The sequence below is a fragment of the Rhodamnia argentea genome, chromosome 10, assembly GCF_020921035.1.
Source record: "Rhodamnia argentea isolate NSW1041297 chromosome 10, ASM2092103v1, whole genome shotgun sequence".
Taxonomy (NCBI): domain Eukaryota; kingdom Viridiplantae; phylum Streptophyta; class Magnoliopsida; order Myrtales; family Myrtaceae; genus Rhodamnia; species Rhodamnia argentea.
The window spans coordinates 23513046-23657224 of record NC_063159.1 but is presented as its reverse complement, the minus strand read 5'-3'; the positions used below and the strand labels follow the sequence as shown (position 1 = coordinate 23657224).

At 40.6% G+C, this 144179-nt stretch overlaps 8 protein-coding genes and 2 pseudogenes across 11 annotated transcripts in view; 4 read left to right on the top strand and 6 right to left on the bottom strand.

The window, feature by feature from the left end:
- The window catches only part of LOC115735024 (8-hydroxygeraniol dehydrogenase-like), a 631-nt gene extending 505 nt beyond the window's left edge, over nt 1-126 (top strand). The window contains exon 2 of the mRNA XM_030666066.1: nt 1-126. This exon is cut by the window's left edge and continues 376 nt beyond it. Within this exon, the coding sequence (XP_030521926.1) occupies nt 1-126 (126 nt within the window).
- Nucleotides 127-4139: 4013 nt separating this feature from the next.
- LOC115735153 (L-type lectin-domain containing receptor kinase VIII.1-like) lies at nt 4140-7117 on the bottom strand. The gene has a single exon (XM_030666264.2). The coding sequence runs from the start codon at nt 6867-6869 to the stop codon at nt 4704-4706; it is 2166 nt and encodes a 721-aa protein (XP_030522124.1). The 5' UTR covers nt 6870-7117; the 3' UTR covers nt 4140-4703.
- Nucleotides 7118-34261: 27144 nt separating this feature from the next.
- On the top strand, nt 34262-57178 carry LOC125312740. The gene is made up of 3 exons (XM_048271860.1): nt 34262-35309; nt 35754-35894; nt 56931-57178. The coding sequence occupies exons 1-3, from the start codon at nt 34262-34264 to the stop codon at nt 57176-57178; spliced, it is 1437 nt and encodes a 478-aa protein (XP_048127817.1).
- Nucleotides 57179-58421: 1243 nt separating this feature from the next.
- On the bottom strand, nt 58422-86638 carry LOC115735175 (peroxidase 21-like). Of its 3 annotated transcripts, none has more exons than XM_030666297.2 (5): nt 86566-86638; nt 59971-60119; nt 59668-59862; nt 59276-59441; nt 58422-58951 (listed from the first exon to the last, which is right to left on the bottom strand). In XM_030666297.2, the coding sequence occupies exons 1-5, from the start codon at nt 86636-86638 to the stop codon at nt 58545-58547; spliced, it is 990 nt and encodes a 329-aa protein (XP_030522157.1). In that variant the 3' UTR covers nt 58422-58544. The 3 variants fall into 3 exon arrangements, with proteins under 3 accessions (XP_030522157.1, XP_048127527.1, XP_048127526.1); XM_048271570.1 differs by lacking the exon at nt 86566-86638 and adding an exon at nt 69764-69841; XM_048271569.1 differs by lacking the exon at nt 86566-86638 and adding an exon at nt 61690-61762.
- Nucleotides 79343-91786, bottom strand: LOC115730491. 2 transcript variants are annotated; one of them, XM_048271571.1, is made up of 3 exons: nt 91522-91786; nt 90586-91138; nt 79343-79437 (listed from the first exon to the last, which is right to left on the bottom strand). In XM_048271571.1, exons 1-2 carry the CDS (start codon nt 91744-91746, stop codon nt 90635-90637), a joined length of 729 nt encoding a protein of 242 aa, XP_048127528.1. In that variant the 5' UTR covers nt 91747-91786; the 3' UTR covers nt 79343-79437; nt 90586-90634. The 2 variants fall into 2 exon arrangements, with proteins under 2 accessions (XP_048127528.1, XP_030516972.2); XM_030661112.2 differs by lacking the exon at nt 79343-79437 and having other exon boundaries at nt 90530-91138.
- Nucleotides 79465-80495, bottom strand: LOC115731892. Its single transcript, XM_030662571.2, has 2 exons — nt 80424-80495; nt 79465-80035 (listed from the first exon to the last, which is right to left on the bottom strand). The coding sequence occupies exons 1-2, from the start codon at nt 80487-80489 to the stop codon at nt 79532-79534; spliced, it is 570 nt and encodes a 189-aa protein (XP_030518431.1). The 5' UTR covers nt 80490-80495; the 3' UTR covers nt 79465-79531.
- Nucleotides 91787-100306: 8520 nt separating the features above from the next.
- On the top strand, nt 100307-105932 carry LOC115735051 (MLO-like protein 6). Its single transcript, XM_048271568.1, has 16 exons — nt 100307-100454; nt 100491-100628; nt 100785-100842; nt 101355-101629; nt 102155-102271; nt 102355-102415; nt 103165-103253; nt 103344-103418; nt 103520-103614; nt 103816-103865; nt 104310-104350; nt 104494-104667; nt 104763-104798; nt 104915-104982; nt 105065-105125; nt 105261-105932. Exons 2-16 carry the CDS (start codon nt 100506-100508, stop codon nt 105642-105644), a joined length of 1707 nt encoding a protein of 568 aa, XP_048127525.1. The 5' UTR covers nt 100307-100454; nt 100491-100505; the 3' UTR covers nt 105645-105932.
- A 1989-nt stretch (nt 105933-107921) lies between these two features.
- Nucleotides 107922-110628, bottom strand: LOC115735055 (annotated as a pseudogene).
- A 54-nt stretch (nt 110629-110682) lies between these two features.
- On the bottom strand, nt 110683-112109 carry LOC115735052 (polyubiquitin 4). The gene has a single exon (XM_030666089.2). It carries the CDS (start codon nt 112008-112010, stop codon nt 110862-110864), a length of 1149 nt encoding a protein of 382 aa, XP_030521949.2. The 5' UTR covers nt 112011-112109; the 3' UTR covers nt 110683-110861.
- Nucleotides 112110-139673: 27564 nt separating this feature from the next.
- On the top strand, nt 139674-141272 carry LOC115735053 (annotated as a pseudogene).
- Nucleotides 141273-144179: the final 2907 nt, after the last annotated feature.

The window sequence follows — 144179 nt, the reverse complement described above, 5'->3', positions numbered from 1 at the left end:
GGGCATGTGGTGGTGAAGTTCGACAAGGCGTTCGGTGCCGAGGTGTCCGTCATAAGTGCTTCAGAGAGCGAGAGACAGGAAGCAATTGAGAAATTGAAGGCTAACTCATTCATAATAAGCCAATAAAAGAAGCAAGTGCTAGTATGGAATAATCGAAAAATCGAAAATGCAGGGAGGAAATCTCTGGTGGGAAATATGTGCGCGGGAATCAAGAAGACGCAAGAAATGATATTTCACCCAAAAATATAATCTTATGCCAGAATTGCTCAATCTTTAATAAGCTAGGGTTTATAGCAATTTAAATCCTAAAATATACAAGATATAAACCATTTTGGTATAGTTTCACTTAGGGTTGTAATTAATTTCAAAAAATACAAAAAACAAAAAATCATCATTCTTGCCATGTCATTGCATACAGTTTCGTCTTTCACATTTTCATAAACGAAAATATAAAAGAAAAATAATCATGTGGCGCATGCTCTTTGCGATTAACCCGAATGCTGATTGTTAATTTAACTGATTGTGCTCCCGCATGACAACTTATGTTAGTGACTTAGATTAAAATCAATTAGTGTTGCCTCGATCAAACTTTTTTCAATGAAATAAAATGGTACCAAAAAAACGTTAGAGTAATCTAGCGTAATCAAGTCCCTAGACTCATTAACTCTAGTTCGTAGAAATAAAATAGTTCTCTCACTATTTTATCTAAGTTTCTAATCAACCTACCATAAATAATTAGTGATGACTCCTATTGAAAATTTTTACATGTTAAATATTGAACTTAAGTTACGAATTGGTAGAATTTGGGAGAACTCGAATTAGATTAATTAATTTAATTAATCCGATAATTCCATTAACCTAAAATCAATTCTTAGGTCACCGCACTGCGATCCACGTCAAGCGAGTGCCTGCATAAAATCACAGATTTCTTTTCCATTATGCTCGAGTTGCTTGGCTTGCAAGTCAAAAGTCGTAGGGGAGGAAGATTGTGGGGGCTCATCGATGACTATGTGGAAATCCGAGGGTCCATTCCATTCATAGGACAGACACCTCCCAAAAAAAATAAACGAAATGATTCAGACAGCCCACTGTCTTATTCCTCAGCACCAAAGTCATTATCGAGTGCACGGTTGGTGATTAATTGATCTTGCTCCTCAGCATGAGTTCCAATTGTTACATCATGTCTTAATCTAGGGCCGCAAATCCCTCGCCGGCCCACAACGAAAAGCAAGATAAAAAAAAAATTCATAAAAATTGTCTACGTCGACACTCATTATATCACACTAACAGCCTAAGGTGAATAAAAAAAAAAAATTGTAAATAAATTTAAATATATAATTATCCACGTCACCACTAGTCGTGTCATATCGAAAAGCTAATGTCTATGTCAACGATTGCTGGAAAAAAGAAATCGGGCGAAATAACTATATTAGTAAATTGCCAAAGGATTTAAGACTAAAGTTGTCAAATTAAAAAGCTTCGAACTAAATTAACATATGTACAATTAATTTAAAACATTTTTTTTTTTGGTAATTTTCCCCGTCTAATATCTAATATGAAATGCTTCTCCAAATCCACAGCTCGTTCTTAGATGTACTAATTACTACCGTTAATCAAATAATCATTTTTATACAAGTAGTCAACCGATCGCCGAACTACTGTGGAGAGCTATGATTTTTAACTATTATCTTTCTCTTCCCTCTATCATGCTACTGTGCCAACCAAGAGCCCTACCAGAGAAAGAGGTGGCTAAGAAAACCATATTTTCGTTTTCCTCCGATGTGAGTGTAGCTGAACTCCATATTCATATTCACGGGACAATTACCAAAAGAGTCTTAATATATTGTATTTGTATCAATTTAATTCTAAAACTTTTAACTCTGTTAATTATCGTAAATTCTTTTCATGTTTTGCTAGACATGGACACCGGCCGTCCTGCGCAATACGACCAGCATTGACGTTGATATTTTTCAATAACTTTCTACTTTTCTTTTTACAATTTTATAATTTTTCTTTTCTTTTTCTTTACTTTTTATTTGGACTGAAGCCTAAAAGGATCACCAACCGACCCTCACCGGTCATAGGTGAGAGCGCCGTGGCCCTTGCCCCGATTCGACGAGGGCCGCGACGCCCTCACCGAAGCCGATAAGGAGCCAGGCGAGAGCCACGACGCCCTTGCCGGCCAAAGTGAGGGCCTCGTGGCCCTCGCCTTTGGCCGCCGCGAGGTTGGCTGGAGAACCTTGCCGACTTCGATCCACACAAAAGTAAAAAAGTAAAGAGAAGAAAAGATAATATCCAAAAATTGATAATTAAAAATTCAAAAAATCGTTAGAAATATTTACGCTAGCGTCGATCGTGCCACGTCGGCCATTTCAAGCCAAAATTGGCCGGACGGACTCATTTCGCAGAATGTGAAAATGCTTAACCCTAAATCGATACAATTGAAAGATTTAAGATTGAATTAGTACAAATAACATATGTTTACAATTTTTTCGGTCATTTCTCGCGAGCTTGCATAAGTTGTTCATGGTATGCACAGCAGGATGTCTCAATTATTTTTTGGGGACACATGTGCATTGGGTTTCAAGAACATGTTCACGGAAATCGTGGGCTCTTCTTTTTGTGTCTTTTGGGTTGATGGAATCGGTCACCATTTGTGTATGTGAAAGTGAAACATAAGGTGACGAGGTAGCTGGTGATTGACGATCCGTTGACATGGTGCGTTGGAGCTGGGCCAGCCAGCCAGCGAAGCATGATGCATGAAGAAGGCTCGCAAGTGGTTCGTCGGAAATAGATGGTGCCACCGTTCCTAATCTAATGTTCACGTGGTCTTTGACCATTTCATTGTGCATGTGTAGACTATAAACATCATGATCCGTTTAATTAATATATTTAGATATGAATTTAAGTCGATATTGAAGATATTTTTTATTAACTAATTTTTTAAAGGCGAATTCTATTTCTTGAGGGACAGTTCCTCTGTCATAATACGATTTGTCCGAGTTAATTTCTCACGAATGTCACATCAAAAAATTGTCCTAGAAATGATGCCATGGGCAACAAATGTGAGGATTGCATTTTGGCCCCCGATTTTATGTGATTGTGGAAAGTTGCCCCCGTACGTTTCAATTTCCACAACCCCCTTAAGTCTTTGAAACTTTTGGCAATCGCCCCCTAACTTTGACTCTTGCTAAAAAAATTTCTCACATATATGACCACGTTATTTGTTGTGGAAGGCGAATCGATCACTCATCATCTACATACACGAGAAAAAACAAAATAACATACGGTCAACTCAAAAATCAGTTCAGAATTGTATACCGGTGCGCATTTGGCGTGAACCCCGGTCAAATTCCCACGCAAAACTTTAGACAAGCGCTCTCACATGCAATACATTTCTGAAATTCAGGGGCCAATTGCAAAAGACTAAAAACGTCAAGGGGGGCAAATCGGCAAAAACCCTAAGAACTAGAGGGGCAATATGCAATTCGCCCGTGGTCCTTCGAGTAGAGCTCGTGATTTAGTGCATGAGATTGCATCTTTTCACTGTTAATTCTCCCTGGGTTGCCCGACATTATTGAATCGTACCCTTTTCGGCCTTTCGAGAAGAAAAAAGAGAGAATTATTGAGGTGAATCACCGCAGTCGGAAGAGAAGCGGGGTTGGCTTGGCCGCCCAAGGAAAGGTCAAAAGTGAACAAAATAAACTTTGAAAAAAAAAAAAATTAAAAGCCTCATTTTGAACTTTGAGGATACATACTTAAAGTTTATAAGTACCTCTTTGTCGTTTTGCTTTGATTAATCACATGCCAATTAGTCATATTCTAGCCCCTTCCTCCTCCATGTCTAGCCGTTGTGACAATCACGTCTAATTTGTTTTTATTCATGATTTATGGGCACGAGCGTAGAGATCAAGCTAATCCCGAAAGCTCATAAAAGCATCTTTGCCAAGTCCAAATTTCCGACCGAACTCCCGACCGACACAGACGAGCTCGACCGAAAATGACATTTATTTAGCGGATAATTCCCACAGCACGCGAACTCATCCACGAGACTAAGCCACATAAAAAAAAATGTACACAAACTAAGGACAATTAAATTAGTAGCATGGTAGGGAACCAAAAAAAAAAAAAACAAAAACCTTGTCCATTCATTGGCTTACATTGGTTCCCTTCTCTCTTTTTCCAGCCACAATATATGCTCACTCATAAATCGAAAGTAGAAACGAAGGTAGTATTTAAATCCGCTTCTTGTCGTCACTATGCTTTACCGGACCTCTACTCAAACTCTATTGTCCGCTTTTGACCATATGGGACATTACCTGGGACATTACTTGGGAAAGCAACATCCCACCTCTCCACAAGCAAAACACAAAACCCATCCTTCAAATGCCCCCCCAAAACAAATGCCCCAACCAAAAAAGAGGAAGAAGAAGAAGAAAACGACTCCCACCCATTCCTTTGTGCGCCAACTGGACTACACTACTGCCCCTTCTCACTAAGAACGAGGGGCAGAACATGAAGTTATGAACCTTTGAGACAACCCTAAATAGACATCCTCGTGTCACATGTTTATTATGTCTATCTACCACATGAACAAATGAATCGGATATATGTTATATGTACCGCGTCGTGAAAATACGGGGAAATTGGATCGGTCCCCGTTCCGGACTTAATTCGACCGACCAAAAACCCCGGCTCGTCTATCAAACGATCTCGTCGCCGGGGTAATCGCGGTCCGAGGACGATGTCGAGATGGCCACCATGTCGTTGCATTCCGAGACGCTGTCTTGCAGGTTCAACAAGAGCTGCGAAGTGCTGAAGCTCATGGAAGGTCTGGTTCTCGGGACGATGGGCACTTCGGCCTCGCCCACCAGCATCTGGACCACGGTCCTCATCGTGGGCCGGGCCAACGGGTCGGGGTGCGAGCAGGCCAGCCCGACCAGCAGCACCCTCGCCATCTCGCCCTCGTCGAACTCTCCATCGAGCCTCGGGTCAGCCGCCGTTAGCAGCTTCTCTTCCTTGTGCAAGCTCCAAACCCACTCCACCAAATTGCTGCTCGTCCCGGCCCTGCCTGCCCCGCTGGTGTCCTTTTCGATCGGCCTCCTTCCGCTGGCCACTTCGAGGACCACCGCCCCGTAGCTGAACACGTCGCTCTTCTCGCTAGCTCTCCCGGTCAAGAGATACTCCGGCGCCAAGTAGCCCATTGTCCCGGCTGCCACCGTGGCATCCGGCGACTTGTCGTGCTCGATTTGCCTGGCTAGTCCGAAATCTCCTAACTTGGCATTGAAACCTTCATCCAGCATTATGTTGCTAGTCTTCACATCTCTATGGATCACTTGGTTTTCGCACTCTTGATGCAAGTAGGCCAGCGCCGATGCCACTCCTAGTAAGATCTTCCGCCGGTGAGGCCATGGCAAGGGCGTCCTCGCCTCGAAAAGCGCCTTGTCTAAGCTACCGTTCGGCATCAGGTCGTACACCAATAGAATTTCGCCCTTCTCGTGGCACCAACCTTGGAGGCGAACGAGATTCCGATGCCTGAGCGTGCCGATGATGGACAGTTCGGAGAAGAACTCGTTCTTCCCTTGTGTATTGTGGTTACATTTCTTCACGGCGACAATGTCGCCGTTCCCTGGCAATATGCCCTTGTAGACCGTCCCGAACGCGCCATGGCCGATGATCCGGTTAGCATTGAAGCATTTCGTGGCGGATTTTAGCTCTCGGTAGCTGAACTCCTTCGGCATCTTGATGATATCCACGGCGAGGGACTCCGACTTGTTCAACTGCTTGACTTTCTTGGAATAAACCCATATCAGAGCCCCCGCGAATAGAGCTAGGAAGAAGGCACCGGCTGTGACCACGCCGGCGACGGCCCCTGGACCTTGCTTGCAGAGCTGATTGTGGCAGGACGAAGATGGCGGGTTGTTGCTCTCCTTCTGCGGAGCACCACGGGAACCTGAAGGGGCCACCGAGGGCGGCGGCGCCTTGGCAGAATTTGCCGTTGGGTTCATCAAAGTAGCAGTGGGCGCCGGCGGAGGCGGCTGGGAGACCGAGTCGAAGGAGGAGCTGAAGCTCCACCACTCAATGCTGTGAATCTCGGTGCTCCCCTGAGTCGACCCAGAGAAGCCGACGTACATGAAGTCGTTCACGTACTGGGCGAGATCGAGATTCACCGACAGAATCGGGTCTTTGGGCTTCAGATTCGAGTACGATACGGACACATTGAGGACTCCATTCGACCCATCGAAGACAACCCAAGAATTGATCAAGTCGCTGCTCTTGAGATCGACGTCGATCGCGCCCAAATCGCCGACCTGCGACGACACCATGCTGTTCAGATCCAGACCCACGTGGTTGCCATTGATGTCCTTGAACTCGACGTCCATGAGAGTGTCAAACTCCACCGCCACGAAGGAAGCGGAGGAGGCAGGGGACGCGCCGTCGAGGAGGCCGAGGAACCCGCCGGCTCCGCCTAGGGAGTCGGCATCGGGGCAGATGAGGAAGGCGAGGCCGCCGCCGATGGAGGAGGGGTTCAGGTTGGCGACGGAGAAGGAGAAGAAGGTGGAGAAGCTCGCCGGGGAGCCGGCCCCGGGCTGCCGGAAACGGACGGGATTGGAGTAGAGGGCCCTGCCGGCGCCGGAGTTGGGGACGGCGAGGTCGCGCGTGAGCCGCACGCTGCCGTTTTCGAGGTGCGCGTCGCCGACGAGCTTGAGGCTGCTCAGCGTCAGCGTCCCGAAGTCGAATTCGGTACCTCCGGCGGCGGCGGCGACGCTCGTCCGGGTCGTCTTCTTCACAAGAACAGCGTCGAGAAAGCAGAGCGTGAACAGAACCAAGGCGATGCGGGAGAAACAACTGGGACGTCGAACCAACATTTTCCAAACTCTAGTGATCCGCCATTGGAGAGAGGAGTTGGTGAGATCTTTCCTCGACGGAGCCGAAATCGCAGGTGAGGTGTAAGAGATCGTGGAGAAGACGGTCGAAATCAGTCACGGGATGAGAGAGAGAGAGAGAGAGAGAGAGAGAGACTGGGTGTGATTCTTTGCCTTGAACCAAAACAGAACAACTTGGGGGAAACAACAAGGAATCCAAAGGAGATGGAGGAAGGCGACAGGTGGGCCGACGGAGCGACACGTGTACCCCCGCAACGGTTCTTTTAATTTTTTTTCTCTCGTGTTGTAAAAGGAAACTTCCCTTTTACTTCTTTTCCCAACCATTCGACGAAAACAAAAACAAAAAAAAAAAAAAGGAAAAGAAAAGTGATAGATGGAAGTGAAAATTTCGCCTTTCTTTGACTTTTAATGCGATTCCCCACTTAAGATCCGTTACTCTTTCTCGGCTCTAATTCGTCGGGTTTAATTTACCAAATTGCCCACACCATCTTGCTCCCCATTTTCGGTGGCCCCCACGCGAGGGGAGAAGTCGTCGTACTGTATCTGAATCTGACGTAACCACAACGGCTCAAACTATGACGGTTACTGTTGGTGCAGACATACGAACCGGCGGTTGTGTCGCCCGGCTCGACAGCCGGAAGTGGTCCGAACCCAACGACCGGCCTGGATCATCGGAACATCGATCCATCTGCCCTTTTTTTAATACCTCGTTTTGCATGATCTACATAGATGATGCATACCGATGCCATCTAAATCATCAATTATGTGGGCCCCACCATGAGATCCCACGCAATTGACAATCTGGATAAGTTCAAGCTGCATGGAATATAGCCCCGTGTAGCGTTCTTTTTTCTTTTTCTTTTCTTTCTTTCTTTTTCAAATTTGCTTCCTTTTGTCTATTTATTTGGAATAACTTTTCTTTCTTAATTTTTCAATTTATCCCAAAGATAAGATTCGCGCTATTAATCTTTTCTTTAAACAAGAAGTAATTCGAAGTGTGTATATATTTATATAAGGAAATCAATTTTCTCCGGTAACATTGATCATCCATTAAATAAAGCACCCAAGCTCGCTCAAAAGTATATTTTAGAGGTGGAGAATTGTCACTTTTGAAACTCCGACGGATCGATTATTTGATTTTGGCCTTTAAGTTATAAACTTACAGTGCATTTTTTATAAAACAATTTCATGGATAGATAAAGCAACTATGTCAACTTTAAAGAACAATAAATACTACAGTAGAATTAAGTGAAATCCTTTTATTATCCTAGTAGGTACATAGACTATATGACGTTGACTCTACTCAATTTAAGGTAGATCTGAGAAAATATGAAACATAGTGTGGAGATAAGAGGAAGTACCCAAACTCTAAACGAAAAATCGTATTTTACTCATAATACATTCAGAATGTTTCTATTTACCAGTGTTAATGCTCGTGCCATGCACCACCCTAGTCATATATTTTTTTCAACCACATATTTTTGGAAAGATAAGTAGTTATCCCATTGCATAGAGAAGTTGATAAAGGTGTAAACAGTTCGGTTTAGTTCGAATTTTTAAAAAAACCGAACAGAGTTATGGTGTATGCTTGAACCAAACCAAACCGAATCTCATCCTAATCAAAAACACAGTTTAATTCGATTCGGTTCGGCTCGATTCCATTTTTTTTTTTTGCTGCTGCTTCTTCGAGATGTCGAGTCAATCCCAGGATGCCACGCTCCTCCCCTCAGCTTTTCTACTTCTTCCTCTCTTTTCCGTGCCCAGAAGAAACTCCAGGTTCTTCCATAGCGAGAGACAAAAAATCGTCCTCACCGTTCGGACATCCTTCGTTTTCGGCTCTGCGAAACTGACGTGACGCCTTTGCCCATGCGAGTAGCAGGCCCCTGGTTTCTGATTGGTTGGATGCGAATGGAATCTTCATACGACTCTTCCACCGCCGAGCTTGAAGATGAAAACGATATCTCGAGGCCCGAAAGGACGGAACAAAAAGAAAGAAAAATTGGAAATATGCAATCGACAAACGCCACAACAAGTGCAGAAAGGTGCAGACAGATCGAACGCCATAGATGGGTTTTCGTCTTTACTTTCAGAACCTGCCCAGTGTCCAAACTCACTGCTTTAAGGCTACAAGCACCAAAGCCTCTACACGCGTCGATGGCAGCTGCGTTTTGTCCCTCCGAATTTCGACGACAAGGGGAAGAAGAAATCAAACGAGCAAGAAGGACGAAAGAGAGAAACCCCTTTCTGATCTTAGATATAGCGGTTCACTGGTTTTATATTTCGAGGTTCGGTTCGGTTCATACCCCGAACCAAATCGATAATACCCTAATCGGAAAAAAAGAAATGTGATTTTTTCTATTATCCGATCCAAAAATCAAATTTAACCGAAAATACACGAAATTTCAATTCGGTTCAATTTTTGATTCAATTTTCGGTCCAATTATGATACCTTTAGAAGTAGGGAGTTCTATACCGTGATCATGAATTGAGCCCAAGATCCATTAAAAATTTTGAAAAAAGTACCAAAAAAGTCATAAATCTATTGCATTGATATCAATTCAGTCATAAACCTTTCAATTATGCCAATTTAATCTTAAAACTTTTTCATGTGTGCCAATTGATTCCATTTGGCCAATTTTGATCGGACATAGTTGACGTGGACGCTAGGTGTCCTAAGTGGTGTGACCGGCATTAATGTGGACATTTTTAATTGAATTTTTATTTTTTAATTATTTTTCTTTGTTTTTGGCTCGCAACCGGCCTGCAAGCCTTCATTGGTTGCTGACAAGGGCTTTCGCAATGTTGCTTGCAGCCAACGACGCTGCGATGGCCAAGGCAAGGCCATCGTGAATGGCGAGGCCCTTGTTGAGGTCAGAAACGAGGCAGCCCTAGCTGCCCAAAATTAAAGAAAAAAACTAATTAAAAAATATACACGTCAAGAACGGTCACACCACGTTTGACAAACGACGTTAACATCAGTGATTTTCGAGCAAAATTAGTCCGATGGACTCTATTGTCACAAATGTAAAATGTTTATGATTAAATTGACATAATTAAAAGGTTTATGACTAAATTGTCACCAATATAATAAGTTCATGACTTTTTTGGTACTTTTCCCAACAAATTTTAAATCTTTCGATGAATAAGATCAAATGATACGCGAACTATAAATGTGATTTTGTAGTTTTGATCATTTCTGGCAAAAATAAGAGAAGATAGGATTGTTGAAGTTTGTTGTCTTTATTATGTGTGTGCGTGTGTGATGTTATAATATCTACAAATGTCAAAAAGTTATCTCTTCCGTCGTCGCGACACTAATTTTGTTTGTTATCAATCACTTTCACTTAGCCATTGACGTCTCAACTCACGAAAAATGAACTCATTTTAGCATTTTTACCATTTAGGTTGCTAGGACACGTGCGAAACGCACTCCTTAAGCCTTTTCAGCTCACCAAAGTCCTTTGCGACAGGCAAAAGAACTCAGAAAGGGAACCCAACCCAACCCAACCCAATCCATCATCCAGAAGATAGATCATTTATATTTTAAACTTAACATTAGATAGAACAATTTCTTCTGTATTCTCCAGAAGAGAAATTGCATCCCAAGTTTCGAACCGACAAAATAACGTCATAAAGACACCAGAGAAAATGCATTGGATTTACAATCTCTGTTGACAACGTTGTCATTGCTTTTTTCTTCAAAAAAAAGAAAAAGAAAAAGAAATTGCTCAAATATGATGATATATATATATATATATATATATATTGAATTACATCTCTTTGATCAAAAGGAACCATGAAAAAAAAAATGAAAAATCATATTTACTCCTAGACTGTATATATCATTGTGGAGTAATTGTATGTTTTTGTCCAGGATATGCTCAATTCCCTTGAAAAGTAGAAACTGTCTATTGAGCCCAATTTTGTTCCGAACTTTTTTCATTTCATAAAAAACACAAATTTTAGGTCTAAAATGTGGTCGATTTTTTTTCTCATATAAGCACATTTCACTCAGCAAAATGTGGCCCGAACTTTTTTTCGTCATAAAATCATAAACTTTCAGTCGATATCCAAATTTCCATCAACTTTCATTTGGCACCCAAAATCGGTTTGTAGCCAAGATAGAAATAATTGAAGTTTTTGTGCATAATCTTTTTCAAATCTGTAAAAGCTCTATTTAATATTTATATTATACATATCGTGTGTGAAACACCCACTACCCCGTCAAGTAAAATTTTTCTTTACAACGTATATTAGGCTGAGGTAGAATTTTACATTCTGGGTTATTTTTGTGTTGATAGGAGTTCCAAGCCAATTTAAGTTTCTGTGACGTTCCCTCATTTCTGATGCTAGGTAATTCCTAGCAATTTAAAGGATTGGGCAAAGTATTCCGTCTTTCCTATTTGTATTTTGTCAAGAGTTCTTAGCAATTTAAACATTTGTTGTCTTTCGACACAAAAAAAAAAAAAAAACATTTTTTGTCTTTCCACAAAAATAAAAAAAACATTTGTTCTCTGCCTCGGTACTTTGTCGTTTGTCCCTGCTGTGTCATACGACTCAGCAGAAGTGCCTTTGCTCTCTTTACGTGATGGATGGTCAGAACATAACAACTGACTTGTGAGACCTTTCAACAGCCAACAGTTTCCCATCTGCTGTTTCACGACGACTCTATTTTCTCTGTGGATGGGATAGTTAGTGAATGCCAAAAAAATCTCACATCTATCCTACGTCAGTACTGCTTTGCAACAGGTCAAGAAATCAGTCTCAACAAATCAGAAATACATTTCAGTGCAGGTTGCCTACTTCAGCGGAGAAGGAATATGGCCCTAGAACTGCGAGTTCTGGAGATCGACAAAACTGGAAAGTACTGAGGAATCCCCTCGGATTGGGGCTAAACAAAAATGGAAATGTTTGCATGAATTTTGATAAGAGTAAATATGAAGTTAGAAGGGTGGAAAGAAAGTTTTATTTCCAGAGCGGGTAAAGAGATTTTAATCAAAGTAGTGGTACAAACTTTGCCACAATATGCGATGTCCATTTTCAAAATTTCATTATTCATTTGTAAGGCCATAGAGAGTAAGATAGCTTCATTCCAGTGGAAATCACATGCATCCAAAGCTAACCTACATTGGAGAAGATGGGAGATATTGAAGCAAAGAAAAGACGCAGGTGGTTTGGGCTTTAAAGGCCTTCTCTCTTTTAACAAAGCGATGCTGGAAAAACAAGTTTGGAGAGCCTTTCAATCATCAAATGCATTATGGTGCAGAGTTCTAAAATGATATTACTTTCCAAATAGCGATTTCTGGCATGCGGGTAAGGGCTCTCGCCCATCGTGGGGCTGGTAAAGCCTTCTTATGGAAGAGATGCCATTAAGAAGGAGGTGTGGTGGAAAGGGGGTGATGTGCATCATATTAGAATAAGGGAAGATAGACGGCTAGAAAGAGGTGTTTTAGGAGGACCCAAAAACCAATATGAATCCAACATGGTTGCAGAACTTATTACCCCAGTGGAACCCATATGGAATAAGCAACTTTTACACAACATGTTCGATGAAGAAGTTGTGAATGAAATTCTTGCTAGTCCATTGCCTTCTACCTTGACTGATGATTCGCTAGTGTGGTTACCTTATCGATCTAGGAGCTATTCCATCGAGAGTGGATACATGGAACAACGAAAGAATGAGACCTCACATGACTCTAGGAAGGCCACTTCTTCCTACCAAAACCCCAAAGCTCTCTAGATTGGAGGCTGAAAACACTTCCAAAAGGCAAACTATTTGTGTGGAATGTTTGCTAAGATGTACTACCAACTAGGGTAAATTTGTTCAAGAGAAAGGAGCCATTTTGCCCCTTGTGTCAAAAAGAGCCCGAGACAGTTGAGCTTCTATTCCTCTTCCGTGACAAGGCAAAACAGGTTTGGTCAAATCCCAAATTCAATATCCAGTTTTCTTACCAACAAGTCACTAAAGTTGAGGAACGGTTGCTAAACTACAATGATATGACTTAGAAGAACATACTGTTCAAGATCATCACTATCACCCTATGGAATACATGGTTAGCACGCAACTCCCTTGTCTTCCAACACAAGTAGCCGAACCCAATCAACATAATCCACTCTACTCTAGGCATGCATCACAATTACATGAAGTGGAATAGGAGCAACTTAAAGTGCAAGGCAGTATCGATGAACTTTCAACCGAGACGGAGACCACTTGACCCGGGATTACTGAAAATAAACATTGATGGATCACACCTCTCAAGGACCACGGAAGGGGCAATCGCTTATGTGTGCCGTGATGCAAAAGGAAGATTGATTGAAGGCATCGCCCTCCCAATCCGAGCATGATTTGCCCTTCAAGCTGAAATTCTAGCTCTCCGCCACTGTGCCGATTGACCTCAAATGAAACTAATGCTGGAGTCCGATTATTCAATCTTGATAAGTTGTTTGAAAGATTCTTCCCTCTATCATTGGGATGTTGAGCTACTTATTGTTGCATGTATTGGCCCCTTAGCTGTTTTTGAGAATCTAGATTTTCCCCACTGCCCCTATGACTCAAATAGACTAGCAGACGGAGTAGTAAAGGCCTCTAGATGCAAGGCTCGGCCCCTTAATTGGGTTTCTAATCTCCCTTCCCCTCTTTGGGAAATCCTGTGTTTTGATGCCCCTACTCTTGTAGGTGGGCTTGAGCTTAATGAAATAAAATTCTCGGTTTCGAAAAAAAAATAGCCAATGCAGAGTCCAATTATTTAATGACAAATGTTAAATTTTGGTGAAATTTTAGTAAATCTCAAATTTACTATACTCTACTCGTATATTGCACACAATGTTGTTGCAAGAATATTAATTAATATTATGTTTATCTCTCAATTAAAGTAAGCGGAATGTTCATTAATTTATTACTTAATTCAAAGAAGAATGACGACATTTAACATTTAGTCTAAGTAGGGAAAATTACCAAAAATGCCCTAAACCTATTGCACTTGTGTTAATTCAGTCCTAAATCATTTTTTTTGGCCAATTGAGTCCTAAACTTTTTGTATGTGTGCCAATTTAGCCAATCCACCCAACTTTGGCTATCCGGGACTACCGATGCTGATGTGACAAATATTTTAATTTTTTTAGATTTATCATTTATTTATTTATTTGCTTATTTTCCTTTTCTTTTCTTTTCTATTTTTTTCTTCTCATTCTTCCTCCAGCTAGTGGCCAAAAAAAAGAAAAAGAAAAAACTATAAAAGGGAAAAAATAAATTAAAATTTTGATTTTTTTAAATATTATTAATAAATTGCCACAGCACTAGCTAGTCAAATTTGATTGGATGGACTCAATTGAAAAAAAAAAGGGGGGTTTATGACTGAATTGGTATATTTACAATAGATTTAGAACTTTTTTGGTAACTTTTCCATCTAATTGGCATATCAAGTAGGCATAATCAACAAGTGGGCCAAACCTACCAGTGAGCTATTCTCTCTTGATTAGCAACGCAAGTGTACATATCGAATGAGTAATAAAGTGATGAATAAAAGTATCGTTCCCATAGATATTGTAGAAAAAATAATCAAATTACTTACTAAAGGTGAACAATTCTCAAATTTATCTAACCAATTGAAGATTCAATAAAGCAATCAAAATTCTAAAGAAAAATAAATTAACCAAGGCATCAAACCAAAATAAAAAATAGAAATTCACAAACTAAACCTAGAAATTTAGAATATAAAGAAACAGAGAACAATGGATTCTATCAAGAATGAAAAAAAGGTTAGAGCATCCGATTTCACTTAACCAATCTAGATTAATTAACCAATCTCATCATGCAATCAAATTGAATCCATAGTGTGATGGTAGAACTTCCTAATTTAAATCACTATCCTTGGTCCGGTATAGCAACTCTACTTGGATTTAGCAACCCACATTTGGTCCATGTAAATTTAAGTAAACCCAAACGCATTAAGATCTATGAATGTTCCCGGATTCAATAAACCACCTCGATTTACCTACTACTGAAACCACACATAAAACCTAAGATATCTCTATCTACGTTGAATTCATGGCTATATATCATAAAGCACTTGCACGGAATCTCCTTTCAGTCTCAAACATGCAACAAAAATCATTCAAGTGGAGATTAAGCACTTAAAAGCATTAAGAACATGATATATAACTCACACCTATAAATTCTAGAATTGCATAAGCGAGAGCTGAAAAATTAATCAATCATAGTCAAGCTACATCGTAGCTCTAACAAGAAGTAATCTAAAACATTATGATAATTAAACTAAAGATAATGACTAAACTAAATATGAGGGATAAGTATACCATGAGTGCCATAACTTATGTGCGGCGTTTACTTGAGTACTATAACCATCAAAACGTTCACTTAAGTGCCATAACTTTCAAAAATCGTTCACTAAAGTGCCACGTCAGAGCAAAATCGTTCACTTGAGTGCTGTGCAACTTTTCCGGCGTGCCACGTCGGCTTTCCGACATGCCACACCAGCTTTCCGACAAGCCACGTCGGCTTTCCGACATGCCACGTCCACTTTCCGACTGCCATATCAGCTTTTCCGGCGTCCACATCAACATGGCACTCAAGTGAACAATTTTTTAAAGTTATGGCACTTAAGTAAAACGTTTTTAAAGTTATGGCACTCAAGTGAACGCCGTACAAAAGTTATGACACTTCTAGTGTACTTTTCCCTAAACATGATGAAGAACTAGAACAAGTTCACCAAAAATAATCAAGGATTGACTTTGAATTCGCCTTCTTCTTCACATAGCATTCCGCATTGAAAGGAAGAATAGAAGCAAAAACCTAGGTCATATGAAAAAGACGTCTCCTCTATCTGCTCCTCTTGAAAAATCACATTCCTTTTTCTTTTTTCCTTCATATGGACATCTTCTTATTTAAAAAAAAAAAGAAATCTTAATCACACCAGAATAGAATTGCAATCAAAGATTCTTTCCAAAGATAGACTTTTTTTTTTTGTCAAAAGAAATATTCTATTCATTGATAGTCGAGAGAGTTAGATGGAATGCTTTCAAACTTCCAAAGGACAATAAAAAACCAAATTCTGCATCTAAAAGCACACTCTCATCCTTCATGAGTAGATCTGATACGATAAACTTGCGGCGGCCGATCATCAAAGTGCATGATGGGAAAACACCGAGAACTCCCATACCAAATGCCACGGCTTGCAGCGCACGTCCGTATTCGATGCCCCCATCACCAATACTGAGCAATAACATCAACAACAACAATGTGTTGAAAGGACACAAGCAAGATACATGTAGGTAACTCCTAGATCTATATCTAAATATAGATCGGGAGAATAAAATCCCTAAATCTAGATCTAAATCTAAATTGGGATAGAGAAGCGGCTTAAAGAGCTGCAGAAAATTATTTATGTTGACGAACTCCCAAAACATAGTGGGAGAGAAAATGAAAGACAAACTAGAAGAGAAAACCGATGACAAACGAAAGCTTTAGCATGACGATCTTCTTCCCAATGCCAATGATCTCCTCACCGCAGAAGCACGAACTAGAACCGGCTTCTAAGCCAAAACCAACCGAGATGAGTGAAATAGAGGACGTTGAAAGGCCGACAGCTGGCGGCTATCCTCACGAATGGGTTTGGCTCCTGTGGCTTCTACGATGCGACGAAGCAGCGATGGTGATGAAGGGGAAGTACTTGTAGCTAAGAGAGAGAGAGAGAGAGAGAGAGAGAGAGAGAGAGAGAGAGAGGGATTGATGGGGGTGGGGTTGGAGAAGTTGAGTAGAGACAGAAATGAGGGGGTGGGGGGAGGGAGGGAGAGAGATTCCTCCCCTAGAATATGCAGTGGCGGCAAGAGCTAAAGGGGGCACTAAAGATAGACTTCTCCCAATAATAAAACTCCTAATTTAGCTTGGATTTTGAATTTCTCCCCAAGATAAGCTTGATTCTCTTTGATTTCAAATTTGCACGGCTGAAGATCGTACGACCTACAAAATCAATTAAAAATAAATAAAGTAGACATCAAATTCAATTAAAACTAAGGAAATATTAAGTCTAAAATAACAGATAAACTCTATATAAAATGTAGTTATCATGAGCCGAAATCAATATCCATGATTAAAACATTAATCTTATTTTCTAAAGGAATTTGATCCGAACTAGGAGAGTCTAAATGGGCTAGTCTTAAGAAGTATCATTAATTACTTGGAAACTATCAGGTCCATGTAATCATCTTAATCTCATAAGAAAACATCTTACTTGGACGAATCATTAATTATTTCTTCTTTAGGAATAAACATCAATTGAGCAAACTATTACACAACATAAGCCCCGCCCAATCATATATTCGTGTTGAATGACTTGTTGATGATTTTGTTTAACCTAGTGACATTGGAGTCTTCACATTTCATATGTGTGACTTTTTCATAAGACTACTATTAAATATGTTGGTAATGTAAAGAAACCGACGTGTTTAACCGTCCTTTAGTCACCTAATAAATCTTTTGTCAAGATTTTGATAATTAATGGTTTACATCTCTATATATGTAATGTAAATTACTACAAATCTCTCATGGTCTCCCAAAAAATTAGACATATTTTACTCCTAAAATGAGATGAATGATCTTAGGAGAGCGCCAAAGAATGTCAGGTTTTTTTTTTATTTACGAAAAATGAAATATTTGGAAAATAGTTTCTTAAAAATGATCTCTTGTATTGCTTGGAATAATTAGCCAATGAGAAACATTTTCATTATCAATAATAATTTATACTTAAATATTGTTGGGGATGTTATCCTTTAAGTCCTTTAAGTGTGAATGAGAAGTGTGGAAGTCCCACATAGGAGAAGAGATAGATGGGAGATGGCTTTATTTAGTGGAACTTTGCAAATGGGTTTGGGCCCTAAGGGGCACCCCACTTTTGTATTGCTTGGAATAATTAGCCAATGAGAAACATTTTCATTATCAATAATAATTTATACTTAAATATTGTTGGGGATGTTATCCTTTAAGTCCTTTAAGTGTGAATGAGAAGTGTGGAAGTCCCACATAGGAGAAGAGATAGATGGGAGATGGCTTTATTTAGTGGAACTTTGCAAATGGGTTTGGGCCCTAAGGGGCACCCCACTTTTGTGGAAGGGAGAGGACCTACGCAAAGCTAGGTTAGCTCACACGCGCACCCGTCGCCGTCCGCCGGCCGACTCGGTTTTGTTCGGGTCTGGGCTTCTTATGTTCCAATTTTTTATTTTTTTTTGCCCATCAGCCTTTTATTTTTTTGCCGAACAGACACATAGCTGAACGGAATTGTCTGGAAATTTCTGGACATTCGTCTGCGAATGAATAGTTGCAATTGTTCGAAAGAAACAATTCGTTTAATGAATAACAATTGTTCCAAAGAAAAAATTTGTTTAACGAATAACGAACAAATACAATTATTCGTAAGGAGTCGGTCGGTTATGTAAACTAACGCCCGAATTCAAGCTTCGTGACTCTTCGTAGCTTTTTGTTCTTCCAAGATAAATAGTCCTCGATTAGGCCATTTCGAGACACATTTTTTACTGAGCATACACTTTCGGTTTCTTCCAGAACTTGCATACTTGTTTTTCCCTCATACATTCAGTGCGATAATCCCGCAAAGTTACGTTCGTTGGAGTCCTTTGAAGAAGTACCACTTCAGAGGAACGCGATCCGTTCTATCCTGGGAGACAATTGGCCAACATTCTCGGGTACGAAATTGAGGGGACAAATTTGTCTTACGGACACAATGACATTCGTTGGGCTCAGATCAACCTTCTGCGTACTCATTTTACATTGGCTAAAGGTTAGTCTTTCAATCTTATTTCTGTTTATGCGAACTTAGCCGACGACAATCTTAAGACAAATTTGTGTGTGCTGGACTTCTTGTTTTTGCGCTTAGTTCGTATAATTTTTTGTTGTGAACAATCTGCTCTTCGTTCGTTCAATGGTGTATCGATTTTCTGTTATGATGTTCGAATGATCATTCTCGCACTTCAATCGTAACGTTTATAAGAGTTGTTTTTCGAAATAAACGCATTTTGCTTTTTGTGAGTATTGTGAGTATTTTGTGTGGTTGTACATTTCGTATCTTGCTTGCAATTTGAAGAAAGTGTTCGGCTGGGCTTTTATGTTGAATATAACTTTCATATAGTTGTCTTTCCCGAATTGTTGTCGCACATATACTCATGTGTTGTCTGATATAATTTGTTCTCGACGTTTTCTTTGTAAGTTTTCTTTGTTTCGTCGTTCATTAGTAAATTCTATTTTTCCTTAGAAATGACTTCGACTCCGATTACTCCTATTCCGAATCATGGAGAAAAGACGGAAAAGTTCAACGGGTCTGATTTCAAGAGATGGCAACAAAAGATGTTGTTCTATCTCACAACCTTGAACTTGGCTAGATTCCTCAATGAGGATGGTCCTAAATTGGACGTTGGAGAGACAAATAAAGAAAAGGTTGCTGCTGTGGATGCATGAAAGCATTCTGACTTCTTGTGTTGCAACTATATCCTCAACGGTCCGGATAATACTCTATATAACGTCTATAATCTGCGGAAAACGGCTAAGGAGTTATGGGATAGTTTGGACAAGAAATACAAAACCGAAGATGCCGAATTGAAGAAATGCATTGTCGGTAAATTTCTAGACTTCAAGATGGTCGATTCAAAGATTGTCTTAAGTCAAGTTCAAGAACTTCAAGTGATTATGCATGATATTCATGCTGAAGGAATGACTCTAAGTGAATCATTTCAAGTGGCTGCTTTTATTGAAAAATTGCCGCCTTCCTAGAGAGATTTTAAGAATTATCTTAAACATAAGAGAAATGAGTTGTTACTTGAAGACTTGATTGTTCGGTTGAGGATAGAGGAAGACAATAGATCTTCCGAGAAGAAGGTTGGCAGAAAACTGGAGGTCTCAAGGGCCAATGTTGTTGAAGAAAGATCGAAACCCAATAAGAAGAGGAAAATGCCTAGTAAGTCCGGGGAGGGATTTACTCAAGATCCGAAGAAGTTCGTTGGCAAATGCTTTAACCGTGGAAAGTCCGGACATCGAGCTAAAGACTGCAGAGCCAAGAAAAGACAGAAAACTCGGGTAAATGTGGTGGAAGAGATTTCCAATGGTGTTGATGATATCAATCTGAATGCTATGATATCCAAGTGTAATATGATGGGAAACCCCAAGAAGTGGTGGATTGATACTGGAGCAACTCGTCATATTTGTGTAAACAAATTGATGTTCTCATCCTACATAATCGTGGGGAATGATGAAAAACTCTATATGAGTAATTCATCGACCTTTAAAGTTAGATGTGTTCAAAAGATTGCTCTAAAGATGACATCCGGGAAAATCGTGACGCTAAACAATGTTCTTCATGTGCCGGATGTTCGCAAGAATTTAGTATCCGGATCTCTCCTTAGCAAGAATGGCTTCAAGTTGGTGTTTGTATCTGATAAGTTTGTACTCTCCAAAAATGAGATGTATGTAGGAAAGGGTTATCTAAGTTATGGTTTGTTCAAGTTAAATGTAATGACCGTTGTAACCAAAGATGATATGAATAAAGTTGCTTCTACTTATGTGCTTGAGTCTCCTAATATATGGCATGCAAGACTAGGACATGTTAACTATAAGTCAATAAAGAAATTAATGAGTATGGGACTATTGCTGGAGTTTGACTCTCTAAGTGAAAAGTGCCAAGTGTGTGTTGAATCTAAGTTTTCTAAGCCTCCTTTTCATTCCGTAGATAATAGAGTCACGTAACCTTTAGATTTAATACACACGGACATTTGTGACTTAAAAGCAATACCTTCTAGAGGTGGTAAGAAGTACTTTATCACGTTTATAGATGATTGTTTGAGGTATTGCTATATCTATTTACTTAATAGTAAAGATGAAGCTTGAATACTTTTAGGACTTATAAGTGTGAAATTGAAAATCAGTTAAATAAGAAAATAAAAATAATAAGAAGTGATAGAGGAGGTGAATATGAATTTCCTTTTGAGGAAATTTGTTTTGAGTTTGGTATCGTTCACCAAATTACCGCCCCTTATACACCGCAATCGAATGGTGTGGCAGAAAGGAAAAATCGATCCCTAAAGGAAACAATGAATGCATTGTTGAACAGTTACAGTTTACCGTAGAATTTGTGGGGGGACGCTGTCTTGACAGCAAATTTTATTTTAAATAGAGTATCCCACAAAAGGACACAACAAACTCCCTATGAGAAATGGAAAGGCTAAATGCCTAACTTGAATTATCTCAAAGTGTGGGGGTGTTTAGCTAAGGTTGCGGTTCCTAAGCCTAAAAAGGTTAAGATAGGATCAAAGACTGTTGATCGTGTTTTTATCGGATATGCTCGTAATAGCAATGTATATCGTTTTCTTGTTCATAAGTCAGAGATCCCGGATATACATGTTAATACGATCATTGAATCAAGAGATGCTTTGTTCTTTGAAAATATATTTCCGTATAATATAGTATATGAGCCAATTGATAATAATAAGAGGCCTGGAGATACTATATCTAGAAATGATCCAATGGAGGATGAACTTAGACGTAGTAAGAGACAAAGGACTTTCATGTTTTTTGGATCCGATTTTTTAACGTACCTCTTAGAGAATGAGCCTCAGACATTTAAAGAAGTCGTGACATCGCCAGAAGCTCCCCTTTGGAAAGAAGCTATCAATAGTGAAGTTGAATCCATCTTGTCAAACCATACTTGGGAATTGGTTGACCTTCCTCCCGGTAATAAGCCACCGCAATGTAAATGGATATTTAAGAGAAAAACGAAAGCAAACGCTGCTATTGATAAGTATAAGGCTAGGCTTGTAATAAAAGGCTACGGACAACGTGAAGGTCTTGATTATTTTGACACTTATTCAACTGTCACGAGAATTACATCTATACGGATGCTAATTGCCATAGTAGCGATGTATAGACTTGAAATCCATCAAATTGATGTTAAAACAGCTTTTCTAAATGGGGATCTAGAAGAAAAAATATATTTGGAAATACCCGAAGGGTTTATTGTTCCAAGACAAGAGAAGAAAGTATGTTGACTTATTAAGTCACTCTATGGCTCAAAACAAGCACCAAAACAATGGCATGCTAAATTTGACCAAGTCATGTTGTTAAATGATTTCAAGATTAATGAGTGCGACAAATGTGTATATGTTAAGCAAACTCAGAATAGCTTTGCCATTTTATGTTTATATGTAGATGACATGCTTATAATGGGCAATAATAGTAAGGTTGTCAAGGAGATCAAATGCTTGCTCACAAGTAAATTTGATATGAAAGATATGGGAATCGCAGATGTCATTTTAGGGATTAAAATCCGTAAAACATCCGAAGGACTATCTCTATTTCAATCCCATTACATTGAGACGATTCTTGAAAAAGGCAAGAATCTAGGCATATCACCAATAAGTGCCCCGATAGACGTTAATTTACATCTTTCAAAGAATACTGGTGTAAGTAAGGCTCAAAATGAGTATGTTAGTATACTAGGCAGTTTAATGTATGTCATGAATTGCAATAGACCGGATATAGCTTGTGCGGTAAGCAAGCTAAGCCGATTTACAATTAGTCCAAATGAAAATCATTAGAAAGCTATGAAGCGTGTATTGGGCTACTTGAAGCATACTCAAAATTATGCTTTGCATTATACAAAATATCCAGCGGTACTTGAGGGATATTGCGATGCAAATTGGATAACCAGCACTAAAGACACAAAATCGACAAGTGGATATGTATTCACACTTGGTGGGGGAGCAATGTCTTGGAAATCATCCAAACAAACTTGCATAATAAGATCTACAATGGAATCAGAGTTTATTGCTTTGGATAAGGCCGGTGAAGAAGTAGAGTGGCTTCGAAACTTCTTGGAAGATATTCCCAATTGGCCCAAGCCGATTACTGCTGTATGTATACATTGTGACAGTCAAGCGGTAATAGGAAGGGCAAGGACTGTCATGTATAACGGTAAGTTTCGACACATACGTTGAAGACATGACATAGTAAGACAACTTCTTTCTAGTGGAATTGTCACCATTGACTATGTGAAGTTAAAAGATAATATTGCGGATCCATTAACAAAAGGCCTAACTAGAGAGATAGTTGCGAAAACATCAAGAGGAATGGGTTTAAGGCCTATAAACAAGTCATCATAGCGAAAACCCTACCTAGTTGATTGGAGATCCAAAGATCTAGGCTCAAAGGGACAACAAGTTATGAAGACATTATAGAGTACTGTCAAATTTTTACTCATTCCCGGATAAAGACAGTACTAATATGTGAAGGTTAAGCAAAAGCTTTTAATGATTCCGAATTGAGTATATGATATACTATATGTTCAGAAATCACTTATGTGAGTGTGAAGTGAGGGCCACTTCGGTGAGAATTGAAAAGGCCGAATTCTCTAAAACACTCATGAAACCAAACGGTGTTCAAGGCTAAAACGAACACAATAGTGTTGACACCTAATTTTGGTGGTCCAAGATTTTATTTTGTCTATCTTATTTTATTTTATTTTTCGTTTAGAATATTGTCTAATTGGTCAATTATATATATATATTCCATGTGTTTTATATATATACATATATGTGCTCTCTTATTTCTATTCCCAAAATGAAAAATATATATCTTAAAATTCTTTTAAGAAAAAATTATTAAATTAAAATAATAATAATAATATAAAAATAAAAAATCTGATCCGACTGAATCACTCGAGCCCGCACCAGCTAAAAATTGGCCTATTGGACCAACGTGCGCGCCCAACTGGGCCGTCTCCTTTTCCTTTTCCCACGTGAAACAAGCCCACGCGACGTAGGCCCAACCGCTTCGATTTTTTTTCCTTCCCGTCCAAGCCCGGGTGAATGGCCCGATTCTTTTTTATATTATTATTATTATTATTATTATTATTATTATTATTATTATCTTATTTTTATTTTTCCTTTAGCCCCTTTTCACGCGTGAGCAGCTCCCTCATTATTAGCATTAACTCACCTGCACACACACTCACGTCACTACAATTTTCACCACATACCGCACGTGGTCTTTGGCCAACCCACGTCTACATCATGCGGGTTTCACTCCCATCCGCATAAAAAAAACTTGCTGAAGAAGGCAAGATTTGCATAAAAGGGAGGAGAGAAGGCAGGCTAGGGGTTCGGCTTCGGGAAGGAGGTTCGCTTCAGCAACGAAAAATGGGGGGAGAAAAATAGAGAAAAGGGAGAGAGAGTTTGAGTTGCGGGTTCGGTAAGAAAGAGAAGAAGGGAGGATTCTAAAAAAAAAAAAGAGGAAGTTCAAGTGGGCATTCGGTGAGGGTTTGCGAAATCCGCTCCTCTCCAATATGCCAACCAGGTAAGCACATTTCTTGGCTCTTCATTATGAGGCTTGCTCAGCCAAGGTTGACGTTTTCTTGTCCATGTACGCATCGTGCTTTCATACGACGAATGTTTGCATAGTATTCTTTTGAACCTGGATGTAGTCCCCTACCCGCAACCTGTTCATGTTCCCACTCGTTTAATTCACGATCTCCATTTAGTTGTTGCATGTTCACGCCACCAGGATCTTGCCATCTTCCTTACACTCGTGCATGCTTTTCGTTTGAGCTGTTAATAGAGATGTCGTCCAAGAGTTGTTCAATTTCTTCCACGTTGGTAATAACCGAACCAGTTTTGAGTCACCATGGATGGACAATCGGTTGTCGTGGTTTGGGTTGCATCGATTATCTAAAAAGTTCCCAGATCGTAGAAGCTCGTTTTGGACGAGGTGCGTGTTAGCCAATGATTCATTACCACCTATTAAGATCACTGCGAGCCCCGGTTTTGAAGACCGAGCCAAAGTGAAGTTTAAATGTAGAGGAGGTAGTGACGAAGGATCGTCCGAGAGGGCTGTTCTTTTTTTTGGCGTAGTGTATTGAGGAACCGGACGAGGCCCGGATGGTGTTCGGATCGTGTCGGCTCGGTCTTCCGTGTTAGGCGCGAAGACCGCCACGTCGGTGTCTTGGAGATCATTGACATGATTCCTCAGCCCGCAGGAGAACCCAGCGATCTCTTGTAGGTTCAAGGCGCGTATTGTGGAGGCTACCGGGACATTACTCCGTGGAGAAGAAGACCGGTGAAGGCCGAGGCTACGCGAGGATGAACAGAAGTGATTCGAGCTCGGGCTGCGGCGACGCAAACGTCAACGCACGGCGACGCCGGCTCGAGCAGAGTCGGTCGGGGTCTAAGAAGTCCGCGGAGTGAGAGCTAGTGACGGTGGCGAGTGGTTCCCGGTGATGCGACGGCAAGGCGAGCGGCGGAGCTTGGTTGGCGTCGGAAGTGCAGAGTCGCCGTCCCGATTGCGGAGAGATGGAGCATGCACGGAGGAGACGCCGAACAGCAATAATGGGGGGCTGATTCACGCTTTTGTTGGCTGTTTGTGGGGCGACAAAGATTAAAAACGAGAATAAGAAGAAAAGGATGGGTTGGCGTGGGGGAAAAGAAGGGAGATTGGGCTGGCGTTAGAAGAGAGGAGGTTGGGCCCGAAAAGACCGAAGAGAATGGTGTGGGTCATTGCGTGGGCCGCTCGAGCGGGCCGGCGTAATAAAAGAAAAAAAAAAGAAAAGGGGCCTAAGCGATTGGGCTGGGATTAAAAGAAAAGAAAGGGGTCCGGGCCGGGTGTTTTGTTCAAGAAAGGACTGGTTACGGCTGCGTGGGTTGCTTGAGCGGGCTAGCTGAGAAGAAAAGGAAAAGTGGGCCTATTTTCCTTTGTGTCAATCGAGCCCGGTTCGGGTCCTCTCTCCCGGGCCCGAACAGGTCCGACGGCTCGATCCAGGCCCGGGTCCAAGAACCCGACTCGGGCCCGGTTCCCTCTAATAAAATATTAATAAAAATAAAAAAATTAAAAAAAATAAGATAAAATTCAAAAATTCAAAAAAAAAATAAATAAAAATTCAAAAAAAAATCATAAAAATTTCAGAAAATTAGAAAAATGGTTTCTTTGACCTTTTTACCCCTAATGTGAATTTTCACACCTCAAATTGGCGTTGATTGAAGACCGATGTCCAATCCGGTCTGATAATTGTTGTAATTCGACCTTCGCGTCAACTTGTTTGTTTAAATATCGTCATCGTAGATTTGGTCCGCATGTGCTTATCCTAATCTTTATTTGGCCTATTTATCCGATTGAGTGTTTAAAAACACCGTCTTTTGAAAAATTGCCTGTTAATCGCTTTCCCTGTATGCAAGGTTAAAGATAAATAGGTAATTGCATGAAATGACAGAAAAACATTATGCATGATCATTTAGTACCTGGTTAGATACCCGATAAATTTAAAATGATATACGTAATGTGTGGTCACCTTAGGGAATACCAACTGGTTAGGTACCGAAAGGGCGTTAATTTTCTAATTAGCGTAAACAAGTCCTCGAACCTAGAAGCTCTGGTTGCGTAGGAATCGAGATAACCCTCCCGTGTCTCGATTGGTTTCTAGCCGACCCCAATAGGCTAGTGGCGACTCTTAATAGCATTTTAGTTTGCTAATCACTAAAAGAAATCCAATGTCACGCGAGGTAGGACTTGGGAGAGTCCACGCCATTGACCGATGGCAATACCTCTAAACCCGCCCGGACCCTCTCGGAGAGGCCGAAAGCGAGGTCGCGACAACTTGGCGACTCCACTAGGAAAGATAGGTTAGAAACCTATGTAGACTTAGGCCGTAATAACCAGTTGATTGTTCCCTAATTTGATCACCATTTTGCCATGTTGCTAAAAAATCAGGTTCATCTGCTAATTTTGTAATTAGATGTTCTTGTAGGTTTGGAGTTATAAGGGGAAGGGTGATTGTTGACATATCTGTTTTGCAGGGAGTCGTAGGAATATATGTTTTCCGGATGTATATAGAAGCGGTGTTTGATATACCCCGCTATGCATATTTTTCATACACTATACTTTTTGTACACACATCCAGTGGTCAAACCCGGACTGCGACCCTAGGAAATCCTTAGGAGGTATCAGAAATAGATTGGGCCATACGCAAGTCTGCAAATGGCACGATCATTTCTGATCCCACTCATCATCTCGAAATGTGTGCCCCGACCCGATTATGCTGTCGGCATTTTTGGGGGCGGTACATTATTTCGTTGTGGTGAGAGCCTTTAGCCATTAGTCTACCCTATCCTCTATGTGTCAAGCCTCACCGTTAGCATGCGTGTGTTTATGTCATTGACGGATGTCATTCACCAACCACTGTAAGTATAATCTCTACTCTGTCCTAAATTTTTCCTATGTCTCTTTCGGTTATGTTTTTGTTACCTCCATTGACCGATCGAAATACTTATATATGATATAGACTCGATGAGAAAGCATGATATCACCATTATCCCTATCCCCGAAAGACTTTTGATGACATGGTGGGAGAGTATGGATCGTCACAATCAACGATATGTCAAAGAACGGGTTGGCTACACGATACATCTACTCCGGGTTCGTTGTCAGGCCCATGCCATCCAAGCCATAGCACATTTTTGGAATCCGATCACATCCACCTTCATCTTCAATGGCCACGAATTAACCCCCACCATCGAAGAATACTACCTCATAAGTGGTGTCCGTCTAGAAAAAAGACCGATTGAACCCCCTTTAGGTCGTGATCCTACAAGCACCCTCGCTGAATTCCTCGATACACCCAAAGTCGAGATCACCAAAGTGCTCAAAAGCCATGCTGGCCGTTGCCCTCTTACCTTTTTATTTGGGAAATTTTCGAAGCTGCCAAAGAAGGATGGCACCAAATCCGCCCGAACTTTTCTTTTAGCATTTTTTGGTTTCATAATTTTCCCCGTGTCTACGGTCGCTATGAACCCTCTCCTTGCTCATGTTGTGAGACAAGTCTGCATCAAATGGGACTTCATCCCTATGATTCTTGCTGAATCCTTCTTGTCCCTCAACAATTTCAAAGCTGATACCGATGGGAAAAAAGTGTTTCATGCGCCCGCTGGACTTTTGTATACCCGGTTTATCTCTCACATTCATGAAACATCCTTTCATATGGTATATTATGATCTCAAGCATCGCACTTACCCACTTGAAAAGCTTATACAATTGCAGATGCAGCCTTATACACGGTCATACCGCGCTTGGTTTGATTTTTTGAGAAGCTTACCCCTAGACCAAATCCGATGGAAATTCAGGGGTTCCCAATTTCAAAGCATCCACCTTGCTGCCGCCCACACCGATCCCATACCCCTATTGGGATTCACCGGGGCCACTACCTGTTACCCATTGAGGACGTTCGGACAATATGGAGCTCTTCAAGATATCCCGCCACCACTAAGAAGGCAATTATTCAGGTTTAACCTCCCGCACAAGCGCATGGATGAGCAGGAAATCGCCCTTCGACAAGTGGACATTGACAATATCAAGAATGCCCGGGAGAGTTGCTTTAAGCGGACCATTGTTCAAGCTCCCGAACTAGAGGGCGAGATGGGACTCCATCAAGCATCTTGGGCATACATTCACCGCCCCGAAGATCCTAATTGCCGAATCGTTTTACCCGTCATCCCCTCGGAAGTCATTCATCCTGGGCTGCAGCGAGAAGATGGTCAATAAGCTAAAAAAACAGGGATAGGTCGCTCGAAACTCCCATTTTGTGGTCAAGGGAGCGGGCATTTTGATATCGATGGAATTGTTACCCATCGAGTTTGTGTCATATTTTGGTGTTTTTTGAGCTGGTGTTTTTGTAATATGTTGTGAAAACCCTTTTTAAACTTAGTATATGAAGCATTTATTTCCTTACCGACATTTTCATTAATTTAATTATTACGTGTTTTTCCGTTTGAAAATGTATTCTTTTCTAAACGACCCGTGATAGAGTCTATTCTCTCAATTTAGATTTGCTGGAGAATTTACATGTCCCGAGTTCGTTGCAAAAGTTTATATTTTCAAAGGAAGTCGCGTACATTTTTATTCAAAGTCACTCATGAATTTCACTTTCTACAGGTAGATATTGCGGGCTTTACGCGTTCACCCATTCGCACTAGGTCCGTAACGGCACGTATGGAAGCCCGTGCAGATGATGAAGCGCAGAATCGAAATCTAGGAGCCGCCGCCTTCGCGGAGATCCAAGATTTAAGGGCTATGTTGATCCGGTTATCTACCGAGGTCAGAGCGCTTTCAAGACAACGCAATCGGAATCAAGTGCAGCTTCCGCCGCGAGTTGAGATGCCTGGTCTTGGTGATGACCTCCCCAAAGATCCAGTCGTTGAAGAGGCGGTAACTCAAGTTCTTACGCCCGCTCCTCTTGATCCCATTTCAGCAGCCATCTCGGCTCGATTAGAGGAGGAAACCAAAAAGCGATTTATTGATTTGGAGCAGCAGCTCAAGGATAAATATGGACTCGAAAATGTCGGGGATTTGTCCCGATATGACAAGATCGACTTTCTTGATAAGTTTAAAGTTCCATACTTCACGAAGTACTCTGGCAAGGGTGATCCGAGGGCACACTTAGTTTATTACACCAATCAGATGGGTCGGTACGTCAAGAATGTTCCTTTGCTGATATAGACTTTCCCGAACAGTTTGGAGGACGCAACGCTTTGTTGGTTCTTGGATCCGAAGCCGAGTAAAGTTACAAGATGGGAAGATTTGGCTAAGGCATTCGTAGAACAATACCAATACAACACCGAGATGGCCCCAACAAGAGAGGTGTTGTCCCGTACGATCAAGAAGAGAGACGAGTCATTTAGGGTTTTTGCACATAGATGGCGCGCTTTGGCTGCTGAAGTTCGTCCACCTCTCGAGGAACCCGAGATGATCAGCATGTTTGTAAAAACTCTTCCAAATGAGTTTTATCAAAAGCTCATTGGAGCAGGATTTCAAAATTTTCCCTTGCTCGTCGAAGCCGGGGAGAGAATTAAGGGTGGAATGCACGAAGGAAGAATAGCGAAAGGTACCAGCAGAAGGGCACCAATCAGAAAGGAAAAGGAGGTCGAAGTATCCTTTGTTCAAGCTCCAATTACCCGATCGACGCCAACTTCCCAACCTGCCCCCAATCGGATGGCATCTGCATCCAGTGGTTATCGAAATAGCGGATATCAGAATACTCAGCTCAGAAAGCCAAGACAGTTTACTCCATTGCCGAGGCCATTATCACAACTTTTACCCGCTTTGTTAGGCAAACAGCTTGTGACTAAAGAAGCTGCTCGAGCTAACCCCCCGAAGTATCGTGGGTTCGACCTTTCCAAATCCTGCGCTTTCCACACGGGAGAAAAAGGGCATGACGTTGACGGTTGCTACGTCCTCAAGCATAAAGTCCAGGATCTTCTAGAAGGAAATCGTTTGTCGTTTAAGGACTTCGAGCCGAATGTGCAGATAAACCCGCTACAGGCCACGCCCCAAATGTGGCGATCATTGAAGAGGTGAGAAGCGTCACCAAGAAGAGATTCCGAATAAATGTCGTGGAAATGTATCAAGCACTCGTTTCGGCTGGACATTACAGTGGTACGGATTTAATCCCCATCCAAGAGAAGCGTGTGCGCATCGCCGAGATGGTCCGAACCGGAGTAATTCGGGCTACCCCAAATGAAGTCATTGGCTCTTCAACCCCTCACGTGGCTGGTATTCCCGAAACCGCCCCTGTCGAGCCAAAATTGGAGACGGCCGTAGTCGAGCCGAAAAACGCCTTTGTCGAGCCGGAAAACGTGAACGTACCTGAGGTGGCGTTGGCGCAGCCCGACGAGAATCACGATCTAGTAGGCGATGCCTCGTACAACTCGGACTACTGGGATCAAGAATTCCTGCGAAGCGCATATGCTGCAGGGGAGATCGTTGACACTTTGGGACAACCCAGTGGTGGATATGATTTCCTAGTAAAATACTCACCACCGTCTTAGTTCTTTGAGGAGCCCATCCAGGAGACACGAACGTATTGGAATGAATGGGGAGATGAGTTCGATGCACTGGAGCCCACCGATAAAGCGATCGCGCTCATTGAAGCAGAACAGCCTATCGGTATCAAAGAGACCACTTTTGATGATACGGTTGCCCCTGAAGTAGTGCCGGATCTGAATGAGACACTCATCGCTATGGTAGAGCTCGTGGTAATAGACCTCACCGTCGTAGAGGATCTATGCGATTACGAACTTGAAGATGAGGGCCATATGGTTATTGATCTCACTTCCGAAGAATTCATCCATATGGGGGCTCGGTTGGATGCTAGCTTGGGCATCGTGGGAAGCAGCCTATGCCCAATCACGGTTGATACACCATCGGCGGTTGCAAGTGAAGGCGCACTCGTTGCCATCGACAATAAGGAAGTGGCCTGGGACTATGGGACCGAGGCGATCGATTCGGTCACCCGGACGGGTCGTTCTTATGCACCTCCCGGGCCGTCTCGGAAGAAACCCGTGACGGAAGCGGAGGCTGAACATCTTCTATCCGTTGTAAAAACTAGTGAATTCTCTGTGGTGGATCAGCTTAGAAAAATGTCGGCCCGCATTTCCATCCTCGAGTTATTCCAATCGTCGGAAAAGCATAAAGAAGCCCTTCTAAAGGTGCTTAATGAGGTGCATATTCCCGATACTACTGGCGCACTCCGGTTGGAGGAATTCGTTGGCTCTATTCTCCCGAATGATCAAATATCATTTTCTAATGAGGATCTTCCGTCTGGTGGTCCTTCGCATTGCAATGCTCTCCACATCTCCATTAAGTGCCGAGGCGTAATGGTTTCACGAGTCCTTATTAACAATGGGTCTCTTGTGAACATTTGCCCCCCGAGTACATACCGTCTATTGGGATTTGAAGAGTCGCAGATGCATCCATCTAGATCAAATGTGAGGGCTTTCGATGGTATGAGCAAAAATGTCCTTGGTGAGGCTAAACTGGAAGTGTTAATTGGGCCTTCCAAGTTCTCAATGACGTTTCAAGTTCGGGACATTCCATCTTCCTTCAACATGCTGCTGGGTAGACCGTGGATTCATATGGCCGGGGCCGTCCCTTCAAACCTCCATCAGAAGGTTCGATTTATTGATAATGGTCAAATGATAACGGTTAATGGAGAAATGGACATGCGACTTCCCGAGGGAGTTGTCGTCTCATACATTCCGCCTAGGGCTGAAGAAGAAGCCGGTTATCATACATTCGAATTGGTATCAACAATACATGTCTCGGAAGATGCTGTCACTCAACCCCCGTCGTTGTCCGGCCCCGCCCTTATGTCTAGCAGAGTGTTGCTTCAATACGGACATATCCCTAGAGAAGGTTTGGGATTGTATGGTCAGGGCATCACCGAACCCATTCGTGTAGCACCGGATAATGGTCCTTTCGGACTTGGTTATTCTAGAAGCCGTAACCGATCCGACAGCCCCACAGCTCGTCTGTTTCGACGTAGGCGTCGTAATGCAGCTAATCCTTACCCATCTCCCACCTGGTGTAGTCGCTATGGTCGAGGAAGTCGGGGCAACCAGGAAGGTCGCACGGATAATGCCGCTCGTCCGGTGGTGGGTGAGAGTTCAGTAGCCAGACCCATTGGAAATCCCCTCAGGTTGTTTTTTCCCCGTCCGCCTAAAATGTTAGATGACACAAGCCTCTCTAACTTGGAAGGGATAGCACAGCTGTTCGAAGAACCTCGTGCGGACACCGTCATCACACTCGCTGATGTTGACACCTTCTTTGAAGAACAGACTCTCAAGGGTGAGCCTATCGATTCTCAGAAGATTATTCCAAATGAGCCTCCGACATCCGAGGAGGTGGAGTCGTCAGGCGATTCCCCCAACTCTCCAGAGTAGGATCATGGGTTTGTTTGTTTTTTGTCATGTACATATGTTTTTCCCCGCTTCTGCCAAGGACTGTGTTTCTGATGTGCTAACCGTTTTTTGGATACCCCCCGGTCTCGAGCCGTTGGCTTGGGGGAAGTACATGTTGTAATGCGGCTCCCAGTTAAATAAAACGAGCACATGTTTATTAAGGACGTGTGAAAGTATACTGCCGATCCCATGACGATGCAATTATAAGCCTAAGTATAATCCCGAGGACTGGACTTTCACACGCTTCCTAGTTTTGACTTTTTGCAAAAAAAAATCCGGATGACCCGATGATATGAGGGCATTTCCCGGAGCTTACCCTTTTGAAAAATGTTGTTGCAAATCTGTTTTCAAAAACATACTTTTCTGATTTTTGTTTATATGTCATTGAAATGAATTAACTTTTCCGCATCATGTCTCGGGCATAGCATTCTTCATATTCATGATAAGAGCACATGTGACTCGGATTCGCCGGACGACGATTCTTGAGACTCGGGCAGCGATAGTGACGATCCGAAAGGGATTGAAATCGAATGGAGTCGCCATGAGGAGTCAAAGCCGTTGACAAATGAACCGACGGTAATAGTGAATTTGGGTATTGAAGACAATATCCGAGAGACCAAAATCGAGACAGGGTTACGGGAAACAGAAGCCGCCAGATTGGTCGGCCTTCTTCAAGAGTTTCGGGATGTATTCGCTTGGTCGTACACCGACATGCCAGGATTGGATCCGGATATTGTGCAGCATGCACTACCGACTAACGCAGATATACCGCCGAAGAAACAATGGTTGAGAAGGACAAAGCCTAAGTTGTCTAAAAAGATTGAGGAGGAAGTAATGAAGCTCCCGAAAGTCGATTTCATTGAAGTCGCTCATTACCCGGATTGGATAGCGAATATCGTCCCGGTGATGAAGAAAGACGGGAGAGTCGGGGTGTGTGTTGACTACCATGATCCGAATAAGGCCAGCCCCAAAGATGACTTCCCGCTCCCGCATATTGACGTGCTAGTTGATAGTACGGCTGGGTTTGAGCTTTTCTCCTTCATGGATGGTTTTTCTGGTTATAACCAAATTGGGATGAAAGAAGAAGACAGAAGCAAAACTTCTTTTATAACCCCATGGGGAACTTTTTGCTATAGAGTCATGCCTTTCGGCTTGAAAAATGCGGGTGCCACGTATCAAAGAGCCATGGTGGCCTTATTCCATGATATGATGCACAATGAAATAGAAGTATACGTCGATGACATGATCGCGAAGTCAAGATCGGGCGAAGACCATGTTACGATTCTCCACAAGCTATTTGAGCGCCTACGTAAATACCGATTACGTCTCAATCCCGCAAAGTGCGTATTTGGGGCAAAGTCCGGGAAATTATTAGGCTTCATGGTCGGTAGTAGGGGCATCGAGATTGATCCGTCTAAGGTGAAGGCCATATGCGAGCTACGACCACCGTCTTCTGTGAAGGAAGTTCGCGATTTCTTTGGGAGATTGAACTATGTGGCAAGATTCATATCCCGGCTATCGAGATCGCCGTGGCCATTTTTCAAGCTTCTCAAGAAGAATGCAAAGATTGTATGGGATATTGAATGTCGAACCGCTTTCTTGAAGATTCAGCATTATCCGACCCATTCCCCCGTTACAGTTCCACTGTTCTCGGTGTGCCTCTAATCCTTTATCTGACCATCCACAAGGAGTCCTTGGGAGCTGTATTGGTGCGAAAAAGACCATCAGATGGAAAAGAATGCGCAATATACTATCTCAGCAAGAAATTCTCCGATTCTGAAGCCAATTACTCAGAGGTCGAGAAGACTTGCGTAGCTTTAGTTTGGGTATTACACGGACTGCGGCAGTATACCCTTCACCATCAAATCATGTTAACCACCGAATGTGATCCCATCAAATATCTACTGGAAAAGCCAGCATTGGTCGGCAAATTGGCTAAGTGGCAGATTCTCATTTCTGAGTTCGATGTGCAAACCATGACACAGAAGTCGGTGAAAGGTCGAGCAATAGCAGACATGTTAGCAGAGAATGCTGCGGGACCGCAGGCCGGAGATGAAATAGACCCTCTTGATGATCGTGTTTTACCGGTTTTGCCGAAAAAGTGGGTCATGTACTTCGACGGAGCTGTTAACTTATCCGGATCCGGTACAGGGGCAGTCCTTATCTCCCCGGATGGCCAACACTATCCAGTAGCCGCCAAGTTATTGTTTCCGTGCACCAATAACATCGCTGAATACGAGGCATGCATTCTCGAGCTACAGGCTGCCGTAGAGATGAAAATTCGGAGATCGCAAGTTTATGGCGACTTTGCCCTCATTATCCTTCGGACAGAAGGCAAGTGGAAAACTCGTGACCCGAAGTTGATCCCGTATCATGAGTTTCTGGAAGATATAATCGAAGAGTTTGATGAGATAGCGTTCGAGTATCTTCCTAGAGCCCAAAACCAGTTCGCAGACGCGTTGGCCACCCTATCCTCAATGTTCCAAGTGATTGCGGGTTCAGATATCGAGCCATTGAGAATCGAAATCTTGAAGCATTCTGCTTATTCCATGCTAATAGAAGAAGAGGTAGATGGAGAGCCCTGGTATCAAGATATTAAGGTTTACCTGCAGACCGGAGAGTTTCCCGAAGGTAGTGAAGCGGCTAACAGGAAATATTTGATGAAACTGTCTTCAAAGTTTTTCCTCGGTGGCGATACGTTATATAAGAGGTCATACGACTCCGTTCTCCCGAGGTGCGTTGACGCTAAGGAAGCTAATCGGTTGATGAGTGAAATCCATGAGGGTGAATGTGGCCCCCATATGAATGGCCATTTGCTGAGTAAGAAGATCATGAGATTGGGATATTATTGGCTCACCTTGGAAGCCGATTGTATTCAACATGTTCGTTCTTGCCACTAGTGTCAAGTCTATAGAGATAGAATCACGGCTCCTCCTAATGAACTGCACCGGATGTCCGAGGCGTGGCCTTTCTCAATGTGAGGCATCGACGTCATAGGGCCAATTAATCCCAAAGCGTCAAACGGACATCGTTTTATACTTGTGGCAATTGACTACTTCTCAAAGTGGATTGAAGCGAGTTCATATGCCAATGTCACAAAGAAGAACGTGGCCAGGTTCTTGCGTCGAGATATCTTTGCCCGATATGGAGCGCCGGAGGCTATAATCATCGACAACGGTTCAAACCTCAACAACAAGGTGGTTGACGAGGTTCTTGGTGAGTTTCGCGTCCAGCATTTGAATTCTTCGCCTTACCGCCCGCAGATGAATGGTGCGGTAGAAGCGGCGAACAAGAATATCAAGAAGATTCTGTCCAAGACAGCAGAGAATTATCGAGATTGGCATGAGCGGCTCCCCTATGCACCGATGGCATACCGGACGTCGATTCGCACTTCAACCGGGGCAACTCCTTTCTCATTGGTATATGGTATGGAAGCGGTGCTACCGGTGGAAACAGAGATTCCATCACTCGGGATTCCGTCACGATTGAAACTATCAGAAGCAGAGTGGATTCAACAGAGATTTGAACAGTTGAATATGATCGACGAGAAAAGATTGCGGGCTATCTGTCACGGTCGGTGTTACCAAAAGCGTGTGGCAAATTCGTTCAACCGTAAAGTTCGTCCCCGACTTTTCGAGATCGGTGACTTGGTGCTGAAGAAGAGATTGGCATTTATACCGTACCCCGGAGGCAAGTTCACGCCAAACTATGAAGGACCATATCCGATCAAGAAAGTCCTCCCCGGTGGCGCGTTGATTTTAGGCGAGATGGACGGCCGGGTCTAGTCGAGCCCTGTAAATGCCGATATGGTGAAAAAGTATTTCCCATGAATAAAATCAAAGGCTCTGATGACCTTTTCTCGTGCGGATCCGAGTCGCTGTAATTGCAAACATCATGCATATCATGCCTACATGCATATCATATACGTGTTGCGAATTTAGGTGTGATACTCAACGAACCCGAGCCAAATAACTGGATTAACTTAATCTGGAGCGCCTTAGGTAAAGGAAACCGGCAAGTGACCGACGCCCGAGGCTGCATGGAAAGCCGTGCCCCGCCTCGGTGGGATCGCTTAAATAAAAGAGAAACCCCCATTTGACGCCAACAACGCCGCAGCCTGGTGGTTGGGGAATGAAGGCGGTCCGGACGCGACCGGGGTTCGAACCCCGAGAATGGCATCCCAGTGAGCCCCATTGTAAAAATGGGGGGGCTCTCTTGTAAATAAAAAAAAAAGAAAGAAAGAAAGAAAAAAAAAATTTGCACTCGCTTCATTTTTTGCGATAATAAAAACTTTTTGCACCTCTTTTATTTTTTGCAAAAAGAGGGGAGCATTTCTCCCAGCATGAAATCAAGATGACTGGAGCACCGAGGAACCGTGTCGCTATCAATATTGAGAAATGCCCTTGCCACATCGGTTACTACTACGGTGCGCCAAAACTCATTTGATAACTTGCGGGAATGGGACAGTTTGTAAAATCCCAAGATGCTCTATTAGCATAAATCCTCAGAAGAGTGAATACAAAGGGTCAACTGGTCTTTGCGGCCCAAGTAAGTATCCCTCTCCTAAAAATTTTGCATGAAGCATGACTGTTCAAATGTTTCATCCCCGGTTGGATTATAATAAATGTTCAATTTGTAAATCATTAAAAAAAAAAAAACCCTCATCCTTAGTACAGTTGGAGTTCATGCTTCAGCTCATTCCAAAAAAAAAAAAAAAAAAGAAAAGGGCATTGACGTTCACTCAACTGGTGTGTCCATTCGTGCATACATGCATCTTGCATTGAAATTTCCTGCAAGTTCATTTGATGAGATGATTTTACTAAATGAAGCGGAGGTATTGAGTTTGCCAGGTGAGAGTGCTTAAGACGAGTGGCAAACCCCACCTAAACACACTCCTGATACACTTTGAGATTGAGTGAAGTGAGAATAAGATTTGTGTCTTAGGATAGAGGATCAATTCGCAATGTATACATGGGTCGAAGTGATGAAAGGCAATTCCTTCTTTTCCTCATACACAATATATCCCTTGTTAGCCATTTTGAGCTTGAGAAAGGAGAAATTCAAAATACCCCTGTTAAGAATCACCCTACATTGGGGCAAATGCAGAGATTATAGTTGAAAATCAGTTGAAGAAAGGTAAGAAAGATTTAATTGCCTTCACTTGCATTAACCTTTGTGCGTAACTTCAGGTGAATCTTTATGGAGGCTCGAAGCGTCCCAAAATGAAGAAGAGCATTTCTTTCTCTACCTAAACACCGAATATCCTTTGCTAGCCAAATTGAGCCCGAAATCATTCATTTCTAAACCAGAATGGTGATCATCTCCCCAAATTGGAGCAAGACGAATGATTTACCAGAAGATTGGTGTCAATGTCAAATGTCTCAAGAGTCCAGAGAGCTCATGAAAATAGCAAAGAAGAGAAGAAAAGGAAAATGAAAATCAAAGGGCTAAAAAAGCAAAGTGCCTAGTAAAAGCAAGGCCAAAGCCCGGAGAGGAAAAGGCCAAATGCAGAAAAGCATTGAGCTTACCTCGAATAGAAACAAATGTAGGAAATAGAGAAAAACTCTTTTCTTGCAAAGCAAAAATAGACAGCTCATTGGACTTTCGAGGCAGGTTGTAATCCCCGGAGTCAGATGGCTTCCCCGGATGGAGCGAGATTGGTAAAAACACCAAGATGGTCACCAACTCATAAACCCCATTGAAAAAAAAAAAATCAGAGCCTTATAAGCCTTCCCAAACCGACATTACAACCCATCCGAAGACTCTTCCGATTGGGATGTTTCGAGTTGACATGAAGACTTTACAAAGAAGCGGCCGCTTGAAGGAGTGGAGTCAATCATTTCTTGTCTTATTTTCCAGGTTCTTAACTTGTAAACCCGATGAAGGTAGTAATTTCAAATATCTCCCCAGTGTGGCCTCAAAGCGGGAAAAACCCCTTGTGTAAGCCCATGACCAAACCAACATTACGGTCCCCGAAAGACCTTTCAGATTGATCAATAATGTATGCATTGCGAATATGTCCGAAACCTTAGACATGAACATATTGCGAGGTCTCGAGAGTATTTGTTCCAGAAACCTCCAAGTGAGCGATTGGGATCAACGGAATATTCCCCAATGAGAGTGTGTGAGAAGCCCTTTCGGACTAAGGATTTTAGCTCAGCACGCTCAATAAACCCCTTTTCATGAAGCGAAATTGTTGTTTTTCATGAACCAAAGTTTTCAAAAAAAAAAAAATCTTCATTTTTGGGAACGACGGTTCTCCCTTCAATCAATTTTCCCCATGGAGTCTAATAGTCAGCGATGTCATCTAACTGAGTGAGAAGCTTTCGGTATCACGTTGTGCCAAGTAGTTTCCCCAGCAAGTAGATGTAGCTCTATTTGCCCATGCATTTAATGTCATACGTGCATCATTCTAAAATTGCTTCGAAAGTCCTAAATTGCATAGGGACCCGGCCCGAACAGTTCGATTATTGGCGACAAGTTCCAAGCTATGAAGCGAACATATCACAGATGTTCATTGGCGGAGTTCCGATCGACATGCAAGCGCTAAGGTCGAGAACTTGTCCCGTGCAATCCAGAGAATGTACTCCAAAAGCCGAAGTTGAGTTCGGCCTCGAGTAGCACTCTCTCCCCATTAAAATTATTATTTGTCAACTAACCTTCTTTGGATAGGTAAGGTGAACTTTAGCTTCCCGAAGCCCGTTCCATAAACAAGTTCCTCACTCGGGTAAGCAGATACAATGCTGAGGGGAACCGAGTCCTTTTAAAATAGCCTTTTCATGGGTCAAAGACCGTGAACTGTGACTTTTCAACAGCCTTTTCACGGGTCAAAGATCCCGAACCGTGACTTTTTAAAATAACCTTTTCACGAGTCAAAGACTCTGAACCGAGACCTTTCAATAGCCTTTTCACGAGTCAAAGACTACGAACCGAGACTTTTTCAATCGCCTTTTCACGAGTCCAAGACTCTGAACCGTGACTTTTTCAAAATAGCCTTTTCGCGGGTCAGAATACCGTGAATTGTGACTTTTTCAATAGCCTTTTCACGGGTCAGAATACCGTGAACCGTGTCGTTCCCTTTGGGGCCAAGCCCGTATCGTTTTTATGGTCGTCCCCGAGGTGTGTTTGTTTGAGCTAACCTTGCCCGAACAGGTGCGGAGAGGCATGAGCCCCGGAGCCGGTTCCCCTAGCAAGTCCCCTCAAGTCCGGTGAGCCTTAAAGCCCAGAGCAAACACATTGCCAAGTGAAGGCCAAGCCCGTATCATTTATACGATCGTGCCTTTTCCATCTGAGACCAAGCCCGTATCATTTATACGGTCGTCCCAGAATTTTGTTTGTTTCGATTAACCTTGCATGCGCAAGTACCGAGAGGCGTGGAGCCCCGGAGCATATTCTTTGGGTGAGTCTCCTCATTTTTTGGTCTTGATAGTTGCTTTGGCGGCTTTTCACAAACACTATCAGGTTAATTTATCGACAAAATTAGGTGTCCTTTCATCTTAAAAGGGAACCTCTTCGAGCTCCCCTTTTAAGAGGGGCAGCTGTTGACACCTAATTTTGGTGGTCCGGTATTTTATTTTGTCTATCTTATTTTATTTTATTTTTCGTTTAGAATATTGTCTAATTGGTCAATTAATTATATATATATTCCATGTGTTTTATATATACATATATGTGCTCTCTTATTTCTACTCCCAAAATGAAAAATATATATCTTAAAATTCTTTTAAGAAAAAATTATTAAATTAAAAAAAAATAATAATATAAAAATAAAAAATCTGATCCGGCTGAATCACTCGAGCCCGCACCTGCTAAAAATTGGCCTATTGGACCAACCCACGTGCGCACCCAGGTGGGCCGTCTCCTTTTCCTTTTCCCACGCGAAACAAGCCCACGCGACGCAGGCCCAACCGCTTCGATATTTTTTCCTTCCCGTCTAAGCCCGGGTGAATAGCCCGATTCTTTTTTGTATTATTATTATTATTATTATTATTATTATTATTATTATTATTATTTTTATTTTTCCTTTAGCCCCTTTTCACGCGTGAGCAGCTCCCTCATTATTAGCATTAACTTACCCGCACACACACTCACGTCACTACAATTTTCACCACATACTGCACGTGGTCTTCGGCCAACCCACGTCTACATCATGCGGGTTTCACTCCCATCCGCATAAAAAAACTTCTGAAGAAGGCAAGATTTGCATAAAAGGGAGGAGAGAAGGCGGGCTAGGGGTTCGGCTTCAGGAAGGAGGTTCGCCAAAGCAACGAAAAATGGGGGGAGAAAAATATAGCGAAAAGGGAGAGAGAGTTTGAGTTGCGGGTTCGGTAAGAAAGAGAAGAAGGGAGGATTCTAAAAAAAAAAAAAGAGGAAGTTCAAGTGGGCATTCGGTGAGGGTTTGCGAAATCCGCTCCTCTCCAATACGCCAACTAGGTAAGCACATTTCTTGGCTCTTCATTATGAGGCTTGCTCAGCCAAGGTTGACGTTTTCTTGTCCATGTACGCATCGTGCTTTCATACGACGAATGTTTGCATAGTATTCTTTTGAACCTGGATGCAGTCCCCTACCCGCAACCCGCTCATGTTCCCACTCGTTTAATTCACGATCTCCATTTAGTTGTTGCATGTTCACGCCACCAGGATCTTGCCATCTTCCTTACACTCGTGCATGCTTTTCGTTTGAGCTGTTAATAGAGTTGTCGTCCAGTGGTTGTTCAATTTCTTCCACATTGGTAATAACCGGACCAGTTTTGAGTCGCCATGGATGGACAATCGGCTGTCGTGGTTTGGGTTGCATCGATTATCTAAAAAGTTCCCCGATCGTAGAAGCTCGTTTTGGACGAGGTGTGTGTTAGCCAATGATTCATTACCACCTGTTAAGATCACTGCGAGCCCCGGTTTTGAAGACCGAGCCAAAGTGAAGTTCAAATGTAGAGGAGGTAGTGACGAAGGATCATCCAAGAGGGCTGTTCTTTTTTTTGGCGTAGTGTATTGAGGAACCGGACGAGGCCCGGACGGTGTTCGGATCGTGTCAATTCGGTCTTCCGTGTTAGGCGCGAAGACCGCCACGTCGGTGTCTTGGAGATCACCGACATGATTCCTCGGCCAGCGGGAGAACCCAGCGATCTCTTGTAGGTTCAGGCGTCGTATTGCGGAGGCTACCGGGACATTACTCCGTGGAGAAGAAGACGGGTGAAGGCCGAGGCTACGCGAGGATGAACAGAAGTGATTCGAGCTCGGGGCGCGGCGACGCAAACGTCAACGCACGGTGACGCCGGCTCAAGCAGAATCGGTCGGGGTCCAAGAAGTCCGCGGAGTGAGAGCTAGTGACGGTGGCGAGTGGTTCCCGGCGATGCGACGGCAAGGCGAGCGGCGGAGCTTGGTTGGCGTTGGAAGTGCAGAGTCGCCGTCCCGATTGCAGAGAGATGGAGCATGCACGGAGGAGACGCCGAACAGTAATAATGGGGGCCTGATTCACGCTTTTGTTGGTTGTTTGTGGGGCGACAAAGATTAAAAACGAGAATAAGAAGAAAAGGATGGGTTGGCATGGGGGAAAAGAAGGGAGATTGGGCTGGCGTTAGAAGAGAGGAGGTTGGGCCCGAAAAGACCGAAGAGAATGGTGTGGGCTATTGCGTGGGCCGCTCCAATGGGCTGCGAGAATAAAAGAAAAAAAAAAAAAAAGGGGCCTAAGCGGTTGGGCTGGGATTAAAAGAAAAGAAAGGGGTCTGGGCCGGGTGTTTTGTTCAAGAAAGGACTGGTTACGGCCGGCGTGGGTTGCTTGAGCGGGCTAGCTGAGAAGAAAAGGAAAAGTGGGCCTATTTTCCTTTGTGTCAATCAGGCCCGGTTCGGGTCTTCTCTCCCGGGCCCGAACAGGTCCGACGGCTCGATCCAGGCCCGGGTCCAAGAACCCAACTCGGGCCCGGTTCCCTCTAATAAAATATTAATAAAAAAATTAAAAAAAATAAAAAAAATAAGATAAAATTCAAAAATTCAAAAAAAAATAAAAATAAAAATTCAAAAAAAATCATAAAAATTTCAGAAAATTAGAAAAATGGTTTCTTTGACCTTTTTACCCCTAATGTGAATTTTCACACCTCAAATTGGCGTTGATTGAAGACCGATGTCCAATCCGGTCCGATAATTGTTGTAATTCGACCTTCGCGTCGAACTTGTTTGTTTAAATATCGCCATCGTAGATTTGGTCCGCATGTGCTTATCCCGATCTTTATTTGGCATATTTATCCGATTGAGTGTTTAAAAACACCGTCTTTTGAAAAATTGCCCGTTAATCGCTTTCCCCGTATGCAAGGTTAAGGATAAATAGGTAATTGCATGAAATGACAAAAAAACATTATGCATGATCATTTAGTACCTGGTTAGATACCCGATAAATTTAAAATGATATGCAGAATGTGTGGTCACCTTAGGGAATACCAACCGGTTAGGTACCGAAAGGGCGTTAATTTTCTAATTAGCGTAAACAAGTCCCCGAACCTAGAAGCTCCGGTTGCGTAGGAATCGAGATAACCCTCCCGTGTCTCGATTGGTTTCTAGCCGACCCCAATAGGCTAGTGGCGACTCTTAATAGCATTTTAGTTTGCTAATCACTAAAAGAAATCCAATGTCACGCGAGGTAGGACTTGGGAGAGTCCACGCCATTGACCGATGGCAATACCTCTAAACCCGCCGGACCCTCTCGGGAGAGGCCGAAGGCGAGGTCGCGACAAATAGTGAGAACTAACTTTGTTCGAGAGAGAGTTATATGATTTCTATTGTCTAGGCTTACACCAAAGGTCGACAGTTTAAAGACATCAAATCTACTGATTGACCGAGCAAGTCCGATAGGTCTCACTAGGGAAAATTCAAAGTCTCGGACTACTTATCCCGATGTAACGATTTCTCATGGAATAATCGCACATTGCATTTCATGCATATACGAAGAGTCATGATGTCCGAACATCTCATTCATGTGGGGGATTGTTGGGGATGTTATCCCTTAAGTCCTTTAAGTGTGAATGAGAAGTGTGGGAGTCCCACATAGGAGAAGAGATATATGGGAGATGGATTTATTTAGTGGAACTTTGCAAATGGGTTTGGGCCCCAAGGGGCACCTCACTTTTGTGGAAGGGAGAGGACCTACGCAAAGCTAGGTCGGCCCACACGCGAGCACGCTGCCACCGCCGCCCAAGACCCGGTTCGGTTTGGGTACGGGTCCGAGTTTGGGTCCGGGCTTCTTATGTTCCAATTTTTTATTTTTTTTGCCCATCAGTTTTTTATTTTTTTGCTGAATGGACACATAACCGAACAAAATTGTTTGGAAATTTCTGGACATTCGTCTGCGAACGAACAGTTGCATTCGTTCGAAAGAAAAAATTCGTTTAACGAATAACAATTGTTTGAAAGAAAAAATTCGTTTAACGAATAACGAACAAATACAATTATTCGTAAGGAGTCGATCGGTTATGTAAACTAATGCCCGAATTCAAGCTTCGTAACTCTTCATGGCTTTTTGTTCTTCCAAGATAAATAGTCCTCGATTAGGCCATTTCGGGACACGTTTTTTACTGAGCATACACTTTCGGTTCTTCCAGAACTTGCATACTTGTTTTTTCCTCATACATTATGTGCGATAATCCTGCAAAGTTACTTTCGTTGGAGTCCTTTGAAGAAGTACCGCTTCGCAGGAACGCAATCCGTTCTATCCCGGGAGACAATTGTCCAATATCCTCGGGTACGAAATTTAGGGGACAAATTTATCTTAAAGACACAAATACATTCGTTGGGCTCGATCAACCTTACGTGTACTCGTTTTACATTGGCTAAAGGTTAGTCTTTCAATCTTATTTCTATTTATGCGAACTTAGCCGACGACAATTATTTATTTTTAAAGATGATGAAATACTCGTCGTTCATTTATTTTTATATGCGATACAATCGATTATTGAGAAAATATATTTTTCAAATCATTCATTTTCTATGTAGTAAATGCATTATCAATTATTGGTGGATGTAAAACTTATGCCTATAATTATCATCCAACACCTCAAAACAACCAAAATTGGCAATTTTAAAAGTCATAGTCACTAAAATCAACCCTACAAATTCGGGCAAATCAAGTAATTTCTCCAAATTCTTCAAACCCTAGTTTGGACAAATCAAGTGATTTCCAAAAATTATTCAAACCCTAATTTGGAATGCAATTTGGTCAGAATATGTAGAGCACAATTCGGCCACCATGTGATCATCCATGATGTCGTCATGCATGAAGCGGGCAACTCCAGCCATCGCTCGTTGATGAACACGAACTTCACAAGGCCGAGCAGATCGACGATCTCATGAGGGCACCATTGACAGCAAAGAGGCCCAAACCCATGAGGCGAGGTCGGGGTCGTTGGAGTTAAGGACGGGATCGATCCAACCGTGGCAGGGAGAGGAAGTGGGGTCATCGTCGAAGTAGAAGAGCTTGTAGATGAGAGAGAGAGAGAGAGAGAGAGAGAGAAATTTAACTGAGGAGAATACGACATCACCCCCACATGGAAGACAGGGTGGATCTTTAGCTTGAGAGTTTATGTGTAGAAAGGCAACGACACAGTCCATGTCGGACTTTTTTTTTTTAATACAAAAGTTGCATTTGAATAACATTTAATAAACAAGTCACTTATGATTTTTTTATCGGAATTTATCGTCGGATGCACTTTTTTTTTTTGTTTTCTGTCAAAATCCTTAGCTGCACTTAAGTGATCATTGTTTCTCCACTTTGGTATTTAATCCCACAAAAAATTTTGGTACTAAAGAGAGCGCCGTACAAAAGTTATGATAGTTCTAATATCCTTTTCCCGACCCTTGCATACCAAATTTGTTTGGTTAGTGCCCTTATATACTCATTTAATTTAGTTAAGGATTTCTAAGTTTTGTTTTGACTTTAACACCACAATTCAGTACGTACCACAGCCACATGCTTCCAATTTAACACAAAAAAACGTCTTAAGTCATATTGCCTATTGTAATGCTATTAAACTTTTACATATTTTCTAAAAGTTCATTTTATCTACAGTTCAAGCAAAACTAAATACACTTGTCGGTGTGGACTTGGGAAATTTGAACCTTCAAAGGGTTGACCTTAACCCCAAATATTCATCCATATAAATAGGAGGTGCATTTGCTAATTTTTCTTAAGTAACCAACTCTAATCTCTCTCTCTTATTTGCATAATATTAAATTCTAGTTAGTAACGATCTTGTTCTTTTATTTTCGGGGTAATTCAGCAAACCTCCATGTAAAATGACCAATGAGTTTTCTACTATTTGCAAATGACCGAGCTTTAACATGTGCACCTAGGTTTCCAATCAGCCTGATTTTCTAAAAAAATGATGAGTGTCGACTCCATTGAAATATTTCAGAACCTCGAGTTTTTCCAAAGTTTCCAAAACCCTTTCTCATTGTATCGGCACTCCTACCATGAAGCCGATGCTAGGAAGGTGGTGCTGGAAAGAGTACAAGGATCACCGGTGACATTACCCCTAAATTTAAAATTTGAATTTACTACTGACAACCTCATAAGGCCTAAATCTTCAAACATAGATATTATCCAATGATATCTAGATTATTGCTAAACGAGGTTACCAGATGTGTGCTTTTATCGTCTCCCTCAAAATTTAAGGATGTTTATCAAATCAAATCTTGTGACTAGGTTGGATGATCTCATTTACCTAGAGCGTCCACTGTGCTCAGATCGTTTTCAAATTGTTCAAATGATTTATCGACATCGGGCAGCATAGCCAAAGGACAAAAGCCTTCCTCACGGATTCAACTTAGGAAGCCGTTTCTCATGGATTACAATTAGGGAAAGCAAACATAAATTGCACACCAACATGATTTGGCCACCTCTCCACCTTTGCGGATCTCAAAATGCCCTATGATTCTACGGGAACATTTCCGATTAGAAATTTTCAGTCCTCGACATTGTCGTGATCACGCAACCCCTCGAACAACTGAACACAACCTCAATTATCTAACACTAACAAATACGAAGAGAAACTTCAATTTGAGGGTAATAAAGCTGGATTAGAAAAGGGATATGAAGTAGCATGTCTTACTTGAAAAATCACATGGATTAATAATCCATATAGGCCAATTGGCAAACGTGCATCGAGTAATATTAAATATAAGATGGTTTGAGGCTGAAACATGGCGAAAACATTTGTTTTCAGTCACCTCATACGGCAATTTTTTTTTGTAAATTCACTTCCGCCTATCTGAAAATAATCCCCTATTTTTTGGCGGACCGAAGGTGGTACGTTTATATTATCAAAGATTCTTAATGGGCATATCAATTTAAATTTATCCCAAATTAATTTTTGTATTTCAGAAAATCTAAAATTGATACGCTAGCGCTATATTTACCCTAAGAATTGCCGTGTCACAAAAATATCAAATTGACACGTCCTTATCATAAATTAACTTTCATGTCACAAAAAACCGTGAATTTTAACATATTTTCAAAATTTGAGGAGCTCTTTAGGCAAAATCAGCAGATTTCTCAATTCGAGATTTTGGTGAATTGGGATTTGTTGATTAGTTTTGGGTAACAGGGCATGATGTTAAGATGGTATGACTTAATCGGTTAGCGTCGCTGTCCGCATGAGTAGCGTTAGTCTCACTTGGCTGTACGTTAGAGGCGCAAAAAATTCACGACCCAACCAGAACGGTCCCCAATCGAATTGAAACACATTCTTGTCCCCAGAGAACGTGAAGCCCTCCGAGAACAGTCTCCTTCCCCCGTTGTCATCCTGTTGCCATACTTTTAAAGTTTTCTGGAGATGAAAATCTGGTAATGCACGATATTGCAGCAGAAGAAAAAGATTGCCTTATTTGTTTCTAAAGTTAATACCACCAAAAACCCCAAATCGATACACAAAAAATCCCAAACCGATACACTTGTGACAAGTTTACTCTCCGCTAGTTTCTATTAAATTAGGTTAATACCGCGAAAAACTCCAAAATTAGTACAGATATGACAAATGGAGGATAACACCCAAAAATGGTACACCCGTCAACAGCCACATGTCATCTAAGTTAGCAATTTGATAGTAAAATTTAAAGAAAACTGAAGGATACATAATCCGATCTAATACATACTCAACAAACAGCGGAAACATGCCCAATAGATCACCGGATTCACCGATCGACGAAGATACATCACGAGGACATACCTTATTGATCACCGATTAGATGCCCTTTGCGGTCTCGGAGTTTTTCTCTGTCAAACAACAATCGACGATGGGAGGAGCGTTCTACGTTCTCTGTTTTCTTTTAGTGACAGAATGAAGTTACAGGGGGAGAACAAAGGAGAGTGCGTCGATTATTGACGTAAAAGCCAACCAACGTGATTCTTCACGTTTGAGCAAATAATCGCTCACTGGGGTGTGGTTGCCCGCATGGGCGCACACCGTATCTCCTGTGGACCCAACTTCAATATGTTATCTAATAAAAACTAATGAAGGATAAATTTATTAGAGGACTACCGAGATTTTCGATGGTCAAAAAATTTATTCGGGATAAATTTCTCACATATATACCACTTTGAGATTTTTCGCAATATTAATCTTTATTTCTACTATGAAAGTAAGTGAGCTTGTAAAGTTCCGCGAAATTGGAACCCCAAATTAAGTCCGTTATACAAATAAATAAGGAATACACTAGATCTGAGATCTAAGGCTCGACTTGGCCTTGAATCTTGTGATTGGATTGGAGCAAATCATGTTTAGTCCCGGTTGTGTCTTGATTTGTGCTCGCTGTGAATGGGAATCTCGACTTACGGCTCAAAGGCTTCTAGTTCGTGGAGGCAAGAGGAACCGCCGAAGCCCAGAAACAGAACACGACGCCGTGGAAGGAGAGAGAAAAAGGGGACGCGTGACCCCAAAAAAAAAGGAGATAACCCGAATCGTGCTTTCGATTTCGGAAGCACGCTGTTCGGGTCGCAATTATCATACGACAACTATGTTTGCTTTGATTCAAATAGGATGAAAACCAAACCTAAGCCGAACAGTTGACATGTAAGTCACGAATGCGGCACGTCCAATCAGAAACACTATATGATAGAAAAGAAGAACGACGGGCACCATATTTAAAATCCATCGAAACTCAGTGGAACGGCAACGATTCAGAAACCCAAGTGCTTCCTCTCTATTCTCTCTTGGAATGCTGGTCAAATGAGGCAATCACAATTAAAACAAAAAGCTATGTTCTGAATTTTGCAATATAGAGTTAGAGGAGGGATTTGAGCATATTTATAGAGTTTTCGACCGTTGGCCCTCTCATTATGGGTCGGGCCTAACTCGACCCACACTAGCCAGCCCATATTCGACTAATCAAGAATTCTTATATCTTACCTTATTAAATTAATCCGTAAGACGGTAAATATCAATTTCAATTAATACCAGCCCACATTAGAAAAGCTTTTCCATTCTCCCACTTATGCTATATTAATTGAAACTGTAATATAAGTGCACACCTTTATGCTGGTCTAGAGATATTCTTACCAATCAATCCGATTCCATAAAATCTCAAAAACCGAATCATGGCGGTAATCGCATCAATAGACATAGAGCCTTCTATAGTCACAAATGCCTTTAACTCTACTCATACAGATTCAATATAGTAGTGTGGCAAATGGATAACACCTCACAAAATAGTGATTCTTTATGTGTCATCTCCTTTGTCGGTCACATTTTTTCTCCTTATGTATCACAAGACCTGATGTGCCACTAGAGAATATCATCATGATTCAAATAAACCTACGTATGTCTTATTATTACATTTAACTTTACTTTATGTGTAACAAGATATATCCTTAAGGCTAATAACTGGATACCCCTAGCCATTACTCAAGCTTTACACATACCTTGAGATTTTCACAGGTTATATGTATTGAACACCAACTCAATTTTAACATATTCCGTCCTTTGTGAATCACCACCTTTGGGTTTGCGAACCACCATAAATTAGTCACTTCTTAACTATATGTTGTACATGTAACCCTCAACGAACAAAAACTGTGTAACTTGAAATCAAATAAGTACACATACCGAGAGTTACATACATCATCTTGTAATCAGCTTTGGGCAGAATACATGACTGCAGTTGTTACTCTTAACATGACAATAGCTATGAGAATATATTCCCAACCACATGTTGCACATACGTCCTTCCATGAGCCAATACACAATCACCTCTTTTGGGAGTATAATCATGCATTAGAATAAGAGACATCACATCACAATATGAGATCGATATTTCTCAAACCCAATCAAGTGTGCCACTTTGGTGGTCACTACCCAATCGAATCCTTGAAAATTTCTCATACTAGGGATATTAACTTTATGTCTCACATCTATAATGTACATGTATTTTATATTTGATGACAGGGGCAATATCTCACTAAAATTACATTTACTGCCAAATTATATTGCTCAACTCATTAATACATATCAATAAATTAGCTATATACATTCTTCATGTGGTCATAAATATGCGAGCTAGCATCATTACTTTCGAAACAATATGGAAATATAAATATAAATTCAAAAATACCCAAAAAAAATTCACATATACAAGGTTTTATATGCATTTTACCATCCATAAAAGCATCAAACATGTAATATGAATATACCACAATGTAGAGCCTAACATTATGAATAGAACACCGTCAACCACACTTCGATTGGAGCACAGATGCGCACGTGCATGAGGCGCACGTGTGACACGTACAATTCACGTGCACACACTTGAACCGGTTCAAAAAAAATTGGTCTAACCGGTACGCTTGTCCAAAACCTAACCGGTCCGATCGGTCAACGGTCAATCGGGTCAAGTCAACGGGCCGAGTCAACGAGTTGGGTGCGGTCGACTTGGACACGTGGCTGCTAACGACAATGTGACGGTTGTCCATCAACCGACATGTCAGAACGTGTCCGGGCGTGTGTCCCCACGCTCACTCACGCCTTCGGCTTGTGATAGCATGTGTGTCGCCATTTGACGGCTTCTAGTGGTCGGCAACCTCTTAAAATGATCGTATGAAAGAGACCTATCCGGCTATATGATTAAAATGAAATTTCACCGAACAAAAATGCACAAAATAGGCCAAAAACATAACAATCGTTGGTGATCGTAGCCCGCCGCCACCACCGGGGCGCTTGTGGGTGCATGCATCGATTTCAGGCATCCCTTCGATGTGTGCGGCCACTCGTTTTTCTTGTATCGACAAGACGAGTCTGAATATGTAATCAAACACAAGTTTCATCCGACGAAAATATCGAAAACACGCTAGAACACAATGTATTTCAACTCACGGTTAGGTGGCTTCGATATCAATTGCAAGCCACAAATGTGGCACACCCAATGATCGCCATAACTAGAATCAGAAACACTATATGATAGAAGAGAGGAATGACGCACACCTTGTTTAGAATCCATCAAAACTCAATGCGGAACGATAATGATTCAAAAACCCAAGTGCTTCCCATCTATTCCCTCTTGGAATGCTGACCATATGAGACAACCACCATCAAAATGAAAAAGGTACATTCTAATTTGTGCATTAGAAAGCTAGAGAAGGGAATTGAGCCTATTTATAGAGTTGCTGGCTGTGGGTTCTCTCATTACCGACGGGACCTAACTCCGTCCACACTAGCCAACCCATATTCGACTAATCAAGAATCCTTATAACTTACCTTATAAGATCAATCCGTATTCGACTAATCAAGAATTCTTATAACTTACCTTATAAGATCAATCCGTAAAACGATAACTATCAATTTTTATTAATGCAAGCCCACATTAAAAAACTTTTACATGACATTCCTAAATGTTTTGAGACACGAAAATTAATTCGGAAGGAATGTGACAAGGACGTAGCATTTTGAAAATCTATTTGTCTTATTTTTTTACCCCGTTAGCTAACGAGATTACCCAAATTCAGTTCAAAAGCTTAACTAGTTCTCGTTTACAAGAAGGCGTGGAGCCGATAAAACAAAACAAACCTGCTCCCAAGAGGGAAAATAATGGACGATACGCAAAACTAAATGACTGGCAATCAACTTTTTCTGAGTCGGAGGAAGAACTTATACAACTTTACCTGGGCAGATAGCCTTTGTGGAGGGTTCGCGGTGGCAATCAACAACGATTTCGAGGTCGATCGAGATTGCCAACTGATTTCATGTTCTAATCAAAATGAAAAGACTAAGGCCACAAGAAAATCTAAACTTTGAGGTTTGTGCAAAGCATCTAATCGAGCATAATTTTTTTTTAATTAGTGCAATCAAGTAATAAATCTCTTTAAAGAATTTCAATCAAGATTTTTCTCGGTGGAATGACCGTCTACATACCAGCATTAAACTGCACCTATTTCTTTTTTTTGGAAAAAAAAATCTGCACCTATTGAAGATTCATAACTTGTTTACATTGTAAAGAAAATGTTCATGGCTTATTTTCTTCAATTAAAATGTCATATTTTGAAGCTGTTTTCTCAATAAAATTTTCTTAGAAGAATGAATATCATGTCCATTTAGTTCTATCCTCGCCCAAGTATAACGATAAGGGTCGACGAACCTTACTTTGAGCGTTTTCAGTGGTGGGAATAGGCTCTGCCGAGCTGGCGTGTTATCTAGATTTGTCATGTAGCTAGCTTAGACCGAACATTCGGTGGAGAACGATTGGACTCCTACGATGATATCTAATATTAAACTGATTGCCAGTTCTTGTCTTGTTCACTCATTAAAAGGCCTATGCTCTGTTTTCAGTTTTTCTTGTGAAGTAGTGTCAGCACAAAGTGCAAAATTTGGGGAAAACTACCAAAAAAAAGTCAAACTTATTGCACTTTTACTATTCAGTTTAAACCTTTTAATTTTGCTAATTCAGCCGTAAACTTTTTAATTTTATGCTAATTCAGTCATAAACCTTTTGTATTTTTGTCAATTCAGTCTATTCGACAAACTTTGGTCGCTCGACCGCCGGCATGGCGATTTTTGATAATATTTTAATATTTTCAACTTTTCTTTTCTTTATTTTTCTTTTTGGGTCTTCTCCTTTCTCCAGCCATGGAGTCACCGACCAATGGAGAACATATTTGGCCAGCCACCGGCACCGGTGCCAGTGCTATTGGGTGAGGCCAAGCCACGCCATGGCTGGGCGAGGCTCGGCCTCACCAAATCCGGGTGTGTTCGTGTTTGTGTGGGTTCAGGTTTGGGGTCTTAAAGATCTCCGAGTTAAGGAAGCCTTCAACTTGTTCGACAAGGACAGGGATGGCTCGCTTGCTCTCTCTCTCTCTCAAAACAATTTCTTCTCTACAAGCGTCCAAACAAAGAGAATTTGATGGAAAGTGAGATTTTACCTTTGCAAGATTTATCCTCGTTCTTTCTTCCTTCCGTAAATTAAACCACTTCGTTTGCCATGAATAAGCCAGTAAGGTCCTTTGTGGAATCAACAATCATTCCTCTTGTCGCCGAAAGGGGCCGGTCGGGTTTCGGGTTTCTGCAACGTGATCATTTTCCTCCTCACTTCACTCCCCATCCCAATCGAAAACCCGGGAATCTTTCAAACCCGTAACCCAAACCCACCCAAACAAGAACAAGCCCAGATCTAGTGAGGCCGGGCCTCACCCAAGAGCAACGCGCATTGGCCATGCCCAACGGCTGCCGCGCCTACACTAGTGGCCTGCCGGCTAAGTACTCCACTGTTTAGCCACTCCATGGTTGGAGGAAGGAGAAGACCCAAACCAGAAAAGAAAAATAAAGAAAAGAGGAAAAAAGAAAAGAAAAATTGAAAAAATCGGCTAAAATTTGGTGGAGGGAATGAAATGGCACAAATGCAAAATATTTAGGACTGAAATGATACAAAATTAAAAGATTTAGGACCGAATTGGCAAAATTAAAAAGTTTAGGACTGAATAAGCAAAGGGCAATAGGTTTATGACTTTTTTGATAATTTTTCCGCAAAATTTGCCACGCTATCAATATCAGCTCAACAATTTCGATGAACTCAACATCGATCACCATTAGAAATATTTGCTTTTCACGGTTGCGTATCGCCAAAAGATAGATTAATCTCTAATTCCGGCCCGATTGAGACTCACATAATTCAAGGGCTTAGACACACTATGTTCAAAAGCAATGGAAAAGCATCCAAGATGTCTCGTGTCACCTACAGCAAGTTTGCCTTGTCACCACCACGATGGCGTGGACACTGAAGAACATAGGAGAGGACGCCCTTTCATAAGTGCGTGGAGTTGGGAGACTTTTGCCAATAAACGACTTTGATGTCACGTGAATCATTGCAGTTTAGGTACTGTGGGGCCTCCATGGAACACTGGGGTCAGTGTTTACATCTCGGCCCCACCCTCCCCCGCACGTAATGGGCCCGATAAGTGGGCCCCCTCGCTAGTCTGTCGACATGCGCCAGGCTTTGCCGTCTCTCCAGCTTCACATGTTATGTGTACCTGTCGAACGGATTGGGTTCGATTCGGATGATTTGAAAGTCAGTCCGATCTAAACTGATCCTTTTCAATCCGTATCCGTGTAACTCGGATCCAACCCATGCCCAAATAACCCGAATTTCTTGTTCTTAAATGTTTTCCAACCCATAGTATAATTAATGTACTATACAACACTAACCAATTCAAATCAAATTAAGTAAGAAATAATGTGAAGACGAGATGCGGCCAGCACTATGATCTCGGCATATAATATTTATGAATTTGATTTTGTAAATCAGCTTTGAGTATCTCCGAAGTTGCCCATTAGGTGTCACAATCAGAAGCGAGCTTTTTTCTCGAAAAAAAAAAAAAAAATAGAAGTTAGGGATGATAGCACAAATGGATCATGAACTTTGGTTTCATATGTAATGTCGTTTCCGAACTTTTAATTTGTGCAATGTAGTCCTTGAACTTTGACCCAATATCCAATGTTGCCTTAAGACTTGTGACTTAATTGTTTAATATGATCCCTCAACTATTAGTAAATATTCAATGTAGTTCCTAGACTTTATGAAAATGTATAGAAGTTCATGGAACACATGAAATAAACTAAAATTTTAGAAAATGGTATGATACATTGGATCAAAATCTAGAGACTATTTGTATCATTTTCCAAGTTATCATCCTTTTACAGTTTGTGGCTAATGGCTATTACACAGAGTCGGTCTTGCGTTGGCTGGGAGAATATGGAGCACCAGAATTGAGTCGGACTATTTCCCAAGCCTTCCGTTGAAAGATCCCGAACTTGAGCATGGATACTTGACCAAGTTGAGTAATAGTAATTGTCTGAAAGATGATGGGTCCGAGTCATGCCCAATTAGATTCGCTTTCGGTCGGTCTTTGATTTTTACGGCTCATTACAACTCATTCATAGAATTGGAGTGACCGTTTCAAACCTAACTTAGTGAATATGGGTGGAAACGGGCTGGCGGATCCATTGTGCCACCTCTACGTACGTACGTGCCGTGTGGAGTTTGGAGCAGGGCCGAGCACTTTCGACATGACCCGTTCATACGGCTCGTAGTTAAGCGGATTCGTGTTAAAGCTTAAATTGGTTTGTGTCGTAAGTGGATCGATTGATGTTTCTAATCCGTATATGGCACGACTACATATGAGGTTAACATGTTATTCGTGTCGACTCGACTTGTTTAGATACATTAAGACATGTTTATACACAACTGTTGCGCGTTAAAAATCCTTCGACTAGGCTCAAACGGGTTCTCGAGTCTTGGCCCAAGAGAGGTTGAGGCCCAAAAGGATTATCCACGCGGAAATCTTTTATCGAACTAGAACGTTCGTTTTCCAATAAGGAGTTCCGGATCGGTTTTGGACAGAGAATGTCAAATGCAGACAATATTTGTATTAGCACTAAATACGTAGTACAAACTCTTGGTAACTTGATGACTAGCACGTTCGATGGTTTGTGATGAACTAACCTTTGACACACTATCACCTATGATACGACACCGGAATTGAATCGACGGAATTGGACCAAAATAAAGGACACAATGCTAGAATTTAATCGACGACACTGGACAGGGAGATAGGACATAGCACCGGAATTTAATCAATAGTATTGGACAGGATGGGTGAAGGGTACAATACCGGAATCGAATCGACGATACTAAACCTGATGAGCAGACACCGGAATTTAATCGATGGCACCTAACTCCGAGATATAAAACTCGCCGTAATTGAATCAACGACGAGAATCGAAAACTACAGCTAGACTAAAAAGCTAAGTGAAAGGGTAAAAACTTGTTTGTTGAGTTGTTCAGGGGGGTCTCTCGTTGAATGACTTGAGGTATTTATAGAGAGCTCCTTGGTAACCGTCGACTAGTTACTGCCTTTGGTTCTCCACTCCCGCACGTTCTTCCATTTTTCGACCGTTTTCATCCACGGTTCCCGAATTCGCGCGCCACTTCCTTTTCCATCTTTTGGGATTACCGCCTTTTGCGTAATCGCTTTGATCATGGTCTCTTCGCGCGTCTTTTTCCCTCTGCTTTTGGGAACTGCTGCCTCTGACGCGTGGCATCCTCTTGATTAACCGTAACTTGATTCCAAGACGCCCAGCTATAGCTAATCATGTCTTCCTCACGTACCTGTCACGTGACACCTTAGGTAATTTTAGGTGTCAACAACAACTAAACACATTCTTACACGTTTATATAAGGAATATATTTACTAGAAGTCCTAAAACTTGTCACGAAAGTATAATTGAGTTTTAAAACTTGCAAAAAGTACAATCAAATCCTAAAACTCATTAAAATTGGTGTAATCGAGTTCTTCCGTTAACTCCGTCCACTTTGGCTAATGGAAAATGCTGACGTGGCTTTTATTAACGTTTCTTTCTCCTACGTGGTGATGACGTGGTTAAAATGACGTCGTTTTGATTTAAATCTGATTTTTAATATAATTTTTATTTAAATTAATTAAAAAAATAAGCTAAAATTTAAGTAATAATAAAAAAAACTGAAGTAGAATGCAGAGGTAGAAACAACGGCGAGGACCGAAGCCCTCGCAGTCGCCGAAAAGGGCCAGCGATGGTGGGAAAGTGGTCACCGTGGGTCATCGGGCCTAGCGACCCCCGGCGACCCTCGTCGAGATCTGAGCGGTGGAGATGGCGATGATCCGAGCAAAGGGAGGAAACAGAACAAATCGAATGGCCTTCGGAGGAGAGCCTGACTTAGTCGGGCTTCTTCTGTTGGGTTAACTCCGAATAGGCGCATTGCACTGTGTCTCCCTCGATCTTGAAGAGCCCACCCCAGAAAAAGAGCGGCCCCATGTCTGTGGGTTCCTCACCATTCCTCGGCCCCTCGAAGCGCTCAAAGATCTGGCCGAGGGCCAGCCGGAGCTGGTCGGGGCCCAGCGCAGCAGCGAGGAGGGTCGCCGGCCCTCCGCCACCACGTTGGTATTGTCGCCGGACAAAGTGCTCGCCTCCGAAACCGTGGCTGTGGCTATGCAAACGTGAATCACTGAAGAAAATAAAACGAGGTGGATCAAACTTCTACTCCATTTGTCAAACCAAGTAAAAAAGAAAAAGAGGGATTATCTTTCAACCAGAACCGAATCGGGAAACTAACAAACTAAATCCCCAGACAAGCTAAGTACCAAAGATCAAGCCTAGCAAGACACAACCAGAGCAAGAAAAGAAGCTCAACAAGCAAACCAGAGATTGAAATCAAGCCAAACTAAACCGATGTTGGAGAGAAGCAACGTGATTGATCTATCTGGAGAAAAGGGCATATTGCCAGGCAACAATACATCGACGAATGTGGACAATTCCCAGATCTGGACGAGTCATCGGTCGGCGAGGGTCGCCAACCCTTGGTCGGGCGGCAGTGGCCAGGGCTGTTCTGCTTCTGTATTCTGGCTTTCTTTTGCTCGCGCGCAGCAAAATTTTAGCTTATTTTAAATTAATCTAAGCAAAAATTGTATTAAATTGACAGATCGTTTGCCATGGGATGGGCCTCCTAAGTTTCTATATGTCTCTTTCTACTTTGTAAGTCAGGTCTGTTCATACTTTATTTACTTTATTTATCGACGTTGTTTGGTGTCATAGAATCTGACCTAATTTCCTTTCTTTTCTTTCATAAGCATCCAAACAGCAGTACAATTCACCATAAAGTTATAGTTTTGAGTGATAAATTTGTTGAAGAAGTCGATAACTTACTGTTGCGTTAAACATTAGTAGATTCCCAACATTGTCGGTAAATTAGGGCAATAATGATAATCATTTTGTTCCCGAAAGCTATTTCTAGCCATAAATAAATTTTTCTATTTGTATTCTCTGGATGAGTTTATGAGCAAAGAAACATATTTGATAATGATGCAAAATTTCTCTTATCGGGATAGAAATTTATTTGATAACAGCATAAAATTTCTACGGTTGTAGATCGCCGAATCTCAAAAAAATAATGAGAAGGATTTTTTATTTCTGTTCATGCCTTAGATGTAGAAAAGTGGAAAATTTATACGTCTTATTTCTGTTCCAAACCTATTTCTAATAGAAAAATCAAATTATCTTACCAAACGGATTTTTGTTTCAAATCTGTTGTCACGAACAAAAAAATAAAAATAAAGAAACAAAATAGTTATCATGCGCGCCCTTATCATTAGTTACTCAACCAACAAATTGTCACTTGCACGATTTTACCATCTCATCGTATCAGAAAATTGTGATGCACTGATTTTATTTATTTATTTATGTTCAGTGTTGCAAATGGAAAAAAGGAACATAGACATACTTCTAAAATGTATGGTTGTACTATTCTCAAGCATGAAATGACCCAAGCCATGCAGACTCAATCCTTGGAGACGCACCCATGAACATCTCTTTAGTCTGTATTGATATACCTGCAGTCTTTCCTAATTTCTCCATCATGTCCTGTAAGAGGATTGTTCTCGGACAACGTGAGCAAGGCCCTCGCAAACTGATCCTGGAAGTAGCCGTTGTCGGAGGCCATTTTCTCCACAAAGGGAGCGGTTGTCGGATATGAAGCCAATTGCTGATCTACTAGCAATAGTCCCATGTGAGTCAACAAGTGCTTGTAGTACATGTTGTCCAGCACCATCGGAGTCTCTTTGTCATTCCTCGCGTACCGCACTTTCTTTGGATCCGGGTCTGGCATCGGGCACCGGCCTTTTAGGTATTCGGCATAGTCCAGGTCTAAGGTTGGATCCACGGTCGGGTAGAGTCTATCGTATAGGTTGACACAATGAACTCGACCAACTGAATGAGCTCCTGATTCAGCGAATAAATGCCAATTAATAGGGGTGCATTAAAATTATAGGGGAAAATTTTTATCGCTGAAATTTTGGATTTTTGTGTGAAAGAGAGTACAAATATATAAAGATGGAATGAACCTTTTAATATATCATGATAGTTTAAAATCTTCAACACTACAGTTCACTTCGGCGTTGAGAACGATGAACAAGATGAACCCTAACCCATGTTACACCAAAGGAGATATATCGTTTGTGATACCATGATCCAATTAAATTAACCACACAAGGACAAGACATGTTCAATGACACATGCACTTGGTGAACTAGATCAAACACTTACCTAGGAGAGCGACTGTTCCTTCAACATCGATGCCAATAGACTCAAAACGAGAGAGCACCAGCACCATCGAATCGTTATGGTTAGGAATGAATTCTTCCACCACAGCCGCGTAACTTTCTCTACCATCTCTCCTTCCACTTCTCATTTCGATCCGTGGTCCTCCTAACTGTACAAACCAATGTATATATAACATAAATGTAGTATGGCAAATCAAGCTACTTTCACAAAGATTGATGATTCCTGAGTTCTGTAAGGGAACTGGGAAGCTTACGTGTAATCGGTTTTGAAATCATTTTCATGTAAAAGTTTCGAAAAGATTCATTCCTTTTACAGACTTCATGTTTTCACACAAGTGGTATAGAAAAATACGGCATGATAAGTGAAACACTTACAAGAACGATGCTATCTCTTGCCGAGAGAGCGACGATGTCGGCACAAGAAACCGTCGCGGGGCATTCCCTCTCAAGAGCCTCCTTGATTTTGGTCACATACTTGAAGTTCCTCATCCCGAAGCTCCTTGAAGATGCCTGCTCCGACACGATCCCGTTTCCATGCTTTGACTCTAGCAGAAGCGAGGCATCGCATGACTAGCGGTTTCCGCACAAGAGGTGAGAGACAGAGAGTCAAACATACATCAGTTCCATTGGACATCCAGAAGACACTAGATAATTTTCCATGTGTATCGATATACGTACTTGGACCATGCAGTCATGAAAGAGATTGCGAATCCAGGAGATAGCAGTATTGCCATGTTCATCATAGAGCTTGGCGACTTCTTGTTTGATGATTTCTTCTGCATTCGGACAGCTCTCGGCATAGTAATTCGATTGGAGTTCACCGTAACCTATGCACGTAATTAAAGAAGCGAATAAAAAAAAACATACATTTTCATTGGTGTGTGATACTCCCGCTAGCAGGATAGTAAGTATGACAAGATTGTCATTATTTCCGACCCACGATTTTTCATTTAATGAATACTTTATGCAAAACAAGCGGTAATGATTTGTGGATCTACAATCAGAAATTACTAACGATCTTGTCGGACCATCAATGAAGCATTTTCCAAAAACAAAAAAGCAAAAACTCGCTTCAATAGAAGGGATTTGGCTCATTATTTCATGGACATGACCTTTTTTCATAGTCACGCGGCGCATAAATGTTGACTTTTTTCTTGTGATTAAGATCGTTATTATTTGTAAAGGATTGCATTTTCTCCTTTTGTCTGTTAGGATATGAGCAATTCTCAATTAGTACTCCATGACCATTTACATCACCATCTTTTGTAATCCACAAGGAAACAATCGGGGGATCAGCTTCTAAGATCACATGGGTCCTATCAGACACCCGTAGTTTCATGTGCTAAAATTGACTTGTGCCGGCTGTACAATGTTTTTGGCAAAAAATTAAATTGGGGACATCATTTACTCGAGAGTTTCTAGGGTCAATTTTTTCGTTCAATCTCTGGTTGGAGGAAACTTCATCCAATCACGTCTCTAATTGGTGGGTCACAAGCATGGACATCACTCGCATTTAATTTTGATTAAGTTTGCATGAGGGTGATATCTATAATTTGTAACCCACCAATTAAAAGTATTGTTGGAGGGAGATATTGCCCTACGTTCTATGTACGGATCATGAAAGAATATTATATGTTACTTGATAATATTGGCAACATTTAATACTTTAGGGCTGCGTTTGGTCGTTCGTATAAAATTCGGGATAAGATATGTTTTATCCTATCCCATATTTAGTAGGTGTCCCGGATAGTATAATGTCGGATATAGAGAGGATATAACCCGGATAAAAAAATCCAAGGGAATGGAGTAGGATAAGGTCAGATAATATTTCTCTTATTCGTCATATAAAAGCTAATTTTTATAATGATGACAACTTTCTTGTCTCATTTGTTTCTATTTTCATTTTATTTATTTATTTTTTGCAAAGAGGTTTGAAAATCTAATAAAATGTGTATATTTTCGAGTTTTTTTGTGTATGAGAACGTTATTTTTATAGTAATAAGATCGGAATATTTCATGAGCATCATGTAGGAGTATAGATGTCCTTTACATTGATATACAGTTTCTATCAAATGCAAGATATAATAGGATATGAGAATATCCGACTTTAAATCCGCAGTTCACCAAATAGTGGATAGGATCCAATCCAATCCCGACTAGAAATTCCGATGACTAAACGCAGCCTAGGGGTCTTCCTCCTAAAATCCAATTCATTAAAACACGAGTGACAATAGAAATCAGATTACATGTGCCTAAGTTTAAGCACAAATCTAGTCCACTTTTAATATGTGATTGACTTGACCTAATGAATCAAGTCTGGGAGATACTAGCTTGACGTGAACAATAATTGAACGTGAACGGACCAACAACCAATAAGAAAAAAAGGTTTGTGTGTACCCGAGAGAAGCTGGAGGAGAAACAACAGAAGGACAAAGCTTGAACTGCAATGGCGGATGCTTCCGGTGGCCATTCTTGGCTCTGTCTTGTTCTGGTCGAAGTGATGCCAAATCTCTTGAAGCCTTTAAATAGAAAGGCCCTTAGTGCAGGGTGAAGCCGAGAGCTCCCTATCTAAAGCCACTATCTTTGACCTTCCTGTGCGATCACTACCCACGCGCGAGGCCGCCCCACCCAGCAGAGGAAAACCTAAAAAATTATCTAAAACCAAAGAGAGGATCAGTACAAATCCATTATGATGGTCACCATCATCATCATTTACAAGTGGAGTTGGAATTTGCCCAAACCTGGTTCAAAGAGAGCCCCATAGAATCTGTGTGAGATCCATCAGACAGTGAAGCGTGTACAAATCAATGTATACAGAGAATGCTTGTACTCGTATTGGCAACATGAGAAGCTTTTGGAGAGATGCACCTTGAATAATACTAGTGATTTTATGTACGGCTTATAAATCTCTTTCTTTCTTTCTATCTATCTATCTCTCTTTACAACTACAATCATTCTAAAATTCTTTCTTTCACGTCAGACTCTTTAGTAATTCCGGGCATGGAACCAGTCTACCTATCCCCCAAATCGGTCCCCGTTTTTACACCATCGAATCTGCATGGCATGTCCCTCATAAACCCCCTAACAAGAAACCCACAAATTACTTCTCTATCCTCTACTTTCTCTATCGTCTCATGTTTTTCAAGCTCTAGACGAAAGAAATAGAAAACCCCCGCTACATCGAGCCTGACACCAATGCCGCCATCCCCAGCATGAGGAGGGTTTGGCAGAGGACTGGATGGAGAGAGTGTGAGGTAGAAAGAAGGGGGAACGGAGATTGACGACTGTGATTTTATCTCTTATTCTACGCTTGATCGTCATGTGACGCAAATCCAGCCGTTGATAGGTGATGATAGAACTCATAAGTACTCCAAGCCCTAATATTCTATTCCTATATATCTATTATTTTATACAAAACGGAGCATTTAAATTTGGTTTGATACCTCAAAAGGATAATAACCGTATCGGAAGTAATAGATAATAAACACAAAATAATCTATAACAACGGCAACTTCCAAACATTCTACTTTCCCTTGTTATCATCACTAGTGTTGCCAACCATCGATGCAACCAAAATTAGACGTAACTTTTTAAATTTAAATTGGCCTCCCATGAGTGTCGCAAGAGAAAGATAACGGAGGATTTGACAACTTGAATTCCATCCATGCCACATGACAATAGTTTTCAATGGTGGGATTTTCTGTTTCAAATGTGGAGAACTACGTCGGCCTCCATGATCACAACTTAATGGAGTTTATTATGCTCCTGAAGAAACTCAGCTCAGAACCTCAGCCACAAAATTGCCGCTTACCCATTCAGGCGTATTGGTTTTGGCCCTAAAAACCAAGTCGATCTTCTACAAAATCATGCAGCTCCAACAAAAAACAAACGAAATTTAAAGAAAAATAACAAGGCACATCTATACGTGCGAGAAGATTCTAAGCTTATCAGTCGATGAAATCGTAGGACTCTATGATTCGTCAGAAAAAGGCATGATAGCTACTTTTTTTTCTGTATAATAGGATTATTAGTCATTCGTTGGATTTATTCGGGATATTTCCCGTTAAGTGATTTATATGAATCATTCATTTTTCTTTCATGGAGTTTCTCCATTATTCATATGGTTCCGTATTTAAAAAAACATAAAAATTATTTAAGCGCAATAACCGCGCCAAGTACTTTTTTACCCAAGGCTTTGCTACTTCAGGTCTTTTAACCGAAATGCATCAATCCGAAATAGTAGTACCCGCTCTCCAATCCCAATGGTTAATGATGCATGTAAGTATGATGATATTGAGCTATGCAGTTCTTTTATGTGGATCATTATTATCAGTATCTCTCTTAGTCATTACATTGCGAAAAGCCATAAGGATTTTTAGTAAAATTTTTATTTTACTAAAAATTCTTATGGCTTTTCGCAATGTAATGACTAAGAGAGAAAAGTCTCCTCCCTTTTCAGTGGCACGATCTTTGGCCCCGGAACCGAATCATTTCCTTGTATCTGAGAAGAACTTCTAGATTAATAGGAAGGAAGCTTCATTGGAACGAATCCTAATTTTTCTTCTATGATCGATCGATACAAACATCAACAACTCCGAATTGGATCAGTTTCTCCTCAACAAATAAGTGCTTGGGCCAAGAAAATCCTCCCTAATGGGGAGATAGTTTGCCTATACTTCTTGGTTTCAATAGGGCTCTTTACGAGCGTTATTTCTATCTACTATTATCTAAAAATAATTAAGTTATTAATGACTGGACAAAACCAAGAAATAACTCCTCACGTGCGAAATTATAGAAGATCCCCTTTATGATCAAACAATTCCATCAAATTGAGTATGATTGTATGTGTAATAGCATCTACTATACCAGGAATATCAATGAACCCGATTATTGCAATTGCTCGGGATAAAGATGCCCGAGTAACGGTTATTTTAGAATGTACCAACCGTGCTCGAAACGGTCTTAATAAGGAATCAAGGGGTCTTTCCGGATATATTACTCAAAAGAATAGACACAATACGCCTAGTCGATTGGAATTGAGAAAATTCGGTCGATATTGTTACAAACATACGATTCACGGGGAGATAAAGAAATAACTTGAATCAAGTGCCTGTGTGTATTGTTTCAAGCAAATGCGCACGCTCCTCTTTTTTTGGATAGAATAGACAAACCCCTTTTTTCTTTGGATATATTCGGGATGATAAAATTCATTTTGAAAAAATGGATGTATAAAAAAAGAATAGAATTAAGAATTTCAAATTATACCGAGGAAAGGACAAAGGAAAGTGAGAAAAAAAAAAGAGGAAGAAAAAAGAGAAGAATACAAAAGAGAAGAGATCATATTTCGTCGACCAATCCTTCCTAATTCACATCTTTGTTGAAAGAATTTCTTTTGTAATTCCTTACATAAGGATTCAAAAAATATCGGATCTCCGCCTACACAAGCAAATTGTTGATAAAACTCCAAAATGGCATTTTCTTTTGACCCCGTTTTTTTTTTTTTCTCTCTTTATCATTCAGGAAAGACAAGAAAATCTCGGGATAGCAAACATTCTCTAGAATTTCTCTTAGATACCGAAATGGCTCTTTAAAGAAAGGCTTTATTCACAGGAAACTTTGGAGAGGGTCGACCAGGTCAATCCATTTATCATCCCACCACTCACCCAAGCAAGCTCGGGAGTTCGGATGCTACGGATTAGCTGCTTGAAGCCTAATCGTCGATCACTTCCACCAAAGAGAAATTGTTTTTGTCCTTCTCGGGTTCCAGTCCAACCTTCTGCTGCTGCCCCCGGCCTCTACTTAATTTAAGACTTTCTAGCCTAGGCCATCTCTCGGGCTTACGGTTGTAAATCCGAGTTCTCGTTACTACCGAATCTGTAGAAAACTTTCAAATGAGAAAAGAAGACGAAAGGTATGGCGGAGTTCGATCAACTTCTTAGTCTTGGGGCTTGTCGGATTATCCTTTTTGATAGTTGCTTCAAGGTCAAAATGCGCATTTGAGGCCCTTTTTTACAGGGGTTCGGTTCCTCTTCCGGGTTCGGTTATGGATGCGAGGCTAGGTCCTTTTTGACTTTACTTCTTTGTTTGATGAATGGTCTGATTTGAGAGCTTCAAGGCAAGCTACTCGTTAGGCTCAGCCAGGACTTTGGGGGGGCGCTAGGGGTGAAGTTCTTGGTGACTCACATGGAGAAGGCACGTTTTGGAAGAACTCCTCTTCTCTTGATAGATTTTTGAGAAGCCAGCGACCTTGCAGACTTTGAATCACAGTAACTAGAAGTAATTTCTGTGAAAGAGAAGTATGGCGTTTTCCTACTGAACCTCTTATTAGCAGTTGTAAAGATAATATTAAACGAGACACAGTGAGTTTTACTTCTAATGTTTTGACTTTTTGGTAATTGTTGCAATGAACTCACACTTTAAACTTTTTATTAATTTGAAACAATTTGGAAACATTGTAACGTGGGCACGTAGAATTGCGAATATGGCTTTTCATCATAACTTTTCGAAGCTTAAAATTAAATATCTTTAGATTTTGAAAAAAAAAATAGATAGAGTTAAGAAGAAACTGAAAAAGAATCTTAAATTTGGAGGATTTTTTTTTTTTTTGCATAATTGCTATTGGAGGAAAATGAAGTATTCACGGGCGGGCTCTATCACTGATCGTATTGGTGTTCGTAATTTTGTGGACCGACCATTAATAGAATTTGGGCCTCTAAGACAATTTAATGATTGCTCCTCGTGGACCGGTTCGATCAATAGAAGCTTATTTGGGTGCAAACAAGCCCAAATTACATTAAGTTGGCCCATCTTCTGGCACGTAAGCTTGGATCCATAAGACACGCGCATCTAATGATAATCTTAAAGACAAAAACCAAAAATGCTATTCCTAAAAAACCCTCCACTTTAAGGTTCAATTCCAATTTTACCTTAAACTTTTTTTTTTTTTTTTTGTCTATAAGAACATCACGATTGTTCACTAGTCCCAAACTTGCCGTAAGTCCAAAAATCGTCACTGGTTTCAAGCAAAATTATCAATATCGGGAGGCCTTTATTGTTCAATATAAAGGTGAAGGTGTTGTGAAGATATATGTTTTGATAAATAAATTATGATTGGCCCCGATGCTGATAATTTTGAAGAAATTTGTGGTGATTTTTGGACACGAGGAAGATTTGAGACTCTAGTTTTTTTATTAAATTGAGACTATAGTGAAAGTTGATGATTTTTTTTTTCAAAAAGAAATTAGGGTAGTATTGAAATTAAACCTAAATTTAGTATTTTTTTTTTTAGGAAATTAAGCCTTTCCTTTTCTCCCTTTCCTCATTCTCACTTTCCGAACCTCAACTACAATTCTGTTTCTCTATTTTTCTATTTTTTCATTCCGAGAAATAGGTTTGGAATAGAAATCCGTTGGGTAACGCGATTTATTTTTTATTACGGGACATATTTTTGATTCGGAAATAGATTTGGAAGGGAAACCAAAAATAGAAAAAAGTTACTTTTTTGTTTATGGAACACAAAAAAAAAAAAAAAGAACTAAGTTCGGGCCATCCAAAATTTAAGGCACCACTCGTCAGGGCTTCTTCTTCTAAAGTGCATCGCAAAATATTTTTTCTCTCTGCCTAGCAAAAGTGCGACGCAGATCTCCATCTCTTGATCCCGTCGCCACCAACGACGGCTCGCTCTTGGTCTCTCTCTTTCGTTCATCCCGTCGTCTCACTCTTGGTCTCTCTCTTTTGAAGGTAAGCGACCTCTTCAGTCCTCTATGTTTTGCGCGCTTGCATAAACCGTTCATTTATCTTTGATTTGCTGGAGTTTTAATTAGAATTTTAGTGTCTTTGAGGATTAAGTGGTAGGTCACATCATAAATCTAGATCTTGGTTTCCTGCTAAGTGCTATATTAAGTTAGAAAAGCTGGAATTGTAGCATTATTTCCAATTAGAATGTCGGATACTTTGCTGTTGATTCCCCACAAAAGAATGAATTAATAGTTGTTATGCCAAATGCATCTACAGAGTTGTTGCATTTGGTGGATTCTGCAATCATAGGGAAGCTTGAGAGCTTAGAAAAGCTGAAAAATATTGCAAATAAAGTCAATAACTTATTGTTGCATTTAATATTGAAAAATTGCTAACGTCGTCCGCATACTACAGTCAATTACTTGACCAACAAATTGTCAATTGCACGATTTTACCATCTAATTCAATGGGAAAATAATGATGCACTGAAATTTGTTCTGTGTCTGCAAATGGTAAAAGGAACATAGACATACTTTTAAAATATATGTTTGTACTACTCTCAAGCATGAAAAGACCCTCTTTAGTCTTTATTAATATATCTGCAGTCCTTCCTAATTTCTCCATCATCTCCTGTAAGAGGATTGTTCTCCGACAACGTGAGCAAGGCCCTCGCAAACTGGTCCTGGAAGTAGCCGTTGTCGGAGGCCATTTTCTCCACAAAGGGAGCAGTTGTTGGATACGAAGCCAGCTGCTGATCTACTAGCAATAGTCCCTTGTCAGCCAGCAAGTGCTTGTAGTACATGTTGTCCAGCACCATGGGAGTCTCCCAGTCGTTCCTCGCGTACCGCACTTTCTTCAGATCCGGATCCGGCATTGGGCATCGGCCTTTTAGGTATTCAGCGTATACTGGGTCTAAGGTTGGATCCACGATCGGGTAGAGTCTATCATATAGGTTAATGCAATGAACTCGACCCACTGAATGAGCTCCTGATCAACGAATCAATGTCAATTAATAGGTTGCATAAAAAACTATAGGAGAAAAGTTGTCATTGAAAGTTTGAATTGACCACACTATGGACAAGACATGTTCAAAGACCCATGAAGTTGGTGAATTATATCAAACACTTACCTAGGAGAGCAACTGTTCCTTCAACATCAATACCAACAGACTCAAAACGAGAGAGCACCAACGCCATCGAATCGTTATGGTTAGGAAGGAATTCTTCCACCACACTGGCGTGACTTTTTCTGCTATCTCTCCTTCCACTTCTCATTCTAATGTGTGGTCCTCCTAACTGTACAAATCAATGTAAATATAAGACAAACATATATGTAGTATGTAAATCAAGTTACTTCACATGTGTTGGTAGGGAATTGGGAAGCTCATGGTAAAAGGTTTCAAGAAAGATTCGCTCCTTTTCCAGACTTCAATATTTTACACAAGTCGTGCAGAAAAAAAAAATTGCATAGAAGTGCACTATTGAAACACTTACAAGAACAACGCTCTCTCTCGCCGAGAGAGCGATGATGTCGGCGCAGGAGACTGTCGTGGGGCATTCCTTCTCAAGAGCCTCCTTGATTTTGGTCACGTACTTGAAGTTTCTCATCCCGAAGCTCCTCGAAGAAGCTTGCTCCGACACGATCCCGCTTCTGTGCTTCGCTACTAGAAGAAGTGAGGCGTCACAGGACTGCCGATTTCCTCACAAGTGGTCAGAGTCAAAGATTCGTACATCAGTTTCGTTTCATAGCCAGAAGACTACAGATAATTTAGCATGCTTCAACACTAATTTGATGACTACATATGCACATGTGTGTGTCTCCATGTAGATATACGTACTTTCACCATACAGTCATGGAAGAGAATGCGAATCCCGGGGATGGCGTTATTGTAATGTTCTTCGTAGAGCTTAATGACTTCTTGTTTGATGATTTCTTCTGCGTTCGGACAGCTTTCGGCATAGTAATTGAACTGGAGTTCACCGTAAGCTATGCATGTAATTAAAGATGCGAGAAAAAAGAGATTCTCGTTAGTGTGATAAAATTAAATGAAAAAAAAAAAACAAAGCAACAACTTGCTTCAATAGAAGGATTTTGGCTCATTATTACATGGACGGAAAATCGATCCACAAATGACCTTTTTCACTATTTTCTTGTGATTAACATCACCATCTTTTGTAATCCACAAGAAAACAATTGGGTGATCAGCTTCTAAAATAACATGGGTCCTATTTGATATCCCTATTTTCATTGCTAAAATTGACTTGTGCCAGCTCCGCCTAGTGTTCTTGAAAAAAACAAAAGAAAAAACTTCTTCCTTAAACGTAATTAATAGTATGTTTTTGGCAATAAAAACAAAACTGACACCAATTACTTGATAATTTATAGGGTCATGTTTTCGTCTGATTTATGATTGAAGGAAACTTCCTCCAATCGTGTCTCTGATGGGGGAGTCACAAGCATGGAGAACCCCCGCATGTAATTTTGATTGAGTTTGCATGTGGGTGATATCTATAATTTGTGACCCACCAATTAAGAAACATTGTCGGAGCATTGCCCTACTTTTTATGTATGGATCGTGAAAGAAGATGATCTATTGCTTGATGCTATTGGCAACATTTGTTCACTAAAAGACGAGTAATAAAAAAAAACCACATTACATATGCCTAAGTTTAAGCACATATCCAGTCCACTTTAATCAAACCACAGAGCGAATAAGGAGAAGGTTTGTGTGTACCCGAGAGAAGCTGGAGGAGAAATAACAAAAGGACAAAGCTTGAGCTGCAATGATGGAAGCTTCCGGTGGCCATTCTTTGGCTTTGTCTTGTTTTGGTCGAAGTGATGCAAAAATCTCTTTGACCTTTCTGCTATCACCACCCACACACGAGGAGAAATAACTCGTACTGCCAACATAAGAAGCTTTTGGAGCATTTGAATTTGGTATGATACCTCAAAAGGATAATAATCATCTCAGCATTCATTCTACTTAATCATAATTGAGACGTACATGCCACTTGAACCCTTAAGGTGATTTCAATGGAAGTAACAAGGTATGCTTGACGGGCCGAAACCATGGGTAATAAGGAGTCACATGGATAGATAAAGAAGGATTTGGCAACTTGAATTCCTTCCATGCCACATGACAACTATGGCTGCAATTTTCGATAGTAGAATTTTCTGTGTTAATGTGGAGAACTACGCCGGTGTCCGTGATCGCTACGTAATGGAGTTTATTATGCTCCCGAAGAAACTGAACTCAGATTCTCTGCCACAAAATTGCTGCTTACCAAATTAGCCATGTTGGTTTTAACCCTACAAACCATGTCAATGTTCTACACAATCATGTAACTCCAACAAAACAAAACGAAAGACTTAAGGATAAATAAAATAACAAGGCACATACGAGAGAGAGAGAGAGAGAGAGGTGAAGTTCTTGGTCACTTACATGGAGAAGGCACGTTTTGGGAAGAACTCTTGTTCTCTTGACCTTTCATGCTTTGAATCACAAGAACTAGAAGTAACTTTATATGAGCACATTATGATGCATTCCTACTCCAACTCTAATTAGTAGTTGCAAAGATAATATCCAAGGAGACGCGGTGACTTTTACCTTCTAACGTAAAACCACGATATATTTAATTCAAATTTCATAACTTTTCGAGACTTAAAATCATATTCGATCTTTAACTTTTGAAAAGACAAAAAAAAAGTAGCTAGAGGTAGGAAGTAACTGAAAAAGAATCACCCAAACAGGAATCTCTCTACCCAATTTTCAAATTGCGTCTTCCCTAATCCGTAACCTGCTAGGAGGAAACTTAAATTTGGTAGAGCTTTTTACATAGTTGCCCCAAGAGGAAAATGAAATATTCACAGGTGGGCTCTATCCGTGATCGTATTGGTGTTCGTAATTTTGTGGACCGACCTTTAATAAAAGTTGGGCCAGTAGGACAGCTTAATGATTGCAACTCGTGGACTGGCTCGATCAGCAGAAATTTATTTGGGTGTAAACAAGCCCAAAATTACATTAAATTGGCCCATCTTCTTGGCTCGTGGGCTTGAATCCATGAGACCCATCTAATAATACATGTTAAAGACAAAATCTAAAAATGCTATTTCCTGAAAAAACCCCAATTTTAGGTTTAATTCCAATTTTACCCTGAACCATTTTTTTTTTGTCAAAAAGAAAATCATCACCTTCCCAAGTCCAACAGTCGCCAGTAGTTTATTGTAAATTATCGATAATATTGGGAGGCCGTTGTTTGTTCCATGCGAAGATGCATGTTCTGATGATTAATCTCTAATTGGCCTGGTGTTGATAATTTCGAAGAAATTGGTGGGAGTGTTTAGACACAATGGAAGATTTGAGACTATAATGAGAGGTGTCAAAAAAAAAATTCAACAAAAAAAATTCGAGATAGTATTGGGATAAAATCTAAACTTCGATGACCACCACGATCACTAATGAGCCGCAAACACCCTCTCTCTCTCTCTCTCTCTCTCTCTCTCTCTCTCTCTCTCTCTCTCTCTCTCTCTCTCTCTCTCTCTCTCTCGAGGTGGCTATGAGGTGCCAACACAAAGCGATGGCGGCCGTGAGCGAGGCATCGCCATGGTGGGGCTAGCTCAGATTTATAGAGCAAAGGCGATAGGGTGAAAAGGTTTAGTCGATATACAGATTTTATTTGTTGTGAGGGGCGCTCATAAAAATGTACGATCCTATTGCTCCTCTTTGCGACTAAATCTCATGCTGAGTGAGCCAGAGTACTTACTAGGATAAACTAGCCGTTCGAATTTTGCTCCTTAATTTTTATCAAACGTTCCATTTAGTGCTTGATTTTTATTTTATTTTTTCAATTAGATCCCTGTACTGAATGATGTTTCATTTGAATTAGTCATTGCTTTACAAGAGTTAATGAAATTACTTGGCCTGACCATTACGCTGCTGCTAAATGTCACGCGAGCCTCCCACTTAGCTATGAAAAACCTCATAAATTTCCAATAGGAGGAATGACTGACTCTCAAAAATTAAGGCAAAGGAATTTGGGGAAAAAAGAAAATAGACAAAGAAAACCATTCCCAAAACTTGGGACGCTATGCCAGTGGTGTCACCAAGCAATTGATGAGGGTCCAAGGTTCAGCCTCATTCCCTTTAAAAGTATAAATTTTCAGTCGGATCTCATTTCTAGTTCAAATATATTTTGTCTTATTAAAAAAAAAATACCAACTTTAACTTTTATCCAACTTTTTTTTTAAAAAAAAAAAAGGCACAAACTTTAACTCAGATGTTAATTCTGCTGTTTACTTTTTGCTATTTCATTTTAAAAAAAAAACAACTATATGTTGGTAACCAAATCCAGCCCTCATCAAGTTCTAGTCCAATGATACGATTAAAGATTGGCCGTGTAATGTCGCAACCTAAAAATTTAACTTTTTAGGCTAATGGATTATTAAGCTGTTAAACTTTGTTCGGACTTTCTCAAGTCCATACCAATTCATGTCTTATGGTTCAATCATTTCACGTAAAAGATTTGTGTTAGGAGTCACCACTAATCTATATATGGTAGTCGATTAGTCACCTAAATAAAGCATTGGGAGAAATGTTTTATTCCTATGAACCAAAGATTATAAGTTCGGGGGCTTGGTTATGCTAGATTTATCCTAACACCCTTTCGGTACCATTAAAAAAAATATTAGGCAAACCGTCGCGCGGAACAAGCGATCGAACGATAAAATAGACAGAACAAGAAAATAAATCGAACACCGGATGTACGTGGTTCGGTCGTAGAGACCTACGTCCACGGGGAAAGCAGCAACGAATTCCACTATAGAACGAGCGATACACGGAGATTACGGAACCACACTCGAGTAACTCAAATACTCTCGGTGTTTCCCAAACCCCAATTACATCCAATAACGCACACAGTGTTTAGCCCCCAATTCCTAGCGATATAATCTCTCAATCTCGCAAAGGAATTAAAACACAAATTCTTACCTCAAGAATTTCTCGACTAGAACACAAGAATTATTGATGTAATTCCACGAAGAAACCCACGTCAAGCACTCGTCTTAAGAACAGCACTTCGAGACCCTTATTACGGCCAAGTTCACGAATGATATATATACCTCCAAGAAGGGACGTTCGTTGGCCGACTCAACATGGACTAGGATTAGGAAATCCATGTACACGGTCAACATCCAAAACTTGGACTTTCTTCTTTCTGCACGCAACTTTTTCAACAACAAGAAAGCAAATCTTATCTTTTCTTTTCTTCTTTAATTCTTTCATTGTCGTTATCTTCAAGGAGTCCACTGTGAACAAAATATGCACATAATTCGGTCAAAGTCAAAGATTGCACTTTCCCCTTTTCTCATCCTTTCACGTGAACACATATCCACCGGTGAATATATGCGCCAATCCTTTTTTTCGTTCTTTCACGTGCTGGAGCATCCACACAATACATCGTCGGATTTCGTTCGAACTCAAACTCGAGACATATATTTTAACAATCTCCACCTTGGCACGACGTTTGAGCCAAGTCTCAATTGCTTCGCCGATAATCCAAACATCATCACAACTACTCTCCCAACAGCCCCAATGGGCTCAACCGCCACAGACATCATCCAAGTCCAAGTTGCGCTTGAACTTCGCCATAACCGTGGACCTCATCAGAATACCAACTCCATATGCACCTTTAACTGCTCCATAAGGACATTCTGACACAAGCTCCTTAATTGCGAATAAAGCAAAACCATCGTTGCATCCATATATGTTAGGAGATCGAACACGTACCTTATCAATATCAGCGATTACAGAATCTGTTGGCTCTACTGGCTCCACCTCGCTACAAGCACCATCTATGTCGATTACTGCGCTAATATCCGCTACCTCAAGAGTTTCTGGTTGCAACTCCACCTCAAGTTGAACACCGTCTAGATCCGTATTAACACCGCCACAAACACTCATATCCTGAAGTACTGGAGACTCGTCAAAGATAACTTTTCTGCTGCGAACAGGTGAATTTATATTTGAGCACCACAACCGATAGCCTCGCTCACCTCGTGCATAGCCATGGAATATGCACCTTGCCCTCACATCGAGCTTACCATCACTTACTCGATAATAACACGGGCAACCAAACATTCTAAAAGTAGAATAATTAGCAACGTTACCTAACCACACTTCTTCGGGAGTCCGAAATCCGATCGCAATCGATGGAGATCTGTTCACCAGGTAGCTCACCATACTAAGCGCATCCGCTAGAACTCTTCTAGCCATACCAGCACTAGAGATTATTTTACGGGCTGTCTCTAGTAATGTTCTACTCATCAATTCTGCAAACTGTTGTGGTCTACCGGCACTAGTGCGGTGTTTCACTATGCCCTTTATCATGCAAAATTTATTTACCAGCTTCGAGCAGAACTCCATGCTACTGTCGGTTCGCACATGCTTGATCGACTTAGCGGTCTCCACCTCGATCAAAGCTCTCGATCGCGTGTTCCCGACAACAGCATCAAACTTGTGCTTCGGCACAGACACCAAGGTCTTTCTCGAGCATTCGTTAGACCCTCGAACGGATACCGATGTCTCCGGAGCGAAACCTATTAATGTTTGACCTTGAAGTTCATATAGGCTTCCATGCTTGATTTCTTTCATTATGACTAGGGCACCTCGAACAATCTTCAGAACTCCACCTTGTGAAGAATACCCGCATCCAACCGAATCTAGAGCACCCAAGGAAATTAAGTTCTTTTTCAATTTTGGAACATGTCTTACTCCAGTCAATGTCCTCACAATACCATCATGCATCCCGATTTTAACATCACCAACACCCACAACATCGTATTCAGCATTGTTCCCCAACCGCACTTTACTACTATCCGTGCACTAATAAGTAGCAAACCGGTTCTTATTTGGTATAGCATGAAAAGAACAACCAGAATCCATAATCCATCCGTCAAATGACGAATGCTCGATGACGGACAAGACCCTATCGACACCATTAGAATCATCGGCTACAGCTGCAACATCATCTGTAGATTCAACTCTAATTCCCTTACCCGTTTCGTTTTTCAGCTTTAAGCAATTCCTTCTAAGATGCCCTCTCTTGCCACAATTCCAACAGACAGCACCGCCAGTCCTAGACCGACTGCGTCTATTTGAGTTCATACTACTTCTACTACCACGAGTATCAATTCTTCCTCTATTTTCACCTACTAAAGCAGTAGATACATATTCGCGAGATTCTCTTCTACGGATATCCTCACTTAAAATCAAATCTCGAATACCATCAAACGTCAAACTTGTTGACCCGGAGGAATTACTAATAGTAGTAACAGTAGTATTCCAGCTATCGAGCAATGAGGATAATAGAATCAAAGCACATACCTCATCTTCAAAGTCAATATCAACTAAACTCAATTGACTAACGATCACATTGAATTCATTGATATGATTAGCAACAGACGCACCTTTGCTCATCTTCAAATTAAATAGACGTCGCATCAAATAGACCTTGTTGATCGCAGAGGGCTTCTCGTACATATCCGACGGGGCTTTCATCAAACCCGTAGTGGTCTTCTCTTTGACGATATTAAACGCGACGTTACGAGCCAACGTCAGCCGAATAACACCCAACGCTCGTCTATCCAACAGTTCCCAATCAGCCTGTTTCATCGTCTCTGGTTTCTCCCCGGATAGGGGCAAGTGCGGCTTCATCCGATATAGATAGTCTTCAATCTGCATCCTCCAGAAACCAAAGTCCTTCCCCTCAAATCTGTCGATTTTCACTTTTACTTCTTCCGTCGCCATCGATTCGCTTCAACTCGATAAACCTAGCTTTGATACCAATTGTCACGAGGAACAAGCGATCGAACGATAAAATAGACAGAACAAGAAAATAAATCGGACACCGGATGTACGTGGTTCGGTCGTAGAGACCTACGTCCACGGGGAGAGCAGCAACGAATTCCACTATAGAACGAGCGATACACGGAGATTACGGAACCACACTCGAGTAACTCAAACACTCTCAGTGTTTCCCAAACCCCAATTACATCCAATAACGCACACAGTGTTTAGCCCCCAATTCCTAGCGATATAATCTCTCAATCTCGCAAAGGAATTAAAACACAAATTCTTACCTTAAGAATTTCTCGACTAGAACACAAGAATTATTGATGTAATTCCACGAAGAAACCCACGTCAAGCACTCGTCTTAAGAAAGGCGCTTCGAGACCCTTATTACGGCCAAGTTCACGAATGATATATATACCTCCAAGAAGGGACGTTCGTTGGCCGACTCAACATGGACTAGGATTAGGAAATCCATGTACACGGTCAACATCCAAAACTTGGACTTTCTTCTTTCTGCACGCAACTTTTTCAACAACAAGAAAGCAAATCTTATCTTATCTTTTCTTCTTTAATTCTTTCATTGTCGTTATCTTCAAGGAGTTCACTGTGAACAAAATATGCACATAATTCGGTCAAAGTCAAAGATTGCACTTTTCCCTTTTCTCATCCTTTCACGTGAACACATATCCACCGGTGAATATATGCGCCAATCCTTTTTTTCGTTCTTTCACGTGCTGGAGCATCCACACAATACATCGTCGGATTTCGTTCGAACTCAAACTCGAGACATATATTTTAATACAAACAGTTTGGATTCATTTTAAAACCTATCTCCTAACATGTGAAAAGGTCCATGAGAGTGATAGATTAATTGAAAAAGAAATCAAGCAAAACAAACGATTTTTTTTTTTGTTTGGTCCTATCGTGCAAACTAAACTGTGCACGCAAGAACGCATTCTTAATTTTTTTTTTTAAGTGACGACTATGCTAAGATGCAATGCATGAGATTCATATTTAAAATTAAATGCAGCTATTCTAATATGTCACGTGGCATGCAAAAATTAATCTAACCACAATTAACCTAATTTAACAATGCTACCTTCTCCTTTATGTCCTTTGAAAAAAGGGTTGCTCAGTATAGTGTAAGAATACAATTCAATTCACAGGAAGATAATCCGAGATTTTAGGCAAAAGATTATGATATCTGAAAAAATAATCCGTCGTCTCGCATCATAAATTGACGGATAATGTATGGTCTTGACAAAATATTAATCGTGATAAATTTAAATTTAATTAGAAAGATGATCCATTGTCTTGTGGCTCAAGTTAATAATCAAAATTTGATTTATGCGGTAAATCCTACTTGGATAATGCCCAAAATCACGTAAGATCAGATTAGTTCGAATCAGGAAAATAAAATGGAATTTAAAATGAGATCAAATAATGACCTGATTCGGAACAATTTACTTTCTGATTTGGACTAACAGACAACAATTGCAGATGATCCAGACTCCCACCAACCACTCTCTTGGTCACGGTGGTGGACAACTAAGGCAATACCCAGCAGGTTTTTTCGGCGTGATGGCTCAACAAAAGGGAATCTAGAACGTCAAGGAAATCTGCAAAAACAAAGAATTCTCCAAACTGCGGACAGGTGTAAAAGTCCACAGGAAATCAGCAACGTGAGTGATGGCTAAGGGAGATCAGCCGAGTCGTCTTCGAGCAGGTATCAACGTTGGGAAGTCGCTGCAAAATGATAGAGGAAATTGCCGTTGAATGAGTGAACTAGGTGCAAGTTCAGCGGAACTCTAGAACGGGCACCGCCGTCGTGGTGGTTGCTCGCTGCCAAGTAAATGCCGGCTGTTGTTGTCGAGTCTGAGAACGAAGATTTCGTCGCTGAGGCAGAACAGAACTGGGGTCGAGGAGTCGCGATGAGTCACCGCAAAGCGAGTTGATCGTGGACCGTCGAAAGAAATTTGCGGGATTTTTTCTTGAATGATTGCCCTTTTTTTTTCATCTGCTTTTGAGGCTAATTGGTGTCCGAAATTATGGACTGAGCAATCTCCGCTCATGTCCGATCTTGATTTTCGAATATATGCCTTTGACGTGCCAAGATTATCATTTAGCTTCAATCCCCGTTCAAATCTTCCGCAATTGATTTCTTTTCTTCCCTGTTTTCATCATTCTTTCCTGTCTCACCACAAGATCTGGTCCTACTTGCTTCTGACAGCCCACGGTTTCCTATTTGGAAAGGATTGCATGTGAAAATCGTGGAGATTTGAGCCAATCAGGAATCTTAGGATAATAACGAGTTTCTTTAGAAAATCAATTCCTTCTTCGAACACCCATGTGTGATAGAAAAAATTGCAGCCTTTTGGGCTTCGTTCGGTTAACCATCTATTTAGACTTGTTTGCCGCTGCACTGACTCGAATGCAAAATGTAATGGAATTAAACTAAAATAATTTAAATGTTTTTGGTAGGACTAAGGTTAGTGCTAATTTTTTTTGCAATTTATAAAAAAAAAACATAAGAAAGTAAAATTTAGGTGTCAACATGTAATCCACGTGTGGTTGGCGAAAACTCGACAGAAACTTGGCTGGGGCTAGATTTGGGTGTTACTTGATAGTCAATGCCTTTTCATGAGACAACCAAAAGTTTATGCTAGAATTGGGACACAAGTTAAAGTTGGTGCTTTTTTATGAGAAAAAAATAAAATAACTTGGGCCATAATTGGGACCAGACTTAAAATTGTTGCAATTTTTTGAAACCTCAAAAAGCTCGGACCAAAATCTATGTCCTGATTAGTTATTCTAAATACAGAAGACATGTTGTTGTTCGTATGGCGGTCCACACGTCATTATTTGTATGAATTGAGAAGTATGTTGTTTAACAACTAGATCGATGGTAATTAACAAATAGATGCAACATTTGAAAAAAAAAAAAGGTGAGGAATCAATGGTTCCTATTATCTCAACAATTATCCACATGAAACTTCACACTAACTTTGTCGAGATAATTGTCCAAAAAGTCATAAACCTTTTGATAATTTGTCAATTTAGTCCTAAACTTTTTGAAAATTTGTTAATTTGCTCTTAAACCTTTTAATTATGTCAATTTAATCCTAAATCTTTTTAATTTTTATCAATTTAGTTCTAAACATATTATTTGGATAATTTTTTGAAAGGACCAAATTGATAAATCGTCAAAAGGTTTAAGACTAAATTAGTATAATTGAAAGGTTTATGAGTAAATTGACAAATCGTCAAAATGTTTGGGATTAAATTGGACCAATTAAAAATTTTTAAAATTAAATTGACCATCGGATAACAGGTTTAAGATATTTTGGATAATTTTTTTTTTATCGGGTGCTCCATTTTGGCAAAATTCAGTGAGCACTTTGAGATCCACTTTTGTCTGCGCGCGGAATCCAGCAAACGACAATAAAAGGACAAAATGTTAATTTGCACTTCTTTCACTCGGAGTCTTATCCACACAAGCATACCCACACCACAACCCCACATCTCCGCTTTTTACAGTTCCATCTGTTGTCGCAACAAAACCTGTGGAAAACTTATGATAGTTGCACTGATAAATTTATGCTAATCTTAACGATGGTGAATAAGTGAAATTGTTGGTTTTTCTTCTTCACAAGATCAAGACTCCCGCTGAATCGCAGAAGCAACTGTCCTAGCCCAGAACCTCAGGCGCTTCTTCATGTTGGAAGGCGCATAAACCCGAGGTACCCTCAAGTTCAGCAGAGGCGAATCGGGTCTCCTTATGAGCCACGCTTCTGATAAATACGGCCTCATGATCTCTCTCTTTCCCTCCTCCTCCTCGTTGGCGTTTTTCCGGATGCTTGTGTCCTGTCCGAGCCTCTGTAAGCCGGGGATGATGCTCATCATTCGCGGGCTCAAGTGCTCCTTCTCGAAGATGAAGCCCAGGTCCATGAACCCTTTCACTTCCTTCATTTCCAGCTCCTCGAAGTTCCTGCAACTCATGCATTTGTACAGTTTCTTGGCTTCGGAGGATTGCTTTCCGGGCCTCTTGTGAGTTGATGGCGACGAGGAATGCGAACGTCGTGCTCTGCTCACAATGAGATTAGTCACCCTCGTTGGTCTAATTTCTTCCTCTGCTTCTTCACTTTTATTGGTGTCCTCCTGGCAAGAACAGTATGAAGAGATTAATGAGTTGGTCACTACCGGTTACATGTTTCTGGTCACGATGTGATTAGAAGGACACAAGTGGAAGCAAAACACACCAGCCGGAGTTGAATGATTGCGGTGAAAGTTCAGGGACCAAAACGAAGAATACTCTAAGTTAGAAAACCAAAAGTTAATTGTCTTAAAGGTCTAATTCGCACCTATGGATTACACGATGTAACTAATGTGTTTTTTCGTCACATAGATCTGACTCTTTTGAATTCATTGGTATTCCAAGCGTCTACACCAGCTAGACAGCTTGTTCGAATCGTGCTCTTTGACGAGCTACAATCTCTGGTCAAGAAGGAAGTGAGGGAGAGTTGGACAATAGAACGTTTGAATTTACCATTGAAGAGTACGATGGATCCAATGATGAGCAACTATGGCTCGTGAGTGGTGATTCTACAGCCATTGAACGAAGTTCTGTAACGGGATGTGGCAACTCCGGCATGCATGAATGTTGACGCTGAATCACAATGTGCGAGTTGTGGGGATGTAGGGTTTTGGAGCCACAGAGCAACGAAGCAGGATCGGAGAAGAAAATAATTTGGTGGAACCAAAGGCGATCCATTCCACCCACCAGACATATTGATGAGTAACTGGTGTCAGCCATGTTCATCAGCCAACGAAGCGGGATCGGCGAAGGAAAATAATTTGGTGGAGTGTCTTTTATGTGGGGATTGAAGAGGGGAGAGGTGTGTGGTGCAGGTGGAAGACAAGGGAATAAGTGAAGGCCAATGCATGTCAATGGTTTCGTGGGGCGCCCATGAAAACGAAATGACTAATGAGAGATGTGGTAAGAGGACATTTATTTGTCCTATGCCACATCTTTTGCCTGTGTTCAATGACTTTCATATCCAGATAACTAAGAATGCAACCAAAGAGTCCATGTCTATGTTTGCCCGTTATCCTTTCACGCTAAATGGTCGAGGAGCACATTTGTGGACCGACCAAATTAGGGTTCTTGGAACCATCATCCTCTCATTTGATTTGGCTCGTGACAAATCCACAGATGATGTATTTGGCATGTGATGAATCCGCATATCAACTTGGATTTTCCCTTTCAATTGAAAAGGCTCCCGTAGCCGTTGCCACAACTAGGGGTGAGTACGGTTCCAAGATAGAATTGGGAACCGAAGAACCAAACCAAGAGAAACATGGTAAGTTTCAGGATATGCAATATAGATTTTAGGTTCTAAAAATTGTGAAGCTGGTTCCAACAGAGGTGCTAAGAGGTGGAATCTAGAACAAGATTTTGTATTTTTCTTGTTCTATATTTTCGCACGATTCTGCCATATTCCATGGCGTCCAATAATAAGCATGTAATCCGGAACCATTAGCCTAAGTTTCTCGACGATATTCATGATCGAGACTTTTATTTTATTAATATTTTATATTCTTCGTGTATATAAATAAGAGTTATGGTTAATGGATTGTAGCAGCAAATAGTGCTCCTTAGAGGTGATAATTTATTGTACTCGTTCAATTAAGAATAAAGGTGGAACCAAGGTAGACCTAGAACCGATCTTGGAACCTGTGATAGGGTAGGTTCCTAAGTATGCAAAGTAGATTCCAAGTTCCAAAAAATAGGAAATCGGTTCCAATGGGTAGGTTCCAATTGGAATTGGGAATGAACCTAGAACTGCTCACCCCTAGTCACAACCTCATCAATCCGAAATAGTTTGTGCAGAAAAATAAAGGTACATATAACGGGATAATCGGTACACGCTGAATTGACCACACCTTCGGAGACTAGGAATCCCTCCTCATTATATTAAGCCAAATTGAAGTCAAAATTAAACATTATGACATCTAACTTCCAACGATATATCTAGGCAAACCTTCAAGGAATAGTTCAATACTAGTAAACCAAGCAATTCCATTCCTCAAAGATCAATAACACGTAACCTCGAACTTTAAATGAGTAATTCAAATATGAGATAGTCCATTTTCTAATTTTAATCATGTGGAAATCAATGCTGGCTTTTCCAAAGATTCGTTGATCAAAGTTTACAATCACAACTTCAGAAGTCAGAAATTTTTATAACCTTACTAACTTGGAGGCAGTGTTAGTCCACATAAGTACTTAACCAAGACTTAGACTCTATTAACCAACCAAAAAAAAAAAAAAAAGACTTAAAGACTCGTAACGAGTAATGCTACTACAAAGCGTCCAATTATCTCCCTAGAGTTGATAGTTCATATGATTCAATTGTGCACAAGAGACCGAACTCACACAGACGAGTATGACTTCTGCGCGCAAATCCAATACATCTCCCCTCTTCGAGAACTTTAGCTTGGGCCCCAAGCTAATGTCTCGGTCGTCAACATGGCTCTGTTCATATGAACAACGTTAAGATTTTTAAATTTCTCTTAGAACACAGATTTCCTAATGTTTGAACAAAGAGGAAATTCGAACTCATGTAAATCAAATTAAAAACAAGGCGTTTAAGTCAAATTCACTTCAGGCAATAACTAGTGCTTAAGGTTTGTAGGTTCACGTGAATTCAGTTGAAGTACAGTTTAAAGATGACCCTAAATAGTTCTAATCCAATTCTGTCCAGATTTTTTTTCTTTCGAAAGCTGAGAAAGTCTTTTAAAACTCCGAAATCACACAAGGGACCGCGAAGTTGTGCATGAACGGTGGTTTCTCGGCCCATAAAGTCCAACGGTTAATCCTAAGCTCAAATGGCCCTGAACTGAACTACTTGCTGTGAGTTGTTCAGTTAGGGCGCGAGCCATAGCCATGGGAGTTATAATGTTTAAAACTAATCTTTCGAACAAAAGAGGGGACCGGAAGATATATGAACATTCAAAATTCATTTGTTATCATGGGTTGAAGACCAATTTTTTTTAAATTCAGCCTGAATATTTAGGTTGTTTCGAAAAGGTTATAATTAAAAGAACCCATTTATAAAGTCCAACTTTAATCCTAATGAATTTCAAAAGGTTATGACAAAATGAATTTCGAGTCCGCATCGCTCCAACTCATTTTGTTATTAATTCAAAAGTGATAGGAACTCAATGAGTTTAAATATTGCTAATTTAGGTATTTAAATCAAGACAAAGCCGGTTTAGGCTTTATGATGGGATGAGCCTCATCCGTTTTCTCTTATTGGAATGTGTCAGCCCATATCGCGCCCGTTTTCATATATTTCTTTGCAGTTCGTAAGTCAAGTTTGCTCGTACATTTCTTATAGATGTTGTTTGGGTTACAGAACCTGACCTAATTCCCTTAATTTCCATTTCCATCATAAGAATCCAAACAGCATTGTTGACACCCAAAAATGAGATGCTTGGGCCATGATAGACGCGCAGAGCCCAAGAAATGTCATCAGCGAACTGAGCCACAAACTCAACACAAATTGGAGGATTAGAGCAGCAGCCGTCCCAGTCGAAGGATATTCCATAAGTATCTAGAATCGGCAGGAGACAAAACGTTCGATGCCTAGCAACGAGAAGTTACCACAACACATAGAGCCAGGGATCAACCGCTTATAGATATTGAAGTGCAGCTGTTGAGCTTATCCCGAAAACTTTGGGAGCAGTTATGGTTAGAATTAGTAACCGCCGATTACTCAGTATCCGGCCGCAAATGGCCGAAGGGACTCTCGATAAAAACAGAATGAATATAACCTATCCAATTTACTTGCAATTTATCAATCCTTTATCGGCATTCTTTATCGAGTATGGTTTATTTTTAGTTTTAGTCTTAGTTTAGTTCGTCACATCACCAATTCGCTTCATGTTCGTGTCGACATAGAACCCAAAACCGATCTCAAAATGGCCGAAGATTCAGTGTTTCGGTTTGGTCGACCATTTTCGGTGAAGTCCAACCCAATCCTTTCATTTCTTTTCTCATTTCCCGAGATCATTATCTGAATACTTTGCATTTCCTCCCAACCATTCAAACCACATAGTGTTAAAGTTGGTAAAGTCCTTACAATGTTGATAACTTTATTATTACTGATTTCATCACCAATTCATAGTTTTGAGTGATAAATTGCAAATAAAGTCAATAACTTACTGTTGCATTAAATATCGGAAAATTGCTAACGTCGTCCGCATACTACAGTCAATTACTCGGCCAAGAAATTGTCATTTGCACGATTTTACCATCTAATCCAATGGGAAAATAATGATGCACTGAAATTTGTTCTGTGTCTACAAATGGAAAAAGGAACATAGACATACTTTTAAAATATATGTTTGTACTACTCTCAAGCGTGAGAAGATCCTCTTTAGTCTTTATTAATATACCTGCAATCCTTCCTAATTTCTCCATCATCTCCTGTAAGGGGATTGTTCTCGGACAACGTGAGCAAGGCCCTCGCAAACTGGTCCTGGAAGTAGCCGTTGTCGGAGGCCATTTTCTCCACGAAGGGAGCGGTTGTTGGATACGAAGCCAACTGCTGATCTACTAGCAACAATCCCCTGTGAACCATCAAGTGCTTATAGTACATGTTGTCCAGCACCATCGGAGTCTCTATGCCGTTCCTCGCATACCGCACTTTCTTTGGATCCGGGTCCGGCATCGGGCACCGGCCTTTTAGGTATTCGGCATATTCTGGATCGAAGGTTGGATCCACGGTAAGGTAGAGTCTATCGTATAGGTTGACGCAATGAACTCGACCAACTGAATGAGCTCCTGATCATCGAATCAATGTCAACTAATGGGATGCATAAAAAACTATAGGAGAAAAGTTTTATCATTGAAAGTTTGAATTAACCACACATGGACAAGACATGTTCAAAGACCCATGAAGTTGGTGAACTATATATCAAACACTTACCTAGGAGAGCGACTGTTCCTTCAGCATCAATACCAACAGACTCAAAACGAGAGAGCACCAACGCCATCGAATCGTTATGGTTAGGAAGGAATTCTTCCACCACACTAGCGTGACTTTTTCTACTATCTCTCCTTCCACTTCTCATACTAATGTGTGGTCCCCCTAACTGTACAAATCAAGGTAAATATAAAACAAACATATATGTAGCATGTAAATCAAGTTACTTTCACATGTGTTGGCGAGGAATTGGGAAGCTTACGGTCAAAGGTTTTAAGAAAGATTCGCTCCTTTTCCAGGCTTCAATATTTTACGCAAGTCATGCAGAAAAAAAAATTTGCATAGAAGTGCACTATTGAAACACTTACGAGAACGACGCTATCTCTCGCCGAGAGAGCGATGATATCGGCGCAAGAGACTGTCGTGGGGCATTCCTTCTCAAGAGCCTCCTTGATTTTGGTCACATACTTGAAGTTTCTCATCCCGAAGCTCCTCGAAGATGCTTGCTCCGATACGATCCCGCTTCTGTGCTTCGCTACTAGAAGAAGTGAGGCGTCGCAGGACTGCCGATTTCCTCACAAGTGGTCAGAGTCAAAGATTCGAACATTAGTTTCGTTTCATAGCCAGAAGACTACAGATAATTTAGCATGCTTCAACACTAATTTGATGACTACATATGCACATGTGTGTCTCTCCATGTAGATATACGTACTTTCACCATACAGTCATGGAAGAGAATGCGAATCCCGGGGATGGCGTTATTGTAATGTTCTTCGTAGAGCTTAATGACTTCTTGTTTGATGATTTCTTCTGCGTTCGGACAGCTTTTGGCATAGTAATTCAACTGGAGTTCACCGTAAGCTATGCATGTAATTAAAGATGCGAGAAAAAAGATATTCTCGTTAGTGTGATATATATGAAAAGAAAAAAAGAGAAGCAACAACTTGCTTCAATAGAAGGAATTTGGCTCATTATTACATGGACAGAAAATCGATCCGCAAATGACCTTTTTCACTATTTTCTTGTGATTAAGATCGTTATGTTTTTATAAGATTGCAATTTTTTTCTTTTTGTTTGTTAGTTTATGAGTAATTCTCAATTAGAGTACTCCAGGAGCATTAACATCACCATCTTTTGTAATCCACAAGAAATCAATCGGGTGATCAGCTTCTAAAATCACATGGGTCCTATTTGAGATCCCTACTTTCATTGCTAAAATTGACTTGTGCCAGCTCCGCCTAGTGTTCTTAAAAAGAAAAAAAGAAAAAAAAAACTTCTTCCTTAAACGAAATTGATATATGTTTTTGGCAATAAAAACAAAACTGACACCAATTGCTAGATAATTTATAGGGTCATGTTTTCGTCTGATTTATGATTGGAGGAAACTTCCTCCAATCATGTCTCTGATGGGGGAGTCACAAGCATGGAGAACCCTCGCATTTAATTTTGATTAAGTTTGCATGTGGGTGATATCTATAATTTGTGACCCACCAATTAAGAAACAATGTCGGAGCATTGCCCTACTTTTTATGTATGGATCGTGAAAGAAGATGATCTATTGCTTGATGCTATTGGCAACATTTGTTCACTAAAAGTTGATTAATTAAAAAAACCACATTACATATGCCTAAGTTTAAGCACATATCCAGTCCACTTTAATCAAACCACAGAGCGAATAAGGAGAGGGTTTGTGTGTACCCGAGAGAAGCTGGAGGAGAAATAACAGAAGGACAAAGCTTGAGCTGCAATGATGGAAGCTTCCGGTGGCCATTCTTTGGCTTTGTCCTGTTTTGGTCGAAGTGATGCAAAATCTCTTTGACCTTTCTGCTATCACCACACACGCACGAGGAGAAATAACTCTCGTGCTGCCAACATAAGAAGCTTTTGGAGCAATTAAATTTGGTGGGATACCTCAAAAGGATAATAAACACAAAACAATGTAAAACAGCAACAACTTTCAAACATACTATTTTCCGTTATTATTATTATCACTAGTATTGTCACCCATTGATGCAACCAAAATTAGATGTAAGTTTTTAAATTTAAGCTGACCTCTTAAGATAAATATTTTCTCATGAGACATAAAAGTATCCACAAAAAGCTTGGACACCCAAATAACAAACCGTCTCATCACTTAGCAACTGTTCCACCTATTTCAAATTGAGATGAATTAGAGAATCAAATTGTCTCATCACTTAGCATTCATTCCACTTAATCATATTGAGACGTACGTGCCACTTGGACCCTAAAGGTGATTTCGATGGAAGTGACCAAATATGTTTGACGGGCCAAAATCACGGGTAATATGGAGTCACATGAATAGATAAAGAAGGATTTGGCAACTTGAATTCCTTCCATGCCACATGACAACTTTGGCTGTAATTTTCGATACTGGGTTTTTCTATGTTGATGTGGAGAACTACGCCAGTGTCCGTGTTCTCAGCCACAAAATTGCTGCTTACCAAATTAGTCATATTGGTTTTGGCCCTACAAATCATGTCAATCTTCTACACAATCATGTAGCGTCAACAAAACAAAACAAAACAAAAGACTTAAGGATAAATAAAATAACGAGGCGCATCCGAGAGAGAGAGAGAGAGAGAGAGAGGGGAAGTTCTTGGTCACTTACATGGAGAAGGCACGTTTTGGGAAGAACTCTTCTTCTCTTGAGAGATTTTTGATGTATCGGCCACCTTGCATGCTTTGAATTATAAGAACTACAAGTAACTTTATATGAAAACAGTATGGTGTTTTCCTACTCAAACTCTAATTAGTACTTGTAAAGATAATATCAAAGGAGATGCGATAACGTTTACCTTCTAATCTAAAACCAGGACATATTTAATTCTTAACTTTTCGAGATTTAAAATCAGACCCCATCTTTAGCCTAAAATCAAATTCACTCTTTAACTTTTGAAAAAAAAAAAAAAGTAGGTAGAGTTAAAAAGTAACTGAAAAAGAATTCCCCCAATAGGAAGTCTCTCTGCCCAATTTTCAAATTACTTCTTCCCTCATCCGTAATCAGCTAGGAAGAAACTTGAATTTGGTGGAGCTGTTTACATAATTGCCACAAGAGGAAAATGAAATATTCAGAGGTGGGCTCTATCCGTGATCGTATTGGTGTACGTATTGATAAAAGTTGGGCATGCAGGACATTTAATGATTGCAATTCGCGAACCGGCTCGATCAGCAAAAATTTATTAGGGTACAAACAGGCCCAAAGTTAGATTGAATTTGCCCATCTTTTGGCACGTTTGCTTGGATCCATGAGACACCGATCTAATAATACATCTCAAAGACAAAAACCAAAAATGCTATTTCCTGAAAACCCCCAAATTTGAGGTTCAGTTCCAATTTTACTCCTGATTTTTTTTTTTTTTTGGTCTAAAAGAAAATCATCACTTTTTACTCTAGTTCCAAATTTGCACCAAGTCCAAAAATCGCCGCTAGTTTATTCTAAATTATCAATATCGGCAGGCTGTTGTTTGTTCCGTGTGAAGATGCATGTCTTGATGATTAATCTCTTAATGGCATGATGTTGACAATTTTGAAAAATTTAGTGAGGATTTTCTAATACGATGAAAGATTTGATATTACAGTGAAAGTCGATAAAAAAATTTCGAAAAAATAATCGTGATAATATTGGTATTAAAACTAAATTTTTTTTTTAGGGAATTAGGCCTTTGCTTTTTCTCTCTCCTCGTTCACTTTCTAAACCTCAACTACAGCTCTCTCTATAGAGAGAGAGAGAGAGTGTGTGTGTGTGTGTGTCATGGGGCAACTTGATAGCCACCGCTCAAAAGCATCGCATCCACTTGCTGCTACTTCGATTATCACCGCTATCACTTATGAGTCGCAAATACCTCTCTCTCTCTCTCCATGCCCATCGCCTTTGTATATGGGTTGCAATCGAGTGATTTGAGGTCGATGACCTCGGACGTGCCTTGCTGCATCGTTCTTGGACCTTCAATGATCTTAGTGAGGCGAGTCACTAGTGACGGTTAGCAGGTCGTGGTGGTGCCGAGGCCACAACGGCTATAGTCTTTAGGCAGTTTTTGTTCTTCCCGGCAATGAATCAACTTTTGGTCGTTCATGATGATAGAGATATCGTTGAGCAAAATGGCGAGTGAAGGTGGCTGTGAGGTGCTAACGGAAAGCGATAGTTGCCGTGAGCGAGGCTAGCTCAGATTTGTAGAGAAAAGGCGAGAGGGTGAAAAGGTTGAGTCAATATATGAAATTTACTTATTGTGAGGGATTATCTAATGTCGGCCCTCATAGAGAAGTATGATCATAGTGATCAATAAATGAGTGCCACCTAAGAAGCAGCAAAGGAATTTGGGGAAAAAGAAAACCATTCGTAAACGTAGGTTGGGAGGCCATGGCAATGGTGTCACCAAGCATGGCATGCAATTGATGAGGTCCAAGGTTCAGCCTAATTCCCTTGAAAAATGAATTTAAAGCATTCAGCCGGATCTCAATTCTAGCTCAAATATTTTTTTTCTTATAAAAAATACCCAACTTTAATTCTTATCCCATTCTTTTAAAACAAAAAAAAAAAAGCACAAATTTAGCTCGGATCTTAATTCTACTCTTTACGTTTTGTTATTTCATAAAATAAAATAAAAAATGCAACTCTACGTTGGTAATCAAATCTGGCCCTCACCAAGTTCTAGTCCAATGATGCGATTAAAGATTGGAAATGTAATTCATGTCTTGGCAGAAAACTCGACTGAAACTTGGCGAGCCTAGATTTGGGTGCTAATCTAAAGTCGATGCTTTTTCATGAGACAACCAAAAAATTCTAGCTAGAATTGGGATCGAGTTAAAGTTTGTGCTTTTTTACTAGATAAATAATAATTTGCGCCGTAGTTGAGACTTGACTTACAGTTGTTGCAAATTTATGAGACCACAAAAAAGCTCGGGCCAAAATTTGGGCTTGAGTTAAAATTGATGTATTTTGAGGGATTTGGGCCTCCAGGGTTCATCGTCTAACTCGAGTGAAGTAGTCTCTCACTTCAGAGCTATAGGGGCCCTAGCCTTCAATACGGGTTTTGATGGTTGTTGTAGGTCTCGGAAGTAGCCATCGCCGCCATGGCTGCATTGTTTGTTTTGTGTGTCCTCAGCACGATTCAACTTGGGACTTTGCCTAATTTAAGTAAAGGACTATGAACTCTTATAGCTGGTTGGGTGGCGTCGTTCTTGGCCACATCTTCTCTCTCACCCACTTTATGGAAAAGTGACGTACCGTCTTCTAAACATTTCTCTTGTTTTAATTACAGAAGACGTGTCGTCATTCGTACGGAGGTCCACCCATCATTAATTTTATTCACGCGTTTTACATTAAAATTAATACGGATTAGGAATTATGTCGTTTAACATCTAGATCAATGGTAATGAACAACTAGATGCAACATTTGACAAAAGCTGAGGAATCAATGGTTCCTATCATCTCAATAATTATCCGCACGACAGTTCTCACTAAATTTGTCCTACTCCCCCTTTTTATCCTGTACTCTATTTTGGCAAAATTCAGCGCCCGGAATCCAGCAAACGAAAATAAAAGGACAAAAAGTTCATTTGCACTTCTTTCACTCGGAGTCTTATCCACACGAACATACCCACAACCCCACCATCTCCGCTTTCTACAGTTCCATATGTTGTCGCAACAAAATCTGCGGAAAACTTATGATAGTTGTCACTGATAAATTTATGCTAATCTTAACGATGGTGAATAAGTGAAATTGTTGGTTTTTTCTTCTTCACAAGATCAAGACTCCTGCTGAATCGCAGAAGCAACTGTCCTAGCCCAGAGCCTCAGGTGCTTCTTCATGTTGGAAGCCGTATAAACCCGAGGCACCCTCAAGTTCAGCAGGGGCGAATCGGGTCTCCTTATGAGCCACGCTTCTGATAAATACGGCCTCATGATCTCTCTCTTTCCCTCCTCCTCCTTGTTGGCATTTTTCCGGATGCTTGTGTCCGGTCCGAGCCTCTGTAAACCGGGGACGATGCTCACCATTCGCGGGCTCAAGTGCTCCTCCTCGAAGATGAAGCCCAGGTCCATGAACCCTTTCACTTCCTTCATTTCCAGGTCCTCGAAGTTCCTACAACTCATGGATTTGTACAGTTTCTTGGCTTCTGAGGATTGCTTTCCGGGCCTCTTGTGAGTTGATGGCGACGAGGAATGCGAACGTCGGGCTCTGCTCGCGGTGAGATTAGTCACCCTCGTTGGTCTGATTTCCTCCTCTGCTTCTTCACTTTTATTGGTGTCGTCCTAGCAAGAGCAGCATGAAGAGATTAATAAGTTGGTCACTCCGGTTACATGTTTCTGGTCACAACGTGATTAGAAGGACAGAAGTGGAAGCAAAACCCACCAGCCGGAGTTGAATGATGGCGGTGAAAGTTCAGGGACCAAAACGAAGAATATTCTAAGTTAGAAAACCAGAAGTTATTTTGCTTTAAAAGTCTATTTCGCACCGATGGCTTGCACGATGTAACTAATGTGTGTTTTCGACTCATGGATCGGATTCTTTTGGATTCATTGGTATTCCAAGCATGTACACCAGCTAGACAGCTTGCTCGAATCTGCTCTTTGACGAGCCACAATCTCTGGTCAAGAAGCGAGGGAGAGTTAGACAATAGAACGTTTGAATTTACCATTGAAGAGTACGATGGATCCAATGATGAGCAACTACGGCCCGCGAGTGGCGATTCTTCAGCCTTGGAGCGGAGTCCTGTATCGGGAGGTGGCAACTCAGGCATGCTTGAAGGTTGACATTGAATCACAGTGTGCGAGTTGTGGGGATGTAGGGTTTTGGAGCCGCAGAGCAACGAAATGGGATCGGAGAAGAAAATAATTTGGTGGAACCAAAGGCGATCCATTACACCCACCAGACATATTGATGAGTAACTGGCGTCAGCCATGTTCATCAGCCAACGAAGCGGGATCGGCGAAGGAAAATAATTTGGTGGAGTGTCTTTTATGTGGGGATTGAAGGGGGGAGAGGTGTGTGGTGCAGGTGGAAGACAAGGGAATAAGCGAAGGCCAATGCATGTCAATGGTTTCGTGGGGCGCCCATGAAAAAGAAATGAGTAATGAGAGACGTGGTAACAAGACATGGATTCGTCCTATGCCACACCTCTTGCGGCATGCCCGTGTTCAATGACTTTCATGTCCAGATAACTAAGAATGCAACAAAAGAGTCCACGTCTATGTTTGCCTGTCATCCTTTCATGCTAGTGGTCGAGAAGCACATTTGTGGACCGACCAAATTAGGTTTCTTGGGACCATCATCCTCCCATTTGATCTGGCTCGTGACGAATTCACATATGATGCATTTGGCTTGTCATGAATCCACGTATCAACTTGGATTTCCGCTTTCAATCGAAAAGGCTCCCATAATTGTCGCTACAACTAGGGTTGAGCATGTCTCCAAGATAGAATTGGGAACCTAAGAACCAAACCGGTGGAAACATAAAAAGTTTCAAGATATTCAATGTAGATTTTAGATTCCAAAAAATGTAAAGCCGGTTTCGACGGGCGGGTTGCAAGTTTTAAGAGGTGGAACCTCGAACAAGATTTTGTATTTTTCTTGTTCTATGTCTTCGTACGATTCTACCATATTTCATTGCGTGCAATGACAAGTAAGTAATTTGGAACCATTAGTCTAAGATTCAATATTCGAAGATACTCATGACTGAGACTTTTATTTTGTTAATATTTCATATTCTTCGTGTATATAAATAAGAGTTATGGCCAGTGGATTTTAAAAGCAAATGTTGATCCTTAGATGTGATAATTTACTTCAATCATTTAATTAAGAATAAAGATGGAACCTAGGTAGACCTTGAACCGATCTTAGAACCTATGATAGGATAGGTTCTAAGTTTCAAGGTATGCAAAGTAGGGTTCCAAGTTTAAAAAAATGGGAAACCGATTTCGATGGATAAGTTCCAATTGGAATCTGGAAGGAACCGAACCGCTCACTCCTAGCCACAATGTCATCAATCCGAAATCGTTTGTGCAAAAAAATAAAAGATACATATAACAAGATAAGTGGTACAGTCGGTGAATTAACCACTCCTTTCGAGACTAGGAATCCCTCTTCAAATTTTAAAGATGAGAATCCCTCCTTATTTTATTACGCCAAATTGAATTTAAAATTCAACGTTGTAACATCTAACTCCCAAAGATATATCTAAGCAAACCTTCAAGGAATAGTTCAATATTAGTAAACCAAGCAGTTCGATTCCTCAAAGATAAATAACATGTAAGTTCTACCTTTCAATGAGTAATGCAAATGTAAGATAGCCAATTTCCTAATTTCAATCATGTGGAAATCAATACTCACTTTTCGAAATATTCATTGATCAAAGTTCACAATCACAACTTCAGAAGTCAGAAATTTTATTACCTTACTAACTTAGAGGCAGTATAAGTCCACATAAGTACTTGGCCAAGACTTAAGACTCGTAACGAGTAATGCTACTACAAAGCATCCAATAATCTCCTAGAGTTGATCGTTCATATGATTCAATTGTGCACAAGAGACCAAGCTCACATAGACAAGTATGACTCCTGCGCGCAAATCCAATGCATCTCCCCTCTTTGAGAACTTTAGCTTGGGCCCTAAGCTAATGTCTCGGTCATCAACATGGTTCCTGTTCATATGAACAACGTTAAGATTTTTAAATTTCGCTTTGAACACTGATTTCCTAATGTTTGAACAAAGAGGAAATTCAAACTCATGTAAATCAAATTAAAAACGAGGTGTTTAAATCAAATTCACTTCAGGCAATAGCTAGTGCTTAAGGCATATAGTTTCACGTGAATTCAGTTGAAGTACAGTTTAAAGATGGCCCTAAATAGTTCTAATCCAAATCTGTCCAGATTTTTATTCTTTCGAAAGCTGAGAAAGTCTTTTAAAATTCCGAAATCACTCATGGGAATGCGAAGTTGTGCATGAACGGTGGTTTCTAGGCCTAAAAAGTCCAACGTCAACTCTAAACTCAAATGGCCGTGAATTGAACTACTTGTAATGAATTGTTCAGAAAAATTACCAAAAAAAAATCATAAACCTATTGAAATTATTTAATTCTAAACATTTTTTTTGCTAATTTCCTCCTTAACCTTTTGCAAAAGTATCAATTCAATTCATTTGACCGAACGAAGCTGATGTGGTACCGCCGAAGCTAACGTGATAATTTTTTAATTAATTAACTAATATTTTAATAATTTGACTATTTTTTGAATTTTTAAATTTTATTTTTATTTTCTAATATGTTTTCTATCTTTTTCTTTTTCTTTTTTTTTGGTTGGCCCGACAAGAGGCTGCCCGAGAAGGTGGGCAAGGGTGGCGGCGTCATAAATTGCCGAAGAGGGCTGCGACCTCACCGGTTGCTAGTGAGGGTTCGCAAGCCCATGCCTAGGGGCCGGCGGTCACCGGAACTCACTTGATGACTGGCAGCCTCCTACGGGCCCAAAAAAAAATGACAAAATAAATAAATAAATTTAAAATTTGAAAATTGTTAAAATATTATTTAGAATTGCCATGTCAATATCGGCCGGTTAAATGGACTGAATTGGCATAATTACAAAAGGTTTAGGACTTAATTAACAAGAAAAAAATAGTTTTAGGACTGAATTGGCATTTGCAATAGGTTTAGGACTTCTTTGGTAATCCTCTCGAGTCGTTCACTTAGGGTGCAAATAATAATCATTCCGTGTCCGGGTGTTATAATATTTAAAACTAATCTTTCGAACAAAAGATGTGGACCGGAAGATACATGAACATTCAAAATTCATTTTTGACCATGGTTTTAAACATTTTTTCAATTCAGCCCGAATATTTAGGTTGTTTCTAAAAGGTTATAATTAAAAGAACCCGTTTATAAAGTCCAACTTTAATCCTAATGAATTTCGAATGTTTCTAAAAGGTTATAACAAAATGAATTTCGTGTCCACATCGTTTCGAATCATTTTTCTTATTAGTTCGAAAGTGATAGGCACTCAATGAATTTGAAGATTTTGAATTTAGGTATTTAAGACAAGACAAAGCCGGTTTAGGCTTTATAAATACTTGGTTTGAGCTGAAACAAAATCCTGTATATGGAAATCTCAATATATAACATGAGAAGCGCAAAATCAAAAACCACATCAAATAGTCATTAAAATTTAAAACTTTGCATTATGATGGACCATATGTATTAAGCACGGTAGGACTATAGAGCCAAGGCATCAGGGGCAATTCAAGAAGCACGATTGAAACTGTTTTTCCGCCAAATTAACAGTGGTGAAATTGGCCCCTAACGTGCTTTCGGTGTGAGTGAGTATTAAGTGTTATCGCCACTCCATTCGTGTCGTGGAGAATAAGTAACTTGAATAATATTTTTCTAAAAATGATCACTTATATACTACTTAAAATAATTAGTCAATGGATACTTTTATTGTCGGCAATAATTTATGTCTAAATATTTTCTCAAACGATGAAAATATTTATAGTTCATTCATTTTTGTAAGAGATACAAGCGATAGTTTTTAGAAAATTAATTTTCAAATTATTCAATTTCATGAAACAAACAGAGCATGTATAAAGCCAAAAATTGTGTGTTCTTTTGAAGTTCTCGATGATAAATTAATTTGTTCGATTTGGTTCCTAAACTTTAGCCTAATGTGCAATATAGTCATTGAAATTTTAATTTGTTCAATATGACCCCCGAACTTTTGATTGGTATTCAATATTGTCCCTAAACTATATGAAAATGTTAAATGTTGTCCTTCATCTTGAATTAATGGAAGAACAATATTGAACATTCTCATATAGTTCGGAAATTACATTGAACATATACTAAAAGTTGATGAACTGCATTGAACAAATCAAAAGTTCATGGATCATATTGTACATTAGGCTAAAATTTAGAGATCGCATTGAACAAATTAGAATTTTAGGTACCACATAATACATTATACCGAAGCTCAGGAACTAATTATGTGACTATCCCGACCGATAATTATTGGACAAGGCTAGTGGAGTTCCATCCTAGAAGTATGTTATTGGGGACAGTCATGTTCAATCGGTTGCATCTCCCTTTCTATACCACAATAGTCACTGGAAAGCTTCTCTGCCTCATGATTATCCATCTAGTAAGATTGCTTTGAAAGATCTCCACTAACTCTAAAACGGTAGCATCCTTCGCCCTTTTCGTCTCCAAAGTTTAAATTCAAACTATGCCTGTTTTCATATTCCATTACATTATGATAACCGACATTCATGTCAAACGTTACTGTTGCTGAAAAATGTCCTTTTACTTTCAATTCTTGAAGGTTGATAGACCTTTCCTCGTTTTCCTTATGTCCGTGAACAATGCGTGCGCTGTTACTAGTAGACAATCGAGGCGGTGTCAAATCACATGCAACGTCCTAATAAAATTCTTCAAAGTGAAGATCGTGATGAGTAAATTTTTAGAAAGCATTAAGGCTCCTTTTATTTTACAAATAATGAGTGATTTGAAAGATATTTTCTTTAAAATGATTGGATATATCGCTTGAAATAATTAGTAAATGAATTTTTTTCATCGGCAACAACAATTTATGTCTATACATTTGCGTTGACGAGAATATTTTTCATTCATCCATTTTTGTAAGAGATATAAGCCATCATTTACTAAAAATTGGTTTCCAAATCACTCCTTTTTTGCGAAAATACGGAGGCCAAAGCTCTCATCCGCCAACAAGATCAAACGGAGCTTGCATTGATATCCAAAAAGTTTTGAGTCGGGACCTTCTGCCAATATGATGATATCGACACACATTCTTGAAATTGGTCAAAGGCCTCTTCTCCATGCAAATCTAGTTTTCAAGAGTCAAAGAATATTCGAAAAAATTATCAAAAAAGTCATAAACCTATCGCAATTATGCCATTTAGTTCTAAACCTTTTGTTTGCCAATTCAGTCCTAAAACTTTTGCATTTATGCCAACTCAGTCATTCAAATCAATTTTGACAGAAAATCGATGAAATGGACGCCGGCCATCCTACGTGACACTGCCGACACGCACGTGAATCTTTTTTAATGTTTTTTGCCTTTTTCTCCTTTACAATTTCTTTTTTTAATGGTCAACGGGAGGCCGCCGGCCACCGGCTGTTGGATTGGGGCTCACGAGCCCTTGCCGGCCACCGGCAAGGGTTGCGACCCTCGCTCAGATCTAGAGGAGGGTCGCAAGCCCTCTCCCAGCGATCAGCGAAAATAAAATAAAAAATTCACGTCGGCGTCAATGCCACATAAGACTGCCGGCGTTCATATCATCAATTTCTTGGTCGGAAAGACCGGCACATATGCAAAAAGTTCGGGATTGAATTGGCACAAGTGCAATAAATTTATGTCCTTTTTTTTTTTTTTAAGTTATGCTCTTGCTGCTTTTTCCATCAAGTAAATTCATGAAATAGCACCGTTGGAGTCAATGTGCCTCCCCTAGTCATGCGAACGGTCCTTTCACACGGTTGCCATTTTTTGTCGTTCTTCTCTTCCGATTGCGAGGACTAAGAGAACGTTCCAATTCAAGTGGCGTGCGGTTGATTCCCGTCTTCTTATTTTTCTGGTCGAAATTCTACACTCCCCATTTATTATTATTATTATTATTGTTTTGACTGTACGAGACGTACACCGGAAAAGAAAAAACAAAAAAATCGAAATGCATTGAACCGCAGTTTTATTACACCTGCCTCGTACCCTCTTCAACATGTTTGACGTTAGGGCATTTAAAATTTAAATTTTTTTTTATGGTTATGATGTATGGAGTTAGATAATCGATGTGACTTAGATGAATTCAATATGTGCATGCTTTGGAATTCATCTAGAACTGGCCCCCGCGCTTCTAGACGGAATTTACCGGCGCTTAACATGAGGTAATGAAATTAATTTTGCAAATTGCTTGTTGGAATATTCTATTTTTTGTTCCGTTTTCATTTGGCATTTCCTTGGTTATTAGTAGCTTTTTTGTTTTCAATTCGGTCAACATGGTCTTGAATTCTTGTGAAAACTAGACCAGTTCGTGTGGACACATAGGCGAGTTGCAAAGATTTTTAACCCCGTCGATATGTTTTTGATTTATTTTCTTACTATCGGTTGTAAGAGAAAAAAATCATTGTGTTTTTCATGTGCAGATGACTTGTTTTACTCTTTGGAAATCATCGGATTAATTCAATTGTGCACCGTATGCTAGTAGCTTGACACTGTTTGTGATCAGGGTTAATGCCATTGAAAAATCTCAAATTAGTATTACATGGAAAATTCATCTCAAGCTAATTTTTTTCATTTTGATGAATAATCCCAAATCGGCACTTAATTACCCAATTCCTCAAAGCACGAAAATTATGAATTAGTACCCTCGGCCCGAATCAATCCTCCGTTAGCAGTTTGGAATCCGACGTGGATGGCAGATTTGGGTCGTGTATACCAATTTGGAATTTTTTGTGAGATAAAAATTAGTTTAGGGTAAATGCGGATGGGGATACTAGCTCCGAAATGTTTTCAAAGAGAAAGTTAGTTTTTGATAAATGTGCCCTCGGATATCGATTTGAGATTTTTAATGGTATTAACCCTTATGATTACTTTTCTTTTTTTTCACCTAAGAAGAATTTCTTAATCGGGGATCAAATCTGTGATTCCAAATTCGTCCCTTAAGCCAAGAACAATCTCCGTGAGAACACGGCATGTAGAAGTCAAATAGAAGTCGAACTAGTGAAACAATTCAATGAATTGAAGTCCAATAAAGACACGTGTGTGTGTGCAAGAGTCAAAGGACATGAGGAACGATGATTGCCTCTTGCATCGTCTTTGGGATTATTATTATTTTTTGGGTAATAGCATTTACGCAATTCCTAAGAAAGATAAATTGCAAGAAAATTTACCTCCCCAAAAGAGAAATTATATACTCTAAGATCCTTTTTCAAATCTGCTTCTAGTTCGAGTCAAAAGATAGATAAATAGATACATTCAATTACACCGATTGGGGGCGTTCGTATTCACCGAAGGGGTCGAAGACCAAGAAGTGAGTTTTTTATCATCCAAGTATTTTTTTTTTTTTTACGAGTAGATCCAATCTCTTGATCCCAGTAAAAAAACAAAAGAATTTCACATTTTTTTCTTTTGGAAAGGAAGGATTAGGAAGATCTTATTGATTGCAGCTTTATAGAATCATCAGATATGTGAATTTATCAAATAAAAAGCACCGACAATATGTTAAATGAGCCATTCGACATAGAATAAATTTCAAAAATTCATTTAGTGGGAAGATTCTCTTGTCATGATTAAAAAATGGAAAAGAAAAATTCCCAATAGGCACCATTTTGGGAAATGCAATAAGCGAAGGAGTTCATTAATGTGACTAATCCGTAAACATGCACGTTAGTAGTTATTATTGTCTTCATACTTTTCCAATGTCATGTCACTTCAAAAATGTCCAAACAAAAAGATTTTTGTTGTCCTGTCCTTTCCTTTTTTTCTCAGCGTAGTTGGACGTGGGGCTCGACGATTTTTCGTAAGCTAAGCATTACACCAAATGACATGAGTACTAGTGTTTTCTTTTCGTGAGTTTTGTAAGTGAGTTTTACGAAAGAATTTGTAAGATAACACTTGTGAATTTTCTTTGGATGTAACCTAAGGTTAGAAAATACTTGAACAATTGTAATTTTGTAATCAACGAGATTCATGGTGGATTTCTTTGTGGTTGGCTCTTACGTTGGATTAAGTATCTCGACACTCGGATTGAATCACTCAAATTTTCAGTGTTCTTTATTGTTTATCATTGATTTCTATGGTAATTTATTCTTCTTACATTGTACTTGAATTACAATATCCATTAGCTTCGCGCAAATTCTATTAATATTACGTACGTGAAATCCGTCGATGAGGGGCTTGAATAATCAAATGGAGTCGAAAACCGTGATGGCATGGTCGTGGAGCCGATTTGGAGGGGCGGCCGAGGCTTCGCGGAGACGACAACACATCACCGAAGGAGCGGCAACAACAAGCGATCAAAAGGAGTTTACGCGGTCGCTCCATAAATAAATCTCGCTAGTGTTAATGCCGCCAACATACGGGCAACAAGATGATTTTCTTTTCTTTTTTATGCATTGATTGTGAGCGATAGGAGCAAGCAACAACAATGGGCAGCAGGTGCACGTTTCAAACCTGGCTCAGTGGTCTTAAACGGTTACCAGTTATCACCTTTCCTAGTTGTAAGCGGTCAAAGAAAAGAAATCAGCTTTCTCATGCGCCAAATTTGCAGAGCAAATCGAGAGGAAAATGACAGAGGGAGAAAGTGAGGATGGTGTTTAGAAATAATCTCTGTTATGAGTAGATGGAGATCATGGGTGGCCCATCCATGCCAGTCTTGATAACACAGTCGCACCGTTCCCTTCACGAAGTCAAAGTCTTCCCAAACCCCCCGCCCCCTCTTCATCGCCCCCCACCGACCCGCCTCCATTTCCTTCCTCTATATATTTGATCCCTCTTCACTTCCCTTGAACCCCATCCATACCATAAGGAGACCTTCTCTCTCCTCTCTCTCTTTCAATTTGAGCACACTCTTTTGAGAGAGAGAGAGAGAGAGAGAGAGAGAGAGAGAGAGAGAGAGAGAGAGATGGCGGGAGAGGCGGGAGGACGGTCGCTGGAGGAAACGCCGACTTGGGCCGTGGCGGTTGTTTGCTTCGTCCTTGTTTTGATCTCCATTATCATCGAGTACATCATTCATTTGATTGGCAAGGTACGCAAGAATACCCCCATACACATGGGAGATATTCCAAATATTCACTCTCTCTCTGTCTCTCTCTGTCTCTCGCATAGTTTCATCAGTTCATGACAGAGACCATTGCTCACTGTTTCCATTTTCTCTCTTCCCATTGCTGTGGCATCCTTGCAGTGGTTAACTAAGAGGCACAAGAAAGCTCTTTACGAAGCACTTGAGAAGATAAAATCAGGTCTCTCCTCTCCTCCTCCAAACCCCCTCTTCCTTCTGAAAATGAGACCGTTTGGCTTTAGACTTCAGAGAAGTCATTTTTCAGCATTTGGCAACCGAGAAGTCATATATGTCTTGATTGCAATCATGTCACTGACCGATGATGCTTTTTCCATAAGCAGGCAGGGGAATTAAAAATTCAAGCCATTATAACTCGTTGGACTAAATGTCTTATGCAGTAGTTTGAGTTTGAACTTTCGAGTCATGCACTCTCATAATTATTATTGTTGATCGATCAACCTATTTTGAGGAAAAAGTCGATTATGAGTCATCGATCAAATCCCGACATCAAAGAGAGAAAGCCATCATATTAATAGATAATATTCGCTTCTTCTAAAATGAAATTTTCTGAGTTAGATCCAGCTTGAAACATGAGTTAATCATGCAGTGACCAGAGATGTTTACAATCAGATCAAATCTGCAGTTTCAGTTATACGGGTGTATATACCATTATTGACTTGTTTACGCTCTCAGAACTCATGTTGTTGGGCTTCATATCGCTGCTCCTGACGGTGGGCCAAGGGCCCATCTCCGACATATGCATATCCGAGTCGCTGGGAGCCACTTGGCATCCATGCAGCCCCAAACAGGAGTCCAAATTGAACTCGGACGATCAAGAAGACGACGAAGACGACGGCGGAAGAAGACGGCGGCTCCTCCTGAGCCTCTCCAACGCCACACAAGCTTTTGGTCGTCAGAATACTCGCAGAGGTTTAGCTGCCGCTGGATACGACAAATGTAGCCCCAAGGCAATCATCTTATTATCCTTCGAAACCCATCTTGCCATTAATTCCTTTCCTTCGGCTTCTCTAAGGGTTCAGGAAGTTCGAAGCTTCGAAAACTCCAAACTTAAAGACGATCAAGATCATAATTTAGTGCTGCTGGAGGGTGAATTTGGTCTTATATTTCAGCTGCCAAGGGGGTCCACCCACACCTATATTTTCAACTCTTTAAACTACTTTAAAATGGTTAAAGCCAAAGCTTCAAAACCTCCAACCTTAGAGACGGTCTGAATGGAGGGTTTGGTTTAGTATACCACGACGTTTCAGCTGTTTTGGGGCACTCATTTTTTTCCACCCATCTCTGTTTTTTCAACTCTTTGAACTATTTTCTGGTTTTGACATGGTGAAAGAGTGTGGAACTTGACCAGCTAAAAAAGACCATAATAACAAATAGATAAGGCGAACATCTGCAGATGGAGCATGTGTTATGTTTGATGATCTTTCAAGATCCGACGATGTGTATGTGCGTGACTTTACTTGCTGTTGTTATAGGGAAAGGTGCCGTTTGTGTCCCAAGATGGGATTCACCAGCTTCACATATTCATATTTGTGTTGGCGGTCTTCCATGTGCTCTACTGTATAATTACCTTGGCCTTGGGTAGCGCTAAGGTATCTACATGAAGTACTGTTAAAAAGTTTGATGAGGAGAAAAAAATGTTTCGATTGTGATTTCGTGTTTTGGGTTATTGCAGATGAGGAAGTGGAAGAAGTGGGAGAAGGAAACGAAGACGGTTGACTACCAATTTTCACATGGTAGGTATAACTAATTTATCACCCGAAATGCATTGGGAGGCCCTTTTTTTTCCCTTCTGAGTTAGCTTCAAGTTTTGAAAGGAAAAATGGATGCTCAAGCCAGATTGTTGAAATTTCAGAAGAACGACTCCTAACTCGCAACAGATAACACAGTAAAAGGCGAAGAAAAAGGGATCATATATATACGTGATTCGGACCAAGCAATGTTTCTAAATTATGCATAAGGTTGCTGGGACATGGTAGTTTGTGCAAAATCTAATTATGCTCGTCAATTTACCTCTGTCATGTAACTGCACGCAATTGTCAAACACGAGCCTGCAAGGCGTTTTGGGTTCTTGCACGATTAAACCGTTTTAACCTCATTGGTGAATGTTAATTGATATCAAGATGCAGAGGAGATGATTAATGTTTGATCCATGTAATCTTGATTCTGGGGGTTATATGTACACTTGCATAGGACATGGTGTTGCAAAGTTCTGTAATCCCCTCCATACATGAAATTAGAAGGCCCTAATCTCTTGTTACTTCATCTATCAAAAGGTTCACAGACAAAGCCAGAACGCTATTTTCTGATCTTAGTGGATGATGTAATATTTGCATTCCTATGAATTTAACACATGGTCCTCATTGACAGTTTGAAGAAATCAAGGCCTCATTTTTATGATCAAACTTTCATTCGTTTAACTGTAAACAGTGATTTATCATGGTCAGCGTACAATGGTAATAGTGTCTGATCAATTTGTACACAGACCCAGAGAGATTTAGATTCGCAAGAGACACTTCGTTCGGGCGAAGGCACTTGAGTTGCTGGAGCCACTCGACAATCCTGCTTTGGATAGTAAGAATTTCCAAGAAACTATTTCGTCCAAGATGTTTGGCTTCTGCCGGAGCATTGAGTTTGATCATACACTTATGTCATTACTTGCAGGTCTGTTTCCTTAGGCAGTTTGTTAGATCGGTCCCCAAGGTCGATTACTTAACACTTCGCCATGGATTCATCATCGTAAGTTTCATCTAATTACATCCCATCAGCAGATCGACTATATTTATGTTCTGAAGTTTTTTATCAGATGATTATTCGCCTTTTGTTACTGAATTTCCCAGGCTCATCTCGCCCCTCAAAGTCATGCGAAGTTCAATTTTCAAAAGTACATCAAGAGAACACTTGAAGAGGACTTTATAGTAGTTGTTGGGATCAGGTAGATGAAGTCTCCACATTTTTCAGCAGTTCATTAATTAGTTTTGTGGTTTGGTTGGAACTTTCATGCTCCAAGCTTGAACATGAGGTCAAGGTCCTCAAATTGCAGCTCTCTTATCACCTGTTGACTTTGCTCTGCCAAAATCAACAGAACTTTTCTCATTGCTTTGGCAGATAACAGCTTATTTTCTTCCTTTTGCAGCCCAATAATCTGGTTATTTGCCATCTTCTTCCTGCTCTCCAACACCCATGGTAACCAAATTAAGTGCTTTTATTTCCAGCTTTAGCTCCCATTCAAAATCTAATTTCATGCTTGCTGTGGAAAAGCAAAGCCTGATTTAAGGAGTTCAATCTAGTCATAAACTGCTCAACTGCTACCATTATTTCCAAAATCCGAAAAGCAAAATTAAGTGCTTCCGGTCATCAATTATCCAATTGCCACGCAAGCAATTTCCGGATTTCAGGTAGTCAATCACGGATAGCAAGTGACCAGAGGACAATTTGCACTTTAGTGTAAAAAAAATAAAATACATCTAGAAGTCGGTCTTGTTGAATGAAATGTTTAGGATTTGGCTGTGTTCAGTGCATAAACATTACGGCCTTCAGTGAATTTTCGCTTTAATTAAACAGTAATGTTTGAGTTCCCAGTTGCAACTTGGTTTTGACAATCTTTTTTCTCTTTATCATGTTTGACAGGAGCATTTGCCTATCTGTGGTTACCCTTCCTTCCCCTAATTGTAAGCCTTATTCCCATCATGGAGAATTCAAGACTTCTTAAAGAGAAAGCTCAATAAGCTCAGTTATGAGCAATCTATTGGACAGTAAATCCACCTCCAAACGGGTACAAAAACAATCTAATGGTTGCCTAACATGTTTGCAGATCATTCTGCTAGTGGGGACTAAACTGCAAGTTATCATAACAAAGATGGCTCTGAGAATCCAAGAGAGAGGGCAAGTTGTTAAGGGAACACCTGTGGTTAAGCCTGGAGATGATCTCTTCTGGTTCAACCGGCCCCGTATCTTGCTCTACCTCATCCACTTCGTTCTCTTCCAGGTCAACTTCCCGAAACTCAATCAACTCATCTCATGATTTTGGCATTCAAAATCATGCTGACACTTTTGGTGCTAACTTGTCTCTGGTCCTCACAGAATGCCTTTCAGCTTGCTTTCTTTGCTTGGACTTGGGTTAGTCATCGTGCTAATTTTTTTCTCTTTATGGAACAAACTTGTTCATTCATCTTGGTGAATTCCAGGCCCAACCGCCTGCTGACTCTTCTGTGTTTTTTCATGTTCCATTTCAGTACGAGTTCGGCTTGAGATCATGCTACCATGAGAAGATGGAAGATGTAATTATCAGGATATCGATGGGGTATAAACTCGTTAACATAGTACCATTGCGCGTGTTAAAGGAAAGCTCACGATGGTTGATAATCATTCTGTCATTTGAGCAGGGTCTTGATCCAAATATTATGCAGCTATGTGACTCTTCCTCTCTATGCACTAGTAACGCAGGTGAGCTTCCCATTCGAGCTTGCTCATCAACTAGTCCGCCCAGTGGGATATGTGATGCTTCTCACTTCCTTATCAGATGCTACTTTTCTACAATGGGACTGGATGATCTAACTTGCTGCTTCTTTCCCATATCAGATGGGCTCGAACATGAAGCCTACCATCTTTAACGAACGAGTGGCCAACGCTCTACGCAGTTGGCACCAGGGCGCGAAGAAGCAGTTAAAGCAAAATCGTGGATCAGTCACACCGTTCTCCAGTAGGCCTGGAACACCGGGTCGCGGAGTGTCCCCAGTCCACCTGTTGCAGCACTACAAGTCAGAGCTCGACAGCATGCCGACGACTCCTAGGACATCCAACTTCGGAAACGAGGGTTTTGAGACCGATGGCCCGAACTCGCCTCCGTGCTGGAATGAGGAGCGTGGTGACGTCGAGATGAAGGTGCAACATGCTGATCAGGCTCAACATGAAATGGACATTTGCTCGGCGGATTTCTCTTTTGAGAAAAGAATCAAAGCTTGAATGTTGAGCATACAAAAGAGCAAGAAGAGGGCAGAAAATGTAGTACAAAAAGCCGAAGAAGAAACAAAGAAGACGAGAAACGAAGTGGTGTAGGCTTTAGCTGTGCCGAAACTTTCCTCTCCTTATAAAACTATGCGAAGATTTTGAATGTAAAGATGCTTTGTAGGAAAACACGCACTTGATCGGCAGGAGACAACCTTTGTAAATGAAGTTCACAGGAGTGTTGCAATAACAGGACTATTCTTTCAGTGTCCGTACAACAGAATGGTCCTCAGACAGACATGAAAATTTTTGCCTTTGTAGTCTTGAATGTGTAGAACCTAAAGTTACTAGATTTCCATGTTAGTTGATCCACACTAACACAAAGTTCTCCTAACAACAATATAACCGACATTCTTTATCGTCAATCGAATCACCGTTCACGACAAACAAGCTGAAACTGTGGAAGGCATTGAAGAATCACAATCACCCAATTCACTCATATCGACACAAGTTGTGGGTAACAACCACAAAAGCAAGGAAGTGATTATTGTGAGCAACTCAGCAAATTTAGCAGTGTACGTCCAGCCTCTTCTCTCGTATGTCTTGCATGTATCATTCCAAGCAATAGTCAAGGGGGCATGTCAGAAGGCTCGGACAACAATCGGGTAACTGACCATTCTCAAAAATCACTTTTCACTATGACTTAGTTTGGAAATTCTCGTTCGATTCTCAGAACTCTAAAGTACGGTTTTGCGCACTGGGACTACTCTTCGAGCGTCGGAAGGTTTGACTGAAATTTGGCCGGAGATTACTTCCTCCCCGACATTAGTTTCACCTGATTTTTGTAGCGTTGGATGCTTGCAACCCCTCGTTTCAGGATGTACAGTCCAAACCGGGAAATCGCAACTTTTTTATGATAGATCAAATACGGGGGCAAAATATGAAGTGACAACCACGCAAATATGCCCTTGTCCTGAAAAGTAACCTTAGCAGAGTCTAAATTGTCCGATGTTTCAACCAGTATGAAAGTAATTTCAGTCACTGCAATAATTTTCAATGGTAATCTTGTGCTTCCTAGAAACACAAAAAGTTCCCATGCATTAGAGCTGGAATTATTACGTCCAACCCTCCATCAAATCATCCCTGATCTTTTAACCTATGTGATCCTAGTTGAGTTAAGATCAAATGAGCTGCGCATGCATCCCATGCTGCAACATTGTTCTATACTTCATGATATTATATCATCTCTATGAGCCTGGAGATAGCTTAATAAAACAGAAAAGACGGCAATCGCCCGATAGGCAATTCATGAAGTACCCCAAGGCTCAACAATGTGAATACATAATGTCACTGACTCTTTCTTTTCAACCAATGTACATACCACAAGATTCACTGCCAAGCGTTTTTTTCCTTCATTTAACAGATGAATAAAGCTGCTGTCATATTCAACCCTCAAAGTTTTTCACAGTGCCAATGCCAAACACCAATTTTGACATGCTTAGCAAGACAGAAGCTGAATCCATCACGAACTGACTGGCCCAAAAGCTTGGTGAACGGATTGTCGGGGTAACCAAAAAGCTTGGCAACTCAGAAGTAGCTTACCCCCACATGAAATGAAAAGCTGCAACTGCTCAGTCGTCCAATCCGCTCTAAAAGAGAAATGTCCCTCTCAATACCTACATAATGCTCGAGAATAATGGATAGGAGAAGCCGATATTCAACTGATTCCTCACCGGCCGGCCTTGGTCATGATGGAGTCACATCCTTGTCAGGTACGCTCTCGGTCTCTCTGCAAAATTAGAGAATTTGAATGTATGCCACAATAGTTTGCAAATAGCATCCTTATACTGCTGAAATGAATTGAAATGCTGGCATAAAGATAAGCAAATAGCATTGCAAAAACTCGCTTAAATCATGTCTTCAGAACGAAATTAAACTCTTTCCTCTTAGTTATTTGTAATTTTTCAGCATTTTTGGTAATTTTCCAAAGCCACAGATAATTAAGAAAATCTTACACTAGTCATTAACTTTTCAAAGTTGCAAGGGTGGGATCCGGATCCAACCGGATTGGCCCACACCAAGTGGTCACTGGCAAGAAAGGTCCAATTTAGCTAAGTGCTGAGGGATTAGGGAACTCTGCTTCTCTGTCGATATGCGTTCCCGATGTAGGGTTTCCAGGTACAGGTATGCAAGCTCAAATGTGAAACCAGAATGCTAAAGAACTTCATGCTGGAGTCGAATCAAGAAATAAATCAAATTCAACCGGTAATGACATCAGAATATCCTGACTTTCCACGCCCCACATATGCAAATGAAGGTTTTTTACTTGTAATTCTTTCTAAGCCAAATCAACTCACATCAGAACTTTCATCTGCAGAGCTGCAAACTAACCAAGCAAAGATACTTTTCAAGTATTACAAAAAGATTCGGCAGAATCAAGACTTTTAAGCTTGAAAATAGCACTGATTGCATCTCAGGGGCAATAAAAGAGAAGCTGATGCATATCAAATGCCTTGCCTGCACAGAAGATCCATATCCACTTGATATTTGCTGCTGAAACTGCAAACTTGCGAAGTACAAGCGCGTCCTTTGCTATTAGAGCTTCTGAAGGATTCCCTTACTTCACTGTGAGTGTAGAAAAGCATTTTTAGTTCAGAAACCAGTATTCCAAGCACCAAAACCAGCCCATCAAGATGTTATTGACAAGCGGACACTCTCTTTACCTTGGAACCAGCTTTAGAAAAAGAAATGAGAGCTCTGCTTCCTTGGCCACTGGTTCATTACATCAATTCAGGAAATTACTTGCCCCTCTCTCAGCACCTTGAGGCATTTGTTCATTGTTTGTGGATCAAGTTCCATCACTGACTAGAGACTCTATCATGAAAAGTAAGAATTGGGTTTGAAGAAGGAGTAGGGCAACGGGCACTCAACTGGAATAAAGAGAGGATAACTTACTCAGCAGGCTCCTAGAATATGTTGGAATGCATAGCAGTAATTCGACATTGATATATCAAGCAACTGGAGAAAGTTATAGGCCTTACAAGATTCCGCATATCGATTTGAGGAAGCTCTAATTTCACAAGACCAGGATATAATTTCACCCCAATTTTGGTTCCTGCACCTCTCCGTTCCTCCTCTCCAGTCAGAAAATTTATTCAACCTAATCAATGAAAAAACCGTTCAATCTTTCAAATTACAAGTACATGAATCACTTCGAATTTCAGAGATGCATAAGATCTCCAGCATCCCATCATGACCCAAATTGTTAACGGAAAAATAGCAGAGAACTTTTGTGACCACAAGAGCAATCTCTCATCATGGCTGAAGAACTCTTGCATTCATCAGAAGCCTCACCCATTACATCAGAAATTGCCGCCACGGAGGTGGAGAACAAGGTTCAGGGTAGACTCCTTCTGGATATTGTAACCGGCAAGGGTGTGAAGATGAGCCTCCTGCTCATCCGGCGGGAATCCCCTCCTCGTCCTGAATCTTCACCTTCACATTGTCAATCGTGGAGCTCTCCACCTTGAGAATGATCGTCTTCCTGGTCAGGGTCTTGACCAAGATCTGCATCGCAAGCCTCAGGACGAGGTGGAGCATCGACTCCTTCCGGGCAAGGGTCCTACTGTCCTTGAGCTGCTTTCTGGCAAAGATCAGACACTGCTGATCCAGCAGGATTTTGGCCTTGACATTGTCAATCGTGTCAGAGCTATCGACCCCGAGCATAGTATATTCCTCCATTCTGTTTTTCAATGTCAATAGTCAACATCAAATGGTAACAACATAGTAATTTCAACTGTAATATATTAACTCTTAACTACAGGAGACTTCCAAGATCTCTCAAGTAGTAAAACGACTTGTTAGTAGACCTAAAAGGAATTTCTCGGGTCCAGTAGAGCAAATTGCAGTAGTCATCTTAACCATATAACAAAGTGAAAGAGACTTTATGCAAATGCAGACATCAGAAGCACGGAAAAAACAAGGCCATATGGAAACAAGGTTCCTTCATCCATATACAAAATCGACAAAAACTACACAAACTTTGAGCAAGAAGTATTGTACTTCTATGATGGAGCTTACTCCTTTCAAGCACCACGAAACCAGACGAAACAGTACGAAAAATGGAAACTTTGTCTCCTTGGAAATTGCCAGCACGGAGGCAGAGGAGAACAAGGCGTAGCAAAACTGGAATTTTTCATTCTGTGACCATGATTGGCACTTTAAACTTCAGACTCCTTGATCAATAGAATACTAATGCACTATAGGAGCTTTTTCAGCAGAAGAAGCAGAAAGTACAGAATTTGTAAACTCTTGTGATGTGCTGGTCATGCCACATTCATCAGTAACTTAACTATGAATCTAACAAATCCAGGCAGACAACTTTCTTACCATAAAACCACTTGTACAAGCAAAAAATCAAAGTTCTGGTTCTTTGCTCACCCCATACTCAACATATTTATACTAATTAAGCTTTGAAAGCAGTGGATCCATTGTTAAGATCTAGTGGATCCAGCAACGAGATGCTCTCGCTGAGTGCACAAAGCAAAAAGTGACTTCTGTGACCATCAATTTTCATATACCGACAACTTGAGAAATCATAGCCATTGGTTCTTTGTACCATACAAAAGGGAGCATATAGCTTCATCAAGTAGTCCAATAGTTCCACAGCAGGAGAGATGCACGAGTTATCACTGGTATAAATTTTCCTCCTCTTCTTCCCCACCCCGCCCCTTCTGACAATCAATTCTGACCAATCCATGAGATGAACAGAGATGTATTTCATAATCAAGAAAGACATTATCAAGAGAAACCAACTTTAGTACCCCTTAAAATTGTATCCTTTCACCACAGGAGATCTAAAAGTATTCCGGCAGCGCAGGACAAGAATTGTTTAGGAGCAGCAGTAGAAAACTCTCACGCTTGGTGAGCAGGATTGAAGCCGAAAAAATCGATCATTAGATCATGTGCAGGTGTACAACATGTTTAATGAAATATGATTCGAGAGAGAAAGAGGAAGAGGGGGGGAGGCGGAGGTGGAGAAGAATTAAGTTGTGCATATTCAAAGGTTTATTCATTCATGATTCACATTAAAGAAAAACTACACCAGAACCAGCTATGGCTAACAAGCTTATACTACTGAAAAATGGCCACTTTTAAGCACCATGACACCAGATGAAATCACAAGACGACTGTGAGGACTCCTGACTTTATCAGAAAGAGGACATGCCCGTCTCTTCAGAAACAGCCGCCGCGGAGACGGAGAACAAGGTGCAGGGTAGACTCCTTCTGGATATTGTAATCGGCGAGGGTGCGACCATCCTCCAGCTGCTTCCCAGCGAAGATCAGCCGCTGTTGATCCGGTGGAATACCCTCCTTGTCCTGAATCTTGGCCTTCACATTGTCGATTGTGTCCGAGCTCTCCACCTCCAGAGTGATTGTCTTCCCAGTCAGGGTCTTCACGAAGATCTGCATACCTCCCCTCAGCCGCAGCACGAGATGGAGGGTCGACTCTTTCTGGATATTGTAATCAGCAAGGGTGCGGCCGTCTTCCAGCTGCTTCCCGGCGAAGATGAGCCGCTGCTGGTCCGGTGGGATGCCTTCCTTGTCTTGTATCTTCGCCTTGACGTTGTCGATCGTGTCCGAGCTCTCGACCTCGAGCGTGATGGTCTTCCCAGTCAGGGTCTTCACGAAGATCTGCATACCTCCCCTCAACCGCAGCACGAGATGGAGGGTCGACTCCTTCTGAATGTTATAATCAGCAAGGGTGCGGCCGTCTTCCAGCTGCTTCCCGGCGAAGATGAGCCTCTGCTGGTCTGGAGGGATGCCTTCCTTGTCTTGTATCTTGGCCTTGACGTTGTCGATCGTGTCCGAGCTCTCGACCTCGAGCGTGATAGTCTTGCCGGTCAGGGTCTTGACGAAGATCTGCATACCTCCGCGGAGCCTAAGGACAAGGTGAAGCGTGGACTCTTTCTGGATGTTGTAATCGGCGAGGGTCCTGCCGTCCTCGAGCTGCTTGCCGGCGAAGATCAGACGCTGCTGATCCGGCGGGATGCCCTCCTTGTCCTGGATCTTGGCCTTGACGTTGTCGATCGTGTCGGAGCTCTCGACCTCGAGCGTGATGGTCTTCCCGGTGAGGGTCTTGACGAAGATCTGCATGCCACCGCGAAGCCTGAGCACGAGGTGAAGCGTGGACTCCTTCTGGATGTTGTAGTCGGCGAGGGTACGGCCGTCCTCGAGCTGCTTGCCGGCGAAGATGAGGCGCTGCTGATCCGGCGGGATGCCCTCCTTGTCCTGGATCTTGGCCTTGACGTTGTCGATCGTGTCGGAGCTCTCCACCTCGAGAGTGATGGTCTTGCCGGTTAGGGTTTTGACGAAGATCTGCATCTTCAGAGCTTGGCGATGACGAATCGAGAGAGAATTGGGAAAAACAGAACGAGATTTGAGGAAGAGAACGATTTCCGAATCCGATGGTGTGCAAAGACGTGGGGGATGGGGGGAGGTTTAAATAGGAGAAAAATCTCCGAATCAAAGGTCACGGTGACGTCATTCGTTACATCATCAGTTGGAAAAGATCCAGAAAAATCCGGATTGGACTCCCAATTTTTGTTTTCTTCGGTGCATGTGAAAAGGATAAGGAAAAAAAGGTATCGTTAGCAAGAAATTTCTTGTCGACCAAGAAAATAAAAAACAAGAAATTTATTGCTATAAAGAATAAAAATGAAAAAAATAAATTTATTAATCATTGAAGCTTAAACATTAGATTAACCTATCACTAACCAATTAGACATAAGGAAGAAGTTAAGCGTGGGGTCATGAGAATATCAAGTAAATATTATGATCAATACGCAAACGACAATAAAAAGCAACCGTAAGATCATAATGTTATAATAAGACTCCGTTTGACTCATCAAAAAATGAGTTATTTTGAAAATATTTTTCTAAAAATAATCGCATATATCACTTCAAATAATTAGTCGATGAAAATATTTTCATTATCGACAATAATTTACGTCAAAGCATATGAAACTGTTTTTCGTCCATTAATTTTTGCAAGTGATATGAGCGATCTTTTTTTTAAAAAATATTTTTCAAATCACTCATTTTTTTCACGAAATAAACGGTGCTTAAAAATTAAAATCAAAATTACAACAAGATCATAGTAAAACTAATCAGCCAAATCTTGGAATTAGTTACCGGGGTTGTTTCACTAGTTTTCATTTAGGCGCGCTACGAGGCATACGTAATTATTTTTTCATTGTATGGAGAAAAAAAATATGTAATATTATGATTTCGCTTGTTTCCACCCCGTGCTATCGAAGGCCTGGGGTGTAACACGAATCGGTAGCCAATAATATAGCGTAACCGACATTCAACTAAACGGAGCATTAGCTATTGCATTATAATATCAACAATCATCTCTAGATGGGGGCTAAATGGAAAATTTTATGATGATATCAAACCTACTTTTGACTTGACCGTGTAAATAGAAGATAGATAAGAATAGATGAAACTCGAACTATACCCTACTAAATTTGGCACTACTTGATGCCTTCCAAACGCAAAACAATACAATTTATTTTGGATAATTTTCTAATAATTTAATTTTAACAAAAACGATGGAAAGATTTATTTCCATGATTGCCTTCTCAAATTGAGTGCATAGACATTAATAAAGTAGTTCAATCATTTATCTAAATAGGCCAATGTTATTTTAATGGTCCGCATTGATAGATAATGCTAAGAATTAACATTGGCAAATGACAAGTTAGATTTATTCAATTCTATTGAAAAAAAGTTCTCCATATATGTCAGTGCAAAGGGGGGAATAAGAATAACTAGTAAAGAAACGGTGAAACAAGTTGTCATTTATCGATTTTAGAAATCGAATTTAGATTGTTGACAATGGGGATGATTCAACTTGGGCCATACTTCTTTCGCTCCCTTTTTCACTAATAAACACCTTATCACGGTATTTTGACTATTTTATCTTTTGTGGGTCCCTCATTTTTTTAATATATATAGTGTCGTTTTTATCGATTTATTCATTTTTTTTTCTTTTCCATGCGGGTCTCACTCCTCCTTCTTACTTATGTTTATTCACTATGTGTGTTTCATGTGTGTTTCACAGACCTTTTCCTAGACGAGAAGGGAAATTTTCGAGCATTTCTTTAAGATCGAACTTCGAGCATGTGACAATAACAACTTGCTGGCAAAACAACAGGGCCAATCAAACTCGCTCTCATGCAAAGATGGGAAGGGAATGAGCGAGCATACATCTAGGCACGCTCTACTTTGCATGAAGCAGCAGTTGGAGGACAAAATCCACATGAAACAATTAAAAATTTAGCCCCGCCAGAGTTGATGCTTCAGATTATTTACGGCTCAAATAACTGTGGATGAGAAGAATTGAGGCAGATTTCTATAGGTGAAATCTGGATATAAAAGCCTAAATGCTTGACTAGGAATCGCGGAAACCAATTGGCAATTACTCAGGCAACCAAAAGAATTACTCGGGCCTTGTGGGATGCTCCGAAAATTTGCTTATAGAAAAGGACTTATGATTATGATTCAAATTTCCCCCTCCAGGTCTCTCACTGTGTACTCTTTAGGTGAAGATCGGATGCGTTACACAGGGAACATTCTTAAACAACGACCTTGATCGTCGGCCCCTTCGCGGCTCCTCCGTGTGCATCGACTCCACGTCGAACACCTTCCATCCCTTCAAGCAAGCCGTCACAACACCATCCCCTCCTCCTGCTCTCGTTCCCTTCAGACAACCATCGCGGCATCTGGAACAGCAGCTCATACAGGTGATCCTAGTACACCACCTTCGGTTTAGGATCACGTGGTACTCCTCCCCCAAAGCCCTGACGTCCTCCGCTTCCCCCTCACTTAAGCGGCGTGATGCTGACCACTCCTCCTATGGTGCTCGTGTCAATGCAGAACTGGAGATTAAGGGCCACGTGCAAGTGTAGGCACCAAGCGGGACTACGACTACGATCCTAATGAGGCTGATGTCGGATTCAAGCTTGGGGATGCTGAGCCGCCAATGGCAAGAGCAGCAGCGGCGATTGGCGAGGATCGAGGAGAGGGGGATCTTTGTGGGGTCGAAAAGGTGGGATTCAAGGAGGTGGAGGAGAGTGGCAGCGGCATGCCAAAGCCAGGAGGAAAGTTCCTTGGAAGCAAGTAAGTGAATGATGATGGTGATGTTGATTGATCGAAGGTGGTGACGCTCCAATTGGTTTGAGGTAGCAGGATTACCTTCTTCTTCTTCGTCGTTGTTTACCATTGCCATTACTCTTTATCTTCATAATCGCCAAAAGAAGGGTGTTACTAATCACAACAAGAATAGGCGAAAGTAAGAAGAAGAAGGAGTGAGACCCGCAAGGAAAGAAAAGGAATAAAGCAAATAAAAGGACCTTAGCCCACAAAGGATATAATGATCAAAACATTATAATATGGAGTGTATTAGACTATCAGTGTAAAAGAGAATGGAAAAAGCGTGGCCCTTTAAATTTAGCGTAAAATTGATGAATGAATATTTGACAATATAATTGCTAGCAGGTACTTTCAAATTACCAATTTTGAAAAAGTGTGATTATTATTCTTGGAAGGCAACATAATATTATTAAAATTTCTTGGATTGGAATTTGAGGTTGGTGATGCTCGATTTGCTTTACACTAGAGATTGCTCTTGATTAATATATACACTACCATCGGTGCATATGAAAAGTCAGGTGATTTATGAGAAGAAAATGGGTGATTCCATGAGAAAGGAGTGCTATGAAAAGTTATAAGATTCGTGCTAATTATATTAGATTTGTTTTTATTATTTAATACGCCGTAATTAGAAGAATTAATTCATTTGTTTTTATTATTCAAGTATCAATATTTGTGTACAACGCTCACTTTGACGTCAATATTTTTTTGAAATCACTTAAGTGCCAAATTTGAGAAAAACGATCACTTTAGTGTCAACGATGAGAAATTCCTACGATTTCACCGAATTTGACACTTACATAACCTTTTCTAAAAAAATGCTAACATTTAAGTGATCCAAAAAAAAAAACGATCACTTTAGTACCAAATTGAAGAAAAAAATGATCATTTTAGTGTCAATGGCAAGAAATTTCGACAACCTTATCGAAGTTGGTAATTAAATTATTTTTTAAAAAAAAATTAGTACTTAAGTGATCAAAAAAATATTAGTACCAAAGTGAGCACCGTATACAAATATTGACACTTGAGATGTCCATTTGCCCATGAAAAAGCAAAATAAAAAGTGGTTTTGGCTAATTATATAGAAGATGGATCTCTTTATCAGGCTTAGATTTCATTTCAATAACTCCATTAATATCTATAGAGAGGAAAAATTATAAAAAAAATGTTCTAAATATATTATACAAAATCCCATTCAATCACAATAAACCTTTCATTTTGACAAATTTAATCATAAAACTTTTGATGATTTGCCCATGTAATTCTTCCGGCCAATTTTGGCCGGCAATCGTACATGTGGATGTCGGTCGTATAAGATGTCAATGGCATAGCCAAATTTTTGTGCTATTTTAATTTTTCAAATATTTTATTTTCTTATTTTCTTAGTGCCAACTAGACCTATCAAATTTCTAGGTTGGGTCGAGTTTGGGTCGGGTCATAAATGGTCCAACTCAAATTGACCCATTAACCCGTTTATGACCCATTTATGCGTAGTGCAAATTTCTTGACCCATATCATACCCGACCCGACCCAATCCACATTACTAAAACACTTATATATTTAATTCAATCTAAGAAAATTTTATTTCTTATAAATTTGTAGGAAAATTGTATTACTAAATCATTGCGTACAATTTTCAAATTTTTCAAATTTTATTTATTTATTTATTTACAAGTTAAAAAATATATTTATTTCTTTTAAAAATCTGACTTTTTTTGTTTTTCTCTTTATTTTCGTCTAAGCGTCTAAAAATCAAAATTTAATGTACAAAAAACAGTTCTTGCTTCTCTGCCGCTATTTTCCCGCCGAGAACAAAAAAAGAAGAGAAAACATTGTTTCACGCTCAAACTATTAGTGAGGGAGACGCATTCGAATAAACTTGTTCTTCTCCTTGCACCATATCGAGGATTCACCTATACCGAATACCAATACTACCAAACCGAAGTACGAAGTGTGTTAGCATCTTTACGCTTCGAAGCGGCGCCGCATTTGCTCGAAGAACCACTCGGGATAGTGATGGACGGAGTTAACGAGTCGGGCGAGGAGAAACCTCTGCTCCCGCGCCTCGACTTCACTCGGTTTGAACTCCTCCAACCTACCGCCGAGGTCCTTGAAGATGCAAATTTAATAATTAAAATATCACCCGATGATGCACGTTTCTTTTGTTAACACGTGTTTTATTTGTATCATATAGCAAGTCCCGCAAACATTTGCTTTTCTTTTTCATGGCCACTCTGCAACCTCGACAACAATATTCAAATTGAATAATTAGAAAAAAAAAAGAAAAGAAAATGAGAGGAAGCAACCGCACCGAGGAAATGATGTCAGTTCATCCAGCAACAAAAATCGGTGAAACCTGTTTTTTTTTTTTTTTTTTTTTGGTAAAGTAAGTATATATAAACTTTTCAATGCGCTAGGTACAAGGAAAATCGGTGAAACCCGTTGATACCTAAATTTTGATTTCTTATTTTGTTGCATAAAAAATTAGGGATTAATTTAGTCCCTAAAAAAATAATAATTAAATCATCTTGCATGTTACGCCCCGAACCCTTTGGGCTCGCCAACATCCCGCCATGGTCGTTCTCTTTATAAAAATCCCGGGATCCAACGATGTACATCTTAACGCGATATGATATGCACAAGCAGAAGCATAGACAAACTTCGAACAAAATGAAACGAAATGACTTAAGGAAAGCATCATAACATAACACAACACTTAGTATTTGCCAAAACAAGATATAAAACAGCAAACCATAAAAGTCGACGAAGGCGATACAAGCCAGAGAGGTAACTACTACCTAAACCCGAAAGAACATCAAGGTCCGGTGCTGTACCTACACTTAAGGATCGGTCTCTCCATTAGTGGACTCGTCAACCCGAGGGGCATACACAGTATAAACGCTTGTCTCGTACACTAACACAATCTCGGGATTGGACTCCTCAGCCTGTACCTCCGGCTCGGTCTCTAAGGGCACGCGAACTAGTTGTCCAGCTCCGGCTCCGACTCGGAAGTATCCATGAGGTCGTCCTCGGCGTCCCTTGGCTCCATAATCTCTCCGTCTTTGCTAGGGTCCTCGGGTTCAAGAAGCACCGGCTCCGGTATAGGTTCGGCGACGGGCTTCGGCTCGGCGGGTTCGTCGTTGCAAGCTGCATCTTCAACATGTCCCATAGCTCTCAGCACCTCATCGGGGTATGATGCAATCCCTCGGTGGTCCAAAAACAGTATCTCCATCCTTGTAAGTCCAGGGCGAAAAGGTATGCGGCGTCCAATGATCACCTCCATCGTCAACCTACAAAGTGCTGACCCTCTTATAGTATAATTGGTCGGGTCATACCGAATGCGTGGTAATCACGGGTTCAAAATCCTTCGAAAGTCCAAAAAACGTCGGCACCACAATCGGATCAAGGCTTGGGGTCCGAAAAGGGGTATCCCACAACGGAGTGAAACTACATCTCAATAAGCTAACTCTATACCTATACTAGGCCATGAGTACTTCCAGACACTAACAACATGCAAATCTAATCGTATTGAACACATGGTAACCGATACACTAAAATGAGGTCACGACACGCCGACACTTAAACATCACGATCAAGCTCATGATTAGAGGTGAAACAAGACAATCAAGCTAAACTTCGTACTTAGGGTAAAAATGGCTCATAAGCCTATAAATATAAGGTGGTTCTTAAATCATTGTGATTCTCAATTCCAATGGCCGGACCCGCGTTAATACGCATCGGGCTAATAAAATTACATTGCACCCGCGTTAGTACGCCTCAGGTTACAATTGTCATTCTCAAACCCGCGTTAGTACACATCAGGATTTCATAAACCCCGCGATTATCGCATCGTGGTACAATGTGCATAAATACTCATATCATAAGATTCAATCGACCATATATCCCGTGTTAACGTGCCTCGGGGTGTTCACATGCATATCTACACAATTCATTCAAATGACCAAACAAGCATATAACACTTCAATTCGGCATGCTTCGATATCAATTTCTCAAGTGGAACATTAATCCACATTTCTTTACTCAAAATCGAATGCAATGTGGAGCACATTCTAAATTGGTCAATTTGGATTTACAAGATCAATTGGGGCCGAACACATCAAGCAACCAACTCAACTAGCCACATCAAGTTCACAAAGGTCATTAAAGACAGAACCTTACAAGTTCCAAGATGTAAATCATACGTTCAGACCACATAGGCCTCTTGGCATCCAACTAGCTTAAGTAGACTCCATAATGAAATCAAAGTCATTTCAAGCGTTTAAAGGTATAAGTGACCCATCCATGCCCAAATTCATACCACACATACACGGCACTTCATGTGTAATCCCATAATCGAGCCTATCCTCCCTAGAATAGCTATGAGGTCCGCATTTAAAGTTCCAAAACAACTAATATCAAACAACCCTTCCAATGTCCATTCGAGCAAGTTCATTTAGGATACCCAACCGAATCTATACACTTCTCCATGGCCACGGTTCAACCACAATAAGCCCCAATAAGTTAATTACAAGTCACCCCAAATATCCACTCTTGGGTTTAGCACAAATCCATCCAAAACAGTTCAACTCTCATGTCGAAATTTACCTATACATGGTCTATTAGTAACATCAAGTCTTAATATGAGTTTAGAACCAACTTACCACTTAAAACAAGCTTTCTAAACCTTCGGGACAAGAGCGAACTCCGGTAACTAGATCCGGAATTTAGGGCGGCTGTTTCGGTTTCAAACAAACACAACCATTTAGCCTCAATCCGCCATTAACTAAGCTTAAATCAACATACCAAGGTTCCACAAGATTTAAACTAAGCTTAGAGGTGCCTTACTGAAGAATCAAGCCAACCAGTTCCCAAATGGCCTAGGATGCTTCTCGGGTTCATATTGGTCCAAGCAACGACCTTTACCGCTTCAAACGGCTCTACGTAACAAATGGCTGGGTGGATTTGGGCTCATAATATGTTGTTAGAACGGCAAGATGATAAGCTTTCTAATGGTAGGTGGCTCTCCTCCATTCGATGTCAGACAAAGAAATTATGGTCTGAATAGTGAAGTGGTCAGAGCGGGGCAGCGAGAGAGAGAGTGAAATCGAGAGGGAGAATTGAGAGGGAGAGAGGCTTGAGTGAGGGAAATGTGAGAGAAAGAGAGAGAGATGGTGTTCTCAAAGCTTGTCCAAAAAACTTGGGTGCAAGTTGATGGGTTCTTGAAATGACTTGAAAGGCTTAAGTGACAAGTGATGGGTTGGTAAGTGATTTAGGCTGCGTTTGGAAAGACTTTTGGGAAAAGTCTTTGGGAAAATGCAAATGACTTTGGGCTAAAAGGATTTGGTAAAATGCAAATACTGTTTGATAAACTGAAATTGAAAAGTTCATTGAAATATAACTTTGGGAAAATGTTGTTTGATAAACTTACATTTAGAAAGTCATTTAGTGTGCTCATTTATTTTTTTAACTTTAATTCGTTTAAAATTAGGAAAAAAATAATGATAGCAATTTTTATATTTTCATGTTGAGAGTAACTTAAAAGGCACATATTAACAAATTTATAAGTTACAAAAGTCAAAATATGATTACCTACTTGCAACGATATCAAAACATCATCATAATAAATATGATCAAATAAGTTCTCCTTAATATTACAAACTTCCTCAACTATTAATTCAACCCATAAATCATGGTCAAATTGAATATCCATACTTTCGACAAAAAAAAAAAGAAAAAAGAATATCCGTAGTAAAGTGTGATTTCTTATCATCAGATTTGTCGCTTCACACTCAACTCCTTTCCGCACAAAGAAATTTAGGAACAAAAACAAGAACTTGATAAAATAAAAAAAAAAGTATGGCTCCATTAAGATTACATTCATTGACGGATGAAATTGACTCCCAACATATCAACAAATAAACTTTCCCCCATATACTAGAGGACACCACTATGTCTATAGAAAAAAGATCAAAACTTTCACATCTTCAAAGAAAACATCCTCCATCTCCCTGTCTCCATCGCAAGAGCCCACCATCGGAGGGTAAAGCAGCATGTTTCTTCATCCCTCCAAACAATTCAAAAGGTAATCAATCCTCGGCTCCCCGAAATACACCATTTTATAACACTAATAAGTTAACTCTTTCATTCTTCTCCGCTCCACGTCAACTGCAAGTTAGTTGTTAGCCATCAAAACAGATCGCAACCTTAAATAGTAAATTTCTGTTGAACTTATTCCATTAGCCTCTTATTACACTTGTGAACTTATGCGGTAGCATCAACACAATCCCAAAATATGGTAAATCAAATATGACACAGGATAGCAACGCGAGAAGAGATTTATCTCAACTTTGAGGTCACATATTGGGAAAACCGATGATTTACTCTTAATCACACTGAATTTCCAATGTCTTTTAGTTCTGTACCATTGTTTATTAATGGAAAAAGGCAACGAAGAGCAAATTTGGCCAAACAGGAAACAATTGATATCATAAGCCAATCACTCGGCGAGATATCTCAAGCTATCCTCAAACATATGCCCCTAGCAACCGGGAATTGTTACCAACATATCCTCACCAAAAGGAATGGTTAAAGTTGGTGTATTCCTTTTAGCTGCAAAGTTACGATTGATAAAATCATACATCCCCCGCTCGCCCGACATCTCTTGTGAAAACTCGGAACGGAGATCGGAAGTCTTGAACCACTAAAAAGAGGCAAAACGCATCCCATTTCCACGAAAGTGTGATACAGGGAAGGCATGGACTCTGAGCCTCTTGTATCAAGTAACTTCTAGGAACTAAGGCACATTTCTTCATCTCAAAGAAAAAAACCTGTACTTCCATTGGGCAAAGGCAACTTCGCATTGTCTTTATGCGAAGACCGGGGAAGCAAGATACTAGGAAACCTCTTCTTCCGCTAAAAAGGAACCTCCTACTCACTTTTCAAGTTATTCCCCGAATTGTACATGCTACTCTCATTTCATATGAATGAGCAACATTAGCTATTGTGCCCATGTATAGAACCTTTCATGAAGACTCTTTCATGCTTAGTCAAAATATGGAGATTCCTTCCACAAAGTCACAAACCATCCACCGAGTTCTAGAGAAGATTGGATTAAATACATCAGCCATGTCTTAGTTCATTGAAATAACCTTATGATATACTCTACTAAATGAGCCTCCAGAAGATTCCGCAATTAAACCGAGCAATAGCTCTCTAGACCCATCTACAACATCTCAAAAAACCGAACCAGCATCCAGAAGCACAAGAAATGAACCAAGATTAACATAGTAATGAAATATTTGAACATAGACATAACCAATAGCTAAACCAACATATCCAAATAACATCAATATCATGATTCAAACAGAAAAATAAACTTCAGCTATCAAGGTTTTGACCAATTTTCCTTTACTTGTGTCGTGCACCGGCCATACACCCACGAAACACATCCCCCGCTCGTCATTGCAACACGAATCCAAAGCACTCGTCCTCGTAACAGAAAACCCAATGTGCCGAGGAGAATCACTAGACAAACTAAGAGGTAGCAACAGAGAACCCAACATGGAAATCATGTTTCTCGAGCTAATTCGGGATTCGAGAAAAAGGGAAAAAATTGGAATTTTGAAGACGCCCTAGAATATGGTTATTGTGGAGAGTCAAGACCCAGCAAAGAATTCGCATTTAAGGTGAAATCGGGAAAATTTTGATTCGTCAAAATCGACCAAGGAATGTGGGAAATGAGAGGAAGAAGAAGGAAAAAGAAAAACCCGCACCCAGAAGAGAAAAGGGCATGAAAGAAGCAGAGCAACCGTTCGATTAAAGAGAGAAGGAAAGGCGAAGCATGAAACTAATAACCGGGAGGAGTTTGGATCTACCGCTTGGCTTGCCGCACGTCGGAGTCGAGAGAGGCACGCCCGAGGTCGGGCGGCCTCACCATCGTTCGCTTGAGGTAGCGCGAACTCGGCTTCGCCTCCCCTGAGGTTGGGTCGACATATTGAGGAGAGTTTGTCGTGGCTGGTCGCAATGGAGCTCCGGATCAGATTCGAGAGAGAGAGCAAGGGCTAAACTTGGAATTAGAGTAAAAATACGAGGATACTAAAGGCAAACTAAAAATAAGTACTGTTCATTCTCGGTAGCATGTCGAGAATGCTAAAAGCCAAGGTCGCCTCAAGGCTTTCAGCCTTTAAAAGGTCAGCTTTTAGCTAAAGAGGCTTAGAAAAAAATTTCCAAACACCTAGACTTTGGGCTAAAGGGCTTTGGACACCCAAAGTCCCTTGAAAAAGCCCTTCCCAAACACACCCTTATGGAGAGTTGTCTCCAACTTTAAGTCCATAAAAAAGGGCTCCTACCCAAGAGTTTAAATATTTTTGTCTTGTCTCAATAATTCCAAGATCACCATTGGATATTTTTGTCCTTCACTAATTGGTCACATGGGGATATCTAAAATAACATCTTGCCCTTTCTAATTTCTAGAGGAATGAGCATTTAACGGGGGTAAAAGGTAACTTCACATTTCCATTTGACTTCCAAGGAATGAACCATAATCTTAATTGATATTGACGGGGCAACGTCCAAATTTTGATTGTTGGAATCCTTGAATATCCGACGTCCAATTCCGAAGTTCGATTCATGGTCAAAATTCCTCAATTTCGATTTCAGTGTATTTTAAACTAACTGGCGGCTTTTAGGAGTTATGTGTATCGACCCCGTGATTAATGTCACGTTTAAGAGTTATTCAAGCCATGACGACTTTGGTGGTCATGTAATTGCGAGGATCAGTCACTAGTTTCGAAGGACGGGATTGTTAGGAAATTGGTTTAGGTTGACTTGCAAATCATATAATGTTCAAATAGAGTCACCCGCAAACCCATCATATAACACTAGCAAATCGTTCTAAGACTAATATTAGATCAGCCTCTCATGGTTCAAAATTTCTCCTTGGCAATCCTTGTGGTCAAAGTACCAGTTCATGGTCGAGTTCTTTAGTCCACGTATTTAAATCCTAGTTAGCCTTTCTCTTTTGGTTAGTTATCTCAAAAGCGATCAAGTCCGAGAGAGATTTAACTGAAATATATTGAAGGGCATTTTGTTCATTCATAGACATTGAAAGGGTAGGTCGGAATTCAGAATATCACAACTCTTCCCCCTTACAAAAATTTCGTCCTCGAAATTTACTACAACCCAACTATTCAAATAAATGGGGGTGTTGGCGCTTCATTGCCTCCTCGCTTTCCCAGGTGGCTCCTTCCGTTCCATGGTGCTTCCAAATTACTTTCACCGATGGGATCGTCTTGTTCCTCAAGACTTGTTCCTTCTTGTCCTCTATCTTGACCGGCCTTTCAACATATGATACCACGATCGTCCATGTCTATGACTTCGTAATCCAGCACGTGAGTTGGGTATAGTTCATACTTCCTCAACATTGACACGTGGAAGTCATTGTGGACTCGCGACAAGCTTGGCGGCAAGGCCGGGCGGTAAGTTAAAATTCCAACTCGTTCCAAAATTTCGAAAGGACCTACATACCTCGGACTCAGCTTTCCTTTCTTTCCAAACCGAGATAATCATCGCATTGGTGACACCTTAAGAAAGACATGATCCACAACTTGAAATGCCAATGGTCTACGCCGCTTGTCTACATAGCTTTTCCGTCAACTCTGGGCCGTTTTCAGCCTTTCTCTAATCACTTTCACTACCTCCACCGATTGTTCTACCAACTCTGGCCCCGTTATACTTCGTTCACCAACTTCATCCCAGCATATCGGAATTCCGCATGCTCTGCCATATAAAGCTTCGAATGGTGCCATCCCGATACTTTGCTGGTAACTGTTGTTGTAGGCAAACTCGATCAAGTGTAATTGCTCTTCCCAACCTCCTTTGAAATCCATAACACACGCTCGCAACATGTCCTCGAGCGTCCGAATCGTCTTCTCGGATTCTCCATCGGTCCGAGGGTGGTAATTTGTATTGTACTGCAGTTTGTCCCCATAGCTCCCTAAAGACTCTTCCGGAAAGTCGCTGTAAACTTTAGATCCCTATCCGACGTAATCATCACTAGTACTCCGTGAAGACGTACTATCCGTCTCATGTACAACTCGGCGTACCTATCCATGGCGAAATCCTTTTGCACTACCAGGAAGTGCGCGGACTTAGTCAATCGGTTCCCGATCACCCAAATCAAGTCATAACCCCTCTAACTTCTTGGTAACCCCATCACAAAATCCATTGTGATGTGTTCCCATTTCCATTCGGGAATTTTCAAGGGTTGTAACATTCCGCCAAGCTTACAATATTGCGCTTTTACTTGTTGACACGTCAAATACTTGGCTACATGCTTGGCAACATCTACTTTCATTCCATTCCATCAATAGTGTTGACGGAGGTTTTGATACATTTTTGTGCTACCCGGATGAATACCGTAATTACTTTGGTGAGCTTCTGATAAGATCTTTTCCCTTAGCTCTTCATTACTAGGTACGCATAGCCGTCCACGAAACTTCAAGATCCCATTCTCGGACACTCGAACTTCAGGCTTTCTCTTTCTTGCGTACATTTCTTAGATCTTCGGGATATCAGCGTCCGTAGATTGTAAGGCCTTAATCCTTTCCCGAATCTCGGGTTCGATTCTTAATGTAGCCAACGGGTTGGACAGGTAACATACTTCTAGCTTAAACTCTGAAACTCTTATTCCCTCTAGCATAGTCCATTCTTCAACCATCATATGCACGATGCTAGATTTCGGCTTAGTGCATCCGCAACCTTATTTGTTTTTCCCGGGTGATATAGAATGTCACGCTCGTAGTCCTTAAGCAATTCCATCCACCGGCGTTGCCGCATGTTCGGGTCCTTCCGGGAAAATAGGTACTTCAAGCTCTGATGGTTCATGTAGATCTGAAATTTCTGTCCACACAAGTAATGTCTCCGGATCTTTAGTGTAAAGTCGATCGCAGTTAATTCTAAATCGTGTGTCGGGTAATTCATCTCATGAAGCCGCAATTGTCCCGATGCGTAAGCAACAACTCTCCTATGCTGCATTAGAATGCATCCTAATCCCTTTAGTGACGCATCACTATAGATTTCGAATCCTCCAGGTCCATATGGTATTGTCAATATTGGCGCGGTTATCGCCCTATGTTTCAGCTCTTGAAAGCTTCTTTCGCACTTGTCCGCCCATTCAAACCGCTTATCCTTCTTCGTCAACCCAATCGGAGGAGTAGCTATCAAGGAGAACTTCTCCACGAACCTCCCGTAATAACCTGTCAATCCTAGAAAACTCTGAACCTTAGTAATTGACGTCGGTTTGGGCTAATTCGTGACAGCCTCAAACTTTGCAGGATCCACCGAGATTCCATTCCCGGAGATCACATGTCCAAGGAATGCTACCTTATTAAGCCAGAATTCGCATTTACCGAACTTGGCATAAAGCGAATGTTCCCTTAATGTACGCATAACTACACTTAGGTGTCGTTCGTGTTCTTCAAAACTCCTTGAGTAGATTAGGATGTCGTCTATAAACACCATGACAAACCGGTCCAAAAACTCCTTAAATACTCGATGCATCGGATCCATGAAGGCGGCTGGGGCATTTGTCAACCCAATGGCATAACCGTGAACTCGTAATGCCCATATCTTGTCCTAAATGCCGTCTTCAGTATGTCTTCCTTCTTTATCCTTAACCGATGATAACCCATCCTCGTGTCTATCTTAGAGAATACCGACACCTCTTGCAGTTGATCGAACAAGTCGTCTATCCTTGGTAACGGGTACTTATTTTTTACAGTGACTTGATTTAATTGTCTATAGTCAATGCACAAACGTAATGACCCGTCCTTTTTTCTCACGAATAACACCGGCGCTCCCTATGGCGACGCGCTTGGACAAATAAATCCTTTGTCCAGTAGTTCTTGCATCTGGACTTTCAATTCTTTTAGTACCGGCAGGAACATCCTATAGGGTGCCTTCGAGATCGGCTCCGTCCCGGGGCTAGTTCAATCACGAACTCGATTTCTCTCTCAAGCGGCGATCCCGATAATTCTTGAGGAAAGACGTTCGGAAACTCGCGCACCACGCCTATGTCCTCTAACTTTGGTTCTTCGATCATCGGATCAACCACATCGGCTAAGTACGCTTGGCATCCTTCGTCCAAAAGCTTTGTCACTTCCAGTGACGAGATCAAGGGAATCGAGGTTCCTCCTCAACTTCCCACAAATTCGAATCTAGGGCGATCGGTCGGGTGAAACGTGATCACCCTACTCCCATAATCCATAACAGCCCCTTGCCTACCCAACCAATCTATCCCAATTATAACATCAAAGTTATACATGGTCAACGCAGCCAAATTTATCTTCTCTTCACTACCGCTAACTACTATCTTACAATTTGAACATCATAGCGAAACCAATGTCTTATCCTTTAATGGGGTGGTAACATGCAATACTACACCCAACGGTTCCAATTTCATATCGCCCAATTCAAAGAACCGTGTGCACACAAGTGAATGCGATGCTCCAGGGTCAAACAATGCATAGATAGTGTGTTCGCATAAAGTAACCGTACACGAGACCATGCCGGGTGCATTCTCCGCCTCCTTACGCGCCATAGCATAAACTTTCCCTTGAGCTGCAGGCGGTGTTCGGGTTGTTCGCGGGGCAACTCCCGCTTGAGGTCGTTGTGCTCGAAATTGTAGTCATGGGTCCTAATTTGGGCAAATCCTCATCTAATGGCCCAGTTGACCACAATTGAAACACGCACCCATCTTACTCGGGTAAGGTCCATTGCATTCCTCCTTCTACACCGACGGTAGTTCCAGTTATTATGATGAACAAGCTTCCCAATATTCTTCTTTACGGGAGGAACGAACCGCCGCTTGTTCGTCATCGGCCTCTTGCTAATGTGGTGATTGTCCCTAGCGTGGTTAAACCGCGATCCAGAAACGGCAGCCCTTTCTTTCATGTTTCGTTCTATCATCCGGCCTCACTCGTACATCTCATCATAGTTCCTCAGATTCAGCAGTATTAACCGATCACGGAGTTCGGGCCTCAGTCCATCCCTAAACCTCTGCGCCCTATCCAAGAGGTTCTCAACCACTCTTGGAACGTATTTCGACAGCCTTGAAAACTCGCTTCATACTGGGTCAATTGACAGGTAGTTTTGGCACAATTGCTGAAACTCAATCGCCTTCTGTTCTTGCGCAATTTTTGAGAAAAATTTTCCATTAAACACCTCCGAGAAAGCGGTCCAATTGGGCACTATGCTTTCCGGGAAAACTCTGCCCTTGGTGGCCTTCCACCGGTCATTGGCAGTACCTTCCAACCGGTACATTGCCAAGGTCACCTTTTCAACTTCAAGACATCCTAGAACCTCGAAGGTTTTCTCTCGTCCTTCAATCCAACGAGGGGCGGTCTCGGGGTCCCCTCTTCCATCAAACTTGTTCGGCCTCAATTTCGGGAGCTGTTTTACCATCCGACCCATTAGACGATTCTCATTCTCGTTTCCATTTCCACCTCCGTTACCATTCCCGTTATGCCCTTGGTTACCATTTGCTAAGTTGGTAGCAGCCACAGCAGCTTCACGGCTTGGGCAACAACAGCAGTCCTTTCTTGAGCCTACCCGTCCATTTGATTTCCAATTTTCTCTAATGCTCTCAAGACCCTAGCTACTCTCGGGTCTTCCACGATCCGGGCTCTTGAGTTCGAAGCTCCTTTGGTATTTCTACCCCGGTTGCTCATCCTCGCTAACACACACCGCACCCGAACGACTATAATTCTATCCAAGAATCGTAGACCCAAACCAACTACTTAAGTCTAGCAATTCTACGACACATATTACGACAACAACCACAGCCAAGGCAATCAATCACCACAAACAAGCAGAAGTACCACACCTAAGGGTTTGCATTCATATCTCAAGTTCGGACGCATCCGCAACTTAGTGTATCACAACAAACTACCCATTCACCGGATAGACAATAGTTGATCAGCAAACATACCAAGTACAAATACTAATGCTCAACCATGTATAAGGCCAAGAACGAAGCTTTAATACCCTCAATCACTCAGGATGATAAAAATCAAGTGCGCCAATTCACATGTCATGCATATCATGCCTAATTCTAGCGATTCCTTAAGGTCTCGCTGCCCGGTCATCCCAAAGTCATCTCTCCTTATTACTCCACATCTCAACCAACTTAGATCGAGCCGACCTTGCTCTTATACCACTTCAATGGGGATGTCACGCTCCGAACCTTTCGGGCTCGCTAACATTTTGTCGCGATCGTTCTCTTTATAAAAATCCCAGGATCCAACGACGTACATCTTGACGCGATATGATATGCACAAGTGGAAGCATAAACAAACTCCGAACAAAATGACTTAAGAAAAGCATCATAACAAAACACAACACTTAGTATTTTACTAAACAAGATATAAAACAGCATACCATAAAAGTCGACGAAGGCCATACAAGCCAGAGAGATAACTACTACTTAAACCCGAAAGAACATCAAGGTCCGGTGTTATACCTACACCTAAGGATCGGTCTCTCCATCGGTGGACTCGTCGACCCGAGGGGCATACACAGTAGAAACGATCATCTCATACATTGACCCCATCTTAGATCGAACTCCTCGGGTTCTACCTCCGGCTCGGACTCTAAGGACACGTCGAACTCGTTGTCTAGTTCTGGCTCCGACTCGGAAGTATCCATAAGGTCGTCCTCGGCATCCCTTGGCTCCACAATCTCTCCATCTTCGCTAGGGTCCTCGAGTTCGGGAAGTACCGGCTCCGGTATAGGGTTGGCGACGGGCTCCGGCTTAGCGAGTTCGTCGTCGCGGGCGGCATCTTCAACATGTCCCGCAACTCTTAGTATCTCATCGGGTATGACACAATCCCTCGGTGGTCTAAAAACGGTATTCCCATCGTTATAAGTCCAGGGTGAAAATGTATACGGTGTCCAGTGATCACCCCCATCGTCAACCCACAAGTTGCTGACTCTCTTATAGTATACTTGGTCGGGTCCTACAGGATACATAGTAATCACGGGTTCAAAATCCTTCGGAAGTCCAAAAAATGTCGGCATCACGATCGGGTCAAGGTTGGGGTCTAAAAAGGAGTATCCCACAACGAAGTGAGATTTCATCTCAGCAAGCCAACTATAAACCTATACTAGGCCATGAGTGCCTACGGACACTAACAACATGCAAATCTAATTGTATGAAACACATGGTAACAGATACACCAAAATGAGGTCACGACATGCTGGTACTTAAACATCACGACCAAGCTCATGATTAGGCGTGAAACAAGACAATCAAGCTAAACTTCGTACTTAGGGTAAAAATGGTTCATAAGCCTATAAATATATGGTAATTCTCAAATCATTGTGATTCTCAATTCCAATAGCCAGAACCGTGTTAATACGCATCAGGCTAATAAAATTACATTGCACCGATGTTAGTACGCTTCAGGTTACAATTGCCATTCTCGGACCCGTGTTAGTATGCCTCGGGTCAAACCCGCGTTAGTACGCGTCAGAATATCATAAACCCCGCGATTGTCACATCAAGGTACAATGTGCATAAATACTTATATCATAAGATTCAATCGACCATAGATCCCACGTTAACATACCTTAAGGTGTTCACATGCACATCTACACAATTCATTCAAATGACCAAACAAGCATATAACACTTCGATTCGGCATACTTCGATATCAATTTCTCAAGTGAAACACTAATCCACATTTCTTTACTCAAAATCGAATGCAATGTGGAACAAATTCTAAATTGGTCAATTTGGACTTATAAGATCAATTGGGGCCGAACACATCAAGCAACCAACTCAACTAACCATATCAAGCTCATAAAGGTCATTCAAGATCGAACCGTACAAGTTCCAAGGTGTAAATCATACGTTTGATCCACATAGGCCTCTCGGCATCCAACTAACTTAAGTAGGCTTCATAATGAAATCAAAGTCATTTCAAGCGTTTAAGGGCATAAGTGACCCATCCATGTCCAAATTCATACCACATATACACGGCACTTCATGTGTAATCCCATAACCGAGCCTATCCTTCTTAGAATAGCCATAAGGTCCGTATTTCAAGTTTCAAGACAACCAATATCAAACAACCATTCTAATGTCGGTTCGAGCTAGTTCACTTAAGATACCCTCACGACCTCTACCCAATCAAACCTATACACTTCTCCACAGTCACGGTTCAACCACAACAAGCCCCAACAAGTTAAACACAAGTCATCACAAATATCCATTATCGAGTTTGGCATAAATCCATCCAAAACAGTCCACAATTCATGTCGAAACTCACTTATACATAGTCTATTAATAACCTCAAGTCCTAATATGAATTTAGAGCCAACTTACCACTTAAAACAAGCTTTCCAAGCCTTCGGGATAGCAACGAACTCCAAGAACCGGATCTGAAATTTAGGGCGGCTGTTTCGGTTTCAAACAAACACTACCATTTAATCTCTAATCCACCATTAAATAAGTTTAAATCAACATACCAATGTTTCACAAGACTTAAACTAAGCTTAGAGGTGCCTTACCAAAGAATCAAGCCAAAATCGGTTCCCAAATGGCCTAGGATGCTTCTCGGGTTCGGACCGGTCCAGGCAGTGACCTTTGTTGCTTCAAACGACTCTACAGAACAAACGGCTGGGCAGATTTGGGCTCATAATGTGTTGTTAGAACGACAAGAGGATAAGCTTTCTAATGGTAGGTGGCTTGCCTCCATCCGATATCGGACGAAGAAGTTATGACCGAAACAGTGAAGGGGTCAGAGTAGAGCAATGAGAGAAAGAGTAAAACCGAGAGGGAGAGTTGAGAGAGAGAGAGAGAGAGAGAAAGAAAGAGAGAGAGAGATGGTGTTCTCAAAACTTGTCCAAGAAGCTTAGGTGCAAGTTGAGGGGTTCTTGAAATGACTTGAAAGACATGAGTGACAAGTGATGGGTTGGTGGATGATTTAGGGAGAGTTGTCTCCAACTTTAAGTCCATCAAAAAGGACCCCTACCCAAGAGTTTAAATATATTTATCTTGTCTCAATAATTCCAAGATCACCATTGGATATTCTTGCCCTTCGCTAATCGGTCACATGGGGATATCTAAAATACCGTTTTGCCCTTTCTAATTTCTTGACGAATGAACATTTAACGGGGTAAAAGGTAACTTCACATTTCCACTCCAAGTTCTGGTTTTCCGACTTCCAAGGGATGAACCATAATCTTAATTGATCTTGACGAGGTAACGTTCAAATTTTGATTGTTGGATTCCTTGAATATCCGACGTCCAATTCCGAAGTCCGATTCATGGTCAAAATTCCTCAATTTCGATTTCATTGTATCTTAAACTAACGGGCAGCTTTTAGGAGTTACGCATATCGACCCGTGATTAATGTGACATTTAAGAGTTATTCGAGCCATGACGACTTTGGTTGTCATGTAATTGCGAGGATCGGTCTCTAGTTCCGAAGGACGCGATTGTTAGGAAATTGGTTTAGGTTAACTTGCAAATCATACAATAGTCAAACGGAGCCATCACAAACCCATCGTATAACACTAGCAATTCGTTCCAAGACTAATCTTAGATCGGCCTCTAATGGTTCAAAACTTCTCCTCGATAATCCTTATGATCAAAGTATCGGTTCATGGTCAAGTTCTTTAGTCCACGTACTTAAATCCTAGTTAGCATTTCCCTTTTGGTTAGTTATCTCAAGAGCAATCAAGTCTAAGCGAGATTTAACCGAGATACATCGAAGGACATTTTATTTATTCATAGACCTCGAAAGGGTTGAAATTCAGAATGGCACAATTTTGCATATAGTTTGCACTTAGTTCATTTTAATTTTTTATTTTTTTTAGCATTGGACCAACGGTGGACGGGATAAAATGAATTGGGCTAAGTGCGAGGAGAAAAGAGGATATGGAAAGGTATGTTATTTTCTTAATGGCCTAAATTATTGGAATTCGAAACAATTGATTGTCGAGATTTTTCGTTACATATGCGTGGTTCTTGAAGCGGCGATCAACAAAAGCTGATTTTCTCGGTTGTGAGAATAAAAGAAAAGAGGAGATGAGCACATACGATTAAGATCTTCGCAATTGCATATCTGCAGGGGAAATAGAAAAGAAAGAACATCGTAAAAAAAAAATCGCAATCTGATTTCTCTCTAACTAACAGAGGCCTACTTGGCTAAAAAAGAGACCCCGATTCATGATTTGCTAGGGGGACCTTCACGGTGTTATAGTGCAGAAAAGTCAAGGAGGAGGCTTTGTTGAAAAAGAAAGGGGAGTCATCCAGAGAGGTCCAGGGTCAAAGAGAGAGAGAGAGAGAGAGAAAAGAAGTCCCCGGGAGCTCCACCATTTGAGATTATTCTAGCCGAGAGGGAGTTCACGTGAGATAAAAGAGAGGAAAAGGAAAAAGGGTCAGAGAGAAAAAGCAAAAAAAAAAAAGGGGATAACTCTGGTTTCACTACCAACAAACACCCAAGTCCAACGTATGTTTCTCGCAACGTTGGCCTTACTCCAAGTTGCCATGACGCCCACGATCCGATCCGGTGCCATTGTCATCCTTGACTTTCGGTGACAACATCCAGAGTTATTGTAGCCCATATGTGGTGCAGGTGGTCACGACATTGAGGAAACGAGGCCGGTGTTTGACGGTCGTCAAGAGTTGTAGACCCGATTTGTTGTCCCTTCGCTCGACGATCGAGAAGCCATCATCCCGCTACGGATCAAATCAGATGAGCAATTGTCCTCATCTCGTTGTTTCCTGCTACTTCATTAGGGCTATTGTTCTATCATCGTCGCCTTACCCGAGGAATCTCTCGTCCGAGCCAAGTTCATCCGTGCGAGATTTATTCCCCAAGCTAGTGGCAAATTCGAAGTGTCATCTGCCAATCGAGTGCAAAAATCAAATTTGAAAAGTGAATTTTCGAATTTAGGTATATTTCTCAATTTGATATTCCGAATATTTCGATACTCGTTTCATTTGCTTGCTTTTGTGTTTCAATTGCATATTCCGGTTGATTGTTTCAGAAAATCGAATGTCAATTTTGGAAATAACTTTGCAATATATTTCGTGCTCAAATTGGAAATATTTGTAACATTTGACTACATGATCCGAAATATTTTGCATATCTTTGCATATATCGCATATTGCATAAAAGTGGATGTCTTTTTTTAAAAAAATACAGGTTGATCGGGAAAATTTTATTTTCTTAATCCGCAACTTGCCATACGAGCAAGGATTTGAGTTTAATCGTTAATCGTAGGATTACGAATTAAAGATTGACTCAGATATTCGCGAAATATTTTCAAAATCAGTTGAGATATCCACTTTCTTGATTGATTTAATTGGCACAATATCATTAGAATGAATATTCTCTTGCGTGATATTTAAAATTCTAAAAGATATTGCGTTGAATCAATTATCATGTTCAGATAAATTTGCATCCTCAAATTAAAATCATGTAGATATTTGCACGTTTAATTTAATTTTAGAATAAGTTAATTTAGATTTGCATTCTAGGATAGAATCTGCATATTTGAGTAGATTTTCATGTCTAAAATAATTTATCTTTAATATGTTGGGGATTAGGCAAACTTAAACCTTAAAATATGTAAGATAATTATCATTAGGCATATTTTTATTTAGGGCCATTCATTAATCCGAAAAAACAAAATTAAAATAAGCTTGCTATGTCATTTGCATGCTAGGTTTAGATCATATAGAATTTGCATGTTTAGGTCTTCAATTAATTCGTAAGTCATGTAGTCAATTTAATTAGACCGTAACATCATTTGTACATTAGTTTCATTTAATTGCATGTCATCTAGGTTAGTCATGTAGTTAATTAAATTAATTTCATATGCATGCTTAGGATTTCCTTGAGTTTAATTTAATTCATTTGCATTTTAGATTAAATTCGGGCATTGCATATAGGTTAGTCTTTATCCCATTAAAAAGCGAAAATTCAAAAGTGAGAACAATTTGTCTTGGCTTATGCTTCCCGCAATTATCTTGACTTTTGGATGTTCAATTAATTGATTGTGCAATCGCATAATAACCTTTGTTAGTGATTTAGGTTAAAATCAATTAATGTTGCTTGACAAAATTCATTTTCATGAAATAAAAAGATACCGAAAGGGCGTTAGAGTAATATAGCGTAACTAAGTTCCCGGACTTAGAATCTCTAGCTCGTAGAAGTAATTTAGTGCTCCCGCTAATTTACTTAGATTTCTAATCGACCTATCAAAAACGATTAGTGGCAACTCCAATTCAAATATCTTTGCATGTTAAGTTGCGATTTGAAATGAATTTGGGAGAGTCCGAGTTAGGTTAGTCAAATAATTAACATGATAATCCATTAGCTTAGAGTCTTCGAATTTTAGGTTGCGACAAATCCCAATATTAAAATCTCAAACATAATCAACTAGAGCAAGGCATGAAACTCAAGCACCAGAAAGGAAAAAAAGGAAGAAGAAGATAATACCACTCGTCTCCTGCTAGCAAGAATGAGGGAAGAGGAAGAGTAGAGGCTTTTAAGTGAGTTGTCCTAAGTGGGTTATAAATGGGTTCACAATGGGCTCATTTATAACCTACTTATTTTGGCTTCTTAAATGTGTTGTCTTATATGTTGGCCTAGAGATGACCGGTTCGGTTGAACCACCGGTTCCGGTTCCACAAAAAGGTGGAATCGATGATTCCGAGCCGCTTCTGATTCCAGTTTAGAACCGCGGGTTCTCGAGCCCAACGACTCTTTTCCCCCGGGCCTCCCCCTTTAAAAAAAAAAAAAAAACAGGTCGGAACCGGCCCTTGAGAACTGGTTTCGGTTCCGGGTTGAAACCGTGGGCTTGGTCAACGGGCCGGTTCGGGCCGGTCAAAAGGCCGGCTTCCGAGCCTATAAATGAGTTGATTATGGGCAGCTTGTTGGGGTTGGCCATGTCTATGTTGGCCTATTAAGTTTGTTATGACCCATTTATGACCCATCTAACTACTTGTGGGTTCTTAAATGGGTTTTTGACCCATTTTGATAGGTCTAGTGCCGGTCATGGCCGATGGAGGAAGAAAAAAGAAAGAAAGAAAGGAAAGAACAAAAAAGTTCACAAAATGTACAAAAAAAAATTCAAAAAAATTGTAAAAATATATAAAACAAGATTGTCCACGTTAGCATCGGTCGTACTATGTAGGACAAGTAGCGTCCTTGTCAAGAATTACTGGTCTATATAGGCCGGAAGAACTATATCGGCATGTCGTTAAAAGGATTAGGATTGCATTGACAATCGTCAAAAAGTATATGACTAAATTAGTTAAAGTAAACATTTAGAACTGAATTGTGATTTGTACAAAATGTTTATAATTTTTCTTTTTTTTTCCTTTTTGTCTTTTGTGACTCCCCTTCTATGGATGGTATCTCATGAGTAATAATTACCTATTTTAAAACAGTAGGCAAGATGGTATTTCTAAATGGTTATCCCACGAAAAATTTTAAACTGGTACACATATAATTAATTTATCCCAAACTAATTTTTTAACTACTAAAAATTACAAACTGGTACACTTGTGATAAATCTATCTCTGGTTAATTTCCGTTAAATTTTATCGTCAAATTGTTGAGTTAGATGACACATGGTAGTTAACCGGTGTACCGGTTTGAGGTACTTACCCTCTGTTTGTTACGAGTGTGATGGCACTTGATTTTTGATCATTTTATTTTTAAAATTTTAATTAAAAAACCAAAAAATTTATAAAATTCAAAAAAAAAAATTTAGAACCTTTGGCCAAGCATATGGAACCAATTTTGAGCAAAAAAAAAAATTGTATTATTTTCGAATTTTTTAGATTTTCTTTTTATTAAAAAAGCTAAAAATTATAAAAAAAAATGTCAAATGAAGTAAAAAAAATCTGGAACAATAGTCGAAAATTTTATTTTAAATCTATTTACGTCTTGGTCACTTCGGATTTCGAGAATTTAATTTGGGTCTTAGGAAAAACCCTCGTTTCACACTCAACTCGCTTAAAATACTTAGGAATTTCGCAAAATTCGAAACCGATCAAACGAGGGCGGACCATGGTAAGGTCTTAGACACCCATTTCATCACCCGAAGGAGCGCTAGGGTTTCAGCATGGAGAGTTGATAGGATTAGAACGCAACTCACGGAGTCGCCGATGAGCTCCCAGCTCGTAACTTTTCATTTCATTCACTTTTTCATGGAACGATCCATTTTCTTCTCATTGACAACTACCAAGCTTTAATCATGTGCGCATCGCTTGCACCAACATAAAAATGTACAAAATTCATAAGCTGTCTATAGTTTAAAGCAAATCCAAGGTCACTTTCAACCTCAAATTCCGTTCTAACAAATTTCAATAAAGTACAAGTTCCTATCCGAAGAGTAATATTACCATTTTTTGAAAGTAATTTAAAAGTACGCACCTAGCAATAGCAATCATATATCAAATACTCCATGTATTTTACGGAATATAACTTTCGGGAAAAAAATTTCTGAATTTTTTGGCATTTGATTGATAAAAATTAATTAGCTAATGAAAATATTTTTCATCAAATGAAGAAAAATATCTTCAAAAGTGAGAAAACTGATTTGCTCTTTTTGAAAAGAGATAATCATCATCGCTTCTCTTTCCTCCCTATACTCATTCAACTTAATTTTTTTTTAATATTTTCTTTAGTTTTTTTTTTTGAATTTTTTTACTTTTCTTTTCTTTGTTTCTCCCTCTATTGGTTGCGGGCTACAAGCGAGGGGCAAGCTTGCCCATAGTTGGCGAGGCTGGTCGCCGTGGCCAAAAACTTGCAAAGGAAGAAAGAAAATTAAAAAAGAAGAGAAAATAAGAAAAGAAAAAAAATATAAAGGTTAAAAATTTATTAAAAAAATTCAAAACTAAAAAATATAAAAAAAAATTAGAATTTTTTAAGGAAATTTTAAAAAAAATCAATATCTTAAAAAATTTAAAAAAAGTTCACGTTAACCCAGCCGTACCACGTATGACGGTCGAAGCCATGTAAGTAATTTCTAATCAAACGACGAGGTAGAAAATCAAATGATATTTTCCTTACCAAACACTGAAAAATATTTTTCAGTTTATTTTCAAGTTTTGGCCAAACATCGAAGAATATTTTCATTTTTCTTACCAAATAACGGAAAATATTTTTCACTTCATTTTCGTGTTTCGGCCAAACACCAAAAAATATTGTCATCATCCTGAAAAATGACTTTCTAATTTTTTTAAAAAAAATATTATATTTTTACAAAATAAATGGAGTCTCAAACTTCAATTAAATCATCCCCATTCTCAACGATCTCTGTTAATTTTCTAAATTAAGTCAAATCACACTTTTCTCTTTCCATTCTTTTATTAGTTTTCTTCCCATTTTTTACCGACATACACGAGGAATGTTCCTATTCTATATAATTCCATAAATTTAACTTATCATTTGCCAATATCAATTTTTAACTTAATCACTCCACGTAAAACATTATAAACCAAATAAGGTTTTTAATTGACATTGGTCTATTCAGATAAATAATTTTAAGTACTTTATTAATGTACATATGCTCAACAAGGATTGATCTCACCTGTTGGCTAAATATTCTTGCCGATCAAGAGCATTACGTCAAAACACAAATTTAACCTAATTTTTAGTTAAATTAAATTAGAAATTAAAAAAGTCAAAGTAAAAAAAAAGAAAGAAAGAAAGATAGGCGGGAGGGCTACGCTCCCGCTCGTTGTTGCTGCCCCAACGCCAATGGGGCGGCGGCTATGGTCGTCGGGGTCGCCAGCATTGGGATGATGGCCGTAGGCGGGAGGGTTATTTGTTTCTTTTACACTTTTATTTTTTAAATTTTTTTTAAAAAACAAAAGAAAAAATAGAGAAAAATACAAAATAATATAAGTGACGAAAATGTCCCTAATCAACCCGTTAGTCAGGCGTTTTTTTGAGATTGATACAGCTACTTCGGACTCTCATTTGAAATAATATTATTTTCAGACCCTTATATTACATAATAAGAGCACTTTAGGCCCTTATTTGAAATGTGTTCAACTTCGGGATCCTATTTTAAAAAAATGAAAACACTTCGGACCTTTATTTAAAAAATTTCTCCATAAATTGTTCCATTTGTATTTACCAAATTATGTTACGAGGGAATTATCCAAATTAAATTTTTTTTCATCTCTCTCTATATCTATCTTCTAGTTAAACAATTAACTCAAAAGTGAGCTTAGTCTCACCCTTAAATTTTCCACATGAATTTGCAGATTATTTTAATATTATAATGCGATTTCACACGAAAGAAAAAAAGAAAAAGAGTCGACGGTCATTTTTTCACTAAAAGACACCCGATGAAATTCCTTAATCATAAGCGCAACTTTATCCTTCTATTATTTCATTATTGATCTTTTAGTTTTCATCTATGTGCTCGCACGGATTGCGAAATAAATTAGTTTATATTATGTTCATTTTCTTACCACCGTACGAAATGTTTTGAGAATTAAAATTTAGATGAACATCCTGTTATTCTTTCAATTACGGAGGACTGATATTTATTCAAAAGAAAAAGAAAAAGAAAAAGAAAAGGCAAGCGTGCTTTCTTAACGGGTTAAAGGAGCAATCGCCATTCACCTGACCAAACGCTCTGAGTGCTATCCTGATTCTACTGGATCTTTTCCTTCTGATGATTTAATGGATGACGTCACCTTGGCCTTGAGTCGGCGACCTTTCTCCTATTTAAGCCCTCCCGACTCCAATTCAGGTATCAATTTCCTTTCCCCTAAACACGGGTACATCTTTTCCCCCAGATCTCTCCCCTATTTCATAATCGTCGTCAAGCCCTGAAGATGCAGATCTTCGTCAAAACCCTAACCGGCAAGACCATCACTCTCGAGGTGGAAAGCTCCGACACCATCGACAACGTCAAGGCCAAGATCCAGGACAAGGAAGGCATCCCTCCCGATCAGCAGCGCCTCATCTTCGCCGGCAAGCAGCTCGAGGACGGCCGTACCCTCGCCGACTACAACATCCAGAAGGAGTCCACGCTTCACCTCGTGCTCAGGCTTCGCGGTGGCATGCAGATCTTCGTCAAGACCCTCACCGGGAAGACCATCACGCTCGAGGTCGAGAGCTCCGACACGATCGACAACGTCAAGGCCAAGATCCAGGACAAGGAGGGCATCCCGCCGGATCAGCAGCGCCTGATCTTCGCCGGAAAGCAGCTCGAGGACGGCAGGACCCTCGCCGATTACAACATCCAGAAGGAGTCCACGCTCCACCTCGTTCTGAGGCTCCGCGGAGGTATGCAGATCTTCGTCAAGACTCTGACCGGCAAAACAATCACGCTCGAGGTGGAGAGCTCGGATACGATTGACAACGTCAAGGCCAAGATCCAGGACAAGGAGGGCATCCCGCCGGATCAGCAGCGTCTGATCTTCGCCGGGAAGCAGCTCGAGGACGGCAGGACCCTCGCCGATTACAACATCCAGAAAGAGTCCACGCTTCATCTCGTCCTGAGGCTCCGTGGAGGTATGCAGATCTTCGTGAAGACCCTGACGGGCAAGACCATCACGCTTGAGGTCGAGAGCTCCGACACGATCGACAACGTCAAGGCCAAGATACAGGACAAGGAAGGCATCCCTCCGGACCAGCAGAGGCTCATCTTCGCCGGGAAGCAGCTCGAGGACGGCAGGACCCTCGCCGATTACAACATCCAGAAAGAATCCACCCTCCATCTCGTGCTGCGGCTGAGGGGAGGTATGCAGATCTTCGTAAAGACCCTGACTGGGAAGACAATCACTCTGGAGGTGGAGAGCTCGGACACGATCGACAATGTAAAGGCGAAGATTCAGGACAAGGAGGGAATTCCACTGGATCAGCAGCGGCTCATCTTCGCTGGGAAGCAGCTGGAGGATGGTCGCACTCTCGCTGATTACAATATCCAGAAGGAGTCGACCCTCCATCTCGTGCTGCGGCTGAGGGGAGGTATGCAGATCTTCGTGAAGACCCTGACTGGGAAGACAATCACTCTGGAGGTGGAGAGCTCGGACACAATCGACAATGTGAAGGCTAAGATTCAGGACAAGGAAGGGATTCCACCGGATCAGCAGCGGCTCATCTTCGCAGGGAAGCAGCTAGAGGATGGTCGCACCCTCGCGGATTACAATATTCAGAAGGAGTCTACCCTGCACCTTGTTCTCCGCCTCCGCGGTGGCGATTTCTGAAGAGACGGGCATGTTCTCTTTGTGATTAAGTCAGGAGTCCTCACAGTCCCCTTGTGATTTCATCTGTTATCATGGCGCTTGAAAGTGGCCATTTTCAGTAGTATAAGCTTGTTAACCATAGCTGGGTCTGGTGTAGTTTTTCTTCTATAAATCATGAGCGAGTGAACCTTTGAATAAGCGCAACTTGATTTTTTTCCTTTATGATTAAGTTTTCTTCGGCTTCAATCCTGTTCCTAAACAATTCCACTAAGGGCGATAGTATTCTAATGCTCCTAAACAATTCTTGTTTTGCACTGCTGGAATACTTGTAGATCCTCCTGTTGTGAGATGATGGAATATGACGGGGTACTAAAGTTGTTTTCTTGATAATGTCAGTCCACTAGTAAATGACTATGAAGCATTTCTCTGTTCATCTCATGGATTGGTCGGATAGATAATGAGAAGGCGGCGTGGAGAAGAAGAGAAGGAAAATGATACAGTGACAATTTGTGCTCGTCTCCTGCTGTGGAATTATTAGACAGCTTGATGAAGCTAATCTGCTCCCTTTAGTCTGGAACAGAGAACCCATGGCTAAGGTTTCTCAAGTTGCTGGGATTTGAAGATTGATGGACAGAATAAGTTGGTTTTAAAGCAGTTCTTGCTTTTTGTGTGCAGCGAATGCATCTTGGTTCTAGATTCTAACAATCAAAACCGCTGCTTTAAGGCTGCATTGTGATTTTGCCATAAAAATGTCGACTTTGGAGGCGAGCAAAGAACCAAAACTGTGATTTATTGCATTTACCAAGTGGTTTTATGATTAGTAAGTAAATTGTCTGCCTGGATTTGTTGGATTCAAAATTGTGTTGCTGAGTAATGTGGCCTGACCTGCACGTTCCAAACTTACAAATTGTGAACACTCTGCAATTTGCCTACAAGGCTCCTGCGATGCTGTGGTGCTTTATTGATGGGGACTCTAAAGGTTTAAAATGCCAATGAAGGTGATACTGTGAAACCGAGAGATCTGTGAATCGGTATCCAAATGTGTTCAAAATGTTTCTTTCAATATTTTTTTAAATTCTAGAGATGTTGGTTGATTGTATACTATATTATGGTTGTATGATTCAGAGTATCATTTCCTATTTGATCTTTTAAATTCAATATTCCAAGTAGTGATCTGATCTATTCATTAAAAAGGATCGATTCAATACATTTCTTATGTATCTATAGGTGCTACTGGAGTTTAATTAGATTTAAGGTCTACCTGCATTAGTTGGCATCCATGTTTTGGTTGCTGCACTTTGTTCTCCTCTGCCTCGCGGCGGCAATTTCCAAAGAGACAAAGTTACCAGTTTTCATGCTGTTTCATCGGATTTCGTGGTGCCTGAAAGCAGCAAGCTCCATCATAGCAGTAATAAGCCTTTTGCACGAAGTTTGTGTAGTTCTGTTGGTTTTCTATATGGATAAACGAACCGTATTCCTTATGGATTTGTCTTTTTCGTGGTTCTGATGTCTCTGCATTGGCGTGACTCACTTTCCTAACATTATGAGGATTAAAATCCTCCAATTGATGACTGCTGCGAGTTGCTCTATTGAACCAGAAAAATTCCTTTAAATTATATCCCAAACAATTTGTTTTACTGCATTGAGAGATCTCAGAAATCTCGTGTAGTTAAGAGATAATGCAATTTAGTGGAAAGTAAATATGTTGTTGCCATTTGATGTTTATTATTGACAATGAAAAACAGAATGGATTCGTGTCCAGCTCTATGCAGGCAGCCAATATCTTGCCCTGAGACAAAAAACAGTATGGAGGTATGTTGCTTATTGAGTGTGTTCATGTAAGTGGCCATTCTAGTGTTGATGTGGTTGACTCATAAACAGCTTGACCTGGATTGATCATCTGTTGCATTTACAGAAATGAGTCTGTGATCTTTATTCGTTGCTGATATCTGGTTCTAGCATATTGAGTGTTGGCATTTTGGGTTTGCACTTGAACCTGTTGCTTTGGTTGTTTTAAGGTGCTGAGTCCCCCAATAATATTTTTTTTTCAGTGTTGGTACTGAGAATGCTCGAAATGGTTGATTAGCGAAGCATTTGATTCAACCTAACATGTCTGTACATGCTGGATAGATAGAGAGTATTCTCATCTCTGGAATTGGTTCATATCCAGATTAATTTGTTCCTATTTATGCATTGTTCCCTTAAAAGTCTATGTAGGGTTTTCTGATGGAGATTTCTCTTTTACTGTAGATAGGTATAAAACAAGTTAAACAATTTGTGATGTCTCTTCTTGTTTGTGTTCTCACAGGGTTGCCACTTCTCTATGGCCAAGCTGTTGTCCTTGCAATCTGTTCAGTAAGCATGCAAGACCGTGATTATGAATTATAGCTTTTGGCTGGTTAAGTGATCTGTGAAAACAAGTGATAGTGCTATATCTTTTGACGGTTAATCTGGTGGTGTGGTGGTTGAGCTAGAGGTTAGGGCTATTCTCAAGCATACTGGGTAAATTGGGAAGACAACCTAGGAAATTAAGAATTTTCTGAGCCCAACAAATGGTTTATTCACCTTTTGAGATATTATAAGTATGGAAAGTTTTGAGTTCTCAAATGTGATGAAATGGCTAGAACTCAGGATATTTGGAATATGACCTCACTAAATTGCGCTATGATTCATTTTCTGCAACTGTGGGATTGTTGAAGTCAGAAGAAACAAGTATGAAAAGCTAGGGCTACAGCTAGAAAGATGTTGGTTCTTTGGGGCGGGTTCTTTCACTTTTCAGTACATAAATTTGAATGGAAAAGCAAGATGCGCATATAAGTTTCTCGGATAGTTTTTCACTTTGCATTTGCATTCAAACCACTTGCAGTCTCGGTCAGTCTATGCTTAGTTCAAAAGGAAGGCTGCAGATGGATAACATTGATAAATGTATCTGAGCAGTAGCACTTTTCTCTCCTATTAAGCGGGGTATCAAAATGTGGCAAAAATTTTGAACTAATAATGTGTCGAGATTGTGAAGTTACTGGTACTCCATGGTTTCTTATTTAAGAGTTGTATTTTGTTTGATCTCTCATTCAGGGACCACAGGAACAACAAAATTTGCC

Coding starts and splice junctions, on each gene's coding strand:
- LOC115731892 (XM_030662571.2), bottom strand. CDS start 80,489: ATGGCTGTAGAATCACCACTCACGAGCCATAGTTGCTCATCATTGGAT. Junction 80,036..80,423: donor ATCCATCGTACTCTTCAATG/GTAAATTCAAAC, acceptor TGTTCTTGCCAG/GAGGACACCAATAAAAGTGA.
- LOC115730491 (XM_048271571.1), bottom strand. CDS start 91,746: ATGGATCGCCTTTGGTTCCACCAAATTATTTTCTTCTCCGATCCCATT. Junction 91,139..91,521: donor ATCCATCGTACTCTTCAATG/GTAAATTCAAAC, acceptor TGCTCTTGCTAG/GACGACACCAATAAAAGTGA.
- LOC115735175 (XM_030666297.2), bottom strand. CDS start 86,638: ATGGCCACCGGAAGCTTCCATCATTGCAGCTCAAGCTTTGTCCTTCTG. Junction 59,863..59,970: donor TTCATGACTGCATGGTCCAA/GTACGTATATCG, acceptor GGAAACCGCTAG/TCATGCGATGCCTCGCTTCT. Junction 58,952..59,275: donor AGGAACAGTCGCTCTCCTAG/GTAAGTGTTTGA, acceptor TCGCTGAATCAG/GAGCTCATTCAGTTGGTCGA.
- LOC115735051 (XM_048271568.1), top strand. CDS start 100,506: ATGGCGGGAGAGGCGGGAGGACGGTCGCTGGAGGAAACGCCGACTTGG. Junction 102,416..103,164: donor TGACTACCAATTTTCACATG/GTAGGTATAACT, acceptor ATTTGTACACAG/ACCCAGAGAGATTTAGATTC. Junction 105,126..105,260: donor TCTATGCACTAGTAACGCAG/GTGAGCTTCCCA, acceptor TTCCCATATCAG/ATGGGCTCGAACATGAAGCC.
- LOC125312740 (XM_048271860.1), top strand. CDS start 34,262: ATGTCGAACCGCTTTCTTGAAGATTCAGCATTATCCGACCCATTCCCC. Junction 35,310..35,753: donor GACCGGAGAGTTTCCCGAAG/GTAGTGAAGCGG, acceptor AGTGGATTGAAG/CGAGTTCATATGCCAATGTC. Junction 35,895..56,930: donor GGTGGTTGACGAGGTTCTTG/GTGAGTTTCGCG, acceptor AACTCCGAATAG/GCGCATTGCACTGTGTCTCC.
- LOC115735153 (XM_030666264.2), bottom strand. CDS start 6,869: ATGTTGGTTCGACGTCCCAGTTGTTTCTCCCGCATCGCCTTGGTTCTG.
- LOC115735052 (XM_030666089.2), bottom strand. CDS start 112,010: ATGCAGATCTTCGTCAAAACCCTAACCGGCAAGACCATCACTCTCGAG.